Below are 144179 nucleotides of genomic sequence, written 5' to 3'. Positions count from 1 at the left end.
AGCAGCCTTATTTATAATAGCCAGAAGCTGGAAAGAACCCAGATGCCCTTCAACAGAGGAATGGATACAGAAAATGTGTTACATCTACACAATGGAATATTACTCAGCTATCAAAAACAACGGCTTTATGAAATCCATAGGTAAATAGAATGAACTAGAAAATATCATCATGAGTGAGCTAACCCAATCACAGAAAAACACACTTGGTATGCATTTATTGATAAGTGAATATTAGACCAAAAGCTCAAATTACCCAAGATGCAATCCACAGACCACAGGAAGCTCAAGAAGAAGGATGACCAAAATGCAGATGCTCCCACTCCTTCTTAAAAGGAATCCATAGGAGGGGATATAAAAGCAAAGTTTAGAGCAGCGACTGAAGGAACAGCCATTCAGAACCTGCCCCACAGGTGGCCCATGTGGCCCATATATACACAGCCACCAAAACTAGATAAGATTGATGAAGCTAAAAAGTGCATGCTGAAAGGGACCGGATATAGATCTCTCCTGAGAGACACATCTAGAGCACGTCCAATACAGAGGTCAATGCTAGCAGCAAACCACCGTACTGAGAACAGGACCCCCTTGGGGAGAATTATTGAAAGGACTGAAAGAGCTGAAGGAGCTTGCAATCCCGTAAGAACAACAATGCCAAGCAACCAGAGCTTCCAGGGACTAAACCACTACCAAAAGACTATACATGGACTGACCCAGGGCTCCAACTACGTATGTAGCAGAGAATTGACTTGTTGGGGCACCAGTGGAAGGGGAAGCCCTTGGTCCTGCCAAGATTGGACCCCCAGTGCAGGGGAATGTTGGGGTGGGGGGTAGAGGGGGTGGATGGGGGGAATACCCATATGGGGGAGGGGGCTTATGGACAGGAAACCAGGAAAGGGAATAACATTTGAAATGTAAGTAAAGAAATATATCTTTAAAAAAAGAGAGAGAGAGCGATCTCAAGTAAATAACCTAAAGTAAGTAAGACCAAGCTTAATTCAAACCCATAAGAAAGAAAGGAATTATAGATACCAGGAAGTATAGATACCTTATGGAAGTAAAGAAACTAGGATGCAAAAGGATACTACAGGGATCGGTGAAACAAAGATTTGGGCCATTAGATAAAATGAATGATAGTGACAAGCCCTTACTCAACTGACCAAAAGAGAGAAGAATTACATAGTTAGACTTGAAAGGAGGGTGGACCAGCAGATATCACTGAAAAACTGAGAGGGGGTATTTCAACAGCTACCACTGAAATACAGGAAATTATCAGTCAATATTTTTGAAACTTTATCCATCAATAAATTTGAGTTTTTCCCCCCAGAAGAAATGGGTAAACTTCACAATGTATGTGTCCCACCAAAACTGAACCAAGAAGAACTGAAAACAGCCTAAACGTATCCATAACAAACAGTAAGACTGGCTCATCCATTACAAGTCTCCCAACAAAGACCACAGAGAAGGGCATTAATATAAGAGCCAGAGTGAGGAGGAGAGTCGTGAAATGCTATCTTGAAGACACAGGTGACTAGAGCCCCCATGAGCTCACATCAGCCCTGCACAAGATCGAGCCAGTCAACATTCCATCAATAATGGAGAGAAGTGACCCTCTTGTTACCATGGCACCATAGAATAACTGGAAATCAGATCTTGTGATGCCTCCAACACTGCTCCTTTATTCAAAGTTGTTTTGTCTACTTGAGGACTTTGTGTTTTCCTGAGAATTTTGGAGTTATATTTTCTATTTCTGCCAAAGAATGTCATAAGTAGTTTTAATGGGGGCTGAACTGAATCTGGATCATTTTCAGTAATCTGCTAGTCCACAAACATGGGGGATTCCCCCATCTTCACTGTTGTCTTCCGTTTCTCTGCTCAGTGTTTTATAGCTTGCATTGTAGAAGCTTTCCCCATTCTGATGTCTGTGTATTCGTAGGTATTTTATTCTTTGTGAGCGACCGTAAATGGCTTTATTTTTCCAGTACCTTTCTAAGCAGGCTCATTACTGATGTATGTCGATGCACTTTGCAAAAATCTCAGATCTAAGTCTTTTGGTAGCTCTAGAAAAAAAGTGGCATTAAAAGAAAAGGGATAGTTGAAAGAAGGAGATTAGGGGCGCTGAGAAAAATGAGTTAATGTGGACAGAAATAATCAAAGAACACTACAGGAATAAAAGTGTCGCAATGAAACCCAATGTCTCATGCTATAAGTATATAATAGAAAATTATAAAAAGTGGGGCTGGAGAGATATCTCAGATGCTAAGAGCACTGGCTGCTCTTCCAGAGAACCCAAGTTCAATTCTCGGCACCCACATGACAGCTCCCAACTGACTGTAACCCCAGTTCCAAGGGTCCCAATGAACTCTTTTGACCATCTCACACACTACACAAAGGGAAAAACATTCATAAGCATAAAAATAAATGTTTTAAATATATGAAATTTTAATCTATGCTAGAAAAATGAAAATAGGAAATTAACCATAACACCAGAAATAAGTTTTTAAGTATTTAAAAGATAAAATGCCATAGAATTTGCATAAGCCATTTGTATCCTCCCATATACTTAAATAGGCTCTATGTGACTTATGAAATACGAATACCTTCTAAATAGCTGATATACTGTTGGAAATAGCTACAAGAAAAGAGTCTGTACATTTCCAATTCACATAGCGCTTTTCCAAAATTTTCTGTGTGGAATTCAGAAAGTTCCACCTCACCCCAACTCCCATCACTAACAGACAGGCAATGAGATTAGCTCTTCTAGAGGTGGGAGATGAGAGAATTCACAGTCTCTGTTCTTTGAAAGAGGCTGCTTGAGGTGTAGGTCTATGTCTCAATGAGGGAAATACTCAGATTCAGAATCACTGAAGGTTAAAGTGCAGAGACCCCCCCAACCACAACCAAGTCCAGTGGTTTCCAAAGGATTCTGCAAGGGGCCAGTGAGATAGCTCAGCAGGCAAAGGTGTCTGCTGAGTTCAATTCCCAAGATCTACTGGGTGGAAGGAGAGAACCTGACCACCGTGTGCACAACACACCTCTGCCCTCATGCACGAAATAATGCTGATGCAATGTTTCCAGTCTTTAACGCTGCTGCAGAGGTCTGGGGTTGTATGTAAATATAGGAGGCAGGAGTCCCCAAGCCTGGTTAGAGACGCAAGCAGGGAGTAAGTAAGTAAGCCTACCTGACACCCCCGTTTCCACCTGAGCACCCCTCATCAGATTGATTTAAATACTGAGATTACAAATAGTCCGAATCTATAATCTGAAACCTGGGGTCCCCTTCAAGCCCCTCTTTCTGCCCAAGAAAAAATAAGGCTTTGGAGAAATGTTCTCAGGGTCCTGACAGAACCAGTTTAAGATACACACAGCATGCACACATACACACACACACACACACACACACACACACACACACACACCAAGACAGGCTGTGTGTGTGTGTGTGTGTGTGTGTGTGTGTGTGTGAGAGAGAGAGAGAGAGAGAGAGAGAGAGAGAGAGAGAGAGAGAGAGGGAGACAGACAGACAGATGGACAGACAGACAGACAGAGACAGAGACAGACAGAGACAGGGAGGGAGAGAAAGAGAGAGGGGGGAGGAGAGAGAGTCTCTATTCAGCCCTGGCTGTCCTGGGTCTTTCTATGTAAACCAGGTTGGCCTCAAACTCACAGTGATCCACCTGCCTCTGTCTTCCTAGTGTAGGATTAAAGGCATGTACCACTATGCCCAACTATAATAATTATTGATTTTATTTTTTCATGTGTACTGGAGTTTTGCCTACAGAGGACCTCAGATCTCCTGCAATTATAGTTAGATTGAGGCCCCAAAGGTACTGGGAATTGAATCCAGGTCCTCCAGAAGGGCAGCCCGTGTGTTTAACCACTGAGTCATCTTGCCAGCCTGGTGTCCTGACACTCCTGACCATCCAGTCTCCACAGTATTTACAGGGCCCATCTCAGTGTCTTTCCAGCCATGGTCCTTGGGCTTCTAATAGCAAAATCCTGAGAAGTATTTAAAAATACTCACTCTGGGTTTCCAGCCCAAGTGACCTGAAGCCTGTCACTGGGATCTCCTGAGTCGCTGTCTAACAAACTGGCATAAAAGTTTAGGCAGGTGACTCCAGAGTCTGGGGAAACTGAGGCCCTAGCAAACTCTTCTTGGACAGCCTTCTCATCCCTCTGGCTCGGCCAGCTAACCCAGTGCTCTGGAGAGTGGGAATTGAATGATGTGTGCTGAGCAAAATGCTGCTGTCAGGCTGGAGCTCCTAGAAATCATTGTAATTAGATGGCACTAGGAATTACCACAAAGGGAACAGAAGCTACAGTATGAAGCTCTGGGTGTACAGGCTTCGTAGGACAGCGGGACCAGCAAGAAACAGATTGAATCCCAAGTGAGGGCCACGGAAAGAAAACTCAGGACCATGAACATCCCCAGCTCACTTCTGCTTCTCTTACCACTACTCTTCCCAGTCTGGCATCCCACCCAGCGAGGACAGACAGCAGTGAGAACTTCATCTCCTGCCCCATTAAGTGGCAATGGCTTGAAAGACGCTTTCTCCTTGAACTGGCTGTGCTTAGCAACTTGATTTAAAAATGAGAAGCTTCCTGATATTTTTCTGCAGACCTCTTGAATCAGAATTCACAGGGGTGGAACACTGGAATCTATATTTTTAAAAAGATCTCCATTGATTTTCATGTTGTCAGTACTGCTCCAAACTGTTATAGCAACTAAATTTGGGAACCTCCACACGGTCCAGATTGAAGGGTCCTAGCGCTATTTTAAAACATTGAGGGAGGAGGAATAGGGGGTCAAGAGAAAGAGGGAGAGCCTTTTTTTCTTAAAAGGAACAGAATTAGGCAATTGGGCTGGGGTGATGGATGGCTCATTAGACAATGTCATGCAGCCCTGAAGATCTAAATTCATGTTCTCCAGAACCAGTGTAAAGCCAGGCATGCTAGCATGCATCTATAATCCTAGCAGCCCTACAGTGAGGTAGGAGGCACAGACAAGAGAATCCCTCGAAGCGCAAAGGCCAGCTAGCCTGATGCACATGACAAAATAACAGAGACTCTGTCTCCAAAACGTGTGAGAGTTAAGGACCAACACCTGACCTTCGAATGGGAACTGTGATGTGTAACACATCACACACACACACACACACACACACACACACACACACACACACACTCCCACACTCCCACAGAGAAAGGAAAGGGATAGAATTATTTGAAAATCACCATTTTGCAACCAACAGTGAAAACAAGAATCGGATAAGATGATCCACCCATTATGTGGAAGGGTTGGTAGAGAACCCAGTTACTATGCAACCAGGTCGATGACAAAGATGTTGGGACAACTGGCTGTTAAATAAGTTCAAAAAAGAAATCCAGGGCTGGAGAGATGGCTCAGCGGTTAAGAGCACTGACTGCTCTTCCAGAGGTCATGAGTTCAATTCCCAGCAACCACATGGTGGCTTACAGCCATCTGTAATGAGATCTGGTGCCCTCTTCTGGCCTGCAGTCACATATGCAGGCAGAATGCTGTACATAAAATAATCTTAAAAAAAAAAAAAAAAAGAAATCCAGATGGTATGGTAGTGAACACCTGTAATGCCCGGACTAGAGAGGCTGGGGCAAGGGCAAGGATGTTCCCATGTCGTCATGCAAGTCTCTCATCGGCCCCTCCATGTCACACTGAATGGTTTCTAGGAAAATCAGCAATATCAACCAACCAGACCCATGGCTCCAGCTGCATGTGTAGCAGAGGATGGCTTTATCTGGCATCAATGGGAGAAGAGGCTCTTGGTCTTGTGAAGGCTCCATACCCCAGCTTAGGGGAATGCCAGGGTGGTAAGGCAGGAGTGGGTGGGGAGAGCATCCTAATAGAAACAGGGGGAAGGGGTGTATGAGATGGGGTTTTGTGGAGGGGAAACTGGGTAGAGGGAAAAAATACAATCAAGCAATATTTAATTAATTGATTTGGACACTGTGTTTGTTATCTATTGCTGCATAACAAATTAAACTTAAAAGTGCAGCTTTAAAAAAAGAAAGTCTAATAAACAAAATATAATGTTCACAGTGGTAACTAAATAAAGATAGCAACATTGAGCTATGGCTGCATATTTAATGAACAATTAAATCATACATGGAAGACTAGGAAGGAGGCCCTGTTAGTAATATACTTGTTCTGCATTCATGAGGGCCTGAGTTCAATCCCTAGAACCCACATTTAAAAAACAAAAAGCCAGGCATGACAGTGTGAGCTTATAATTCCAGCACTGGGGAGGTGGGGACAGAAGAACCTATAGGACTTGTGGGCCAGCCAGCCTGGCCTATGTGGTAAACTCCAAGCTTTACGGTAAAATCCAGAGATATTGTCTTTGAAAAGAAAGTAAATGGTGCCTGAGGAACAATATCTGAGATTGACCTCTGGCCAAATCGACCAAGGCAGACAGTGTGCACACGCGACTGCACACACATGCACCCCTGCATGAACTCACATAGTAAAAAGGCAAAACTAATGCTTCTGAGAACTTATTCCACTCAAGGGTCCTCCTGCCTACAACTATCTTACTCAATCCCTATAGCACTCTCAAATGTGGCTACTATCATCATCCCCATAAGCAAAGAAACCGAGTCTCAGGAGAGACAAGTAGCTCCCCTGAGCCATGCAGATAGTCACTGGAGGAGCCTGGCGTCCTCCAGTAGATGTAGAAAAAGGCCCTGGGAAGCAGAACCACTTTTCGTTCCTCTTCCGGCGGCTGTTTAATGGTGCTGAAGCCAGAATCCTTGCTTTGAACAGCTGGGCAGTCTAGAAGGCCAGGGAGATTTGCATTGCGTGAGTTCTCCTTTCCTTTAACTTGAGTAGGGAGGCTTGAAACATCTGAAGTCCAGACCTTTGACAGTGAGGTTCAACCCAAATGAGTCTGTCCTCCTTTGCCCAGCCTGTCCCCCAGATCCAACTGAAACTCACCAGAACCACCTTGCAATTAAGAGTTACAGAGGCCAGGAAGGGAGACAACATTTGAAATGTAAATAAATAAAACAACCAATAAAAAAAAAACAGAATACCTGGAGCTCAGTGCTAGCCCTACCATTTACCAGCCTTGGGGAGCCCTTGGGGCTCTCTATGCCTGAGGCTGATCTGCAAAGTGGGGCCATGCTCAGGTCTCCTCCACAGGGGAAGACTGATTCCCACTCCAAGCAGGCAATAGACTAATGTTAGATTCTAACCTTTGCACCCTGCAAGGATTTCCCCCATCTTCCAGGTTCAGAGCTCATCAGCCAGTGACCTGCAACCGTGATCAGCCAAACGTGAAGGCCACCAGGCACCTAAAGCACTTGTTTGGATTACTGTGCTGTCTGGTGGCGGCTCTCCCTGAGGATTACAGCTCTACTTAATGCAGACACAGAAGCTGGGAACTTGCCCTCCTTGTCTGGATACTGCATAACACATAATGTAAATGTCTCATCCTACGATCGCTCGTGGACATACCTAAATGAAAGCCCAACTCCACTCTATTAGTCAGAGTAGCTAGCACCCTGGGGACATCCGACAGGTCCAGGGGAAGAGATCCAACCCCCCAGATGAAACCATTTTGTCCAGCTGGCTGTGACACCTACCTCTCCTCTCTGCTCTGCCAGGCCAGGGACTGAACGTGTCCTCTTTGTGATTTGTGATGTCTCTGTTGGCATAGGGGGAGTGGAGCAGCAACAGTGACAGCAGCAGCAACAGCGTCTGCAAATGCAGCAGACTGGCCAGCCTGGTAGAGAGATGCAGACTGATCAAGGAGCCAAGGGCCCGCTCCCCTGGGCACAGCCCACTGCTGCGGCTGACCACAGTAATTCATCATGTTTAAAAACTCTCCCATGGGAGGGACCCTGGAAGAGGCAGAGAAGCCAAGCAATGGGTTCTGAGGGAAAGGAGGGTGTGTTGTGTGTGTGTGTGTGTGTGTGTGTGTGTGTGTGTGTGTGTGTGTGTGTGTGTGAATGGGTTCTGAGGGAAAGGAGGGTGTGTGTTGTGTGTGTGTGTGTGTGTGCATCTTTCATCAATTGTAAAAAAAAAAATGGTAAGAAGCAGCCAATCTGCAGGATACAACACAAACAAGATCTAGAAGGGAACTCTTCTAGAGTAAACAGTCAAAACAACCTAAAGAAAATTAACCTCGCTATCAAACAAATTCCCTCTTTCCTCCTATAGGAATACCTACTCATTCTGATATTTTATACCCTACTCCCTGTGTGGGGAGTGACTCAGGCTGGAGGGTATCCCAGCCATTGAATGACCTTGGAGAAGTCACTTATATTCTTTTATTCTTTTCTCTCTCCTCTTCTTCCTCTCTCTCTTCCCTTTTTCCCCCACCTCTCCCCCTACCCCATCTCTGTGTACAAGTGCACATGTGTGCAGGCATGCATTTGGATACCAGAGGTTAATCTCAGTGTTCTTTCTCTCTCTCTCTCTCTCTCTCTCTCTCTCTCTCTCTCTCTCTCTCTCTCTCTCCCCCTCTCTTTCTCTCTCTCTCTGTGTATGTGTGTGTGTGTGTGTGTGTGTGTGTGTGTGTGTATGAACAAGTAAAGACACCAGAGACCAATCTCAGCTCTGCTCTTGTTCCTCAGACACTCTGACCCCAGAGAGCTGCCTGTTCCTGCCTCCCCTGCACCAAAATTATAAGTTCATTCCCCTACACCTGGCTTTTTTATGTGGGTTCTGGGAGGCAGAGGGTCAAACTCAGGTCCTTGTGCTTGCAAAATAAGCACCTTACCAGTTGATCCAGCACCACAGCTGGATCCACAGCACCACCCCATTTCCATTCTCTTGCCATGTTGTCTCTGAGAAGGATGAGCTAGATTGGGTACACAGGTATGAAGGGTATGGAAGCAATCTACTCAGGTGTATACAGCTGATGGGTGAGAGCAGGGGTGTTAAGCTGTTCTCATGGTCACCAGTATAAAACTGGGAGGTTTCAACAATAAGCATGGGGTGAGATTCTCACAAGCTACCTACTATCCCACGTAGGACCCTTCCAGTTCTTTGAAATTTCCCTTGCTTCAGCAGCCCTATAAATGCTCCCCCATGGGACCAGCTCCTTGACCATTGGGCCAGACTTAGCAACCAGCTGCATCGATGAGAGGCAGATCTACAGCTCCAAAGAGCCCTTCTCCCAGACAACAGGAAAGACAAGGTTAAGGAGAGGGAGAGGAGGAAGAGGAAAAAGAAAGGGCAAGAGGATCTCTTCACTGACATAATCTAAGCATTTTCCCCGAATGAGAGATTGGGACTTGATGTTAAGCCTTTATTTCAGCCAGTGTAATATAAACTTTCAGTATATAATCCTTCAGCCAGTGAGAAACAAAGGCAGGATTCCAACCCACATCAGACTGGAAGCCCTGGTTTTCGTCCTCTTCCACATCTATCCTCAAATATGATCAGGGAGAGCCAAAGCTGTCCCTCATCATCAAAACTCATCAAAACATGAAGGCGTTCACCTCTATCAACACCTCTCAGCTGCTGTAACTAAAAGGTCAAGGCAATGATAGACTTAGTCTGAAGGGACCACTGACCTCCTCAAAGATGATGTCTTCTTCTAGATGTCCTTACATGAGGAAGGCCCAAGCCGTATCTGTAACCTTGTAAGGGCACCAACTCAATTAGTGAGGACAAAACCCCCATGACTTAATCATGAACACCACACTTGTTAATCCTCCCATATTGATAAATAGTTTCAACATAAGACTTTTGAGAGAACGCTCAGGCCACATCAGCACCCCATACTTACATATAGGCTCCAAAATTAGGTACTTAAGAGGCTGAAGAGATTGTCCAGAGGTTAAAGGTTCCAGCTTCTTTTGTTCCCCCCAGAGGTTCTATCTTCAATGTGAAAAGAATGGGATCCTAAAAGATGGCCTTGGGATTGGTAGAACCAATAAACCAGGAAATCCAGGGCCCTGGGCGTGACAGAGCTTGAGGCAGCCAGCCAGTGCCTGAGATGGCAGGGCTGGTGCTCAAGAACTGGAGTTAGGAGCCATGACTATGGACAGGAAAGAGATTAAAGAGGTAAATAATCAGACTGCAGGGAAGTGGTGGGTGAACCCCAGAAGAGGAAGGTTGTCTGCTCCCTCCCCATGGCAGAAGACGGGTGGGTGGCCTCTGTGCCCATCTACCCAGAGACATAAGTGGTAAATTTCCAGCAAAAGTTGAAGATTTATTGAGTGCTTTTCTTTCCCAGGGACTGGAGAGAGCACTGAATCCTAACCACTAGACCACCAGGGAGCGTTCCCAGGGACTGGAAAAGGGATTTGGAAGGACTGGTACCATCAGTTCCTCCTGGACAAAAAGGAGATGAAGGCCTACACAGAAGAAAACCTTTATCAAGACTTCAAAGTGCCAGAAGGTAGTACACAGGCTGCTGGGAGAGAAAAATGAGCAGTGGCCTCCCCTAGCTGTGAACTGGGTGAATTGCAATACCAACATGCCTGGCAAGATGTGCCCACTGGTACAATAATAGCATGGTGGTTACGGGGGTAACCAACCACTTTCTGCGTGGGCTTGAGTTCTGTTCCATTCATAGTTGATATTGTAAACCTGCGCAAAAGCCCATAGCTGGGGAGGCCCTAGGAGGAGGGAGCTATGGACATGATGCTAAACGATTCCCTAAATATTTGTATTTATACCCATATATTAGTACTGCTGTCAATCTTGGTCAGAGAAGCTTCTCTTCATTGAAGGTGACAGCTAGTGCCAAGACTCATAACTGGCCAAAGTGCCAAGAACAAGTAATAGTTTAGTGCTCAGCCCTAATGGAACATCGTTTCGACCCCTTCAAGGTTTGGGGAACATCACAGAAAAGAGAACAGAAAGAATGTAAGAACAGAGGGATGAGAATTAGTGCCACTCTAAAACACTGTCTTCCAGACATGGCACAGCTGTTGTATCCGTAAACTTAGAGTAGCAGTAGATACCCAAGACCTGCACAAGACTGAGCCTACCACCATTGCCATCATGGACAGGGAAGGAGTTCATAAGGCCCTCTCAGATGATCTACAGACAGCTGCAGGGAGGAAGGTCATATTCCTCGTTGGCCCATTAGTTCATTGCTATCACTAAAGTAAACAACTCCACACCTATGCTCGTGCAGGCAACCCCTAATTAACTGCAATAGGTTACAAAACAGGCCACGCAAATAGGAGGGAGGCTTGGGGAGGAGAAATTAGATGAAATGGAAACAATAATAAGAATAATAAGAGAATAATTCTTTGGTCAAAGAATATTGTACATGTGTATGAAGGTATAACACACACACACACACACACACACACACACACGCACACACATCCTGACTTTAGCCTCTCTTTATTGGAAGCATCCTCAGTAGCACCCAGCAGCTGCTGACAGGAAACCATTACTCACTGGACAGGCAGCCTGGGAAACCCCAGCCATCTGCTTCTGTCCCGGCATGTTCCCAACCCTGCAGACAAATGCATCACAGGCAGGGAAGGCAGGGCCACCATCTGCACATAGCCTTCAATAAGGCTCTGCAGTTTCTTGGGGTCTTGGTCAAGCTGTTCGCCCATCCTGGGGAGGGAGCACTATTGGCCTGACCTACACGGACCTTTGGCCCTGCCTACCCTGAATAAATCACCTTGGAGTTTTCTATCGACTCCTTGATGAATGGCTTCCTCACTCGTGGAAGGAAAAACGTTTAAATCCAGAAGGCAGGAAACTGTGGGATATAGCCTCTAGGATAGAGGTTCTCAAACTGTGGGTCATGGCCCCTTGGGGGTTCAAACAACCCTTTCACAGGGGGTGCCTAAGACCATCAGAAAACACGGATATTTACATTATAATTCATAACAGTAGAAAAATTTAGAATTACAAAGTAACCACAAAAATAACTCTATGGTTGGGGGATCACCACAACATGAGAAACTTTGCTTCACAGCATTAGAAAGGGTGAGAGGCATTGCTCAAGGAACCAGGGTCTTGTGGAGCCTTCCCCTGATTATAATGGAATGCTGGTGGACTTAACATTGTACAGGTCTTAGGTGACCACGGTTGCTGTGAGCTCATGGATGCAATAGTCATGCCACGTCTAGAAAGTTCTACAGTGTTCTATAGCAGCACTTAGTCCCATCTCCCTGCTCTTACAGTCAGTTTTTCTGTTCCCCAATCCTTCACCTTCCATGATGTACCTTAAGCCCTGAAGGTCTGAAATAGATGGCCCACTTAGGGCTGAGCCCAAGACACTTGTTCATGGATGGAAGAAAAATGCTACCTTATCTTGTCTATATCTGTACAAAAGGGGAGGATAACTGCTTTTGTCATTTCTTTGAACAGAATGGAGAAAGGAACCTCCACTCCAAAGGTCTTTGGTGGAAAATTACAGTCATGAAGTAGCCACAAAAATAACTCTATGGTTGGGGGTCACCACAACATGAAGAAATGTGTTAATTTAATAAACACGAGGAAATAGAGACCATTTCTTGTTTGGTTTGGTTTGGTTTGGCTTGGCTTGGCTTGATTTGGTTTTGGAGGCATGTGTGCCAGGTGAGCATCAGGCACCCTCCTCAATCACCCTCCACTTTGTTTCTTGAGACAAGTTCTCACACAGAGCATGGAACTCACTAGTTCCGTTCAGAGGACTGGCCAGGCCACCTTAGGCACCAAGGATGTTCCTGTCTCTACTTCCTCAGCTCTGAAACAGCACATGCTATCTGCCCAGGCCAGCTCTTACGTGAACTCAGGCTCTCATGCTTATATGACAAGTGATTTTATGATGTGAGCCATTTCCCCAGACCTAACAGAGATTATCTGTGCTGTGGCACTCCACTAATGCCCTTCCATAGGAGTGGGCTGATTACCTAAGACAGTGAGTCCAGAAGGATGCTGGGGACCCTGTGGCAAGTCCTATAATCCCCTGTGGATAGAGCATGAAGTAGAGGCCTCAGGGTTACTTTCAAACTTCCAGTCCTACAGGGGAGCCATAGATAACAGCACAGTGTTAGCATAAGAGTGGTTCTGTCCAAACCCTCCCTCTGCTACTCAGAAGATGACTATGACCTTGGAAGTGTTTCTGACCTGCAGAAGGAGGCTTATCATCCTTGTTCCTGAGTTATTGTGGGGATAATAGTGAGAGACCACAGGCCAACCCTGTCTCACCTTCTCTCCTGTCTGATTCTAAGTACCTTCCCTTCCAGTGGCGAACAACTAGAACTATAAGGTCTCCAGATCCTAAGGCAAACCCAAACCTGTCTGGAACCGCAACCGAAACAGGGTGAAGGAAACTCAATGGGGAGCCTCTGTCATTTCTCTCTTCTCTGCCTTTGTGGTGATACGCACATTAATTTTTATTTCCAGGCTGCAAATTGGCAACATGGTGCAGGCTTTTATTTTCCTCTTTTCTTCAAGTGATTTGGGCTTAGCTGTTACTCAAGCCAAAAAAAAAAAAAAGCCAACACCAAGCTGATGTCTGCATCTAAGATAAATTATGTTAGTTTTTGCAGTGAGTGAATTGGGGCAGGAAAAGGATTTCACCAGAATAAAATGTTCTGGGCTGAAAAGGTGACTTCAAGTAGGTTTGCTTGTTTGCAGAGGTTCCTAGATGGGCTCAATTCATCCGTTCCTCTGAGGAGAATGCTTACTTCAGCAGTCTCCAGCTTGGCCCAAGTTGAGCCCCCTAAGTCTGGGAGCGGAGGTGATCTTAGACATCAGGGCCTGACCACAGGCCTTCTGAGTATGAGGCTATGAGGGAATGCAGGAAGAAACAAAAGCATCCTGGACGTTTAGGAGGAAGGTCACTTTTACTAGTCTAAGATGTCACAGTGAAGGAGAGACAAGGGCCACATTCAACGGTGGAATGCCTTCTAATCGATATAAGACCAACCTAACATTGTGTGCATGTGCATGTGTGTGCGCATGTGTGTGTGTTTTATATGTGCATAAAGTTATACAAGAATACACACACAAGCGCACACACAGTCTTCCTCCTCTCACATGTTTGTTCATGTTTAGGAAGGTCTCAGACATGACACTACGAGTAGAGTCATTTGGTGAGACACTGGTTCCAATGCCTCCGAGCGTAAAGCAATGCGGTAGCACACGAGGTATCGCACACAGGGCCTTGGAAGGTGGCTCCGTTGCTAAAGGGTTTATCTTGCAAGTACAAGGACCTCAGTCCAACCCCTAGAATTCATCTCAGAAAGCTAGACATGGTGGTAATGCTCTTGTAATCCCAGACCTTGGGAGGCAGAGAAAGGTAGATTCCCTAAGGCTTCCTGGTCAGCCCATGTAGCATAACTTGCCAGTTCTAAAACAATGAGAAGCCATGTGTCAAAACACAAAGTGGACAAGGCCTAAACAATGACTCACACAGTAGTCCTCTGGTCTCACACACACACACACACACACACACACACACACAAGAACCCCCACATATGTGCACACACCCACACACAAACATACAAGCCCATTGCTCTGCCACATTATAAAGATTTGTTTATTCTTATTTATGCGTGTGTACCCGTGTGTGCATATATGTATATGTGTGTGCAGGTAAGTGCCTTTGGAGGTAAAAAGAGGTCATTAGAAGCCATAGAAACTAGAGTTACTATGAATTGCTTGATGTGGGTTTTGGGAACCAAACTCAGAAACTATGCGAAAACAGTAAGAGCTTTTAATCACTGAGTCATTTCTCTGGCCTGAGTGCACACGCTCGCATGCACAAATACACACACACACACACACACACAAACATACACATACAAAAACCCATACAGATATACACAAACACACACACATACACAAGCACATACATACATTCACATACACACATATGTAATATATGCATACATATCACACATACACAAATACATTTACATATACACAAACACATACATACATACATACATACATACATATATACATACATACATGCATGCATATGGGCTGGAGAGATGGCTCAGTGGTTAAGAGCACTGACTGCTCTTCCAGAGGTCCTGAGTTCAATTCCCAGCAACCATGTGGTGGCTCACAACCATCTGTAATGGGATCTGATGCCCTCTTCTGGTGTGTCTGAAGATAGCTGCAGTGTGCTCATATATAAAATAAATTAATAAATCTTAAAACAAAAACAAAGTTTATTCATATATACATACATTCACATACGCATATACACAAGCGCGCACACATATAAACACCCATGACACAATTTCATGTCACTTACTTCATAGTTACCTTTCTTAGACAACAAAACTGGCCCTGACTGAAGTTCCTTTAGTGGCCCAATAGTAATCTTCCAAAGTGTAATTACGTTTTTCCATTATGGCTCCACCCATTTTCATATCACCCACATATTTAAGCAAGTGATAACAGCTCTGTGTTGATGAGTGTGTTGTAACGATTTCTTTCACAGTAAACACATGCGTGTTTTGAAAGGTGGGCTGTTTTTAAGGAAATATGGAGTAAATCACGTCAGAACTGGATCTCAAATGTGAGATCATTAAGATGAAGTATGAAAAGCTGAAACTGGAAGAACGCCGGATTAATTGGAAAGAAATACACAGCAGGCAACTTCTTTCCTGCGTCTTTCTCAAATTAAATAATAAATCTTGCTGCCTTGTTTCCCCAACTTAGATGAATGCGCTGACTCTGCCACCTCCCCAGCCCTTTCCCTTCCCAAGGCCTTGCTAATGGGAGAGGGATTTGTGGCTGGTGAGAAGTACATCATTCTCCTTCCCTCTAGATTCCACGTGCATGCCCTGAGGTACCTAAGCTCATTACGCTCCATCATACATTACTCATAAAGCCTTACAGTCCCCTCTCAGTACCAGTCCTGAGCAGGTACGGCATGGCAAAGAGCAGGAAGCCAGAGTCTCTGCCTTTCCTGGGCTCAGAGTCAAGCTGAGAGACAAAAGACCAGGGTCCCAAATACGGCACAGGGAACCACGTGACACTGCGAACAGGGTGTTACGTTGGGGAAGATATCCCATGCAAGAGTGACTATACAGAATTATAGTTACACCTGCCCATTCCTGAAGAGCCGTGGGTGGACACCAACCTCATCAACATCACTTTCCTACTGGGAAATTTTGGCCAAGTGACTTCAACCTCAGCCTGCCCGTCTTTTACATGGGGAAAGGGGATAACTACATCTCCCTCTTCATAATGCTTAAAGAACCAATAAGACACAGTGATTGTTAGTGTAAAATTGTAAACTTGATGGAACCTAGAGTCACCTGGAAGATGGGCCTCTGGCCCTGTTGGGTTGCCTTGATTGTGTTCATCGGTGTGAGAAGAGCTTTCTTGACTGTGGTCAGGACTATTCCCTGGGCAGCGTATTCCAGAATGCACAAAATGGAGAAAGCGAGTTGAGCACTGGGAAGCCTGCAAGTGTTTCTTGAGTATGGGTAGGATGCAAGCTGATACCTCAGGCTCCTGGTACCTTGACTTTCATGTATGACAGACTACACTCTTGAGCTCTGAGGCAGATGAACCCTTTCTCCATTAGGCTGCCTTTGTCAGGGTATTTTATAGGACAACAGGAATATGAGCTAAGAGAGAAAGTGAACATAAAACACCTCAACAGTGTTTCCTATCCAGTGAGTGCTCGATAAATGGCCTGTGATTTTCCCCGCTCCTTTCATCCAAGGTCTCTCTCTCCACCATGTTTGAGCTTTCATGTAAACATCTCCTTCACAATTGCAGCTAATCCTACCTGGGAAAGGTACAAAGGCGTTCTCATAACATAGAGATCCAGAAGTGCTGGGGTGGGGATGCTCTGATTGATTTGGATACAAGCTAGTTTCTGAAGTATGATTTGTTCCTGGGGAAAGATTTGTCACTAGGTAGGGGTTGAAGTTTGTTCCAGTGGCCAAGATGGAGACATTGAAAAGAAAAGGGAAAAGGCTGAAGGGTTAAAGTGGTGGCTCTTAATCACCAGTAGAGGAAAAACAAACAAAAAAAAAAAAACGTAATGAAAAACAGTGAGGAAAGAGGTATTATTCGATGTAAAACAAAATTAAAATGGAAAAATAGTCCTTATTTTAAAAATAGAAGTGGTTTCCAGAGTCCATGAGAAAATATGAAGATGGGGTTAGAGAAAGGACTCGGGGTTAAGAGCAGCTACTTCTCTTCTCCTGCAGAGGACCCGAGTTTAGCACCCACATCAGGTGACTCACAACTGCCTATAACTCCAGTTCCAAGGGATTCTACCCCCTTTACTGATCTCAATAGGCATCTGCACTCACACGTACACATTCGTACACACGAACATGCATATACACATAATTGAAAAGAAAACCATCTTTTTTTGAGAAAAGAGGTTCTAAAGAGCCAAAATTGGCATACATGAATGAACACATGGTGTCTTGCAAAAAGCACAAGTCAGAACTACTGAAAGTCGCAAAACTCTCAAGCCAAACAGTGATGACGCATGCATGCCTTTAATGCCAGCACTCAGGAGGCAGAGGTGGGCAGAGCTTTGAGAGTCACAGGCTAGCCTAGTCTACAATTTGAGTTCAGGACAGCCAGAGCTACACAGAGAAACCCTGTCTCAAAAAAAATCAAATAAAAAAAGAATAAAGGGAAAAAATGAAAGTTACAAAAATCTCTCTTTCATAATGCTTTCCTGTTTATAAAGTGAGTTTATGAGCATTGACCACAGGTCCAAGTAGATGCTAATGTCAATTTAAAAAAAGAAGAAGAAGAAGAAGAGTATCCTACACCCAGTGATCACGCACACACACTTTCATTTGGAAATCAACCCATACCTGTGTTCCTTGGCAAACTGCAGCAAATGCAGTGGAGAAGCAAATGCAGCTTGCAGGAGCTGCCTCCCTCCTGCAGTGCTCCCTGACAGGTCAATAGCTGATAACCTCTCTATGGGCAAAGGAAAGCATCAGGGCTGCAATGCAGCTGTAGAGTGCCTTGGGGAGGCCTCTCCCAGGTGCTCCTGGGAAGTGTGATCCTAGCAGAACTACCTGAGAAACAAGACCCCTTCTTACACCTCCTCAATGACTGTCACCCCCTAGTATACACAGATATAGGGTCCACAAAGGGCTCGCCTTACCAATTTCATGTTCCCAGCCTCCAGTAAAACAAGAGAAATGAAACTGATGAGTTCAACTCCTGTGCAACAGGAGACAACTCCCAAAATCCCCACCTCTAAAAGAGGCTTCTTGCAAGCCTACTAACCGTTTCTGAATTGTCAGGTTTCTCCTCTGGCCTAGAAGGTTGTCCCATGAGAAGATAACATCACTGTCAGCTCGTGCAGCCTTCCCATGTCACAGCATCACCTCCTGGCCTCTCTTGTTGCTGACTGTTCTCCCTGCCTTACCATGACCTCCCTAAGATGCTCTCTCACACTTTCTTCAGATTGTTCTTCACTTTCTCTGTCCTCTTCATACACTCTACTGAGAACTTAAGACAGTCCATAATCCAGAAAGCTCTGCTCCCACCCCTTTTCACCTGGTTAAGTTTACTCTCTAGAGTGTCTGGCCTTCTGTGAGCCACCTGCCTATATCCAAAGTCAAACTTTCATCCTGTTAGAAATGGTAGATCTAGGTCATGGTAAGAGTGTCTTTCTCTCTTGCACTCTTCTTCAAAGAAACAGAGAAGGGAGCAAAGTGTCTGGAATGCATCCATGCCATTCTGTCCTTCTCAGGGACCTCTGTGGCACCCATCCTTTATCACTCCCCACACACACATGATAGGAGTTTGCTTCCAGGTTGATGGATCCCCTATGAGCATACCATTTTTTTCATACTTCACCCCTAGCATTGACCAATGTCTCAGTTCTTGTTCTATTGCTGTCAAGAGATATCATGACCAAATAAAGTTATAAAAGAAAGCTTTTGATTTGGAGCTTGCTTAGAGTTTGAGAGGGTTAGTCCATGGCCATAATGGCTGGGAGTGTGGTAACAAGCATGGCTCTGGAGGAGTAGTGAGGAGCTTATGTCCTGATTCGAAGAATCAGGCGGAAAGAGAGAATGGATCTGGCAAGGACTTTTGAAACTTAAACACTCACCCCGCCCCCAGTGACACACTTCCTCCAACAAGGCCACACCTCCTAATCCTTTCTAAACAATTTCACCAGCTGAGCACCACACATTCAAATATATGAGCCTATGGGAGACATTCTCATTCAAACCACCACACCCAGCCTCCCACTATGGAGATGCTCAAAGGATACTAAAGAAATGAACAAGCTTTTGTTGGATACGCAAGTGAAGGCTTAGAAGTCAGACGTGGTGGTTTTCAAACCCCAACTTTCATTATTTCTCCATAACCTAAGCAAAACCTGAGTTGTTTCAGCTCTCCCAGCTTTAGCTTTACCACATATAATGTCTTCAAGCTAGAACACCTCTTTTGGGAGATTTTGAGAGGATTCAATAACAAGAGCTTTCATGAACTCTTAGCACATACCAGGAACAAGAAAAGTATTCAGTAGATGATACTGAGAGCTACAGCTAGAGAACCTCACCTGTACCAGGTGCTAAAACAAACACCAAGAACCCTTAACTCGCCTTGGGGCCAAGGAGAGCACTCAGTGGACAAAGGCATCTGCTGTCAACACTAATGGAGACACATGGTGGAAGGAAAGAAATAAACCTCACAAATTATCCTCTGACCTAAACAACCATGATGAGACATGTGCATGCTTACACCTATGAACATATGTGCACGTGTTCATGCACAGAAACAATAAATAAAATGTAATTTCAAATTAAGTAAACAAATTAGGGACTAGGAAGGTGGCTCAGAGGTCGAGTATGTAATGCTCTTGTAGAGGACATACATAGGTGTTCCCAGTATCTATATTGAGTGATTCACGACTACCTGTAATTCCAGTTCCTTGGAGATCTGATGTCCTCTTCTGGCACCTGCATTCACATACACATATCCATACACATGCACATACATGCGCACACACATAATTTAAAATAGATCATTTTAAAAAGTGAAATAAAACATTGAACCTACTTGTCATTCCAATTAATACCCAAGCACCACATGCATTCTGCTGAACACCTGGTTAATCTCCTGGATTCTCACAGTAACCCTAGAAGTTATACAGTTTAATGGATTAGGAAGCCAAGACCAAAAAGGAGTTCATGAACTTTCCCAAGATCACTTGTCTAAGAAGAGACAAAACAGACCCTTAAACACATATAGTCTGACCCCAAAGACCTCTGAATCTCCACGCCAGGTTCATCTTGTCTCTGACAACCTGCCTTTGATCTTGTCCCTTAAAAGGTAACACTTAAAGCTACCAGAAACATCTATAAGACAAAATTAGCTTTTGAGCTAGGGTGACTAAAGAGTCGGGGTGAGGAGTGGCACAAGGGGAAGGGGGTAGGAGTGACGGAATACAACAGAGGGGAACTGGTTTTCAGATGAATTCTTCCATCCCTGGTGAGTATGGTGCCTGGCATACAACAGGATAGCTGAGTGGTGAACTGTGCTGATTGGCTTTAACTGTAGATTTGACACAACCTACAGACATCTAGGTGGAGAGCCTTGATGATGAACTATTTCCATCAGGTTGGCTGTGAGATGTCTAGATCGTCAATCGATGTAGGTGGGCTCAGCTCCTACATTGTGTGATCAGCCTTTTCACAGGTTGCCCCGTGCACTGCATCAGAGTGAAGAAAACTGACTGAAAATACAACCAAGCAACTGAGCAGGAACCAGTTTGTTTCTTCTGCCTTGGAGGACCATGGACATCTGCACTTCAAATTCCTGTCTTAACTTCCCAAAGTGGCGAGAGGTAAATTGAAGGAAAACCACATCAACTTTTCCTTCCTTTGGGTTACTTTTTTGGGAGGGGGAATCAGGATATTTTATCACATTAACAGAAATGAAACTAGAACAATTGCCAAGAAGGGAAGACACCAGGGTAGAAACTGAGCAGACACAACAGCTTGATGTCTCGGGATTTGGAAAGAAGAGGTAGAACCACAGACAGACAGACAGACAGACAGACAGACAGACAGACAGACAGACAGACAGAGGAAAGAAAGAAAGACAGGAAAAGAGCCAAGGTTGGACTTCACATGACTGAGACAAGCAGGCCCTGGCTTGCTGTGTGCCTCACTGTTAGACGTTAGGTGAACCTCTCAGATTGAAAGCAAAACTCAGAAGTCTACTCTCCCAAACTTGTTCCCCTGGAGGACTTCAAAAGGACTGCTGGAAAGTACCTACAGAAGATGTGCGATAACAGTGCCTTTTCTAAAGACTTATTTTTATTATTTTTGATGATATATATGTGAGAGATGGGTTATGCATGTGTAGTTGCAGGAGAGGGGAATTGGGGCTACATATGGTCAAGAGATGTGAAATCCATGAGTGTGAACACTACCTAAAATTGATAACAATATCTAACAGTGTCTCCTTGGTGACTTTATGCAGAATAACAGTGAACAAAACAGAGTTTCAGAGTAAACGTTATCACACTCTCATTAAATCTCAAAGCCTGTAGGACAGAACATGGTTCTGGGTAGAAATCAGCTGTCAAGCCCAGGGTATACTAGAAACTGGATCTCTCTCTCTCTCTCTCTCTCTCTCTCTCTCTCTCTCTCTCTCTCTCTCTCTCTCTCTCTCTCTCCTTCATGTTTTCTAAATGACCAAAGGACAAGAATGGATTTTCTATCCCCCGGGCACGTGTTTTGTTGACGCACTAATAACCTAGCTGCTGGAAATTCAGGTCAGGGATTTGGGGGAAAACTGAAGAAACTGCATCCAGCCCTTTGGGAGACCAGTGTTTGACTCCAAGCCTTTAAAATACTGTCTGAAATCTGGAGAAAACTGCCTTTAATGAATGCCAGCAGCCAGGACCCCAGAAGAGACTAGAGAGAGGATACTGTGATTTTTATCTAATATTGTTGGCTTTGGGAAGTGTCTGGAGGCACTGATGGCTCAGATCCCAAGTCTCAGTTAGCTGTCAACTCTGCTGTAGGCTTCGGGGTTTCACGGGGACCTGCTGTGACCTCTCTAGCCGAAGCTGGTGAAGCTACTAGGAAGAACTAAGGCAATCCCAAAGAAATGCAAACCATAGACTTGTAGCATGTAGTTTTTGCTACCCTGTTTTAAGCTCCAGGTAGATCTCACTACCAGCCCCACCCAGATTCCCTCGTATCCTCAGATGAAAGATACACATACCCATTAGCTTATTTTTATATTGCTTTATCTCAATGACCAGGCTCTTCTAAGCCTTCCTTGGTTATGGCATCCTTTCACTCCCAACTCAATACCCCAAATCTGAAACCCTCAGCTTCAGTTGTTCAGTTATCTTTAATCTCAGCTCAACACCCTAAATCTGCCCTCAGCTCATTTGTTCTCTAACCTCCTCCGTGTTACCCTAGGCCCAGGCAGGGAAGTGGCCAATGGCCACTCCACCCTAGATATCACATGACTGGTAGCCTTTTCTCCCTCCAAAGTATGGTGAATCTTTTCTCTTCCCCTGAGTCTACTAGCCTTCCTGTGGGGAAAACTAGAAGTTCCACCTATTCTACCCAGTTCATTGACTACTAGCATCTTTATTGATCAATCAAGAACCAATTGGAGAACAAGACCTTTAGTGTTTATATATAGATTTTTGATAAAAACATCAGAACCAACCCCTACACAGACTGCCTTAGTTAGGGTTACTATTACTGTGGTAAAACACCATGACCAAAGAAACATGGGGAAGAAAGGATTTATTCAGCTTACATTTCCATACCACAATTCATCATCAAATAAGTCAGGACAGGAACTCAAGCAGGACAAAGACCCGGAGGCAGGAGCTGATGCAGAAGTTATGGAAGGGTGTTGTTCACTGGTTTGTTCTCAAGATGTGTTCATCCTGATTTCTTACAGAAGCCAGAACCACCAATCCAGGGATGGCATCACCCACAATGGACTGGGCCCTCTTCCCATCAATCAGTAATTAAGAAATGTTCTACAGGCTGGCCTGCAGCTGGATCTTCATTTGATCTTAGCTAAAAGGCCAAGAAGCGATCCTGCAGGCCAATCTTACAGAGATCTTTTCTCAGTTGAAGCTCCCACCTCTCTGATGACTCTACCTTGTATCAAACTGACATAAAACTAGCCACCTCACAGACCAAGGACTTCCAGGTATGAAAAGGTGGGGTAGAGGTATCGTTAACATTCACATGCTTCTCTGTGTGCTGTGCTAAGTGTTTTAAATTCCATAACGTAATGAGGAAGCTGTTACTATCACCATTATTTTATACATAGGACAATGAAAAGTTCAGAAGTAGTTAAGTAACTGCCAAGGTCACTTGTTAGAAAGTAGGAAAGCCCAAATTTGACCTCAAAAGCCCACATACACATACTTTGCCCCGGTTGCCTTATGCATAGCAAATGAGTGGGGACTTACCTCCCAAATATAAAATTTCATTCTAAAAGCAGCAAAAGCCAACTACATCAAAGGACTTTCTACATGTTGTTTGTGAGTAGGGAGGGAACCTGAATACATGATCTGTCCTGAGAGACTTGCACCAGCTCTCAAGTCTCCTCCAAAGCCTCTGATTGTGACTTGATGACTCAGTATTTGCTTTCATACTATCAGTGACACGTGCCTCAGTTTCCCCAGAAGACACCACCTTCACCTTTCAGCTTATATTGAAGGATGTCTCCCAATTAGCCTCCTAAGTAGACATCCAAGCATCAGCAACCTCTCTACTGGGCTCTTTCTCTCCACTGAGACCCCAGAGACCAGAAAGTACAGCAGAGAGTTCTAGCAGGGAGTGCAGAGGACGTCTTTCTCAAGGTCATTCAGAACACTCTAATCAGGTTTTATATTCCTTAAGTTAGGCAAAAATCTACACCCACAGTCAATCAATCACCAACCAGCCTTTATGGAGCATGTATGAATCGGGACTCTTTACAATGTAGCAAAAAGAAAAATCCAACTAAAGTTGGCTTGAACACAAGATAAATTAGTTGGTCCATTTAACTGAAAAGGCCTGGGGAGATGGTAGTTTGAGACCGGCTAGAAGCAGGCACTCACAGAGCATGGTGAGGGATCTGACCCTCTCCAGCTCTCAGTTTTCACTACTTTTGTATTGGCTTCTCTTTTACTTTTCAATTTTTGGATGTAGAGCAGGGTTCTCCTGTGTATATGTTCTAAGAATTAATAATAAAGGAGCTGGGTGTGCTAATACTTGCTTACAGTCTCAGTACCCATGAGCTGAAGCCAGTCTATTGTCAGAAAGGAGATAGTTAAGAAAAACATTTTAGAGTGTGTCTCTTTCCATTTAAAGTAGTGAAGAGATTGGCGCCATGAGTTTATTCCTGATTAAGCACCTGTTAGAAGCTGGAGTATATTGATTGAGAGCCCAGTGTCCTCCTATTCTGGAATCTTTGACTAACCCTATATGGGTCGTTAATTTGTATTATAAATTTGATTTGATTTAAAAAAATAAACCTATGGTATTAGTGAGGTACACTGTGTGTGTGTGTGTGTGTGTGTGTGTGTGTGTGTGTGTGTGTGTGTGTGTGTGTATTTCCACAAAGGCTTAACTCAGGAGAAAGACCCTCACCCAGGATAAGGGTGGCATTGTCTCACAGATGAGAATCCAAGAATTGAAAAGAAGAGGAATAGCACAATCCCCATTTTCTCTGCTTCCCAATCCATCTACATGTGAGCCAGCAACCTCACAAGCTTGTCACTATAGCTGTGGCCTCCACCTGCAGCCAAGCAGTTTCTGCCATGATAGACCACACCCTCAAACTCTGATCCAAACCATTCCTCCCTCCCTTAAGTGGCTCCTTGTCAGGTATTCAGTCACAGTTCTGAGTACTGTGACCATTATACACACAGGCCAGGTAGAGTGACAGTGGGTGATGAAGAGGTATCACTTAGGAAGAATCCCAGTGGGTGTCCCAGAAGAGTGACAAGTATTCTATCTTGTCTTTCCTCGAATCTTTTCCAACCAAACTACAATTAGGGATATGGAGAAAGCCACATTTTGCTAACAAGAAAATCATTCTTCTAAGCAGGTCTTAGTAGATAGCCCAAGCTAGCACTAAATTCACAATCCTCCTGATTCAGTACTCCTAAGTCACAAAACAATACATTAAACATGAAACCATCTTTGCATTGAAGGAAAAAAGGCTCCACAAAAAAATGTCAGAAAGAAAACCTAATTGATTATAACAAATAATTCACAAACCTAACATTAGAGGTTGAAGGTAGAATTGAACCTTCAGATCCACCACTTGCCTGCTATAACTGAAGGAAACTGGTCTCTCTGCACCTTCAACACTGTTCCTCTGTAAACAGGAGATAACAGGGCTCTGTGCTATGGGGTCCTTTTGATCTGAGCCATGAAGAACAGCTCAGACAACATAGGAAGCAAATCTTGTGAGGCTTTGTTCATCCATTTAATGCTTGGTGTGTTTATGATCTACTATAGCCACAGTGTAATGCATGGATGTTTCATCAATTTCATAACCTAAATCCAATAGAGGAAGAAGCCCCAATGAGGAATTGCTACATTAAGGTCAGCCTCTGAGAATGTCTGTGCAGGACTATCATAACTAGTCTAGGGAAGACCCATCTTAACTGTGGGTAGGACCGCTCTCTGAGCAGAGGACCCTGAGCTGTGTAAAATGGGGAGGACAAGTTGGGAACTAGTATGCATGCATTGTGCTCTGCTCTTGACTGTGGACTTAACATGACCATTTCTCTCAAGCTCCTGATGATGTGACTTTCCCGCCATGATGGACTGTTACCTGGAACTATAAGCCACATGAACCTTTCTCTCTTAAGTTGCTTTTGTTGGGACAATTTATCACAGCAATGGGAAATAAATTATCAATAAATTGGAGAAACAAAATACCTATTATTGTGCTGTTTATACTCTAAAATACAAAAGAGATGTATAAGTTTCCCGCAAAAAAAATTAAATAAGGGTAATTGCCATGGAGAAAAAATACAGAATACATGGAGGCAGCTGGGACCAGACCCTTCATGAAAAGTGGCCAGGGGAGAGGTCGTATTTTATCTGAGATATGCATACTGAAAAGAACCCACCAGGTAAATATCTGAACTTAAACAAAAGTGAATGAAGATCTGCAGCTTGGTAGAGATCGACAACAGTACAGTCAAGGAGAGATTCCTGTGGGTCAGTGTGAGGGCTGTATTTCATTCTGTGTGCACAAGGGATGCATTGAACGTGTTAAAACTGAATGCTTAAATGTTACTCTTGAAGTTGGGAGATGGCTCAATGAGTGAAAGCTCTTTCTTCGAAAGCAAGAGGTCCTGAGTTTGAATTCCCAGAATCCATGTAAAGCACAGTGGCTCATGTCTGTAATTTCAGTGCTCCTATGATGATATGGGGTATACTGGGGACAGGAATAAAGAATCTCTGGATGCTTGTAGGATAGCTATCCCGGCACAGGCAACAGAAAACCACCAAAGAGACCCTGTCTCAAACTAGGTCAAGGATGATGAGTGGCACTTCAAATGATCCCTTGACCTCCTCACATGCCCAATGCCATGAACACACCCACATGCATACCAGAGAAAGGAGGAGGAAGATGAAGAAGGAATTACCGTTTCACTGTTTGAAGAACAGACTGTGGATTGAGAACGACAATAGAAATGAGGCTGAAAGGCTGGTGAGATGGCTCAGCAGTTAGGAGCACTGCCTGCTCTTCCAGAGGTCCTGAGTTCAGTTCCCAGCAACCACATGGTGGCTCACAACCATCTGTAATGGGATCTTCAGGCAGTTGGATATATATGCAGCAGGGCACTCATACATTAAATAAATAAAATTTTAAAAAAAACATTAAAAAAAAGAAATGAGGCTAAAGAGATGGGTCAGTGGTTAGAGCACTTTCTGAACCTAAGTTCAATTCCCAGCACCAATGCTGGAAGGCTCACAACTGCCTGCAACTCCAGCTCCAGATCTAACATTCCTTCTGGCTTCCATCAGCATTCATTCATACATGATACACAGAGACACATGAGCAAAAATAAACGTAAATCTAGATGTAAGAAGAGGGAGGGAGCAAAGAGAAGGGAGGGAGAGACGGAGGGACGGAGGGAGGGAGATAGGGAGGAAGGGAGGAAGGAAGGAAGGAAAGAAGGAAGGAAGGAAGGAAGGAAGGAAGGAAGGAAGGGAGGAAGGAAGGAAGGGAAGACCAAGTGACTATACTGGAGCCGAAATCTAGAACAACAGAAATTAAGTCAACAGGTAAGTGTAAGTCAAATTAAACACAGCAGAACATATTACTGAAATAAGACCTATGTGCACAAACGCTGGGTGAGTCCCAGGTAAGGCACTTATAAAGCACACCCAACCTGGCTACCTCACATAAAATTATAGGTCAAAGACAGAAGAACCTTTAAAACAACCAGGAAAACTAAAGATTAATGACTTAAAACTTAGTGAAATCTTTTTTCAAGATAGGGTGTAAGCCAGGAAACAATGGTAAGACATCTTCAAACAGCATATATTTGAGCTTAGCCCAAAAGGCCAACAAATTATTAAACTGGATACCTAAGACAAAAATCACTAAAGAGTATTAGATATGTGGCTGGCTTGGTGAGGTGCTTGCCCACCTGTGGGAAGGTCCATCAAAGCATATAAACCAGGTGGATGGTGCACACCTGTCATCCCAGCAACTTAGGAGCTGAAAGCAAAAGGATCAAAAGTATGAGGGCATACTTGGTTACCTACTGTTCTCAAAAAAGAAAAAAGACAAAGAAATAAGGTTTTACAAAGCCTCATGGGTGATGCTGTAATCACACACACACACACCCCAAAAGAAGTATGGATGCATGGATGCATGGATGGATGAGTGCATGCATCGATAGATAGATAGATAGATAGATAGATAGATAGATAGATAGATAGATAGATAGATAGATAGATAGATAGATAGAGATAGATGGATGGATGGATGGATGGATGGATGGATGGATGGATGGATGGATAGTCAGATGGACGGACGGACAGACAGACAGACAGAGATAATGTCTGAAGGCCAAAGAATAAGGTACCACCACATAAACTAGCAAATATCTTGAACCAAGTAACAAGTAGAAGAGAAAAGGGAGGACTCTGGGACTGGATATGAGCAAACTACATCCATCAACTAATAAACAAAGTGCTGAGGAGAGGGTACAATTGGTAAAGTGACTGCTTCTAAGTATGAGGACCTGAGTTCCCACATCAAACTGAACCCACATCAAAGCTGAGTGTTTTAGGTCAGGTCTATAAACCCAGTGCTAGGTCCCTGGATTTTATTGGCTGGCCAGCCTAGCCAATCAGTAAGCCCTAGTAGATTCAGTGAGAAACCCTGTCTCAACGATTTTCGAAATGTAACTTCCCATAACTTTGAGGATACAAAGCCCAGGGGAAATTCAAAGTCTTGAATATTTAATAATGAAATAGAAAATTAATTCCTCAGAAAATTGGACATTGAACTGCCTGAGGATCCAGCTATACCTCTCTTGGGCATATACCCAAAAGATGCCCCAACATATAAAAAAGACACATGCTCCACTATGTTCATCGCAGCCTTATTTATAATAGCCAGAAGCTGGAAAGAACCCAGATGCCCTTCAACAGAGGAATGGATACAGAAAATGTGGTACATCTACACAATGGAATATTACTCAGCTATCAAAAACAACGGCTTTATGAAATTCGTAGGCAAATGGTTGGAACTGGAAAATATCATCCTGAGTGAGCTAACCCAATCACAGAAAGACATACACGGTATGCTCTCACTGATAAGTGGCTATTAGCCCAAATGCTTGAATTACCCTAGATGCCTAGAACAAATGAAACTCAAGACAGATGATCAAAATGTGAATGCTTCACTCCTTCTCTAAAAGGGGAACAAGAATACCCTTGGCAGGGAATAGAGAGGCAAAGATTAAAACAGAGACTGAAGGAACACCCATTCAGAGCCTGCCCCACATGTGGCCCATACATATACAGCCACCCAATTAGACAAGATGGATGAAGCAAAGAAGTGCAGACCGACAGGAGCCGGATGTAGATCGCTCCTGAGAGACACAGCCAGAATACAGCAAATACAGAGGCGAATGCCAGCAGCAAACCACTGAAGTGAGAATAGGACCCCCGTTGAAGGAATCAGAGAAAGAACTGGAAGAGCTTGAAGGGGCTCGAGACCCCATAGGTACAACAATGCCAAGCAACCAGAGCTTCCAGGGACTAAGCCACTACCTAAAGACTATACATGGACTGACCCTGGACTCTGACCTCATAGGTAGCAATGAATATCCTAGTAAGAGCACCAGTGGAAGGCGAAGCCCTGGGTCCTGCTAAGACTGAACCCCCAGTGAACTAGACTGTTGGGGGGAGGGCGGCAATGGGGGGAGGGTTGGGAGGGGAACACCCATAAGGAAGGGGAGGGGGGAGGGGGATGTTTGCCCGGAAACCAAAGAATTATTATTAAGTATTAAATAAATTTTAAAAAGAAAAAAGAAATAGAAAATTAAAAAGACAGAATGTCAAATATGCAGCTATTCACCCCAAGAATCCAGAAAAGAGATAATCAAATTGAGTCCCCACAAAATGAACAAGATGAGACACGCCCCACCCCCAAGATGTAGCAGAAAACAAATTTGCGATCCAGGAAAAATTAAAGTTTATTGTTTGAAGTGACTAATAAAATGGCTGCACTCCTAGAACTATCTAGAAAAATAATGAGCACATGGTGCCAGCATGACAAATAGAAGGATTTCTCAAGTCTACACACTGACAAAATCCAAGGATTATCAAATATTATATAAATAAATTTAAGCTTTTAAATGAAATGAATGAACGCCTAGGAATATACAGCTTGTTAAGACAATTATTAGAGATGTCAAAATTGGAGTGATCCTTTATTTCATAACAAAAAAGAAAAAGAAAAAAGAAAGAAATTAGCCTGAAAGTGAAAGCTTCCCCAGAGAAACCTGCACATCCTAAGATTCAGCAGGAAACACTTGTGAACATTTGAAGAAAAATGAAAGGCCAAGACAGGACTTTGGATCACCTAGAACTGGAATTACAGGTGCCAGACGTGTTTGCTTGATGTTGTGGATGGCCCTGGTGCTGTTTGTATTTTGATGTTAATTCCGCTTCCCCAAGAGGGGCTGCCTGGGACCAGGAGTGAATCAATCACCTACTCAGGTGACATCATTGGAACCTTCTCCCCATTTTAACTTGTAAAATAAAGGCTAGAGCCAGCGATCAGGCAGAGGAAGGGAAAGTAGACCTGAAAAGTTTTAGAAAGAAGGAGAGGAGTGAGAGAAGGGGATGATGAAGAGGTGGAAGGAAAATGGAGCTGAAGCACGTAGCCTGGAGAAACCACAAGTTCTAAGGGATCTCCTAGCTGGGGAATAGAGTAGTGTAGCGGTAGATCTGCCCAGTCTAGGCGTGCAGCTTGTATTCATATTAATTGAGTTGTATTTTCTTTGCATGGGCTTATTTGGGTTGGAGTTTTTACGGTAACACTTGGGTCCTCTGGAAGAGTAGCAATTCTCTTAACCACTAAGACATCTCTCCAATCTGTAATACCAACCTTGCACAGATGCTAAAAAAAGAACAGAAAGGCTGGAGTGTAGTTCAGTGTAGCCTCGCATGCATTAAACACCAAGTTCTAAACCCCAGTACCATGAAATGAAAAAAAAAGATGTTTGGGGGTGAAAAAATTGCCCAGCGGTAAGAGCATGTGCTGCTCACACCTGTATCTCCCACCTGTGGACAGAGAAACTTGAAAGCACAGGCAAGCAATCTCTAGGAGTCCAAGACCAACCTGGTCTGCATAGCAACTTCCAGGTCATGCAGACCTACATAGTGAGACCCTATCACCCTATCTCAACACACACATACACACACACACACACACACACACACACACACACACACACACACACACACCAAGAAATGTCCATGACATTAATGAGCTGCACTTTGGTTGTGCCTGTGGGTGCACTTCTGCAGAGGATTAGTTGAGGAGAGAAGACGTAGTTGGACGTAGACAGCACCATTCCTGGCTAGGAATGAAAAGACAGAGGCTGCCAGCTCAGTACCAGCACCCGGCTCTCTGCTTCCTACCCTACTGAGATGTGAACAAGCAGCTTCACAACCCTGCTGCCATGGAGCAGCCTGGGGCCACACCTTCCCTCCAAGATGGACCATATCCCTCCCCAAACTATGTGTCAGAAGAATCCCTTCGTCTCTCAAGTTGCTTCCTTTCAGGAACTTGGACAGAGTGACAAGAGAAGGAACTAATGTAGTAGCCCAGGCTAGCCTTGAACTCACAGTCCTCCTGTGTCTGTATCCACGGTTGCTGGAACTGTAGCCAAGTGCTACCATGCTTGGCCTTCAAGTCATTTTAAAATGTGAACTGCAAGTGTTTCTTTGTGGCCCCTCCTCTTTTCAAGTGGATGAACACTTGAAGGAGAAGAGCGTATATTGCTCTTCAGGTACCATTTCATACAGTTCCTGGCAGAAACAAAAAAAAAAAAAAATCCTCAATAAACACTGGTTAAAGAGGGAACAAACCTCAATACACACACAGCTGAAGCTCAGCCTATACATGATTTTTTTTTAAATAAATGAATGAGCTCAAGTAAAGGAACAGACTCAGAAAGAAAAAAAAAATGGTATCCTCTGCCAAGACTCCGTAATATGCAAAGTCCTTGTGGAAGCTCTAGAAGATAAGAGGCTAAGCAAGAAGAACTGACTGAATAAAGATAAAATAAGAGTTAAAGCCAGGCTGAGAAGAAAGGAGAGAGGCGGCTGAAGGGAAGCATGGAAATGAGGGCTCAGAAGATAATGCAGGGTCTCATGTGGATGTCAAGCTGCTAGGGCAGGAAGCCCGGGTCTGATCGGCATTGATAGCATGCATTCATTTCCTCGAAGCCGAGCCTCCCTTCTCTTCCTTTACTCTAGGCCTGAAAGTGCAGGATTCAGATACATCCCTGTAGGCTCCAGTTCTGAGATCTAGACAAGTCAGTCACTTTGCTCTCCTGGGCCGTGAGAACCTAATCAGTACCCTGGGTAGAAAGCTCTCTTAGTACTGTAAGCATCTGTTCCTCTTAACAAAGAGGTCTGGTGCCCCTGATCCAAAGCATCCTAGGGTCCCTTCTTTTTTTTTTTTTTTTTTTTTGAGACAGGGTCTCACTTTGTAGCCCTGGCTAGCATGGAACTCACTGTGAAGACCAGGTTGTCCTCAAATTCATAGAGACCCACCTACCTCTACTTTCTGAGTGTTGAGATTAAAATCATCTGCCATCATGCCTGTTTTTTAATCTGTATATAAATGCATCTATGTGTGTGCCTGCTTGTCTGTGTGTGCCCCAGTTCATGTAGGTACCCTCAGAGGACAAAAGAGGGCAACATATCCTCTGGAGCCAGAGTTATAGATGGTTATGAGCCACTGAACATGGGTGCTAGGAACTGAACTCAGGTCTTCTGTAAGAGCACCAAGCACTCTTAACCTTTGGACCACCTTTCTAGGCCCTACTTTTTCTTCTTCCTCTTCCTCTTCCTCTTCTTCTTCTTCTTCTTCTTCTTCTTCTTCTTCTTCTTCATCTTCTTCTTCTTCTTCATCTCCTCCTCCTCCTCCTCCTCCTTCTTCTTCTTCCTCTTCATTAACAGAACATAACTGATGTCTGTCAGAGCAGTATGGAAACAGTTAGCCCCTTTCTGTTAATCCCAGATGTCACATAATGGTAAATCTCACCCTTTCTTACCTTCAAGCCCTCAGCTGGAAACTTTTTTTTATTCATTCACTCATTCCTAAAAGAAGTATTTACTGAACATCTCCTATGGTATGTGCATATGTGTGTGGGTACATGTGTGTGTGCTTGTGTGTATATGTACATATGTGTGCATGCATGTGTGTGCTTGTGTGTATATGTGCATATGTACGTGTGTATGTGCATATGTGTGTGCGCATGCGTGTGTGTGTGCATGTGTGTGCTTGTGTGTAGACAGATGAGCATTGTGCTTGATGATCCAGCCCAACTATAGATAAATGTCTGAGTTCTGCACACGCTTAAAGTAAAGCAGGCATAACTAAGCTGCTTGCTATGGTAAGAATATTAAGTGCACTTTCTAAATATATGGTATTTATCTGTATATAATTAATAACCCAGGTAGAATTGCTTCCCTTCTTGATTGCCTTGATCCTCTTTCAGTATGTCCTTCCCCTTGGTTGGAACAAAAAGCAGTGGAAAGACTTTTCAGTTATAATTAAGATCCCCATGTTCTTCTGCCAACTGCTACTGGTCTAAGGGGAAGTTGATTAATCTCTCTGGATTAATTTTTCCCTCTGTGCATAAACACTTGAACCAAAGACTAGTCACCAAGAATATTTTCAGCAGTTCCTGATAAGTTCCTCCTGCTTTTGTTGACGCAAACAGGCACAAATCACACAAACACACAAAAAACAAAGGTGCACACACGCATACATCACAGTAGTCAGAAATTCCTCCAGTGGCTCCCTAATACACTGAGAAAAAAACCCAAAGTCCTTAGGGCACCTTGGAGTAATACTAAGCCCCAGTGACTGGAAGTAGTCCATCAGCCCCAAAGCCTCTCTGCCTCTCTACTTCTCTTTCCCTCAGGCACACTATACCAAGAGCTTGTACTATCCCTCTTCCTCTGTCTTCCTGGAGCTTTTGTCCTTGCCTAGGAAACTCTCCTCCATCTCAATCCTCACTCCTTTCAATAGCTGTTTCTTTCAGAGCATTCCCTGATCTGGTCACCCATATAAAGGCATATCTGCATATCACTATGTACCCTAAATTTCTTCTTTTAAAATTGTATCACATTGTTATTCTTTTATTCTGTGTGGGGGGAGGTGCATGTGAGGGAGTACACACGTGGTATATAGCTCATACTTGGTCAGTGAACAATTTTGGGGTGTTCAGATGACAGCTTTCAGGATTCAGTTCTCTCTCTCTCCTCTCTCTCTCTCTCTCTCTCTCTCTCTCTCCCCCCCCCCACTCCCCATTGCTGGTCTAGGGTTTGAACTCAGATTATCAGATCTAGTGGCAAACACCCCCAACCTGCTGATCCATCTCACCAGCCCAGTTTTCTTCCTTTTAATCCTCCTGACTGCTCAGCCCCCCATCTCCCTCCACCAGAAGATGCACTATGCAAGAACAGAGATCTCTGCTTCCTTCTCTGCTCTGTCCTAAACGCCTTGAGTTACTTCCTGTCAGGCACATAGTAACCAATCATTTCTCATAACGAAGTATCACTGTGTGTCAAAATTTAGCCATACTTAGTAAGTTTCTAATCTGGCTCCCGGTGCCTGTAAGGGACAAGTTAAGTACTATAATTACATCCCAGAGTAAGTTCTGCGGTACAGCTATGAACAGAAATGGACTGATCACTGAAGTCAACATGCTCCTTCCTATGCAGACCTTGCTTTATACAGCACAGTGAGTTGCAGTAAGATAGGAGTAATGACCATTCCTTCTGCGCAATTCCCTCAAGTGTGGAACGTGGATATTACAGCCTTCCTTTGACATAAGCCTAAAGAGTTTAGTTATTTACCCAGAGTTAAAAATAAAGACATATATCCATGACCAAACCCTTGGTTGTTTATCTTCATGAGTGAACTACAAAAGAACAGAAAGATCCTGACAAATGAGAAGTATCTGAGGTGTGCGGCTGAAGCGTATGAAGCTAGAGCTGGGGAGATGGCTTAGCAGTTAGGAGCACTTGATGTTCTTCCCAAGGACCTGAGTTCAGTTCCCACCTCCTGCAGTAGGTGGATGGCTCATGACTGTCTACAACTGTCCACAGACTCCAGATCCAGGGGATCCTTTTCTACTCAGGTGCTTTATTGACGCACACACAGACACATATACACATAATTGAAAAGAAAAATAAACCTGTTTTAAAGCGTAAAGTTGCAACCATCAGGTACTTTTCTCACTAGTCTTCCAGTGTATTTCATTTTATAAGCTTTATTATTTTTTAAAAAAGCAAATAAATAAAAATATCACAGACCAAAATCTATAAACTTTATGAACTTAAATATCATTAGAATTGGCATTTGAGATGGAAACTGTGAAGTTTTATATTCAAATTTTGTGCTGTCGGTCTCAAATATATTTTATGTACTGACCTACCACCAAAAACAAAACAAAATTCTCCATGATGCAGTGAGAGCTAAATAAACAATTAACTTTATATTCTCCTTCATTACTTACGCACTCATTAGGTTATTCTTCTTCCCTTTAGATTTGGCCATTCCTACTCTCTCCTCTACATGTTCCACTGCACCCACATGTATATTTATTCACATATGCATACATATTATTGGCTAAATTCTGTATATGATAAGGAACAGATTTCTTCCCTGAGAGTATGTGACTTTGCTTAGTATTGTATATTCTAAGTTCTTGTCACTCTGTACCCCTTACCTTTCTTCTTTTTTTTTAATTGGATTGCAACTTTATTCTTTTATTTTGTGTGGGAGAGGTGCATGTATGTAGGTACATACAAAGTATAGCTCCCACATGAAAGTCAGTGAACAATTTTCAAGATATGCATTATATATATATCAATTTTTCATTATCCATTCATTTGTTGTTGGGCTTGATTGATTCCAATTCTTTGCTATAGTGAATAAACCATCAATAAACATGGAGTACAGATGTCTTTATGACAGGATATAAAAATACCTGGGTATATGTCCAAGAGTGATCTAGCTGAGTCATGTGATAGTTCTATTTTTAATTTTTGAGAAATTTGTAAAATAATTTCCACAACAACTCTATTAATTCACATCCTCAACAAGAGTGAATAAGGGTTCCTTTCTCTCCATGTCCTTTCCAACATCTCTTGTCAGGTTTGTTGATGATAGCCATTCTGACTGGAGTGAGTATAACAAAGTGGTTTTAATTTCCATTCCCCTGACAGCTAGGGCTACTCAATACTTTTAAAACAGTTATTGACTATTTGTGGGGAGTTTGGGTGTTTTGTTTTGTTTTGTTTTTTGAAGACTGCCTAGTCAATTATTCACTTATCCGTTTGGTAGTTTTGTTTCCTTGGGATTTATTTTCTGCAATTCTTTGTAAATTCTGAATAGTGGCCTCTTGTCTGGAGTGTTGTTAGTAAAGATTTTCTACCATTCTATAGATTGTCTGTTAACTCTGCTGATTCTTTTCTCGGCTACACAGGAATTTTTATTTGCATGTCATCCCAGCAGTTGATGCTTGGGAAGAAACTAATGAAATTGTGTATAAAAAAGTAATAATACCTAAAATCAACCAAAGAGTTGGTTCTTCAAAAAAAGTTAATAGGCTATGCAGACCCTTAGTTACATGGCTTTTCTCATGAGTCTCTGAAGCAGCTGCATATCCCAGGAGTTCAGACCACCATTTATCCCATGCCTGAAACATGGTCAACTCATGTGTAGACTGAACGAGAGTGTCACCTCATAGCAAACAGAACACAACTGCTTCTCTTTTGTAGCCATAGTCTCTCTCTTCTCTTGCTTAGGCCACAAGCTGGGAAATAGTCACACTCACCATCAGCAACACACACACACACACACACACACACACACACACACACACACACCAGGGAAGTAACAGAAAATGCTAGACTTTGTATTCATGTCCAGCTGTGCTCATGTTTCCCAGTTAGAGGGAGCAAGAATACAGTTGCTGACTTATTGTTTGTTTTAATGTCTCTGGGGTACCCACGCACTGACACATGTTGATACATACATGTGACACAAGCACGCATCTATGAACACAAAAATATCTGTGGACAGAAACCAATTGCAAAAATATATAAATACAAATAAGATCTTTGAGTTCACTTTAGAATTAATGTAGAAGACAAATCAAAAATAAATTATACACAAGAGAGTATACACACTTTTTAGGCTAGGCATGGTAGTTCATGGTTTGGGTCCCAGCACTCAGAAGGCAGAATCAGGTAGATCTCTATGAGTTTAAGGCCAGCTTGGTCTACATATCTAGTTCCAGTTTTAAGTTCTATGCCAGCCAAGGCAACGAGAGAGAGAGAGAGAGAGAGAGAGAGAGAGAGAGAGAGAGAGAGAGAGAGAGAGAGCAAGCAAACCCTGGTAAAGAAAAACTGTGAAAGAGCCTTCTGACACCTGCTTCTCCAGTACAAGAGAGTGGAGTTCTGCTAGTCTCGTCCTGCACTGGGAAAGGAAGCTTTGCTTGGGAAAGGACCTGAACTTGCAGAGAACAGAGAACCATGGCCCCAAGTAAGGAATTCCTGAATATGCTGGGGAAACAGAAAGCCTGTCTTCTAGGCAGCATTGAAACGGAGAGCCCCTAGAATCCCAGTGAGTTCCAGTGGTCCAGAAAATCCTGCAGAGGCTATTAATCCACTAAAGTCCCCTAGCTGAGAGAAAATCTGATTAACTCTACCTCTCCAGATGGGCTCAACTGTGAAATGTATATCTCATTTCTGAAAGTCAGATAAGGTAGAGAAAAGGCGGGTGAAGAAGAATTGGGGAGGGGTACCATAGGAGCACATGCATGCACTCCTCGGCTCTCCCATTCGTTTGGAGCCCAGTTTCCCCAGCCTATCTGATGCGAATCAAACGTCCTCTGCTCTGATGGAACAGTGTGTCTTCTATCTCTTTCTAAAGAGACATCAGCTCCCCTTTAACCCTAGAAACTAAGAAACTTTCCCTGAATTTTCCTACCACAATGATCCCGGAAGGAGACTCACTCTATCCAACAGACCTTTCTTCTTAAGACTTCTGGGCCCAAATATTATACCTTCAGCACTTTAACAAAACTGAGGGATCTGGTTCCATTGACCCTTTTAAAGTGGAAACAGATGCAGAGACCCACAATGAAATATTAGGCAGAGCTTGTGGAATCTTGTGGAAGAGTATGGGGAAAAACTGAGGGAGCGGTGGGCACCACAAGAAAACATGAAGAGTCAACTAACCTGGGCCCACGGAGGCTCACAGAGACTGAAGCACCAACCAGAGAACAGGAATGGGCTGGACCTAGGTCCCCTACACATATCTAGCAGATGTGCAGCTTGGTCTCCATGTGGCTCCCTGAACAATTGGAGCAGCAGGGGTTGTCTCTGACTCGGTTGTCTACCTTTGGATACCTTCCCCTAACTGGACTGCCTTCTCTGGCCTCAGTGGGAGAGGATACTCTTAGTCCTGCTGTGACTTGATAGGTCAGGACTGGCTGGTACCCATGAGGGGCATTTCCTTCTCTGGTGAGAGGGTGTGAGAGTGGGACTTGGAGGAGAGGAGGAAGAGGGAGCTGTGACTGGGATGTAAAATGAATAAACAAATTAATGGAAAAATAATAAACTGAGTCTGCCCCAGCACATCTGGACTGATGCTCAAGGTATGGATTTTGAAAGACTTAAAAGATAAATGTCATGACCTCTCTGGAGCGACAGAAGAAGACCTGCAAAACCCTGATGCCTGGAAAGTGCAGGAGGCTGGTCTCTGCCAGCACTCCAAGGGTTAAACTCAACCCAGAGCCTAACGTGCAATTGGCCGAACCTGGAGAGAAGATATGGTTTTTGCAGCTGCGGGCCAATGAACACCCCGAGTGGGAGGGTTTGAAGCTTCTAAGGAGTTTTTCCCCCCATTTTCCCCTCTCCACCCCCTCCTGTCGGTCCTCGCCCCCACCATCCTCTACAGCCGGCCGCCAGTTTGTTAAATTAATGCAGTAAGAAAGTCTAAAGATCTGAAAGAGTCTGGCCAGAACAAGATGGGTGAGCTTAGAAATTCAAAATGCCTCTGAAAGCTTGGGCTTTTGAGCCCTGCTGGGAAGCCATGGACCCGAGCAGCCCCTGAAAGTTGTGGTGGGCTCTTTTGCTCCTGCAGCCCCAAGCAATGGGACACCTTTTCTGCAGCGATTCCAACTTATTCGGCGGGGACCAGAGAACAAGGACTGCAAGGCGACAGCAGACAGGAACGGAGGCAGGGGAACGAGATTCCGGGACTCGGTCGCGATGCGCCAGCCTGGCACACTCTCCGACATCTAACTGAAGCCAGCACCGTCACCTGCTCCACCCCCGCCCCTCCAACCCCTAAAACCCCTCGGGCCAGCCCTGGGCCAGAAAGAAGATGCCAGCCGGGTCTAAGGGTCCGAGGCCAGGGCTCTGATCCCCACGGATTTCTGACCATCTCGACAGAAAAACAAGGGTAAAAAGAAGAAGAAAGAAAGAAAAGAAAAGAAGAAAATATACCCACCCCCGAACGTGCCTCCCAGCGCCGCAGGGAGCCTCCAGCGAGTAAAGCTTCAGCCGCGCTCTTCCCGCCCGCAGCCGGCTGGACGCTCTCCGTGGTGCTGAACCTGCACGACCGCCGCTGTCCGCGGTACCTTAGCTGCCTGGCTGCAATTCTCCCCCCCAGCTCTGCCACCTCGTCCCTCTACTCCCTGCCCCCTTAAACATCTGGATTATTACCCCCAGTGGCGTTCTCCGGCTTCGTAAGTGCCCATCGGAAACATCTTTGCACCCCCATAACTCGTGGACTTTACAGCACAAGAATCTGGAAGATGTACAGCTTCAACACTCTGCGATTCTACCTTTGGGAGACCATTGTATTCTTCAGGTACGCGATTTTCTATACTGACCACTATGCTTATGGTGCAAAGGGGGTTCAGGAAGAGTAAAGAGGCTGACTCTACCGCGGCCTCATCAACTGGGGAGGGGGTGCTGTGTGCTGAAGGCCCTTCCATTCCTCTCCTTCCCCCACCCCCCACCCGCAGGGTGTCTGGCTGGTGCGTGTAGGTCCCAGACAGTGGCTGCTCCGGCAGCCACTCCGGTTTGTCTGTTCTTTGCGGTCTCTCTGCCTGCTGCGCTCCCCGCAAAACTGGGCCCCCAGACCCCTTACCCCTCTGCTCATTACCCTTCACTCGACTACGGACTTAAGGGGAAGCTTTACGAGTTTTTTAGTTTAATTGGGACCGCATTCTCTCAAACCGCAGTGCTGGAAACCCCGGGTCTCCCGTCTGGGAGCGAAGTGACAACTAGCGGTGACGCGGAAGGTTGCAGTTGGACTGGCTGGGCACAAAACAGAGCATCCTGTCTCTCTTTTTGTTGTTTTTCTTCGGGGTCAGGGGTTTCTGTAGTTTGGAGCTGGGGAATATCGCAGTTATGACCTCAGCTTGCAAAGCCCTAACATAAGTGCACATCAGACCTATTCGAGAATAGACACTAGAAAATATATTCCTTTTAAAACTTTGACTCCATCCTCCCTGTTACATGCTTCTTTCCAAACTCTGTTACAGCAGACCCTCTGCTACTCCAATGGGCAGTTCTTATTTATGAATGGATGCCTATCCCTAGGCTCCCCACACCCACTCACTGACTCCTAATTCTCTGCTTACAGGCTTGGCATTCTTGTGTTAGTCCAAGTGAAAAGTGAAAAATTACATCTTTAGGAAGTATTGAAACAGATAGGCCTTTTGCAAATGGGCAAATCATGCCATCTTCAGAGGTGGTGATGATAAATTCCTTCTATGTGAATTGAAAAATATTCTTCCCAGCTCTGCAGAGATCGTTAATCTTCCTCATCCTAGCGTGTCTGCTTCTAATGCTTTACCACTGTGGTGAGTTAATAGGCATTTGAAAAAAGAACCCACTCCGCTTGTTCTAAAAACTAAACGATCACCAAATAAGGTCTCCTCTGATCGTAAAACGTAAGTGTGATTTTATGATACTGCAAGGAGTTGCTGGTTTGACTGATCCATTGGTCGGTGGTACGAATGAGGCCTTCTCTCCCAAGTGACAGTTTCTGAATATGAGTCTTTCTTCTTCTAGAGATGATGAAGAAAAGACACCCCCTCACTTCCCAGGGTTACCCATTGCTAAAGCTTTTAATGCCCTCTTAAAATAATTCTTTAGCATCCCACTGTCCCAACCGCAGCTTAGAACATAAATAGCCAAATATTTTTTTAAGGGCCTTGTGAGATTTACCTACTTTGTGGAACAGGTGAAGTGGGAGGACTAGAAGAGTCTTGTCCTCTACCCACCCCCATTCCTTTTTTCTTGATGCAATCCTTGATTTCCCTCCCCCAGACATGAGCTTTCACAAAAAAAGGAGAATCGGTCTAAAAGGTCTGCATTGTAATCGCTCAGATAAGGGTGAGGCTCCGCTGTGTTAATTCCTCAAGTGAACTGGTGGTGGCCCAACAGAGTCTCCCTTCCCCTGTGTGGGTGAAGAAGGCACATGCGAGCAGCAGTGGGCATGATCGAGAACTCGATGTGCTTGTGAGGAAACAAGAGGCATGATTAGAGAGATCTGGATCATGCTGCTGCGGCAGCGGCGGCACTACCGAAGCAAGAGGACGGCTGCTTCGTTTCAGGAGTTAATGTTCAGACCCTTCGCAATTTCCCAGAGAGATGAAAGGGGGTCACAGGGGAGTTAACCAAGGAAGATGTCCTTGTTCAAATGGCATTTACATCTCTAATTCTTTCATCTTTTAAATTTTAGGCGAGACACACAAAATGCCTTAGAATCAGAGGTAGAGGTAAACAGAGGCCAGCCGAGTTCCCTTGCAGGTTTTGTGAGCATAACTACTCCTTCTCACCAAGGGACAAGCTTGGAGTTAGAATGAGACAGTTTATATTCCCAGGGCCCAGGCCCTTCTTAGATCAAGGGAGGCTTGCCGCTCACCTGTTTGAGATTGCGGAAAAACACGGGGGCCACCAGGGCGATACCTAAGGCCCATCTGTAGGCAACCAGCAAGGAAGCAACATCAACAACAAAACAAACAAAAACATCTGAAGTGAGTGGTGCTGGAGCCTCACGTGCTACCAATGCAGGAAGTGAATGGAGGCCTTGGAAAGGCAGCTGGGGTCCTAGGGGACAGTGCTCATTAGCCGTGTCCCCACCAATGCTTGGAAGCAATTTGGATGAAGTTCCTGCCTTCATGTTAAACAGCCTAACGTTTTAAATTTAATATGCGACACCCTGTGATCCAATAACAGAAATTGTGTGTCACTTGGGAGGGCCTTATATCGACATGGGCTAAAACTAATATTCCTTTAATAACACATTCCCTATTCAACATACCTTGAAACCAAAGGGAGCATGGCTTTGATCCCCAGAGCCCTGACAGAGGCTTATTGCAAGGACAAGACTAATATAACCCCAACAGTTCCTTGCCCCCTCAATAATTCAGACAGACATGATCTGTAGGAATGTTTCTCAGCTCCTGCACCTTTGGCAGTTTGATCCTTGTAATTCTTTGTCATGACATCTGCCCTGTGCATCCTAGCAGTCTGTCTGGTGCCAGTAGCGTTTTTCTCCCTGATCATGACAATCAAAAATATCTCCGGACACTGCAAACTACCCCAGGGTACAGTGTGAAGAGACAGGATTTTCCAAGTCTTGAAGGACGATAAAAATAAGTTTTTAATCAGCCGCTCTGATGCCCTAATCATAATAATGAAAAAGTCGAGTTTGCTTGAGGTAACGACCCCTGGTAGAATACACAGCATGTCCCACTGAAATAGAAAGGGTCTAGTTTGAGTTTCAGCAAGGAATAAAGACAGAATGGTGTGAACCAAATCATGGGTGATTTTCCAGAAGATCAACACTTTTTTTTATGTCCCTCTTCCATTTCCCATCCCGGTAGATGATGTCTGGTGCTGAGGTTTTAGACCCTGTGTGTCAGTCACTTGCTAAGAAAGCCGATCAAAACGTTGAAATGAAGATGTTTCTTTCAATTCTAGGATGAGAAAGAACATGATAAATACATTGTTTAATATCTAGATGTTTCTTTCAATTCTAGGATGAGAAAGAACATGATAAATACATTGTTTAATATCTCTATCCCTATGGAAAGATAAATAATAATTTTCCTGAGATATGCCCTCCTGGAAAGGTTCCCAAGCTTACCAAGAAGGGCAGACAACCACCTTGATCTTTCTCCCTGGTAACATCTGTGTTCTCCCCAAGTCCTTCCACTGTATTTTTGGGGTACTAAAAAAAATGCATCTAGAAGTTTCTGAAATGACCCAAGGACTTTTTCCTAAGGAACTAAGCCTTCGGGGCAAGTCTGCATCAGGGGCAGCTAAACTGTCAATCAGCCCACCTGCCCTCTGGAGGCTTAGGAAAGATGGGAAAGAAATGTTGTAATTTCATTCCCAACCGGCAGTTTGAACAAGGCCAATAAATGGAATTGTAAATCTGCACATAACATCTGCGTATTTGGGAAATTTATCTTAGGGATGGTCTTATGAAAGGCCACAGCTAAATGGGGCAGGGGAGAGAGTGGAACAGCTGTGGTGCATGGGTTCTGACTTCCAGAGTCAACTCTGCTCTCATCCTGCAGCACAGTCATAAGAAGGCGCTCCCATGTGGGACTCTATTTCCAACTCAGATGGCTAAACCCAATCCTTGTTAGTTTTCAGCCTCTGAGCAACCCATTATCAAAGATGGGTCTCCATTTTCACAAAGGTTCCGGATGAACTGGCCCCAGTGGCTACCCTGCCTTCACCTGGTATTAACTAATCATGTGATTGTGTGTCCCGTTCAAAACCAGCTATTCTGCAGTGACACATGCCATCCCTGCAGAGAGGAACCTTTTCTCCTACAGCAGAGGGTCTGCAATTCTTGCCTCCAGGCGGTCTGTGAACAGAGCCTATGACAGCACCACACTGATGTGGTGCCATTAACGTTATGATTTCTAAGATGGATGGCACTGTCTCCTGTGAGCCCGGCTCGAAGGTTCTTCTGCAGGGTTTTAAGTGGTGTGCTTTAGATAGTGCGACCTCAGCCGCAGCAGACCTGGGATCTGGAATTTAACTATTTCAGCATGACCTTGGGAACACACCGTGACCCTTCTGGGTCTCACCGTGCTCACCTGTAAAATGAAGGGATGCCACCCATCGCACTCAGAAATTTTTAGATGTTCTTGTTTGCGGTGACCTTCTCCCAATCTTTCCCCCATATTAGTACAGTTAGGGTTAAAGTCACTGCAGCATATCCCAACTATTACCACAATAATGATGATGGTGGTGGTGGTGGTGGTGGTGGTGGTGGTGGTGGTGGTGGTGGTGATGATGATGATGATGATAGCTGTTGCCAGCTACTCCCAGCCTCAGAAGTCAGAAAGAATTGAGGACCTCAATGAACAGCTCCCCTAAGGTGACCGTGGTGACTGACAAAGACTATAAATGTCTTACCTTCCTAGGCTAAGGAATGTTCAGAGTGGTGAGATTGCTCCACCACTACCTTATCTGAAAAATGATTTGAGGAAGTCAGACTATCTTCTTTCTTTCCGTGATGGTTTAACATTTTATACCCACCCCCAACGAGAAGCCTAATTTTTTAGTTGTTTACTGAACCCATTCTTGACTCATTTACTCATTGCCATTATTAGTCAAGAGGACACACAACTGTTAGAAACCATCACAGAACAAGGAATGTCTCTCACTGAGTTGATCCAAGATAAAACAATGCTAAGGACCTATGCTGTTTCCTAGTCAGCCCATAAGGTTTGGGCAGAGGTAAATACAAAACTGGCTATAGTCTCTGAGACATTTTATGTAGATTCCAGGTCTTCCTTAAGATCGCACGTACCTCTGATGTGCCCACAGCCTCTGTATTGGGAAACACTAGCTTTGATTTAGCCTATGCGACTGCAAGCGCATAGATTTCTTTTTAATGCGCACAGAAATTCTGGCTCTAGGGAACTAAGAACTTTCTGGAATCTCTACTGAGTGGTGCAGGAGTTGCCGCAATGGTCATGGAGGTCAGGAAAGGGAACTGGAATCTACTTGCTTGGGGATATAGAAATTTACACTGCTTCTATATATTATGAATTTGTAAGTGATTCCTTGCAAAAGAATAAGTGAAGTACAGGTCAGAGACAACCCTGACAACGCTTACAGCTCCTCTTGTCCTGACTCCCAAATTATCTCCTGAAATTTTGGGGCTCTAAATCAGGCCAAGAGCACATACTTGATGATATTTTTCTCATTCTTCAAAATAGATCAGATAATAACTAAATTGGGCAACGAACCTACATGCACACAATGTGGCAAAGGATTAGTAAAAGGAAGCCACCTCAGTCATATAAAAACCTGCAGTTAAGGAAGGAAACGGGCTTCAGAGTGCACCAGAAGGACACAGAAGAAAATTTACCAATCCACAAATAAAGCCACAGGCACCATTATTGTTCCTGGCACTTACAGCCTCTCTGCCCTGAACTCCAGCTGTCTCCACAAACCCATTCCCTGTTAAGCCTAGCACACAACCAAAGACACGCCAGGGTGCCAGCAACTTCATTGAGAAAACAGTTAGAAGGGAACAGTGTCTGGAGGCTAGGAGAGGGGGCTTAGCCCACAGAGCCCAGGCTCTGGAATGTGAGCCCTTAAGAGGGGTGTCTGCAAGCACCAAAGCTTTTGAAATGGTGTCTAAAGATCCCTTTGTGGTTTTCTGAAGTTGATATTGTCTGAAGCTAATTCGGCACAATTAGATTACCACTCTCAGCCTTTGAATCCGCCTGTTCTGTAGGATCTGTTACTAAATGAGTTTAGCGTCTTATCGGGGTGCTGTTGACAGCCATGAGGTGGGCAGCAGTCCTCTCTCCCTCTTACAGGACACCCCGGCCATTTCCCATCCTCAGGAGCTACACCCGTTCATTGCAGAAGGTCACACTGTCCCTCCAAGTTAAGGAATCTAAAGCAGCGTGAACTCGAACTGAGCAGATCTCGAAACTGACCTGTCAAAACTAGTTGAGACAGGTCTGTCAAAGAGACAGATCCCAAGACATTGAGAGGTTTGAACTACATAAAGTGTTCTTATGTAGTAAATAATAACACAAAGTTCTTATGTGTAAATAATAACACATGAAGGGGCAACAGCCAAGACTGGGGGTGACAGAGAGACTTAGGGGATCGATGACCTCACAAGTGCACACAGATCTCCAAACCCTTCAGGTCGTGTACATATGTACAGTTTTGCATATGTCAATCAAACATAAAGATAGTTTTCAAATTTAAACAGCTGGGGGCGGGAAGTGGCTTGATGGATAAAGCATTGAGTAGAGTCCCCTAGTGTCACAAAGTAGCAACATTTTAAAAGTAAAATACAGATTCCTCACCAGAGTATAGTGTCAGGCTCTCCCGGGATGGAACCAGAGACTGAATTGCTCACAGAGGACTTTACGTTGAAGCTTTTCAAACTTCCGGTGCACAGCAGATGCCAAGAGCCTTGCTGGAGATGCTTCTGAGGTCTGAGAATCAGTCTTTCTGGACACCCTTTCATGACCCAAAGGCTAACATAGATAGAAGGTAGGGGTGGCAAGATCCTGGGCTATCCCCACTGAGGCTGCATGTGGAGAAGCTCTTTCACTTTGCAGATATAAAGAAAAGATAAAGAAGTTGCTTGCAGGGGACAGGACTCCCATCAGTCATACATCATCCCCTAAACTTACTCCCTGTGTGTTCTGTGCAAAGCCTGTATGCCCTGATGATGCCATGGTGTCTCCCTTTGACGTTCTGTCTCCCTCTCCTAAACATAAGCACAACTCATGACAGAGCTCCTCTCCTGAGCACCCAACCCTATCCTGAGATGGTGCTGCAGTCCCTGAGCTTTTGTGCAACTGCAGCTTTCATTCACACACCACAGCCATGCAATAGAAGGATGCAGAGAGAAGGAGAGGCACCCAATGGATGGGAATGGCATCTGGGCCCCAGAGGACACTGCAATGAGCATATGTGGAGACTGAGGGAGCAGTGAATCTGATGTCAGAAAGGACTGGGGAAGGGGGGAAGGAATCAGATCACTCACCCAGCTTCCTAGGCACCTGATCCAGCATTCACTAGAGTCTTGCTTGGGACTCCCAGAGGTTTGGAAGGCTCTACACCATCCCACCATTGTTCTGTCCCCAGGACCATGTCCTTCCTTCTGCGCCCCTTTGACTTACCCACCTTTCCAGGGAGTCTGTTGCTAACTCATACCCATGAGAGCGACTGCTCTGTTCTGTGTGTGTTTGTCACTATGTGTTCCCTTCTGCAGCCCTCTCCAGCTCCAGAGGACTGCGGCAAGCCGCCCTGCTCCTGCAGTAGCACCTCAGTTTGCAGAGTAAGCTGCCCAGTCACCCAATCCCATTAGAAAAACAGTTCCAGGACAGTAGTACCTACCCCACGGCAGAGATGAAAGAACTGAGGCTTAGAAGGAAAATGTGGTTAGCCTTTGGGTGATGCAAGAAACCTGACAGATTATCACAGGGTAAAAACAGGTACTGTGATGTGTGCCTGTGATCCTAGCACAGGGGACGCTGAGAAAGGACATGAGTTCAAAACCACCCGGCCTACATAATGAGGAGGAGTTGGCAATTTCCCATCAGGCCTTGGAGATTACAGAGACTTATTACGTATTCTTCTCAAGAGGTAGACATTCTTCTTCTTGTGGCTAATTACTTTTTAAATGACTATGCTTGTTTATTTTGCGCACACTTATTTATGTGTGTGCAAACATGTATAGGCCACAGCACAAGCTATGGAGGTTACAGGGCAACTTGCAAGGATCTGTTCTTTCCTTTCACCATGTGGGTTCCACGGCTCAAACTCAAGTTGTGAGACATAGTGTTAAGCACTTTTACCACCTCAGCCATCTCACTGGCCCCTCTGAATCATTTTATCCTTATACTATATACACACAGCCTCCTTTTTAGACAGTCTAATGCTAGGAAGAAGCCAGACATCCTTGCCTACAACAACAGTGACTTTAATCTCACAAACTCACATTGTTGGGGAGTTTTGTGGGTACTGAGTTAGAAGCCTTTCTTCTCTACCAGGGATCAAAGAGGAGATACCTGTAATCGCAGCATTTGGAAAGCTGAGGCAGAAGGATTACCATGAATTCAAGGCCAGCCTGGACTACATAGTGAGTTCTAGGCCAGACTAGGGTATAGAGTGAGTATATAGAGTGGCTGTTCTCTTCAGCCCTAAAAAGGGAAAGTGGAAGAGGAGAGAGAGAGAGAGAGAGAGAGAGAGAGAGAGAGAGAGAGAGAGAGAAGTAAAATTCCTTTTGATAATGTACTCTAAGCCCTTTCAGCTGTTTTCTTCCTTGGCTATGTTTGCTCATGCATTGTGCACCTATATACACATCTGTGTAAGCATCAAGCTGTGTACTCAGTATACTATCATCCACAAAACCACATTGAGTAATTCTGCTATCTTGTGAAGTGTCCAGGTATCTGGAAATCCTCACCTGCTACAGCATCAGTTTCAGCTCAGTCATTGCTCTCTGCAAGATCGTCACTGTTATGGGTCCCTTCTTTCTTACCCTCCTCCATATTGCTATGCACTGACACTGGTTAGCCAGTCCTAAATTATGTGTCTTTGCAAACACACATGACATTTCCCAGAGAAAGAAGGAATTCAGAAGAGGGAGCCTCCTCCTCCGGCACTTGCAGAACACATTTCACACAGATGTTTGATACTGCAGTGTAATAATCCTTCCCCAGCCTTTTCTCTGCCCTCTCTCATCATGCCCCATCTCAGCATGGGTAGCAAGAGAAAATCAACAATAATCACTAGTATTTATTGAGTGCTTATTGAAGGCTAGGTACGGTGTTGACATCATGTGCCTGGTCTCACAATTCCCACAGGAATCCTAAGATGCATGTACTATTTAACACAATCCCCCATTTTATAGGTGACAAAACCGAGGCATAAAAATGATTGTGTAACTTTCCTAAGTGACAGTTAGTACTCTAGAAAGCACTTGAAGGGCTGGCGATGTGGTTCAGTTGGTAGAGTACTTGCCTAACACACACAAGGCCCTGAGTTTTATGCCTTGCAGCCAATAAAACACGGTAATGGTACATACCTGTAATCCAAGTACGTGCTGGAGAATCAGGAGTTCAAGTCATCCTTAGCTACAGAGCAAGCTTGAGGTCAGGCTGGTCTACAGGATATCTTATTTCAGAGCGAAAGAAACAAACACAAAGAGAAAGAAAGAAAGAAAGAAAGAAAGAAAGAAAGAAAGAAAGAAAGAAAGAGGGAAGGAAAGAAAGAAGAAAAATGAATAAAAGAAAGAAAATAGTGAAAAAAGAAAAGAAGGTATGGAAAAGAAAGGGAAGGTAAGGGAGGGAAGGAGAGAGGAGGGAGAGAAGAGGAAAAGGAGGAGAGACAACAGGAAAGAAGAGATGGAGAAGAGAGGAGAGGAGAGGAGAAGGACTAGGAGGGGAGGGGTGAGAGGAGAGGAGAGATAAGGGAAAGAGAGGGGAGGGGAGACAGGAAAGGAAAGACACTACCTTTGATCCCACACTTCACCAGGAGGAGTCAGGAGACACTGAAGCACATGAGGAAGATGCATGAGACAAGTACTGTCTCTCATAAGAATCACGACCGATTCCTTGCAGGCGTGTATAGATAGTAACAGTGTCCTTGACTTGTACACACAGGGGAGTTTCCAACCTTCATCCCTTCTGCAGAAGTCCCCAAATCATCTGAATGGAAGAGCTATCTAGATGATGGCAGCAAGTTCTTGATCAAGAGCTCAAGCAGGGCAGCAAGCACTCTAGCCTGGGAAAGAATATTAAGAACTATTGGTGTCCTGTTTGAGGATCAAAACCCTGTGCAGCCACACAGTCAAACTCCATCATGGAGGATCAAGTATCCTTAGTGTACCCTTAACTTCTGGATGAGAGTTTGGAGCGGGAAACCCTGCCTCAGGTGCTGTCCATCTCATCCTATGCCTCCGAATTCGACTGCCAGAAAATAGCGTCAACAGTCTCTTCAAAACCTCTCTAGACCAGGAGGCTGGGTGACCAGGTGCCACAGGTGACTGGGGCAATGCACAGGAGGTGCATAAGGATGAGGGTAGCCCTCCTGAGTCCCCCTGGCTCTACCACCTGTTCTTAGCATTCCTCCGAGCTACACAGAGACATCCCCCATATGCCTCTAGCAGGCTGGAAGTGGAAGGAAAATAATCAATTCACACCAAGTTTCTGCCAATCAACTTTTGGAACAGACCTGCCACTGTGTTCCTTTATCTTTTTCTGTTATAAACATTATAATTTGTTTGCATTAAGCAACCTAAGAAAGAATGGTGAGGACCAAAATACACAGGATTCTTATTCCCCGGGGATGAATTGTGTAACAGTTTGATATCCATCCTTTCTAAGCCTGTGGGCTCCCCAGAGCTATGCTGTTAATCCAAACCCGTTACTCATCCCCAATGTGTGGATGAATGGTGTTCGTCTCTAACGAATAAGACCATCTGTAACGTGCAAGACCATCATGGTTCTAGTAGCTGCACTGACTTTCCCTTGAGCTCACCCTCCAGCTTGTGCCATGAAGCTCCCACCTCTGATTCTATACCCTTAACATCACACAAAGCAACTCCCAAGCCACAGTTGTCCATGAGTCCCTGCTCTGGACCCTCGGTGCCCCCCACCATAAAACTGGAAAGAGCAGCACCTTCAGAGGCACTGGAGACAGTTCTGCATTGGAATGTGGCTGATCAGAGAGATCCCGCTTTCCTTGTCAGAGGATCATGGCCACTTCTCAGCCTTTCTCTATCTCAAGTGTCCTATCATTGAGGGACGGGGAGATGTAGCTCAGTGAGTCTACCTGATATAAAGCTTGCCATCCCACCACTCAGGAAGTGGAGGCACAAAGGCCAAGAGTTCAAAGTCATCCTGGGCTACATGTCAAGTTCCCGGCCAGACTGAGCTACATGAGACTTTTTCTCAAAAAAACTATTTGAATAGCTAGGAATAGTGACTGAAGTTCATTTTAAACATACTTTTATGTTCTACATAATTCTTTTATGTAGAAGAGATTTTGCCTGAGATCCTATCTGTACCTCAAGATACAACTCTAGCTTCCCTTCCTTCATGGGCATCCCCTGGGTAGCTACTGCTCCTACCACTAACTGAGCCTGAAATCACCTTTCAAACATCCCTGAAAACCCAGCTGGAGAGCTGGCTTAGAAGAGCACACTCTAGCCTGGAGCCTGCCTTTAATCCCTGCACTAGAAAGACAAAGGCGGGTGAGTCTTGGTGAGTTCAAGGCCAGCCTGGTATACAGAGAGTTCTCCAGGTTAGCCAGGACTACACCAAGAAACTTGCCTTAAAAAACAAAACAAGCAAAAAAAACCACAAAGAAGAGCACACACCACTCTTCCAAAGGACCTGAGTTCAAGTCCCAGCACCCTCATCTAGGGTTTCATAAGCACCTGTACCTCCAGTTCCAAGGGAATCTGACATTTTGACCTTGGTGAGCACCCCAACACACAGTGACACATACATTTAACCAAAAGTAAAGAAAGTCAAAAATAAAAGTATTTTAAGTCCTTGAAAATGTAAGCATTACCCTCAGCCCTCAGTTTGGACAAAGTGTCTTCCAGGCATATCGAGTCTTTCTAGCTTAATCACTGGAATAAAAGCCCCTCAAGAACCAAGCTGTTCCCCTTGGTGCCTCCCAAAGTTTCAATTTGCCCTTCTTGACCCTCATGAGCTGTGCCGTCCCTGTGGCTTTCGGTACATCACACAGTGTTTGTTGCTCTGTCAGTGTATGTCTGTTCACAGCCTCCTGTCAGAGGGTAGGCATAAGCCCAGGACCTGGAGGACTCCACCCAAGCAACCCAAAAGCACTGCCGTATCTCACCATGACCCCCTTCTGCTCAATAAGTGAGTCACGGAGAGAGGATGAGTTAAGAGTGGTGACTCCATCCTGGCTCTGACACAGCTGTAGGAAGTCCTTCGGGCTTTTGTCTCACAGCCTGCCCAGGGCCTATCTGAGCTCTGGGCCTCCCCAAATATCTGAGTCATTTCAGATAAGATAAAATTGCTTCCCATCATGTGCCCAGACTTGCAGAAAAGCTCCTTCCATGGAACAAAACAAACTTTCCAAGGCGGCATTCTCTATGGCCATACTATCCTGAAGGCATGTGATGTCATCAGAAATGGTTTCACTTCTAAGGAAGGCATGGGCTTCCTTGGAGCTTCCTCTCCGCGACCTAAAATAAAATAGATACAGAAAAGAAAATTTCTCTACAGGAAAAGGGACACAATGCTGTATGGAAAGAAGGGCTTGAAGAGTTGTCTTTTTGGTTTTTGGTTTTGGTTTTACTTCAACACCTAAAGAGCTACGCTTCCAGAAAGATAGTAATGAAGCTAGTGTGTGTGTGTGTGTGTGTGTGTGTGTGTGTGTGTAGAAGCCAGGGTACAGGTATCAACCATTCTCTTTCTTGACATGGAGTCTCTCACTGGCTAGGAACTCACCAAGTAGACTAGACTGGCTCACCGATGAGTCACAGAAGTGCTCCTGTCTCCACCTTCTCAGAGCTAGGATTATACAAACACAGGCCAGCACAGGCTAGCTTTTTCTTAACGTGGCTTCTGGGTCTTGATGCTTAAGAGGCGAGCAGTCTACTTACTGTGCCACCTCCCCAGCCCTCTGCTGTAACTGAGTCTTGGGTTTTCCACACCTAAGATGAGCTGAGACTACATTAAGATGATGGCCCTTCCAGCTGCCGTGGCATAAGGCTTCATTTCAGCTGGTAGCAGGAGGTCCTGGTAATGCCATGTGTTGGATGTGGAGCAAGATCGTTTGAAGGATTCTGATGCCAGCATTGTCCTCCTCGGCGACATGAAACTAGTAATCACTATCTGACAGATCACTGTTTATGTTGAATGACAGGTGGCCAGCAGAGTGTGGGTTTTGCCTGTGGTACCTGGGCATCGTGCAAAGCAAGAAGGGCCAGCACAATGACCATTTAAAGAGGGCTGGGTGCCAAGGGAGGGCAGAACATAGAGGAATCCAACTGGCTAGAGGCAGGAGCACAGTAGAAAGATGGAGACAGTTTCATGAGACTCGAGAGAGTTAAACTGGGCCATAGGAAATGACTAATTCACAAGGAGCAATGAATGCAGAGAAAGAGAGGTGAACAGAAGAGAAAGGACAAGGATGGACAGTTCTAAGCTCTGTCACCCAGCTTCAGCCTGCTCACACTATGCCTGTCCCCTCCCAGTGGCCTTCTATTCAGCTGAAAGTGGGTCACTTCTTCACTCTTAAAAAAAAAAAAAAAAAAAAACTAGTTCCCACTAGAAGCCGGCTATTATCCTAAGTTACAAGGAGAACAGTAGAGTTCTGGCTTCAGAACACTTCCATCCAGAGGGGCTTAAATACCAAGCTAAATGAACAACTGAGTAAAACTGAGTAAATGAGTGCTTTTGAGTCTGTGGCTCAATCACTGACTGGTTTGCTGCACAGACATAAGGACATGACTTTGATCCCCAGAATGTGCATAGAAAGCTGGGTACAGTGTGGACCTGAGGAGGCAGACAAGGACACCCAGAGCCCATGGGCTGGCCAAGTCAGGCCAAGTGGTGACCTCTGTGTTTAGTGAAAAACCCTATCTCAAAAAGTAATGTGGAGATACACACACACACACACACACACACACACACACACACACCTGCACACACCTGCACACACACACACACCTGCATACATACACACACACCTGCATACATATACCCACACCTGTACACACACACCTGCATACACACACCTGCACACACACACACCCCTGCACACACACACACCTGCATACATATACACACACCTGTACACACACACCTGCATACACACACATACCTGCACACACACACACACACACACACACACACACCTGCATACACAATAACAAGTATATAACACACATACAGTAATTTCAGAGTCTGGTAGCATTACAAAATCAATGAATCAGGAAAATGGGCCAGAGCTCACAAAGGTTTGCCTTGAGGTGTCTACTCTTTCACCCACGCCCTTCTTCTCTCTGAGCCTATGATACAGGGAGATGGGCAGATGGGAGAAAATTATATTTTCCTACAGATGAGGAAGTTAAGAGACTGACTGAAACCAATGTCATATGACCAGAAAGAAGCACAAAGTGATCCCATTCCATGAAGGAAAGTCAAAATATCCAAAATAGGGACCAATAAGACGGCTCTGTGGGTAAAAACGCTTTCTGCCAAGCCTGACCTCATGAGTTTGATGCCCAGAACCCACATGATGGAAAGAGAAAACTGATTCCACAAGTTATCCTCTGACTGCCATACATGCTGTCATATATATATACATGTGTACATACATACGCACACATGCACACATACTTACATACATACATTCATACATACAAACACATATATACATACATACATACATATACATACATACATACACATACATTCATACATGAATGTAATAAAAATCTGCTTAATATCCAATAATGAGATTGAATAGGAAATTCAAGCATCAAAGAGGTATATTCGGTAAGAAAAAAAACCACCTTCATTTTTTAATGTGGTTAAGAGTTCTCATGTGAGGGGTGAAGTACAGAGACATGGATCTAAATTAGTTTATAGGCACCATCTTTTGAGAATGAGACTGTGGGAGACTCTTATTCCTGGGATTAAATGGTTCAACAATGCTTGGATGTTTCACCGAAATACAAACTGTTTTTTAAATGTGAATTTTTTTTTCAAGACAGGGTTTCTCTGTATAGCCCTGGATGTCCTGGAACTCGCTTTGTAGATCAGGCTGGTCTCGAACTCACAGAGATGTGCCTGCCTCTGCCTCTGCCTCCTGAGTGCTGGAGTTAAAAGCCTGTGCCACCACATTCAGGTAAAATAAAATATATTTGAAGGAAGAGAATGTCAGAGAGAGGAACTTGGAGGCGTGTGGTGGAGGCAGACACCCATCGTAAGAGGGTAAAGACGACCTGAGCCAAACAGGGAAAAGGCAGATCCAAAATGGTGACAGCTTGAGTTAACTGCAGTTCACCCTGGAGTAAATGAGCCTAAAGACTGAGAGCCTTTGGTGTGTCTGCAGAGATTTTCTGAGCAACTGAAAGCTGCTTTCCCCACTGAAGTCATAATGCTGGAAGGTACAAAGCCATTGGAGGATGTTAGGCCACGGACTTGGGTGTTTATTAATTTTGTGTGTTGGTGTGTGTATGCACATGTGAGCCAGGGTTTGGGTGTACACGTGTCTGTGCATACATATGGAGCCAAGAAGACAACCTTAATTGTAGTTCATCATAGTCTATGAGACTCTGAGACAGGCCTTCTCATCAGCCTTGGACTCACCAATTAGATTAGGCCGGCCTGCTAGAGAGCCCCGGAGATCCTCCTGTCTCTGCTTCCGCAGATCTATAATGACAAGCACATGCTAGCTTGTAATGGAGGCATTTGATATAGGCAGGTTCTGGACTCCAGCTCAAGTCCTCACACTTGCATGACAGGCACATTACCAAGTTATCCATCTCCTCAGCACAAGACTCGCTTGGTACTTGAGAACAAAGTGCTGGCCAAGACACATTCTTAATGAGGTAACTGGAGTCTTACCTAACATGGAGGGCTAATTCATAAAACCTTGAAAGAGAGGAATAATGAGAGGAGGAAGGAAACGTAAGCTAAAGATTGAAAGAATTCTCTTGCCCAGTGCCTCCCATTCCAAAGGACAACTAAGGCCACAGCAGAGTCCCTTCTCCAAAACCACAGTGGATTAGTGTCCAGACCAGACTACAGCCTAGGACTCCATGTCTCATTCGCATGACGTTTCCCAACATCCAACAAGATTTCGGCTGGTCTACGTAGATGAATAGCAAAAGTAAGGGATAATCCTCCCATTTTCCTCATCAAGAATTTTACTTTACAATGACAAGTTTGCCTTACGGGCAAGAATTCCCCTAAGTAAGGCTTCTTATCATTAGTAGCATTAGCAAATAACAAATGAGTACAGCCAGTCATATGTCAGGAAGTTTTTGAATGCTTCATGTTTGTATCTCCATGGTTGAGCGCCCACTTAGCAAGTGCAAAGCCCTAGGATCAGTTCCTGGCACCCTAACCAGATAAGTACTCCAGGTAAACAACTGTTTAATTTAATAGCAACCCCATGAAGTACGACCGACCATCACCGCCAATATTTGGATGAAAAGCCTCACTCAGAACTCCTTTAATTCAGCTTACTTACTCAAGTTCAAAGTTTTATATGGAAAAGTCATCCTCTATCTGAATATGTTGTTTTGCCCATTCGATGAGGTAGAATGGAAGGGAAGACCCCGAGAAGGAAAAGTAAGGGGTTCTGCCCAAATCACAGACTCGTCTAGTGGGAAAGGAAGGCGATAACTGGGTGACAAGCTTTCCCCCACCCCAGTCCTGCTACAACAAATTCCAGGTTTCCTTTTGATCTAGCACCATGAGATTTGGAACTCAGGTTCCGTTCCCTTCACCCACTTAGCAACTCTTGCCCATCTGTTACTCCAGTTCCAAGGAATCTAGCACCCTCTTCTGGCCAACACATGGTGCACAGACACACAAGCAAGCAAACCACTCATATACATCAAATAAAATTTTATTTTCTTAAAAAAAATCATTTTTTAAAAAAACACAAAAGAAGGTTAAAGATGTAGGTCAATTGGTGCCGAGCATGCAGAGGACCCTGGATTGGATCCCCAGCACCACATAGGTCAAGTACACAACTGTACTCCCAGCACTAGGTAGGTAGGGACGACTTGTTCAAAAGTCAGGAGTTCAAGGTCATCCTCAGCTACATAGAATATCTGATGCCAGGATGGGCTATCTGAGACTCTGCCTCAAAAACTATTTGTTCATTTATATTTTAAAAAGATTTTCTTCATTCTTAATCATGCATATTTAGGGGAGACACTGTGAGCACATGAGGGCTAGTTGCAGAGGTGTGTGATTTCTCTGTGACCCGAATTTCAGGCAGCTTTAAAACACCATGTGGGAGCTGGGCAGTGGTGGCACACGCCATTAATCCCAGCACTCAGGAGGTAGACGCAGGCGCATCTCTGAGTTCAAACCCAACCTGGTCTACACGGTGAGTTCCAGGACAACCAGGTCTAGCCAGAGACACCCTGTCTCAGAAAACAAAGAAGACACTATGTGGATGCTGAAATTGAACTTAGGTTCTCTGGCAGAGCAGTGAGCACTCTTAAGTGCTAAGGCCCTCAAAGGGTAACATTTAATCAATGCATTAGAAAAATACACAAGTGCATAGTAGAGGCCTGGTCCCAGCACCCTCCATCTCTGCTCCTTGTAGATCACAGGGCCAAGTAAAATTCCAGCTCCTACTTGAACAGTGGCCAGAAACTCATCCAACCTCAGGCAGCCTCTTCCATTACGGGAAAGCTCTGACAGTGAGACTATCCTATCCTTGGGTACATGAAGCAGCCACACTCTGAACGTCCCACTCGCTTGGCCTGGTTGCTTAGAACAAACCTACAAAACTACAGAAGCAGAACACTGCTGGGGCCGGGGAGACAGCTCAGTCCGTAATGTGCCTGTTGTATAAGCATAAGGGCCCAGGGTATGATCCAGACAGCCCACATAAAAAGCCTGGTACGGCGGCACACACTTGTAATCCCAGCATGGAAGATGCCGAAAGAAACAGGTCCCTGAGGCTCACTGGCCTGCTAGCCTAACCTACTCCCAAACCAATGAGACCCTGTCTCAGAAGATCAAGGTGATAGCGCCTGGGGAATGATAACTGACGTTGACCTCTCGCCTCCACATACACCCACACACCACAAACACACACATATAAACAAATTCATGTATGTAAGTACACACACACACACACACACACACACACACACACACACACACACACCCCTATCTGGTCCTGCTCCTACCCTGCCACCTACAGGCCAAATAACTTCCTGACACATCACTTCTGCCTGTCGCCGCTTAGTCCCCTCCTCTGTACAGCAGGAATACAAACACACACCTCACAGAGCATCTTGCAGAAGAAAAATAGCTAATATTTGCAAACGGCTTAACTCAGTGCCTGGAAAAATAGAAAAAGGCTTCCAGACCATTGTTTCATTGAGTCAGGTCCCTGCCTCCCCACAACAGCCCAGCACACTGGTCCCTTTTGCCCAAGTCTTCTCTCAGCCAAACATCCAGAGTCCTTAATTATTCCTTATAGGTCAATTTCAAGTTTGTTTACCAGCCCAGTTGTTCCTTTCTGGATCTGTTCCAGATGCTAATATCCCCTTAAAATGCAGGGCCTACAACCGAACACAATAAATTAGCCAAGATTTGAAGTGCAGCCCACATCCAGCAGTCCCTGCCCTCCCTGCCTCTTACAGGCCTTAGATTCTCCTGGGGTTCTCAGAATGAAGAGTCTTAATCTAGGCTGGAATCAAATTGCAGTGAAGCCCACCTACACCTTCTGCAGGACTCTGAACTCGTGGTGATGGTTATCAGACAAACCAAGCTCTTTGTGCCCGGCACTACAGTCAGCACTGAAGATGTATTTTCTTACTTAACCCTAACAGTCCTGGAGGGCACTCTGTTAGCATCATTGTTTTCCTGCCAATAAATGGTCTTATGAGACTGAAGGGACTTGCCCAAGGTCACCTCGTGATTAAAGGCAGGATCCATATCGGGTTCTCCTCATGGTCTTCCTGTGTCTTGAGTGTTCAAGGACATGAGGACTATCAGGATGAAAGCAAGAGCAGAGAAAGCGACACAATGTGCCACACCATGTGGGCATCCGGACCATCTGCCATAGAGGCCACCCCATTCTCATGAGCATGCATCAGTGACTGTGGTTACCTGGGCAATAGGAGCAAGTGCCTGGGAAGACAAGTTAGAGGGGCCATCTCCCTTCTTGTCAACCGGCACCATAAAAAATTAGAAAGTATTCTAATGTTCTGCTCGGGATGGTGCTGAAGGTCAGATGGGGTGGGGGCTTGGTCTTACTGTTACAGCCTTCTACCTCAGAAACATACCCAGCCGTGGACTCGCCAGCTTTGTTTCTACAAGAGGAGCAGAGATTTGTCACAGTGGGACTTTCAACATGACTTGTAACAAGCTTGACAATACTGCCAAAAGTTTTTTGGTTTGCTCTTCAAGAGAGATCCTGAGGCATGGGGCTATTTGAGTAACAGATACATCAGAAGTCACTAATGCTGTAGATAGCCAAACAGTAGAAGCATAATGGTGTCTCTTAGGTGAGTTCAGGTCCACAAGACAGGGGAGGACATTTTAGAGGAAGGGGCAGGGAGTCAATAAAACTCTCCCTTATTTAGCCCCAGTAAGCCATTGTGTAGTTAGCCAATGAGCAGTCAGATGATTGGCAGACATTCTTCCTGGCTTTCCGTTACTGGGGTTCCACGGGACAAATGAGGCAAGAATCTAAAGAGACAACTTACTTTAGTTTGAAAACTAAGTAATTACTATAGCTACTGGAATTGTCATGGCTTATCCAAAATGGAGGCACTTTCCAAAATGGTGTGACCCTGGCAACCATTGTCTGTGCCAATCCACAGAAGGACCAGGGAATGGACAGGCAGACAGGGAGGCTGGCACGTGCTGGCATTTAAACACACTCTAGAATCATTAAGCATGATTCTAAAGATTTGGTAATGAGGGGGTGGGGGACAGAGGGATGCTCATTCAGAATCTCCCATGAAAACCCAGAAACAAAACTATCAATACAGAGGGAAGAAAAACTAGAAGAAATTTACCAGTATGCAGTCCAAAGAATTCGTGATGACAGACAGGGTCTTAGGCCTGGGATCCTGGTGGATTCCATTTTTATTGCATCCTCATGGGAGTTTTCCAACACTTGTCTATTGCCTCCTTCTGTGGAACAAAATGCCGTGCTTTTAAAGCACTGCACAGCGCTGAGTTGAAGACCAACAGCCAGCTGATGGCTGGGCATTTTTACTACTGAATGGCATCCCATACTGAACAGTGCAGGAGCAACAACTGCCCTCTCACCATCAGGTCCCCATCCTTTTATCAAATTGCTAAGGCAAGACTATTAACTTACTACTCGGCAGAGAAATTACTAAGGACAGCAGAATAATCACCTGAGGGATGCACGGAACTTCCAGATGGGAGGATGAGTTGTCCTGGGAGATTCCAGGGTAGAGCACTGAGAAGATTCCAGAAATTTCTAGAAGGCCCTCCATGTTTCACCATCATAGAGCCCACACCAGCCAACTCTGTTTAGGCTGAAGGCTGTTTAACACTGATGACACGGGAGCATTCTGATATTGGTGATATGAATTGGAAAAAAAAATACTTGTTCCGTAAAACCCATCTCCACCCCCAGTTAAAAGCAAGTTCCGTGTCTCCATTTCACAAGTGTTGAAGGAAGAAAACCTTATCGTGACCAGCCTGAAACAGCCACCCAGCTACTCCATGGCAGAGCAAGAGTCTGGTGCTTAATTTCTGCCAAAAGTAACGCTTTTTATTTTTATGCAAGTTCTTTATTTCTTCTGGTTTCTCAGTGGAGCAGATTTCAGTGGAGAGAGAAACCTGTCGAGGTATATTGGAAGTCTGGGGAGAGGGAAGAAATGATCTTTCTAGCGCAGGAGATTAACAGTTTTAGTCGTGCCCGAGCACCTGATGCCACAGCTGTTTCTATAACCTGACTAGAGTCCAGTGCTTGTCATGGGATGAACGCGTGACCTTCCAAGTGAAAAGTATTTGCTCTCTGTTACTTCACAAGAGGAAATATTCAGAGACTGGGGGTGCAGCTCTGCAAAGTGCTTGGCATGCATCCAGGAGGACCTGAGTTCAATTCCTGAAGCTCAGGAAGGAATGAGCAAGGTCACATGAGCTCACGACTCCAGTACTGGGAAGACAGAGATGGAGACAGGCTGATCCCTGGCTCTCACTAGCCCACCGGCCTACTCTAACCAATGAGCTGCAGGCCAAAGAGACATTATTTTGAAAAATAAAAATGTAGACATCCCTTAGTGTCAACATCCAAGATTGTCCTCTGGCTTCCACACGTACATAAGCACACACGGATACACACAAAACATGGTTCACAGTGTGTTAGTCAACTTGTACTGCTACAACTAAATATTCATCCTTCTGGAGAATGAGAAAGAGAAAGTATGCTGTGCTCTCAAACTAGCTTTTATTTGTATAGTGTCCTATGTTGTCTTCAACGTGTGTGTGTGTGTGTCTGTATGTATGTATGTATGTATGTATGTATGTATGTATGTATGTAAGTATGTATGTGTTTGTGCATGCATGTGCATGCACCTGAGTACACACAAGTTCTAAGGATTCAAACTCAGATTCTCACACCAGTGCAGCCCTTGGTGAACTTTGGGAGTTTATAGCCAGGTCATGCTTCCTGTTTTCTCTCTGCTTCTGGGGAGTGGATGAGAGTGGGACCAGCCCTGCCTGTTAACCCTCTTCCCCATCTCCACAGACTTTATCTAGCCCTCTGGAACTTAAGCCAAAATATATTTTCTCACTTTAGTTACTTCTTGTCAGGGTGTTTTATCACAGCACCAGAAAAGAGACTAATACAAATAACGAAGGTGTTATCTGGTACAAAACCTGTATAGAAAATCCCAAGTCCTGTGAGCTCACAAGTACAACAGCCATGGCAGTCCCAGAATTCAGCCTTCTGCACAACAGCTCAGCCCCTCCTCCAGTCCTTCCATTCTTTCTGATCACATTTTCACTGTGTCCCCTCAGCCTTGGAGGGCTTAGGACAGGGATTCCAGCTCTTATTTGTTGCAGATAGATTTCCACCTACCAGTTTGAGAGTCCCTGGGATGTACTGGCTATCACATGTTGGTCACCGATACAAGTAAGAGAGAGAGTCTGAAGAGGATGTTGAAACTCAAGGAACTCCAGCTTCTTCATCCTTACCTGTTAGAGAGAGAATATCACATATGATGCTATTAATTGTGTGTGTGTATGTCTGAGAGAGAGAGAGAGAGAGAGAGAGAGAGAGAGAGAGAGATGTCCCACAAGCTTCCTGAGTCTCCTGACTCCGCCTTCCATCCTGTGATATGGACGTGCATGTGTGCATGTTACAGATGAGCACAACCATGCTTAGCTTAATGTGGGTTGTGGGGATTCGAACCCAGGTTCTTACACCAGGGCAGCAAGTACCTCTACACCCTGAGTCATCTCTCCAGACAATACAATTAACTTCATGTCTGGTACTTTATAGCCACCCAGCAAGGACTAGCGGATATAGTCGTTTTTAAACTCTGCTCCGACACGGACTATTCAGACATGTAATAAGTACTCTATAATTATTTTTAGTAAGTAAATAAATGAACTAATGAACTTAACACTATCTCAAACGCGATGGTTATTAACTTGAAGTGCCTAATAAAGAAAACCCTTGACTAATCTCAGAAATTAACATTTGTTTCCACAACATTGGTTTAAAAAAAAAAACAAACACTGGGACCTTTTGTCATTAAACAGCTGATGTTGGTAAAGGCAGATCCTGCCTTAACAATGAGTGAACGGGGGAAAGATACAATGAAAGGCATTGGGAGAGGCTGGCTTGGGTTTTTGTTCTGTTTTACAAGTGCCAGGTAGGCACTCTGCTGCTGAACCCCATGCCCAGTCCTGGGTATGTCAACAGCTCTCACTCGGAAGCTATGGCTGCCCTCGAACTCACAGTCCCACCCCACCCCCTCCGACCACTGCTGATGTTCTTGAGACAGGTTTTGGTAAAGATTATTTCAAAAACAATAAAAATATTTCATCCATCCATTCACTGCCTTTTGAGAATGATCAAGTTCTCAAACAGATGCCCCATGCCAGATCCCGGGACCCTTCAGTGCCATTATGGCCCTACTATCTAGAACCCTGGGCAAGCCTCTTTGCCTTGTGATGCTGTTGTGAGGATGCTGTAGGGATCCAAGGCAGTCATGGTTTAAGAATGATGTCCTTGTTGTTCTGAAACCATGCATTTCAATCCTGAGTGCCCCAGGGTCTCACCTACAGTTCTGAAGAGTCCTGGAAACAGTAACCGGAGCAGAACAGCTGCTGACATCATGACATCAGCAGCACGGATGTGGGCAGAAGAGACTGGTGGGCTCCTACTCTTGCTGTTTTACTAGACACATAATTTTGGCTAAATGTCTGAAAGGGAATACATCAGCTTCTGCATCAGTGAAATGGGGTGATGATGTCATCTTTATGGGGTCATTAAGAAGACTAAATATGCTAATATATGCAAAGTACCTAGTGAATAGGAACCACAACCATCACAAGCTCTCTGACACACATCTCCATTTCAGTCTTATTTGTCCTCTGTGTTTATATTTCTCCACCTGTGACCTCAAATGACCAACCTCTCCTCGTCTGTTCAATCTCTTTTCCCTAAACTTTCCATTCAGAGGCCCTGAGCTCTATTCTCTGCACACACACACACATCTCTCCAGTGAGATTTATCTGATTAAACAGAAAGCCGCATTGAAGGTAATAAGAGCCGTCCGCTCTCCCGGCTGAGGCTGACTCGTGGTGTGCATGCTGATGATACGAGGCCTGCTAAGAGCTTGGACCCAGCCACGGCAGCAGCCCTGCCCTGTCCCCTGACCTCTGAAGAGTTCCCTGAATTCTTGTATCCCTGTCTTATCCAGGATCACTTAACACCCACCCCACACCAATCTATACCCCACCCCAGCCCTGTAGTCATATACACAAGGAAGGTCAGAGCCAAGAGAAGTACTTGATGTAGAATTATAATTAGTGACATAAGGTATCCAAAATATGAGACCTATCCACAGACATGGGGTTTGACCATGGCAAGCAGCCCTGTCCATGAATATTCCAGAAATAAGAAGGAATGCTTTCTACTTCCTTGCCCCGGATTTTCCCAGGGAAGATTAAGAATTTGGACTGCAGAGATGACTTGGATGGCAATGTACTTACCACACAAGCCTGAGGATTTGACTCCTAGCACCCAGGAGAAACACCCAGGTGCTATGGCACACACTTGTTACCCCAATGACAGGGAGGCAGAGACAGGAGAACCCAGCCAGTCTAGCTGAAGTGATGAGTTACAGGTTCAGTGAGAAAGCGTGTCTCAAAGACAAGGTGAAGAGCAGTCGAAGAAGGCACCCAACATTGAATGCAACCTCTATATATGTACTCACATACACACATGCACACAAACACACACAAAGAATCTTCCCAAGGGTCTTACTGAAGATACCAGGGTCAGAATTTAGGGGTCAGTGGGTTGTCTGGTTGGCTAGTTGGCTGGCTGGTTGGTTGGTTGGTTGGTTAGTTGGTTGGTTGGTTGGTTAGTTGGTTGGTTGGTTGGTTTGAGACAAGATCTTACTCTGTTATCCAAATGAGCCTCAGACTCCCTATGGAGCCCCAAACTTAAAGCAATCTTCCTGACTCAGCTTCCCGAATACTGGAATCATAGCCATAAGCCAGGGATTTGTAAACTTTAGACAGATAGAATCTCCAATGGAACATGATTACTCAAATAAATTAAGCCTTATCCAGAAACTCAGGTGCACTTTATTCATTTAACAAGTGTCTCTGGGGCCCTTCCCATGCATCAGGCTCCCTGTTTCAGGAAAGCCGTGTCGACTAACCTATGAGATTATGCTCTAAGTCCTGTCCGCACAAAACCCCATTCTGAAGGGAAGGAAGACTGTAGAACTGAGGGTTGGTCTCTAACCACAGAAGAGTTGGGACTTCCATGACCTAAGCCTTGACAGTGGAGTGGGAGGAGATGAGAATAAAGAATCCATAGACATCATTTAGCAAATCCCCTATGGAGGGCCACAAGATGGAAACTGGTCAAGCCATGTGCTTAAGGCTCAGTTTCCTTATGTATAAAATAGGCTTTTTCTCCTGCAAAAATAAGATACAGCGTGTTCCGAGTGCATGGTCATTACAACCGGTGTTCATCCCATGATGTTTCCTGCCACCGAGGGAAGCTTTCTGGAAATAAGGTGAATGTGAGAGACACAGACATGCCTTTTTCAGGACTTGACAATGTCTAAGAAAATGTGGCCTGAGTAGATCAACCTGGAGGATACAGAATGCTGCAAGATGCTAGGTTCAGGGCGAGGTGAGCAAGTGAGGCTTTCTGGAATCCTTGCAAGTCATAACCTGGCACTTCCACAATCAGGAGAGAGAGAGAGAGAAAGAGAGAGAGAGAGACAGAGACAGAGAGAGAGACAGAGAGACAGAGAGACAGAGACAGAGAGAGAGACAGAGAGAGACAGAGAGACAGAGACAGAGACAGAGACAGAGAGAGACAGAGACAGAGAGAGACAGAGAGACAGAGAGACAGAGACAGAGAGAGACAGAGAGACAGAGAGACAGAGACAGAGAGAGACAGAGAGAGACAGAGAGAGACAGAGAGAGACAGAGAGACAGAGACAGAGACAGAGAAAGAGTCAGAGAGAGACAGAGACAGAGATCCTCCTTAAATGCTGCTAGCTCTCTCGTTGGACTCATTCTGTGGCTGGCCTCGTTCTACGGGTGTGTTCAAAGAGAGTTGGTGCATATCAGGCTGGGGAAGGCTATCGAGAGCATCAGACTGGAATTGACAACAATAAACATAACAATCTCTGAAGCATGATATCTTCCAAGGGACAGGCACAGAACTGGAAGAAATCCGAGACTCTTTGCCGCTCCCTGAACATAGACTTTTATCTCCATAGCAGAGGAGAATCACATTGAAATACGTGTGCTTCTTTCTCACGTGCAGTCATGGAAAGTAGGGTGAGGCAAAGGCATCTTGTTCCCTAAGACCCTGGGGAAAGTGAACTTAAAGCATGTGGCTGGGGCAGCCTGGAACTGCTTAGCAGATCGAAAAGTGAGAGTAAAAAAAAAAAATGCCAGGCTCTCCCCCACCCGCTTAAGCCCCTTACTGCAATCAAATAAAATCAGAACTGCACAGCTGGCCAGGGGAAGCCAGATGTTGACCTGATGATGCAACTCAAGAGAAGCTGGGGGTGACCAGTCATACCCTTGCTATGACAACCTCCAAGCTTGCTAGGACCAAAACCAGGGGCAGGAATCAGTTCAGTCCATCAAGCCAAGAACACCAGCCTGACTGAGCCACCTCTTCCCAGAAGCTCAGAAGATAGCACCTCCCCACCATCTGCCATACCCTTCATTCAAAAGCACGACTTGGACAGTGGCAGACGTCTGTCGGGTCTTTCTAAAAGTTCACAGAGGCTTAAATGACTAAAAACTCAGACTCGATGTCTCTAATCAACCAAATACTGCCTTCCTCTTCCAGCCTACCACAGGAGTCTGATGAGACCATCTAAGCCAGATGGCAACTTCCTCTCCTAAAAGCTGCAGAGCCTCAGCAATTCTGTCCCTGAACAATCAGTAGCCAGGGGAGAAGCTGAGGAGAGGATTGGGTGGGGAACGTGTTTGCATAGCAAGCCTGAGTTCAATCCCCAGAAGCCACATTAAGAAGCTGAGAGAGGCAATATACAACTATAATCCCAGAGCTGGGCAAGTGGGGACAGGGAGACCCCTGGGGCTTGCTGGCCAGTCACCATGGCCTCATTAGTAAGTTCTAAGTTCATCAGTGAGAGACCCTGTCTCAAAAGAACAAGCAGAGAACAATTAAGGATGACATCAATGCTAGACTTCCATCCATGTACACATGGACACATGTGCACATGCACTTGCACAGACACAAAGAATGAGAGAGGGGTGGGGGAGAGGGAGAGAAGGGAGAGAGAGAGAGAGAGAGAGAGAGAGAGAGAGAGAGAGAGAGAGAGAGAGAGAGGCAGAAGGAAAGAAGACTGTTTCATTTGATGACAATGGGCCATCGCCTTGTGCTAGGCACTAAAGGAGACATTCATATGGGAAATTATTCTGGTTGGCAGTGACATGTTTATTTACACACCCCACAAGCACACACCTGATGCACATAGTAGGTATGTGTTAATAAACCAGAAGGCAGACCAGGCTGACCTGTAACCGAGATCCACCTACCTCTGGTTCCCAGGTGCTGAGATCAAAGATATACACTACAGTGCCAGGCTATATGCACTAATTTTCATGGGTTCTAGGGATTCAAGCTCAGGTCCTCACCTTTGCATAGCAAGCACTTTACCCACTGAGCCATCTCCCCAGCCCCTGCCTCCTTTAACTTTAGACCCACCACAAAGACATAGATCATGGGTTCCATCCTTGCCACTCCAACCTGTGTAGTATTTCACCCTCATCTCTTGCCCTCTTGCATTCTTGCCCTCTTGCCCCTCTCCTCTCTCTCTCTCTCTCTCTCTCTCTCTCTCTCTCTCTCTCTCTCTCTCTCTCTCTCTCTCCCTCCCTCCCTCCCTCCCCCCTCTCTCTCTTTCTTTCTGCTTCCCAAATTCTTGAACCTCTAAACTAGATAAGCTGTTTCTTCCACCCAACACTCTTCCTCCAGTGTCTTCAAGACAACCCACACCAGCTTAGATGACTGAGCACAAATGTTGTCCTACCCACAATCCCTCTTGCCTGCCCCACTCTCACAACTGAATTGAGTGCCCAACCTCTACAATCACCAGTCTCTTGGTTGCAGACATTAATCACCCTAGACACTTCCACCCTCGGGCTATCCTTTTCCTTGCATTCTTCCTGCTCCCCTTTTCTCCTCCAGTTTCCAGAATCCTTTTCTCAGTTACCTGGATCCTCTTGATTTCTCTCCTCCACTACCCTAAATCCTTGTCACTTTCCCTGTCCTTACCTCTAGACTTCCCCTGCATGGAGCATTGTGAGGACTTCCCTCTGCTAATCTGGAGGGGTTCTTGGTAGCATTGTGCTACATATGGTGTAGTGGAAGTTACCATGTCCTAGCCAGCCCTAGCTTATTGAAAATTCAGATTCATACTCCTTATTCCCTGGAGAATGAGACTCTAAATATCAGTCTGGCCTTTCTTTCTGACCCCCAGAACTCATTTCTTGAGAAATGAGTTGGCCCTGGGCAGACAGATATCTTCATACTGAATGGGAATAGAACCAGTATGTATCCATCTCCCAAAGGAGATGGGACCAGCTCCCACTTACAAGATGGTGCTTCCAGGCTTCAGACTCCTCTCAAATTATGCTATGCCTCATTCCAGATCATAGGGACTTAAATATCATGAGGAAAAGTAACTCACTCAAGGTCCCATGTCCTTTCATTGCCCTGCCTTGCAGCTGAACACTATCCCTAAGCCTTTCCATGGAGTCCTAGTTTTCTCTCTGCTGCTGTGATAAACACCAATCATCAAAATAAAAAGAAAGCAAATTGCTCGTTTGGCTTCTAGATTACAGTATGTTAGCAAAGGAAGCCAGGGTAGGAATTCCCGTAGAAACTTAAAGTCAAGACTTGAAGCAGAGGCCATAGAGGAACACTGCTTACTGTCTTGCTCCCCCTGGCTTTCTCTGTTCACTTTCTTATACAACCCAGGATCACTTGCCGAAGGGTAGCACTATCCATTATAGGCTGGGCCCTTCCGTATTGATCATTAATAAAGAAAATTCCCCACATACACACCTATGGGCCAATATGAGGGTGAAAATTCCACAATCGAAATTCCTTTTTCTCAGGTGACTCTAGTTTGTATCAAGTTGGCAAAAGTGAACCAAACAGATACAAGCGGTATCTGTCATGTTGGAAGTCACAACTGAGGCCCTTAAGGCCCTTGGAAGACACATCCCCTGAACAGAAGATAACAGATTCCCTATGTTCTGTTTTAAAAGAAAAAATGTATCTACTGCCAAAACGGTCTGTCATTTAGTATTCATTAAATTTATCTCTGGGCTGGAGAGATGACTCAGCAGTGAAGAGCTCTTCCTGCTCTTGACGAGGACCCTAATTCAATTCCAAGCACCCATATTAGACAGCTCAGAAATGCCTATAACCCCAGCTGTCAGGGATCCAATGCCCTCTTCTGGATTCCCTGGGCATCTGCACTCACACACACACAAACACTCTCTCTCTCTCTCTCTCTCTCTCTCTCTCTCTCTCTCTCTCTCTCTCTAATAAAATAAATCTTAGTACTTGTATCCAGTCAGGTGCCTCATTTTCAGACTCGTTCAGCTCCTGGGTCCAGTAGGTCATGGACTCTAAGTATTTAAAGTCCCCAGAGGAAGTGACTCCAAATGCTGTGTGTTTACAGTCCACAGACGCCCAGAGCACAGATCTGAACATGGGGGAGAGGCTTAAAATAATCCTGTGCAAATTGCACTGTCCAAACAGAGGCAGAAAGGAATGAGGATTATCGGGCACAGGGAAATGGCTATTTTGGCATCAAGATGGAGCCTTTGTCTCTCGGGGAAATATTAGGAAACCTTGGAGATTTGGGGGTTATTGTTGAACACACACAATAATGTTGAATTTAGGGTTTGTTTGCTTGTTTGCATCTTGTTTGGGGGGAGCTTCCTTTTTTAAGATTGTGTGTGTGTGTGTATGTGTGTGTGTGTGTGTTGTTTGTCCACAGAGGCCAGTAGAGGATGTTGAATCCCATCCTCTCTTTTATCCAGGCAGTATCTCACTATGTTTGGACTCAAAACAACCCTCCTGCCTCACCGTCTCAAGCCCTTAGATTGTAGGAGTGTACCACCATAACTAACTTGAACCATTATTGAACTCTAACTCTCTCTCTCTCTCTCTCTCTCTCTCTCTCTCTCTCTCTCTCTCTCTTTCTCCTGCTCTCACCATCTCAGAGACAGTCATCACTAAGTCTGTGTGCATCTGTAATGCTTCCAACATAACCACAGCATCTCCCCCTGTCGGTGAGGACATCCCCAGGCTGTGGACACTGGCAAGCAGCCCAGGCGCCACTACACAAAGGTCGCCCCTTTACGTTTAGTTGTCATTGTACCGACTGATATGGTCCCTATCCTTGACACAACTTAGAATCACCCAATAGAGAGAATCTCAAAGGAGGCCTTGCTTCCTTCAAACTGCTCTATAGGTGAGCCAATGAGACATTTTTCTTGATTAATGATCAAGGTGGAACGGTCCAGCTCATCATGGGTAGTGCCACCCTGGGCAGGTGGTCCTGGAGTGTATAAGAAAGCAAGCCATGGAGAGCAAGCCACTAGGCAGTATTCCTCTGTGACTTTCCCTCTTGTTACTTGCTAGCCTCACTACTGGAATGACAATAGCAGAGCTGACCCGGGAGACATTACTACATTATCCATTACAATGCACAGTAAAACAAAACTGTGTAATACAGGCAGCAACCATTGTCAACATTCATCCATCCCTGTGCACACTGCACTCCACAGGACTACAAATGGCCCAACCTTCACAGATACAGGTAACCCCATGTTTGCACACACCAAGCTCTGTGACATTACCTGCTCCACCCCTGCACTCTAATCTCTGCTCACAGCTGTTACAAAACCTCCACTGGGATACATGACATTCATCAGCACAGCAGAAGCAGATCCATCCCAGGACTCCAGTTGCACCCCTAACCACACACAAATAATAACAAAAGTATGTCTGTTCCATCTCATCTGTTCACTACAGCCCTTGGAGAACTGAATAGAGCATGCCCAGAGCCTGAGCAAGGATGCTTGGGAAAATCCCAGCATACCTTGCAAATCTCCTAAGAAACACCAGACTATGTCTGTGTTTTTATACTGTGTATAATAGTCTAATTACTTTTAAATTGTTAACCCATGTACCAATATTTACGAACACTTCCTATTAGCAGGAATATTTGATTAATTAATGGGTGTCTCGATCATCAGTCAGTCACCATGAAATCATTGAGCACCAATTAAGTTTGAGACATCAGGGTAGACACCTAGGGGATTAGAGAACAAACAATGAATAAATAAAGAAAATCATGTGATCTCTGCTCTTGGATATAACCAGATATAACAAACTTCCAAAATAAACAGTAGGGACTGGCTAGATTGCTCAGTGGGTAAAGACACGTGTTAACAAGTGTGACGACCAGAGTTCTATCTTGGTGGACAAGAAAAATTATTCCTTCATGTTGTCATCTAATTACCATATATATGCACATACACACACACACACACTCACATGCATGCACGAGTACGAACACAGGACTATCACATACCATCACACATATGCACACGCACACATGACTATCACACACATACACTCTAACACACAGACACTTACAGGCACACATGCACACACACACACACAGAATTATCACACACATGACTATCACACTTGCGCACATGCACACACACTCACACTCTGTGTTTCCTCCATGTTTGAAGACCTACAAGCTTCTCCCAGGGGAGCACATGGATCCCTCCATCTGCTCAGTGAAGATGTAGAATTCAGACCTCTTAGGGACCCAAAGCAACCCAGGTGATCATTCCTCGACCCTTACTTATGCTTCCAACTGTGATTCTATTGAAATCTGGGCACCCTGGGGACATAGCTTAGACATTACTAGCCTACCTCATTAGAGAAGAGATGACTGACATAAATACCTTGGGACATCATGGGACACTTGGTTTCCAACCTCCCAACTCCTGGTACTAAGGGGTTCCAGGTACCTACCTGGCACTGATTAACTCTGGAACCTGGGTTAGAACCTCCCCACATCCCTTTTTTTAATCAGTAAAATGTGATTTATTAAAGGCATCTTGGCATATACTTTAATCACAGGGTTAAGAAAAGTATTCAGAAAGAACAACACACCCACAATGTGAATATGGACTTCTCAAAAAGTCATCTCAGTTTTTTCTTCTGTTTTTTTTTGGGGGGGGAGGGAGGTGCTATGTGGCACAAGATCGATTCAAACTTATGGCCACTCTCTTGCCTCAGCCTCTGGAGTGCTGAGGTCATAGGTGTGTACTACCTCCAGTTTCTGATGGTAGATTTCTTTTTTGGTTTTGTTTTATGTTTATTTATGAAGTATGTATACAGTATTCTGCCTGCATGTATGCCTACATGCCAGAAGAAAGCACCATATCTTATTACAGATGGTTGTGAGCCACCATGTGGTTGCTGGGAATTGAACTCAGGACCTCTAGGAGAACAACCAGCACTCTTAACCTCTGAGCCATCTCTCCAGCCCTCTAAGGGGGGATTTCTAAAATACTTGTTTTGTAGTATAGATACCCATGTGCATAAGTGTGTGGGCCTGCTAAAATGGTGGTGATGAACTTGTATTTCCTGCTAAACATGGTGGGAGTGAATTTGTATCTCCAAACTCATTTTACCTTGGCAACTTTGTATCTATTTACTTATTTTTACAATAGCTGATTCTGAAGAGAACTTTAAAGGAAATGGCTACTTTTTCTCTGAGATCCTTTAATAGCCCACATACCTGCAAGAAGACAGGTACCCAAAGAACAACTGAGTCAGTCAGAAGGACCCTCCAGTGTTCTCCTCAGGGAGACCCAGACCCAACCTCTCAGCCTCCTCTCCCAAGGAGATCCAGCAGCCTCTGTGATGACTCATGATAGCAGACACTGTGAGGAGTTGGAGACTTCTCAGTCTCAGTCAGACAGTGGCTGTCTGCCAGGCCCCAGGCTGGCTTCCAGTGTGGCTGAATAAACACTGTGGCCCGTGCCTTCCGCCTTAAAAGGAGCTCAAGCTCAGAGTACTCCCTGTCTTACGTGGCTGAACAAGGCTGTGCTTCTTCAACCTTGTGCTTCTCTCTTCTTAGCCTTGCTGCTTCCAAAGAGGCTGACGCTGCCCGCTCTGCACCCAAGCCTATGTCACCCTCGGACTTCCTGGATAAGCTTATGGGAAGGACTTCTGGGTATGATGCCAGGATCAGACCCAACTTTAAAGGTAGGAAAACATTTCTTTCAAATTCAAAGGAAATACTCTCCCATGATACAGAGTGCTGTGAACCCCACACTACCTAAAGCAGACGTTACTAGTCAATGCAATATCTTTCCCCAACAAGTCCAGAGCCTCAGAGAATTCTACTCAATAGTACTTTTGATTTCCAGGAATCAGTAAGTGAATTAAGGTCTATGTTCCTGTGTCTAGTGACATAGACTATAATACAAGGAATGTGGGTCAAGGTTTGGCTCAAACATAAGTTTCCTCCGTGACCTGGGACAAGTCCCTCCCTTCCCTTTGTCTGGACCTCAGTTTTCACATTTCTACAAGGTTGGCTTGGCTGCATGTGCAGTCATGAGGCATGATTCTTGGGGTTTTATGATTCCTCCAAGAGTCCTAAGAAGGAGATGCCGGTGAGGAACAGGTCTACCTTGGCCTTACCCAAGGAGCCACCATTTCTGTTTGTCCAGTAAGGGACCTCCTACTCAAACCCACCTGCAGGAGACTCCCATGGACTAACAAGTAATTCTGCAAGTTCTTCTTGTAAATGACACTCATCATCCCGCACACCTACTGAAGCAGGAAGAGCACTGGCTTCTGGCTGTGAGAAAAGCAACTCAAGGAAGAAGGGTTCCTTTGGCTCACAGTCAGAAGAGATACAGTCCATCTGGTGGTAAAGACCTGGCAACAGGGCTGAACGAGGAAGCAGAGATTCTATGGAGTCTGTCTCCCTTTCTTCTCTTTGGACAGTCCAGGATGGAAGCCCACAGTATAAGGCTGCCCACATTCAGGAAGGGTCTTCCCAGTCAGGGATCAGGTATCACCAGGTAAAGACAGTGGATAAGAAGACCCACTGGCTTCTATGAACAGAGATCTCTCCCCTTACCCCGAGTCAGTAGACACATACATACATACATACATACATACATACATACATACATACATACCCTTACAAGGTTCACTCTTCCTTTGTTCCTGCCCATGACAGGAGTTAAGTCTGAGGTTTTATGTGAAATCTTTGAAACAGACATAAAATAATGTCTCTTGTGACCACCACTGGCTAAGCCAAATCCATTCTGGCAGAGGGGGGTATGAACTTTAGCCACAAGGCTGTACCAATTGCCTTCAGCTGGAAGCTTTTAGGAATTCAGTCCACCACGCCCTCTGGTGGCCTCTCTCAGCACTCCACCCTATCACGGTCTGGTTTCTCTGGGATTCATTTTGTCAAATGTCACCTAAAAGAGCCTTACTTCCCTCCTTCATTTAGCCCAAGATTCGGGTTTTTCTTTTTATTAGTCTTATACTACATAGATGCTCCAAAGAATTACCTTCACGGTTCAAGGACTATTCTTTCTATATACTACCCCACTTCACACACAGAAGGCCCTTAGGAAGCTTTTATACCCCAGGCTAACCTCCTGCCTCAGCCTCTTGAGTGCTGAGATTACAGCATGTACTTCCATGCCCCTCTGAAAATCTTACTCAGAACACTCAAGTCACAAATATACAGGACTAGATAATCCTTTAGACTTCCTACTCCACACTGGCTCCCCCTTCCACCTACCCCTAGCTAGACACAAGGAGTATCTCAGGTTCGGCTCCCACACAGAAACTAGGAAAAGGACTTTGCTCCCCTCCCTTAAGCTTAAAGCAGAAAGGCAACCCTACCATACCCAGCCTCCTCTCCTTTTCCTTCTTCAGACTCAAGTAAGACTCCCCAAAGCTCAGCATTCTCAAAATGACCACGTGTCTCAAACTCCAAAAAGCCTACACACACACACACACACACACACACACACACACACACACAGAGGCATGCACACACACATGCATGCACACACATGCATGCATGCATGCATGTACACATGCATGCACACACATGTGCGTGCACATACATACACACACATGTGCATGCACACACACATGCATGCACACACATACACACATGTATACACACACATGCATGCACACACATACACACATGTATACACACACGCATGCATACACACGTGTATGCACACACATACATGCACACACACGCATGCACACACACATACACACACATGCATGCATACACACATACACACACACACACAGTTTGAAACCTCAACATTTATCCTCTCAACAGCTTGCCTATGCAACATGCTTCTGGCCATCCTGAAGTCCGAGGTGGCCAACAACTACAAGCACCTTGGTCCACAGAACACACAGTTCCCATCTAAGGTAGAAGGAAACTGCAGCGCTAAGACTATTTATCCAGCCTGTGGTCCCCGAGAGATCTCTTCCTGGGACTGAGCCTCTGTCTCGGCATCCAAAGGTAGATAGACGCAAAAAGGACCAGCCCCTCCCAGCTCTGAGGCTTGGCCTTGGCCAGGGCTTTGTGTGTTGCAGTGGCTTCCAGGATCAGGGGCATAGCCCAGTGCAAACATACACAAAAGCGAAATTAAACTTTAATATTTAATGAAATATATACATTATCCGGCTGCCAACGGCAACCGGGTTGTAATTTTCTCAAGATAATTTAATTTCGGATTTATATCCATGAACCACACCTCCCCGTGGGGTCTTTCTGGCTGGCACCCTCTCACACTCGTTCATCAGCATCTCATTTCTATGGGAGTCACGGTGCCGGCTGCACGAAGCCCTGTGCGCGTCACCTCCCGGCATGAGCAGTAACTCTTCGGGGCATCTAAATGATAGGAAGCGAAATAAAAAGAAAACTGTGGTTCTGGGGGTGAATGAATGAGGGAAATAAACCTCTGTTTAGGTGACCCTAACAAAGCAGTAATTCACCCAGCGCAGACAAACAATATGCACAGTTACCCAGTGATGGATGCACTGGATTTTGAAGGGGGCTGTGATCCTTCCCAGCAACCTCCAAATCTAGCTATGAATTCAGATCACCCAGGTGGCTTGTTAAGCAACAGACCTTGTGCGAAGTCACTGCTAAGGGCTGAGCCAAGAGCTCTGCAATTTTTGTTCTGTTTTGGTTTGGTTTTAGTTGGCTTTGTTCTGTTTTGTTTTGTTTTGTTGTTTTGTGAGGCAGCAGTCTCACCCAGGAGCCCATGCTCACCTCAGACTTCTGGCCTTCCTGTGCCAGCTTCTTGGATATTAAGATTACAAGCATGAACCACCACACCTCATGCCCTCTGAGACTGAAATTCGTCAGATGGCTTCAGCCATGCGCAAGTCAGGAAAACAAGGACCCAGCTTCGCTAGTCCATAACTAAGCTATAAGCCTGCTTTCCTGAAAGGACGGTTGTTAGAGCTAAGACGGACTGTCTGGCTTCCCTCATTGGTTTCTGACTCCACTCAGGTTGTCCCCTGACCATCTCTTTACCACCCTTCCCTTATCCTTTAAATGTCCATCCTTCACTCCTAATATTCTCTGGAAACCCCCTCCTTTTTCCTTGTCTTAGGAATTGGTTCATTAGAGAAGGAAATGCAGATGTCTCAGGAGGCCAGAGGCAGACTCACTTTCAAGAAGGATGGGGGCGGGGCTAGCGGAACATCTCAGGGGTGGAGTTTTTGCCTAGCATGGGCTAGGTCCTGATTTTCATCTTTAGCCCTGGATAACAAGGAAACGGAGGAGGAGGAGGAGGAGGAGGAGGAGGAGGAGGAGGAGGAGGAGGAGGAGGAGGAGGAGGAGGAGGAGGAGGAGAAAGGATGAGTCCCTCTAATGAGAAATACCTCACCCTTCCCTGGGATTTCCTACCCACTGTCTTACTGTAACCTCATGTGTCCATAAAAGCTCTTGCCCCTCCCTGAGCCCTTGAAGGTGGATATTTGAGATTTCCTTACTATTTCTCTAGACCAGCCTTGAATAAATTTGCTTCCAAAAAATGAGGAGGGGAGGAGGAGAAGGAGGAAGAAGAAGAGGATTATGATGACAATGATGATAATGGTGGTGGTGGTGATGATGGTGGTGGTGATGATGATGATATAATAATGTCCAGCCTTCTCTCCAAACTACTGGGAGGAATCAAGATTCAGAAAATAGAAGAGGCTACCCTGAGCCCCATTCGAGGTTGAGGCTGCCATGTACGCCAGAGGCTGACACTCACTGCTTTGAGGGGAAACCTGGATTTCTCCTATCCATCAAGCCTTCTAAGAGAAAGGAAAGCTTAGCTGAGTTTATATGTGGACTACTTTCTGGGGATGAACATGATGGTTTGGGTACCAAAGCACATAAAGTTATCCACTCTCTTCTTTCTACAATTGCAAAACTTTGGTTCCAGTCCCAACTGGACTGCCTTCGGACCCCAGATGAATGACTAAAACAAACTGTGCTCTCTTGAGAAGTGGGGACAACCATGTTCTTCCTGTCTTAGTAACTCCTGCTTTCAACAAGAGACAAACCCTGAAGGCAGTTATAGATTAAAACCCTTCAAGTGAAGGTCTATGACCTATCCAAGTCCTAAGCACCTTCAAGGTCGGACCAAGGTCAGCTCCTCTCCGAGGTCTTCCTTTCTTAGTCTTCAGACCTTTTCTCAGCTGAGTTCTGCTCCTTTGGTCCTTCTGGCTCATGGCCCTGCCCTCCTCTCCAGCTGTGTCATGCTTGCATATATGGAAACCCCGTGTATAATCGTCTAGAGAAGCCTAATAGACCAGGCTTGATGGCGTACTCATGGAAATCCTAGCCATCAGAAGGCTGAGGCAGAGAACCACTGGGCTACAGGATATGAGGGGTTTCCTAAAGGGGGGTAGGGAAAGCTGGTCAGATAACTCAGTTGGTAAAGTACTTGCCTTGCAAGCCTACGGACCTGAGTTCAATTCCCAGCACTCAGGTAAAACCCCTTCTAGCGCTAGGAGGTGGAGACAGATGATCCTTGGAGCTTTCTGGCCAGCTAGTCAGCCTACTGTGGTAGTTTGAATAAAGGCTCCCCACAGGCTTCTGCATACTTGGTGTTGCTGTTCGGGATTTTTAGGAGGTCGAACCTTCCTGGAGGAAGTATACGGGCCTGGGGGCTGTCTTTGAGAGTACATAGCCTGTCCCTACTTCTAGTTCTCCCTGTGTGTCTCTCTCTGTTAGTCTCTGTCTGTCTCTGTCTCCCTGTCTCCCTCTCTCTCCCTGTCTCCCTCTCTCTCCCTGTCTCCCTCTCTCTCTCTCTCTCTCTCTCTCTCTCTCTCTCTCTCTCTCTCTCTCTCTCTCTCTCTGCTTGAGGTCAAAGATGTGATCTCTTGGCTTCCTGCTCCTGTTGCCATGTTTGCCCTTGATGCCATGTCCCTCTGCCATGATGGACTCTTACCCATCTGGAATCATAAACCTAATAAGCTCTTTCATATAAATACAGTGAGGAACCCTGTCTCAAAAAGGGAGGCGGGTGGTACCTAAGGAATAATGACCAAACATACATACATGGATGTGCACACACACACGCACACACACACACACACACTCACGCATTTGTAAACACATAAATGAATACACAGTGACTCTGGATTCTGCCCCTGACTGCATAATCCTGCTTCCTCCTCCCTCTCAGCCTGCTTCCTATGGTATAGCCATTAAGAGTCAGACTGGTCGGAACTGGAACCCTGGCCTCACCATTCTCTAGCAGTGAGGCCATGGGTGACTAATAATTTGGTATCTCTGGCCCTCAGTTTCCTACCCTGCACAACCAGCCTTCTCACAGAGCTGTGGGAGGATATGGTGAGATCATACCAGTCAAGGTCTTATTGAAGCAGCTGCCATGGTAACTGCTGCCATTCACAGTGTGAAATGAAGGGTTCCAGCTTCAGCCAGGCCTCCTCAGAACAAAGTGCCAAGGCAGTGGTATTCCTTCCCTTCTTTCTTGGGCATATCAGGGCTGAAAAAAAAAAAACACATGTCCACAAAGTATTTAACAAAGGCTTGCAGACTGTCCATCAGGCTCCCCCCACATCCCACACCTGGTAATTCCCATCATCGCCCCTTCATTCTCAGTTCATAAGTTCAAGGCAAAGAACTTGCTGTTCCTTGCAATTCCCGAGATGGCCTCCAAATGTTGTAGCCATAAATATATCTCAGACACAAATTAGAAGGCACCGGTGGGGCTTGGGGAAGGGATTTCAGCCAGATGGCAGGAAGATGAATCACCCTGTGTTAATGAAGGTACAGCTTGGCTCAGCCTCCTGTGAGGTATACCTGCCCCTTACCTGGGAGCTGGGAAGTCTAGTCTGGCAGAGATGCTAAATGCAAGCGAGGGACCCCAGGCACTTAGGGATGGGGTAGATAACCAGCAGGGGGCTCCTTGGCCCTCTGGGGAGGTGTCCTTGAAGTTGGTTTTTCTACAGCCTGAGATTCAGTGGACGCTCGCTCTCTCTTGATTGGCAGGTCCTCCTGTGAACGTGAGTTGCAACATCTTCATCAACAGCTTTGGTTCTATCGCCGAGACAACCATGGTGAGTACGTTACAGCAACTGCTGTTTCTGCAGTGGGTGTCTCTGCCCTAGGGATACTTCTCCTCCACACTGGATAGCCCCCAAGAAGGCACACAATTGGGTGTTTTAGTTTCTGTCCAAGTCGATGTTTTGGATAAAGGTTTAACATCTGAAGAGGGTTTAGCTGCTATAAGGTAAGCACAGGACAAGCCTTCAGAATTACAAGAACAAAATTATAGACTGTAATGGGGGGAGCTATGACTAAAACCATTACATCTGTGTGTATGAAGATGCCACACTGGGGCCTGTATGTGGAGGCGCATGCCTTTAATCCCAGGCTCAGGAGGCAGAGGCAGAAGGATTTCCATGAGTTTGAGACCAGCCTGGTCTACATAGTTCTAGGTCATCCAGACCTCTTGTCTCAAGACAAAAACAAAGTCACAAAAAGTTTTGAAGATTAAACAATAAGGCTGAGGTGCATGGATCAATCAGTGAAGACATCTCAAGCCTGAAGACCCGAGTTTAAGCCCAGAATCCAAGATTTAAAAAGAAAAAAATGTTATGGTGGCACAAGCTTCTAATCCCAGGACTGGCAAAAGAGGGAGTGGAGACCTGCAGGTCCCTGGGTCTGTCTTGCCAGCCAGATTAACCTAATGAGGGGCCGCAGTCTCCTGTGAGAGGCTTTGTCTCAAAAATAAGGTAGATGGCTCCAAAGGAACAGCACCAAGGTTGACTCCTGGCCTCCACACACATCCATGTGTGTTCATGTACACATACCCAAATCTCTCTCATACACACACACACATGTACATCCACCTAAATACACACACACACATATATATATATATATATGTATATCCACCTGAATACACAAACACATATATGTACATCCACCTAAATACACACACACATATATATATATATATATGTATATCCACCTGAATACACATATACACATTATACAAACATATATATGTTTGTCCACCTGAATACACACACACACACACACACACATCTGTACATCCACCTAAATGCACACACATACACACGTGTACATCCAACTGAATACACATACACACACATATATGTGCATACACCTGAATACACACACACACACACACACACACACACACACACACACATCCAGCAACAGGATAAGGATTAAATAGAAGTGTGTCTGGCTGTGGCAATGCACACCTGTAACAACAGCAGGCTATAATTCTCAGGCAGCTGAGGCAGGAGGAGAATGACTTAAAAGCCAGTCTGGGTGTCTTAGTTACTGTTTCTATGGCTATGAAGAGACATCATGACCACAGCAACTCTTATAAAGGAAAATATTTCATTGGGGCTGGCTTACAGTGTCAGAGGTTTAGTCCATTATCATCATGCCGGGAAGCATGGCAGCAACCAGACAGACATGACCGCTAGAGAAGGAGCTGAGAGTTCTACATCCAGATCAGCAAGCAGCAGAAAGAGAATGCTATACTGGGCCCGCTTGAGCATCTGAGCCCTCAGAGCCTGCCTGCCCGCAGTGACACACTTCCTCCAACAAGGCCACACCTCCTAAGAGGGCCACTCCCTATGAGCCTATGGAGGCCATTTTCCTTCAAACCACTGTACTGTGCTACATGGTAAGATCTTGTCTCAAAAATAAATCAAAAAATGAAAAACTGCTGATGACTTTCAAATTGACCCACAGACTGGAGGAAAATGCTGGTTATAGATGCTGAAGTGATAGACTGGGACCGCTGTGTTATTTGCTCTCTGTTTAATGTCTTCTGGGGTGGGGGACTCAAGGCGAAGATTGGTAAGTGTTAATAGTGATAGCCTCTGACCCACAGACTTATGGGAAATTTTGTATCTTTTTTTTCTTTTTAAAACATTTATTTTTTTTATTCTTATATGTGTAAGTGTATTTTGTTTGTATATATGTATGCTCATCATGCCCTGTGCATGCCTGGTGCCCGGGGGTGGGAGGAGCAGAAGAGGGCATCAGATCCTCTGGAACTGGAGTCACAGATGTTTGTGAGGGAACATGTGTGTGCTGGAACCAAAGCTGGGCTCCTCCGAACGATCAGCCAGGTGCTAACCACTGAACCATCTTTCCAGCCTTACGAAGTATTTTCTTTTCTTTTTTTCTGATCTTTCTGTTTTTTGTTTTTTGTTTTTTTTGTTTTTTTGTTTTTTTGGATATTGGAAATTTTGTATCTCATTCTGCTAGCATCGATGTCTTTACATTTCCTCAAGGAGTAAATACATTAGGAATTATAAAGTAGCAGTTCAAATGTTTTTCTCAGTCACTCAAAACAAAACATAAGTCAGTTGTACTCATATGGAGGGAGTTATCTAGCTTGTGAGGAAAAAATAAGAGAATACAATAAATAATTTAAAAAAATAGAATGGTCTGGAGTCAGCTTGTGAGTACACTAAGATTCAGCCAGTCCCTTTCCCAAAACCCACTCTGCCACCTCATGTCCCCAACTCACAGCCATCTGCCTCTTGTCTTCCCTGCCAAAGCTTCTTACATTTTTTCTACTCTGTGTACAGTAAACTTTTACATATCCTTTTACATGTCCCCAGTCTGTAAGTATATAAAATAAGCATGCAAATTTAATATTTACTGATAATCATAGCGATTTATCTTAAGACAATCTTTAATATGTATGTAATTTCACCATTTATTAAAGACAAAAGCAAATGTTTATACTAAAGCAATAGATGTTCTTAGTTTGCTTTTAAATAAGTAAATTAGAATTTTGTATATGTACATGGGTGTGTGTGTGTGTGTACCTGTGTGCCTGTGTGCCTATGTGCTTGTGTGTGCCTGTGCCTGTGTGATGTGTGAGTGGGTACCATCACGAGACCAGAGGAGAACACTGGGTATCTTCCTCTATTTCTCTCATCTCTCTCTACTTTGCTGCCTTGAGATAGGGTCCCTAGCTTGCCATGTGAGGTGAATTCCTGGCATCTTGATGTCTACCCAGCAGCGCTCGGGGTGCAAATGCTCATAGACTTGCCTGCTTAGTTTAAAAGGGGGAAGAGGAGTCTTACTGTGCATCTCTGGTTGGCCTGGAACTTCTTATGCTGGACCTTCCTATGTAGTCCAGGCCATACCGACCTTGAACTCACAGAGATCTGCTCGCTTCTGCTTTTGAGTGCTGGGATTCGAGGGGTACACACCCACACCAATCATTCATGCTCGGTTTTTTTAAGTGCTGGGGATTCTGATTTAGGTTCTCGTGCTTGAAAAGGACTCTTCCCTAGCCCAAGAATTTAATCCTGACCAGATGCTTGACACTGTAGGATACAGGGCATTGTCAGCATTTGCAAGAATTGGTCAATATTTTGATTCAGAATCATCTATGCCGAAAGCCATCAATATACATTACATCAATATAGTCAAAAATGGCAGATGTGTGTTTAAGACCTTTTGAGATATCGTTGGAAATTCTGCCCTAATCCCAAACCAAAACACACTCCATTTTTTTTACATAAAACTCAAGTCAGCAGTCTAAACAGCAATTTGCAAAATCAAACATTCTGACAAAACGCAATGCAAAGATACCGATTTGAAATATGCACAACCAGCAGCGATAGTAGGAAATCCTGCCTCTGCTTTCTACAATCACACCATGACTGTCTGTGCAAGCAGAAAACTTTGGGCGGGGGAGATGATGTCATTGGTACAGTGTTTACCTAGCATGCAGGATGCCCTGGATTTCATCCCCAAGACCACGTACACCGAGTGTTTGTTCACGCCTCTAATCCCAGCACTCAGGAGATGGAGACAGGAGGAGGAGGAGTTCAAGGTCACCCTGGGCTACTTGACAAGTTCAAAGCCAGCTGAGCACCTCCAGGGGCCCCTCATTGGCATTTTGGGTTCCCACTGTCACACTTAGGACTATACCAGTCTGGTTGCTTGTCCCTCCCCAGACCGTACTGGACATTTATGGCCAGCTGATGTCCTGTTTCCTGAAACGATCAACCTCCACAGCCAACACAGCAGTGCAGCTGCAGAAACTCATTCTGGTAAACAAGGAAGCAAAAGCAGATGTGCCGTCTATCCAGTCCAGATGTCGCTTGGTCCTCGACGCTTACAAACACTGGATCTGTCCTTCCATTGTAGACTTGCAATATCACTGAGCTCTTCATAGAGATCAAAGGGATCAAAATCCACTCTTTTGCAAAGAAACTTCTCTTGACCAGGTCAAGAAGGTGTGGGTGTATGTGCAAAAGACTACTTAGCTGGGAGAATCTGGCTCAGTTGGTAAAAGTGTTTGCCACACAGCATGAGGGCCAGAAATCTGTCCCCCAAAGCCCACTTTAACCCTTGTAATCTCAGTGCAGAGGAAATGGAGACAGGCAGGTCCCTGAGGCTCACTGGCAGCCGGCAGACCCTAGTCCGTGAGCCCTGGGCCACTTAAAAAAAAAAAAAAAGATAGGCCCAGACCCCGTGAGAGAGAGAGACCTCACGGCCTGGTCAGGTGGGCACTCCTGAGGCTGCAGAGCAGAAGAGACCACCAACACTGCCCACCCCTGCCCACATCCCTGGCCCAAGAGGAAACTGTATAAGGCCTCTGGGCTCCCGTGGGGGAGGACCTAGGAGCGGCAGGACCCCTGCCTGAGACACCGCCGGAACCTGAAGGAAACAGACCGATAAACAGTTCTCTGCACCCAAATCCCGTGGGAGGGAGAGCTAAACCTTCAGAGAGGCAGACAAGCCTGGGAAACAAGAAGAGACTGCTCTCTGCACATACATCTCGGACGCCAGAGGAAAACACCAAAGGCCATCTGGAATCCTGATGCACGGAAGCTCCCAGAAAGGGCGGCGCAGATCTTCCTAGTTGCTGCCGCCACAGAGAGCCCGAGGGCAGCACCCCGAGAGTGAACTTGAGCCTCAGGACCACAGGTAAGACCAACTTTTCTGCTGCAAGTGACCTGCCTGGTGAACTCAAGACACAGGCCCACAGGAACAGCTGAAGACCTGTAGAGAGGAAAAACTACACGCCCGAAAGCAGAACACTCTGTCCCCATAACTGGCTGAAAGAGAGGAAAACAGGTCTATAGCACTCCTGACACACAGGCTTATAGGACAGTCTAGCCACTGTCAGAAATAGCAGAACAAAGTAACACTAGAGATAATCTGATGGCGAGAGGCAAGTGCAGGAACCCAAGCAACAGAAACCAAGACTACATGGCATCATCGGAGCCCAATTCTCCCACCAAAACAAACATGGAATATCCAAACACACCAGAAAAGCAACATCTAGTTTCAAAATCATATTTGATCATGATGCTGGAGGATTTCAAGAAAGACTTGAAGAACTCCCTTAGAGAAACACAGGAAAACATTAATAAACAAGTAGAAGCCTACAGAAAGGAATCGCAAAAATCCCTGAAAGAATTCCAGGAAAACATAAATAAACAAGTAGAAGCCCATAGAGAGGAGACACAAAAATCCCTGAAAGAATTCCAGGAAAACACAATCAAACAGTTGAAGGAATTAAAAATGGAAATAGAAGCAATCAAGAAAGAACACATGGAAACAACCCTGGATATAGAAAACCAAAAGAAGAGACAAGGAGCTGTAGATACAAGCTTCACCAACAGAATACAAGAGATGGAAGAGAGAATCTCAGGAGCAGAAGATTCCATAGAAATCATTGACTCAACTGTCAAAGATAATGTAAAGCGGAAAAAGCTACTGGTCCAAAAAATACAGGAAATCCAGGACTCAATGAGAAGATCAAACCTAAGGATAATAGGTATAGAAGAGAGTGAAGACTCCCAGCTCAAAGGACCAGTAAATATCTTCAACAAAATCATAGAAGAAAACTTCCCTAACCTAAAAAAAGAGATACCCATAGGCATACAAGAAGCCTACAGAACTCCAAATAGATTAGACCAGAAAAGAAACACCTCCCGTCACATAATAGTCAAAACACCAAACGCACAAAATAAAGAAAGAATATTAAAAGCAGTAAAGGAAAAAGGTCAAGTAACATATAAAGGCAGACCTATCAGAATCACACCAGACTTCTCGCCAGAAACTATGAAGGCCAGAAGATCCTGGACTGATGTCATACAGACCCTAAGAGAACACAAATGCCAGCCCAGGTTACTGTATCCTGCAAAACTCTCAATTAACATAGATGGAGAAACCAAGATATTCCATGACAAAGCCAAATTTACACAATATCTTTCTCCAAATCCAGCACTACAAAGGATAATAAATGGTAAAGCCCAACATAAGGAGGCAAGCTATACCCAAGAAGAAGCAAGAAACTAATCGTCTTGGCAATAAAACAAAGAGAATGAAAGCACACAAACATAACCTCACATCCAAATATGAATATAACGGGAAGCAATAATCACTATTCCTTAATATCTCTCAACATCAATGGCCTCAACTCCCCAATAAAGAGACATAGATTAACAAACTGGATACGCAACGAGGACCCTGCATTCTGCTGCCTACAGGAAACACACCTCAGAGACAAAGACAGACACTACCTCAGAGTGAAAGGCTGGAAAACAACTTTCCAAGCAAATGGTCAGAAGAAGCAAGCTGGAGTAGCCATTCTAATATCAAATAAAATCAATTTTCAACTAAAAGTCATCAAAAAAGATAAGGAAGGACACTTCATATTCATCAAAGGAAAAATCCACCAAGATGAACTCTCAATCCTAAATATCTATGCCCCAAATAAAAGGGCACCTACATACGTAAAAGAAACCTTACTAAAGCTCAAAACACACATTGCACCTCACACAATAATAGTGGGAGATTTCAACACCCCACTCTCATCAATGGACAGATCATGGAAACAGAAATTAAACAGAGATGTAGACAGACTAAGAGAAGTCATGAGCCAAATGGACTTAACGGATATTTATAGAACATTCTATCCTAAAGCAAAAGGATATACCTTCTTCTCAGCTCCTCATGGTACTTTCTCCAAAATTGACCATATAATTGGTCAAAAAACGGGCCTCAACAGGTACAGAAAGATAGAAATAATCCCATGCGTGCTATCGGACCACCACGGCCTAAAACTGGTCTTCAATAACAATAAGGGAAGAATGCCCACATATACATGGAAATTGAACAATGCTCTACTCAATGATAACCTGGTCAAGGAAGAAATAAAGAAAGAAATTAAAAACTTTTTAGAATTTAATGAAAATGAAGGTACAACATACCCAAACTTATGGGACACAATGAAAGTTGTGCTAAGAGGAAAACTCATAGCGCTGAGTGCCTGCAGAAAGAAACAGGAAAGAGCATATGTCAGCAGCTTGACAGCACACCTAAAAGCTCTAGAACAAAAAGAAGCAAATATACCCAGGAGGAGTAGAAGGCAGGAACTAATCAAACTCAGAGCTGAAATCAACCAAGTAGAAACAAAAAGGACCATAGAAAGAATCAACAGAACCAAAAGTTGGTTCTTTGAGAAAATCAACAAGATAGATAAACCCTTAGCCAGACTAACGAGAGGACACAGAGAGTGCGTCCAAATTAACAAAATCAGAAATGAAAAGGGAGACATAACTACAGATTCAGAGGAAATTCAAAAAATCATCAGATCTTACTATAAAAACCTATATTCAACAAAACTTGAAAATCTTCAGGAAATGGACAATTTCCTAGACAGATACCAGGTACCGAAGTTAAATCAGGAACAGATAAACCAGTTAAACAACCCCATAACTCCTAAGGAAATAGAAACAGTCATTAAAGATCTCCCAACCAAAAAGAGCCCAGGTCCAGACGGGTTTAGTGCAGAATTCTATCAAACCTTCATAGAAGACCTCATACCAATATTATCCAAACTATTCCACAAAATTGAAACAGATGGATCACTACCGAATACCTTCTACGAAGCCACAATTACTCTTATACCTAAACCACACAAAGACCCAACAAAGAAAGAGAACTTCAGACCAATTTCCCTTATGAATATCGACGCAAAAATACTCAATAAAATTCTGGCAAACCGAATTCAAGAGCACATCAAAACAATCATCCACCATGATCAAGTAGGCTTCATCCCAGGCATGCAGGGATGGTTTAATATACGGAAAACCATCAATGTGATCCATTATATAAACAAACTGAAAGAACAAAACCACATGATCATTTCATTAGATGCTGAGAAAGCATTTGACAAAATTCAACACCCCTTCATGATAAAAGTCCTGGAAAGAATAGGAATTCAAGGCCCATACCTAAACATAGTAAAAGCCATATACAGCAAACCAGTCGCTAACATTAAACTAAATGGAGAGAAACTTGAAGCAATCCCACTAAAATCAGGGACTAGACAAGGCTGCCCACTCTCCCCCTACTTATTCAATATAGTTCTTGAAGTTCTAGCCAGAGCAATCAGAGAACAAAAGGAGATCAAGGGGATACAGATCGGAAAAGAAGAGGTCAAAATATCACTATTTGCAGATGATATGATAGTATATTTAAGTGATCCCAAAAGTTCCACCAGAGAACTACTAAAGCTGATAAACAACTTCAGCAAAGTGGCTGGGTATAAAATTAACTCAAATAAATCAGTTGCCTTCCTCTATACAAAAGAGAAACAAGCCGAGAAAGAAATTAGGGAAACGACACCCTTCATAATAGACCCAAATAATATAAAGTACCTCGGTGTGACTTTAACCAAGCAAGTAAAAGATCTGTACAATAAGAACTTCAAGACACTGAGGAAAGAAATTGAAGAAGACCTCAGAAGATGGAAAGATCTCCCATGCTCATGGATTGGCAGGATTAATATAGTAAAAATGGCCATTTTACCAAAAGCAATCTACAGATTCAATGCAATCCCCATCAAAATACCAATCCAATTCTTCAAAGAGTTAGACAGAACAATTTGCAAATTCATCTGGAATAACAAAAAACCCAGGATAGCTAAAACTATCCTCAACAATAAAAGGACTTCAGGGGGAATCACTATCCCTGAACTCAAGCAGTATTACAGAGCAATAGTGATAAAAACTGCATGGTATTGGTACAGACAGACAGATAGACCAATGGAATAGAATTGAAGACCCAGAAATGAACCCACACACCTATGGTCACTTGATTTTTGACAAAGGAGCCAAAACCATCCAATGGAAAAAAGATAGCATTTTCAGCAAATGGTGCTGGTTCAACTGGAGGTCAACATGTAGAAGAATGCAGATCGATCCATGCTTATCACCCTGTACAAAGCTTAAGTCCAAGTGGATCAAGGACCTCCACATCAAACCAGACACACTCAAACTAATAGAAGAAAAACTAGGGAAGCATCTGGAACACATGGGCACTGGAAAAAATTTCCTGAACAAAACACCAATGGCTTACGCTCTAAGATCAAGAATCGACAAATGGGATCTCATAAAACTGCAAAGCTTCTGTAAGGCAAAGGACACTGTGGTTAGGACAAAACGGCAACCAACAGATTGGGAAAAGATCTTTACCAATCCTACAACAGATAGAGGCCTTATATCCAAAATATACAAAGAACTCAAGAAGTTAGACCGCAGGGAAACAAATAACCCTATTAAAAAATGGGGTTCAGAGCTAAACAAAGAATTCACAGCTGAGGAATGCCGAATGGCTGAGAAACACCTAAAGAAATGTTCAACATCTTTAGTCATAAGGGAAATGCAAATCAAAACAACCCTGAGATTTCACCTCACACCAGTGAGAATGGCTAAGATCAAAAACTCAGGTGACAGCAGATGCTGGCGAGGATGCGGAGAAAGAGGAACACTCCTCCATGGTTGGTGGGGTTGCAGACTGGTACAACCATTCTGGAAATCAGTCTGGAGGTTCCTCAAAAAATTGGACATTGAACTGCCTGAGGATCCAGCTATACCTCTCTTGGGCATATACCCAAAAGATGCCCCAACATATAAAAAAGACACGTGCTCCACTATGTTCATCGCAGCCTTATTTATAATAGCCAGAAGCTGGAAAGAACCCAGATGCCCTTCAACAGAGGAATGGATACAGAAAATGTGGTACATCTACACAATGGAATATTACTCAGCTATCAAAAACAATGACTTTATGAAATTCGTAGGCAAATGGTTGGAACTGGAAAATATCATCCTGAGTGAGCTAACCCAATCACAGAAAGACATACATGGTATGCACTCATTGATAAGTGGCTATTAGCCCAAATGCTTGAATTACCCTAGATGCCTAGAACAAATGAAACTCAAGACGGATGATCAAAATGTGAATGCTTCACTCCTTCTTTAAAAGGGGAACAAGAATACCCTTCGCAGGGAAGAGAGAGGCAAAGATTAAAACAGAGACTGAAGGAACACCCATTCAGAGCCTGCCCCACATGTGGCCCATACATATACAGCCACCCAATTAGACAAGATGGATGAAGCAAAGAAGTGCAGACCGACAGGAGCCGGATGTAGATTGCTCCTGAGAGACACAGCCAGAATACAGCAAATACAGAGGCGAATGCCAGCAGCAAACCATTGAACTGAGAATAGGACCCCCGTTGAAGGAATCAGAGAAAGAACTGGAAGAGCTTGAAGGGGCTCGAGACCCCATATGTACAACAATGTCAAGCAACCAGAGCTTCCAGGGACTAAGCCACTACCTAAAGACTATACATGGACTGACCCTGGACTCCGACCTCATAGGTAGCAATGAATATCCTAGTAAGAGCACCAGTGGAAGGGGAAGCCCTGGGTCCTGCTAAGACTGAACCCCCAGTGAACTAGACTGTTGGGGGGAGGGCGACAATGGGGGGAGGGCTGGGAGGGGAACACCCATAAGGAAGGGGAGGGGGAGGGGGATGTTTGCCCGGAAACCGGGAAAGGGAATAACACTCGAAATGTATATAAGAAATACTCAAGTTAATAAAAAAAAAAAAAAAGATAGGTTGCACCTGAAGAACAACACCTGATGTTAACTCACAGCCTCTAGATGAGCATGTCAATCAAGTCATTATTTTTAATTAATTTTAATTAATTGATTAAATTTTAATAATTGATTAAACAGACCAGGGGCTGGATCACCTGCTTATGGAAATAAGCCAACTCTATAAGAAAGGACATAATCTCACACACACACACACACACACACACACACACACACACACACACACAAATATTTACATACCATTCATACATACATGCTTAAATGGTTGAGTACAAAGTGGAAACCCAACCATAGCACACATAGCTCTAAGTGGAAAACAGGAGACTGTGACTCTGGGGACAACACACAGAAGGAGCCCAAGGAAATGTCAGTGTTCAGAGCAGAATGAAGAACAGGTCGAAGCACTTCCCTTGGGATGACCCACAGGGCTCAGGCCTTGCCTATCAAGCAGGGGAGAGGCAGCCCCCACCCCCACCCCCGCCATCCCACACACTTCAGAATACTACGATACTTTTGTCATTATCTTCCTAATTATCAATATTTGCTTAATTTACTTTGCACATGACTCAGAAAGAAATCTAAAATCTCAGACCCAGAGAAAAACTTGTAGAAACTGACTGCCGTGGTGGCTTATGCCTTTAAGTCCCAACACTTGGAAAGCAGAGGCTGGGGGATCTCTGAGAGTTCAAGGCCACTTATGGAAGGTTGCACAGAACAAAACATTGTTCCAAAAGCCCAAGTGGATTTCTTTGCAGAGCCAAAGTTTCCTCTCCCTGAACTTTCCTCTTCCCTAAGAGCAGTGGTTCTCAGTCTTTCTAATGTTGCAACCCTTTAATACAGTTCCTCATGCTATGGTGACCCCAACCATAAAATTATTTTCATTACTACTTTATAACCATAATTTTGCTGCTGTTATAAACAGTAAAATAAATATCTGTGTTTTCTGATGATCTTAGGTGGCCCTGCGAAAGGGTTGTTTGACCCCTCAAAGCGGTCTTGATGCACAGGTTGAAAATTGCTGCCTTAGATCCTATCAAACAAACTTCCCTATGCATACATCCTTCCCAACCTCTCAGGATGCATTTGCAGAGCCAGCCTGGGCTCATGGTAACAGCAAGATCAGCAACTTGTTTATGAGAACCATTGAGATGCTGCTGTGTGCCAAGCAGTGAATAGAACATTCTGCTTCTGTTATCTCATTTGTACTCCCAACAACCCAGTAGGCAAGATCACTCCAAGTAAGAAGTGCAGAAACTGAGAACCAGAAACCTTAGGGTATTTACCTAAAGACGCACAGCTAGTAAGTAGCCTGGTTAGAATTTGAACTCAGATCTTTCTCACCTCAAATCTCTCCTGTACACTTGAGGTCATCCAGTTTTGTTTGTCTGATTTCATTAAGGGCATCCAAGTTGAGAGGGAGCTCACTGACTGACGGGGAATGAAATATTGCCTACCAGAAAGAGGATTCATTGCAGGATATTTGATCAAGCTGTGAACCCCAAGATTGTGTCATTTACTGGTAAAATCTGTTTCTAGTTGTGGTGTGGTTCAGCCTTAGCACACCTTTAATCCTTCTGGCTGGAATACAGACATGCCCTTAGTACACACCTTTAATCCCAAACAATGAAGGTGAAGTTAGTTTGTAGAAGGACGCACCTATGTTTGAAAGCGATATCTAATTGAGTGGCAGACAAAGTGACAAATCAGAAAAAGATTTGACAGACTAGAATACACCCAACTCACGAGGAGAGGAAAGGGAAGCTACTAGCAGTGAAGAGAGAGAGAGAGAGAGAGAGAGAGAGAGAGAGAGAGAGAGAGAGAGAGAGAGAGAGAGAGAGAAAGCAGTTTTACTGGGACAGCTGTACAGACGCAGGTTGCAGAGAGAGAAACACTAGACACAGGCAAACACAGAATGAGCTAGAGAACGAGAAGGAGCCAGAAGATTAGAACAGGTTGCCAATGTTAGTATGAGACTTAGCAGAGCAATCCAAGAGAAACAGAGAAGCCAGATTGAATCCATCAGCGAGGAGAGGAGTTTGAACCAGAACAGCTGAAATGAATAGCCAACCAGAGTTCAAAAGGAGCTAGAAAGGGTGAGTGTATTTAACAGCAAGTCTAAGAGGCTGAAAACATTCTAGGCCCAGATAAGACTTACAAAAGCTAGAAGCTTCCAGGACTAGACCTGGGTTAGCAGACTAAGGCAGTAAGCCTCCAAGACGACAATTACATCAGGTGAATATAAGATACAATTTCAAGGATTGATGTTGACCACAAATCCCCAAGACTCTACCTCTCTAGCCTCACAGAACCCAAGCATGAAGGGATTATAGCAGTGTAGATGAAGTCACCATGTCAGAACCTTGCCAGGCATCATTGGTTCCCCAGAACAGCAGGAGAGTAGTAGGTCTCTAGAAGCAACTGGAGAGCCCGATCTGAGCCTTCCCTTCCCTCCTTCTTTCCCTCCATCCCTCCCACCTTTTCCCTCTCCTTCCCTCAGGAAACCTGGCTTTATTCACCAGAATAACAGAGCCACAAGCATGGATGGGAAGAAGGACCCCAGTGGCCTCTCCCCATCCCACCAAGAGGAGGGAAAGGTCCATCTTAGCTCTCATCTAACCTTCCTAGAGCTGTCTCAGAAGGCAGAAGAAAGATGGGGGACAGGGATAAAAAGAAGAAATGGAGAAGAAACCCTTCTACAGCAATTCTATCTACAAGAGAAATATCTAGACCAGTAGTTCTCAACCTGTGGGTCACAACCCCTTTGGGGGTCACATATCAGATATCCTGCATATCAGATATTTATATTATGACTCATAACAGAAGTAAAACTATAGCTATGAAGTAGCAACTTACCTAGATCTAGAATGCAGCACGAAGCAAGGAGCTTTCCCACATGTATGTACATATGTGATTGCATTGTGTAGTACAGCAACTATGTTCCTGTGCAGGACTAGTGTACATGTGTGGATTGTGAGATTGTGGGGCCATGTAGATTAACACACATGCACATGTGTATGCAGATACCATCTTGGAACTAGACATGTAACATCAAAGATAAGTGCCTATGTGGAGTATGGCTGTGAATGTGTGTGCACTGGGCTCATATGTATACATGAAGAGAAGTGTACATTCAGCTGCACAATGTATTTTGATCTCAGTTAACGTTGTCCACCTGACATAGCTGAGAGTCTTCTGAGAACAGGGCATTGATGGATAAATTGCCTACATCGGTTTGGTCTTTGGCCATGTCTGTGAGAAGGGGACTCTTGATTGATAGAAGAGGCCCAGTCCACTATGGGTAGCACCAACCCTAGGCATCCCTGGTCTGTACAATAAAGTTAGCTAATCATGAGCTTGTGAGCAAGTAAGCAAGCAGCACTCTCCCTGGTGTTCTGTTCAAGTCCCTGCCTAGAGTTCCTGTCATGACTTCCTTCAATGATGGACTGTGGCCTGGAAGTCTAAGCTGAAATAAACCCTTTCTTCCCCTAAGTTGATTATGATCAAAGTGTTCTATCACAGTACAGAAAAAAACTAGATATTCTGCCACCATGAAACACCTCTGAGTTATGGTTCCCTCTGTCTCTCAGAGTGGATCACAAGCTCACATGCAAGTCTTCTGCAGTTGCTACAGAAGTACAAGATATCATCAACCACTGAGCTATCGACCAAGGAATCCAACATAGAAACATAAAAAGATAGCTTTCTGCTTGTTTTTGTTTGCTGTCCTGGCTCTATCCTTGTGTTCTTAACTCCCCACTCACAGCCCTATGGGTGCTAAGTGTGACATTGAGTTCTAGGGCTGTGGCTCTGTTCAACTTCTCTTAGGCTAGACCTTCCCAGGGTGAGGAATCCACCATGTATGTCTTCAATCAACAAAAGATCATTTCTTCCTCATCCAGAGTCTGTTGTAGACCAGAAGACTCTCTGGGGCTCTGGTCCTCAGGTACCAGCTCAACACTCTGTTTCCATATCAACACATATAGCCAGGGAAGGTGTGATATATGGCAAGGCTGCACACTGCTGTATTCCTCAGCAAAATGTCATAGAGTGGGCTGCCCAAGCATTAGTGATTGACCCAATTTGTCAACTGTAACAGAATTTGTAACAATTCTGGAGACGACAATCCAAGGTCAAGGTGCCATCAGAATTAGTTTCTAGTGAGACAGAGCTACGTTCTGCTATGTCATTTCAGGTCTTCTTCCCTCCAAAAAGTGAGGGGACAGGAAATGAAAGAGAGAGACACAAAAGAGGGCAGAAAGGGGGCTATAGGAAGATGAGAAGATAGGATAGAGGAGAAGAGAGGGAAAGGGGAAGATAAGAGAGGAGAGAGGGACCTGGTGTCTCTTCCACCCTTTTAAAAGCTTTATTGTATTTGTTTGTTTTTTGTTTTGTTTAATGATTGTGTGTGTTCACACACATGTGCCACGTTGCACATGTGAAAGCCAGAGGACATTTTTTAACAATAGATTCTCTTCTCCCACCTTTATGTAGTCTCCAAGAATTGAACCCAAATCCTTAGACTTAGGCAGCAAAGGACTTACCCAATGAGCCATCCTTTCAGCCCACTTATTCTTTTGAGACAGAGACTTTCACTAACCCTGGAGTTCACCAGTTCTGCTAGATTGGCTGGCCAGCAAGCCCCAGGGATCGTCCTGTCTCCAAACCCTAGCGCTGTACATACCACCACACCCGACACTCTATGTGGGTGCTGGGAATTAAACTTAAGTCCTTGTACTTATGCAGCAAGCACCTCCTCCACTGAGCAATCCTCCACCAAGCGATCTCTCCAGCTCCGGGTGCACCTTTTGAAAATATTTTGAGAGATATTGTTATCCGGCCCCCTTATAGTGAAGCCTTCATCACCTGCTTGCCCGCAATGGCGATCATTTCTCTTCATTCTTCATACAGGATATTATTAAACTTCTTATCATAGCCAAATCTGATTTTCAAAATGGTACTTTGCTGTCACTTTTAATTTGCACTCTCAAGTCTCAGCAAATCTGAGTCTCCTGTATAGTGATTGAATATTTTGAATAATATACAGATTTCTCTCTGTGTGTCTCTCTGTCTCTCTCTGTACCTCTGTCTCTCTGTGTGTCTCTCTGTCTCTCTGTCTCTCTGTCTCTGTGTGTGTCTCTCTGTCTCTCTGTCTCTCTGTCTCTGTGTGTGTCTATGTGTGTCTCTCTGTCTGTCTCTCTGTTGCTGTCTGTATGTGTGAGTGTGTGTATGTGTGTTCATGCATACATACCCTATCACTCTCTGCCTTATTCTTTTGAGACAAGTTCTCTCATTAAACCTGGAGTTGGCCATTTTCCAACAAGGCTGGCCAGCAAATCCCAGGGACTCTCCTGTTCCCATCTGCAACTGGACTAGGGTTGCAGGCATGCATGTCCACACCTGGATTCTTATGCATGTGTCGGGGACTCGAAATTAGGTCTTCATGCTTGTGCAGCATTGAGTATTCTTACTTGCAGAGCCTTGGATTTCTTTCTTTTTTTTCATCTGTAACTTTCTAATCTACTTTGTCTAGGTTTCTGTGAGTATTTATTTCTTGGTTGCTTAACTCGTTCTTTTGCTGTTGAGTAGCAAGGACTTCAATACCTTTGGTGTATGTTTTGTTTTGTGTTTTTTAAGACAGAGTCTTATGTATTTTAGGCTGCCCTCTAATTCCTAACTAAGATGGCCTTAAGCTCCTGATCCCCCTGCCTCCATCTCCAAAGTGCTAGGATTACAAGATTAGGCCACCACAACTTGTTCCTAACACCATTTTTAAAGAAGCCACTGTTTGGTTTTGGTTTTGATTTTGACACAGGGTCTCACTATGCAACCAGTACTCCCCTGGAACGTGCTAAGTAGACCAACCTGGCTTTGAACTCACAAATATCCTTCTATCTCTGCTTCCTCGGTGGTGGGATTAAAAGTATATGTGTCACCATGCACAGGCTTTTCCACTAGCTTGAAATACTGTCTTTCTCATAAATTGAATTCTACTTACACAATTCCTAGCCTCATGTCTCCATCCTTCTCCTTCTCCTGTCTTGTCTCTACAGCAGTACCATACCTTAGATCACTGTGAAACTCCATAGTCATGTCTGGTAAAGTCCTCTCTTGTTCTCTTACAAGAGCCATCCTGTCTGTTGAAACTCTAAAACATCCTATTTTTGCTTCTATATACACTACATTCTTTATGGTAATAGAAAGGACACAGGAACAAATATCTAGGAAAAGGAATTGAGATGGGAGGAGGGGGGGTCAAGGTTCACAAGGTGACAAAAGAGAGCAAAGCATAAAGCCAGGAGGAAAGCACAAGTTGGATGTGAGGCCTCTAGGGTGTTTCAGAGGCTCTACAGACAGGATGGGTCTTCCAGGAACTTTGTCTCTGGGACATCTAGTCAATCAGTGAGAGTTACCAGGGAGAGAAGGGCTACGCGACTCTAAAGCATTCACGCTCTTTAATATTGGAGGATGGGAGGAAGCAGTGAGCAGGGACATGGCTCTGGGAAGTTCTGCAGGCCTCTTACTTCTCTATGTCCTCCCAGCACGGTGAGGATCTGGGCCTTATATTCATAGAGTCCTTGACGAGGAAGATCCTGAGCTCTGTGAGGAGAGAGCTCTTTCAGTCAACGAACTTGAGAACTTCAGCCAGTATCAACTCCAGGAAAAAGCCATATCCCAGAGACACACAGATATGTGAAAGATCTGGGACCGCTGTGACAATGAAGAAGTTACAGCCCAAATCCACCCGCACATATAACTCTGAGTAAATAGGTTCCTGGAATGACTCAATGACATTTCTCAGTTGAAGGTATAAGAACAGTTGTCATATACCTAAGTCCCAGTGGTCCAGTGCCTTCTGCAAGTCTCACTGCAAAACATCACTGATAAAGGCCTCGACCACAGCACTTTCTCACCTGTAGTACCTAAGGCCCATTGTTTGGGGGTCATCACCGTGATGGGCTCCACCAGCACCCAACCTCAGTCAGTGCCTCATATTTTATAATTTTGTTTTGTTTTTTAGTTTTATTTATTGATATTATTAATTAATACAACAGTATTAGCAACTACATCTACATAACATATAATTATAACTATATAACATTAATAATAACCATAGCAACAATATTGCTGCATATTGATTGTATAAATTATTGGATCTTGCTGTTATATCATTCAGCACTCACACAGAATGCTTTCATGAAGTCTAATTCCCTCCAAATGAACTTCAGATCAACATTTTTAATTGTATGAAAATCCCTTCCAATTCTAACTAGGATGTCACTGAGTTCATGGAAGCTCACAGGGAAGTAATCGACATCTTTCCAATGTTTTCCAAACATGATGCATCCTTTGCATTTATAGAGGCACTCAACACTCCACCGATGACAGAGAGAAGGCAGAGGCCATTAGATTATGCAACAGGCAGAAAATGAGTCTGTGGGCAGTCTTAGAAGCATTTTCTCATGGCTTGCTCTCAGTCAGTGACTGAAGAGGAAGCCACAGCCAGGAGTTTGTGACAGCCCAGAGTATATAGCTCTCCACTGAACCGAATTCAAGGAGACTCCACTCAACCATATAATCTAAAATAGACTGAAGTGGAGAGACCAGACTGGCAAGTGATTCCAGTTTACAATGGAGCTTGCTCGTAGGCTCACAAAGGCAATGGGGCTTGTTCATAGGCTCACAAAGGAACTCTCTTGCCACTGCCCACACACTAAGATCCTCAAGCAACTATTACTTTTAGCAATCACAAAACCAGAATAAAGAGAAATAAACTATCTTAGAAATTTTATCCAGGTTCAAAAGGTCTCTAAAATACATGTTCTCTGACTACCCTTTTCCTTTTGACAAGCCCTTTTCCTGTGACAAGATGAGATGACTCAGTGGTTAAAAGCACTGACTGATCTTGTAGAGGACCCGGGTTAGCTTCCCAACACCCACATGACAGCTCACAACTGCCTTTTTCTAGTGTCTGTGGACACTAGGCACACATATGATGTACAGGAACTCATGCAAAGCACACACACATACACATGAAAATAAATAAATAAACTTTAAAAATAGAGACAGTAGGTAAGATACTCGTGTAAGCATGGTGACTTGCTTACACCCAGCACCTACAGAAAAAGATGAGTGGGGCTCACCTATGGTCCCAGTGCCATGCAGGAGATGGGAGGATCCCTAGGACTCGTTGGTCAACTAGTTGGGTCCCAGTAAGTTCTGTCTCAAAAATAAAAATAAAGTGGTATGATGGTTTGTATATTCTTGATCCAGGGAGTGGCACTGTTGGGAGGTGTGGCCTTATTAGAGTGGCCTTGTGGACTTGGGCTTTAAAAGACCCTTGTCCTAGCTACCTGAAGGCTAGTAGTCTCATAACAGCCTTCAGATGAAGATGTTGAACTCTCAGCTCTGCCTGCACCATGCCTGCCTAGATGCTGCCATATTCCCGCTTTGTTAATAATGGACTGAACCTCTGAACCTGTAAACCAGCCCCAATTAAATGTTATCCTTTATAAGACTTGTCTCAGTCATGGTGCCTGTTCACAGCAGTAAAACCCTAACTAAGACAGATGGAGAGCAACCAAGGAAGACACAAGATGCCGGTCTCAGGCTTCCTCATATATGGGCTCACATGTGTAGATGTACATGCATATATACACATGAGCATGTACACACTTATATTCACTGTGAACATAGATTAGCCAGTGCTCATCAGGACATGGAGACCCTGCCTCTCAAATGATGCTGTATTACTGTCAAATCCTGCTCCACGACCTTCCTTTTCTTGTACTTCAGAATTATTTCAGCATGTCTACAAATTCATCCTGTAAATGAGATGCACTACAATACATCTGGGTTCTACTTATTAAATTAAAACACATGCCTAAGGGGCAGAGGGTGTAGCTCGGTTGATAGCATGCTTGTCTGGTGTGCATGACATCTGGAATTCAATCCCCTGTGCCACATACAATCAGACACCGTGGCTCACGAATATAAGGCCAGCACTCTGGAGGTAAAGACAGAAGGATCAATAGTTCAAGGTCATCCTCAGCTACATAGTGAGTTTGAGGCCAGCCTGGACTACACGAGACCCTGAGGTTGGGTCTCACTATCTCACTTATTAGTCTCTCAGAGAGTGGCTTTTTTTTTTTCTACTCTGAATGTATCACCCCATTCTCTCCCAATCTGCAAAGAAATGTACATTTAGAGGATCTAATGGAATCTATGACACTTGATACTCCTCTGTTATTGTTTATGGAATCCTTTATCTGACTTTTTTAAGATAGAAGGTCCTCAGGTAGGCAATAGAGCTGGAATATATGTAGACCAGGTTGGCCTCACACTCACAGAGAGCCACCTACCTCTGCCCCCCAGGTGCTGGGGTTAAATGTGTGTGCCACCACATCTGGCTCTATCTGACATGTTGACAGTCTTTTCCATAGTAACCCAGAAAGGGCCTTTTGGGGTTGTGTCTATTTGGAGACTCTTATCTCACTGCCTTGTTTGTTTGATTGTTTGTGGGAGAGGCAGAGCACCACAGCATTTCAGTGATGGTAAGAGGACAGCTTGCAGAAGTCAGACTTTTCCCTTCCACTGTGTGGGTCCTGAAATCAAACTTAGGTCATCAGGCTATGGGGCAAGTAGCTTTATTCTTGGAGACATCTCATGCTTGGAGACTTTAAATTTTTTTTTCACTTTATCTTCTGTGTATGGTGTTTTTGTGTATCATGTATATCTGTGTACCATGTGAATGCCTGATTCTCATAGAGCAGTGGTTCTCAACCCCTTTGGGCATTGAATGATTCTTTCACAAGGGTTGCCTAAGACCATCAGGAAACACAGATATTTACATCATGATTTATAACATTAACAATATTGCAGTTATGAAGTAGCAATGAAAATATTTTTATGATTGGGGTCCTATGGCATGAGGAATGGTGTTAAAGAATTAAAGCATTGATTAAAGGTTGAGAACCACTGTCATAGAGACCAAAAGAAGTTGTCAGATCCCCTGTGACTGGAGTTACTAAAGGTTGCGATCTGCCATTTTGGTGCTGGGAATCAAGCCCAGGTCCTCTGGAAGAGCAGCAAGTGCTCTTAACCTCTAAGCCATCTCTCCACCCCCAACAAATATATGTATTTTTATTATTTTAGTTACATGCATGTGTGCCTGTTTGTGTGGGTCTGTGCACATGAGCACAAATATCTTCAGAGACCAAAGGCATTCGATCCCCTGGGACTTACTTGACTTTCAGTCAGTAGTGAGCCACCCGATGTGGGAGCTGAGAACTGAACTCTGGCCCTCTGTGAGAGCAGTATACACTCTTAACCTCAGAGCCATATCTCCAGCCCCTTACTTAGAGACTTTTTAAAAAATATTTTGATTTCTATGAGTGCTCTATCTGCATGTACACCTGCATGCCAGAAGAGGGCATCAGATTCCATTACAGATGGTTGTGAGCCACCATGTGGTTGCTGGGAATTGAACTCAGGACCTCTGGAAGAGCAGCCAGAGCTCTTAACAGCTGAGCCACCCCCCACTCCTGTAGAGACTTTTGAGCTTCATAGATCTAGAAGTTCACACCTCTCTCAAGATCTGGTAAGCTTTAGCTGCTATTACACTAACAGCCTTCCTGTACCTTCCAGAATGCCCACGATGCAAATTTCTGTTTATTAACTTTCTCTCCTAAGTCCTGTCATCCCTTTGTTCTTGTACCTTAGTTCTGTGCTGAGTTTGTTTCCCATGGCCGCACCTTCTCTTTGCTGACTCTTCCACACCATCCCCCAGATACTGAATTATCTTCCTGAGTTGGACACATGACCTATGTTCCCTTTCACAACACTGTATCCCACTCCCCCTCCCCTAGGTCATTGTTTTGAATTCCTTTTCTTTGGTGGCAATAGCTAGAGCCTCACTGTGCTTGTGACAGCTCTCTGTCCTCACTGTATCCCCTTACAACCGTCCTGTCTCTGCTCAGCACATTCTTTCAGTCTTTGCGTGAGCTTCTCAGCATCTTGGAGGACAGCCATACCTGCCAGCTCCATGAAGAAGCCTTCTGTAGAGACTGTCATAGGGAAGGTACTGAGGTGTTGGTTGGTTGGTTGGGATGCTCAGGCCTCACCTCACTAATGTGACTCCCTCAAGAGTAACTCAGTTGGAGCTCAGTTGATGAAGTGTCCGAAGCCCCGGCTTCCATCTCCAGAAGCACGTAAACCAGCTACGGTGTACATGCCTGCAATCCCAGTGCTCAGGGGTAGAGGCAGAAAGACAGAAGTCCACAGTAATCCTCAGCTATGCAGTCAGTTAGAGACAAGCCTGAACTACATGATTTTGTCCCAAAAGAGCACTAAGAATAACTGAGATCAGCAAGTTATACAAGGCCCTGGGCTCCAGATGATTAGGGGCATTGTTTTACAGCTGTACTGGGGATGGGGGCTGCTAGCCTAGCTGGATCTCTGAAGCTGGATACACATGCTGACAGGTTCCACAGTCTTGGGCTGGTGTTAGTGCTGGGCTGGACCCCCGTCCATGGAAACCACAGCACCACATGGGCTTAGGTTCCAAGGTCACAAGTATACTCTTGGGCCTGGCCAGTATCATCTGTGGGAGCACAGAGCTGGTGATGCCTTGGGAATGAAAAGGTGTTTTTGCAATGGAGGGTACACTGAAGTGGTGGCTCCATTTTCAAGGTGATGGTGGAACATATAACAACTCAAGCCCGAGAGACCGAAGCACACACTATAGGAGCCCCCTCCCCTGAGGCTGTGCTGCTGCATGGACTCCCAAAGCTCCCTAAACCAGCCTCAAAGCTGAGGCCTGTGGAACTCCCCTCTGGCTAGGAGCCACTTCAAGAGTTCAGCTGACCTTTACCCTGCATCCTGACCTTCTTCTGGCTCAAAGCTAACCCTGGCTGGGAAGCCAGGGTCACTGATTGGTGGGCTCGGTTGCCTCTCTAGACTGCCATCCTGAGTCTCTATGGCAATCAAGACTAATATTTCTCCCCTGCTAAATTCTAGTGTTCCCCCCTTACAAAAGCAAATATATATTTGGTCTTGGTCCTTCTTAGTAGAAGAGAATACTGGGCACTTCTGCCTTTAGGGAGTGGGCAGTGTCATACACGGGCACATGGAGGAGAGTGTGCTCACCAGTGTGAGTGCCTGTGTCTTCTTCTATTCCTCCCCACTTTTTTTTTCTTTGAGGCAGGGTCTCTCAGCGACGCTGTGGCTTTCCATTTCAATTAGACTTGCTAGCCAGTGAGTCTCCAGACCCTTTCTGTCTCCGCCCCTCCATTCCTGAGGTTGTAGGTGTATACCACAGGGCCAGGCTTTTACACGGATGCTGGGGATCCAGATTCAAGTCTTCGTGCTTGCAAAACAAGCACCCTGCCTACTGAGCAAACTCCCTGACCTCCCCTTCAGCCTTCATAGTGATTTCCTTTTCAAGTGGCGCATCTCACCCTTGTGGGTCACAGACTCAAGGTCAACACCGGAGCTTCCGTCTGTACCCCTCAACAGCCTCTTACAAATCCACCTCTATTTCCTTTTGTTTCTTTTATCTTTGTTTGGTTTTTGTGTTGTTGTTGTTGTTGTTGTTGTTGTTGTTGTTGTTGTTGTTGTTGTTTCAAAGGTTTCTCTGTGTAGCCCTGGCTGTCCTGGAACTCTCTCTGTAGACCAAGCTGGCCTTGAACGCAGAGATCCACCTGCCTCTGAAAAGAGAATTATACGAATTCTAGGTTTAAATATATAAAATTAAAAGAGTTAGCCCCAAAAGCCACAAACTCAGGGCTAAGCCCTGCCGCCAGGAATAGCAGGCCATAAAGATAAAGAAAAGGAATGCAGGAACCAGCTCAGGCTATCGAGGACTGACCCATAAACCATCCAAAGACATCCCCCCAGCTTACTCAGAGTCATACTTTAACCAGATGTCCTCCAGACCCTGATAAGCCCCTACTTGTGCTTTTCAGCCATTGTGTCCTGCAGAGAGCACTCCAAGAAACCGGACAGCCCAAGCCTAACCAGAGGTGTTTCAAATACAAATGCTCCATCAATTTTGACAAACTTTTAAAAATAATGAGGACCTAAAGACCCAACCCTTCTCCTGATTTAGTAGGTCTGTTCCAGGAACCAGGGGGCCATAAAACCTTCTGGTGTCCCCTTATCTCATGAAGCCATAAAACAATCTTGTAACTTGTGGTGCCTTCCCCTTTGACATCCCCCATCCCCTGGTGCTCACAGCCTCTGCCTTTAAATGCTCTTTTTCCCAGCCTCTCGGGGCCGACACCTCTGTCTCCTGTGCGGGATACGTGTCGGCCCGGAGCTCTCTGTAATAGGTCTCCGTAATAAACCTCGCCTTTGCTTATTACATCCAAAATGGTCTCTCTGTGTCTGGGGTCCGCGATTTCCCAAGACTTGAGTAAGGGTCTCTCTGCGTGGGATTTTTCACCTCTGCTTCCTGAGTGCTGGGATTAAAAGTGTGTCTGGCACTCCACCCTTATTTTCAGTCCTCCAAACTAGAGTCCCCCTAACTCTGACACTGTGACACAGCTCAGCAGGGTCTAGGTAGACTCTGCGTGTTCTATTCCCTCCTTCATTTCTGACATAGAGCTTTTCTTTTAAAAGTACCTTCATTTTATGTTGAGTAACGTTTTAAAATATTGAGCAGAATATTTAATATTTAAATAGCAAATAATTAATTTTAAAACACTTTAAAATGTTTTAATATAATAATCAATATTGAAAATAGACTTAATATAAAGTTGATGGAACTTGGCTTTAAAAATGTTTTGGATAAAATAAATGAAATCTTTAAAAAAAATCTTTAAAAAAAGGAGGTTGAAGGCTCGGTGGTGAAGAGCACTGACCGCTCTTCTAGAGGTCCTGAGTTCAATTCCCAGCAATCACATGGTGGCTCACGACCATCTGTAAAGGGGTTAGATGACCTCTTCTGGTGTGTCTGAAGACAACTACAGTGTACTCACATACATAAAATAAGTAAAAAATCTAAAAAGAATTTGACCTCTGCTTTAAGCCAGTGAATTTGTATCTTCCCTGTGAAAAGGATATCATGGGACCCCAAGTGCTTGGGTGATAGATAAAAGGTTTAGAAACATAATTTGTATAAAGTTCTAACGGATATTCAGCATCCAATCAAAGCAGATGCTGTCGGCATTTTTATATGATGTTCGAAGTCATACTGAGATTTCTCAATCCCATAAAGGCAAGGCGGGATCCTTAGCTCCACTTATCCAAAACACCCTCTTGGCTCCTGTGTGCGAAGCTAACTCTTAGCATGTGATATCCAGCTGGGGAGGAAGATAAAGTTCATATAAGGTGTCTGGACGGGGACAGCACAGGAGCAACAGTGAGATGTGCCTCTAACAGTCTTGACTGAAAACTATCAAGAAGACTGAAGGGACCCCAAGAAAAAATGGAGTTAACTCCACCAGCTCAGGACAGAGGGAAGGCACACAGTGAACCACATTCTTCAGCCGATCAGAAAGTGGCCACTGAGAGAGCTGGGACAGAAGCTTCCTTTCCTTTGCCCTCTGTGACATTTCCATGCTCTATCTGATGCACTGAGTAGTCAGGAACTTGAAGAGAGCCAGGTTAAATGCTTCGACAGCACTAACTTACTGGGTTCAAATCTCAGCTTTGCCACTTACTGGAACCAAGTTCCCCTGACCATGAGACAGCTTCTAAAGATACACAACACAGAGTAGAAAAAGAAGTGAGGTGGAAGTCCAAATGACTATGTGTCTTAGTTACTTCCTCATTGCTGTGATAAAATACTCTGACAGAAACATCTTAAAGGAGACGGGGTCTATTCTGCTCACAATTCAAAAGTGCAGTCTACTATGGTGGGTGAATCAAGGCAGTAAGAGCTTGAAGCAGCTATTCACAATATAACCGCAGTCGAGAAGCAGAAAGGGGGCTGCAGAGACGGCTCTATGGCTAAGACAACTCAAGTGGGGGTTGGGGATTTAGCTCAGTGGTAGAGCGCTTGCCTAGCAAACACAAGGCCCTGGGTTCGGTCCCCAGCTCCGAAAAAAAAAAGAAAAAGAAAAAAAAAAGACAACTTAACTGGTCTTACAGAGGAACCATGGATTGGTTCTCAGCACCCACATGGCAGCTCACAACCTTCCATAACTCCAGTTCTAAAGAGTCTGGCGCCCTCTGCTGGCCTCCATGGGCACTGCACATATGTGGTGTATATACAGATGCACAGGCACACGCACATACACATAATCAAAAACAAATACTTTTAAGCAGAGAGCAGTGGATGCAAGCTGGAAGCTGGAGTTCAGCTCCTTTTCAATCATCTCAAATGATTCTAGATTGTGTCCTGTTGACAATTAACATAAAAGCCTTGCCTCAGTCATGGAATTGCTTTGCATCCTGGGAAATCTATTTAGCTTTCCTGGACCATATGTATGTAATATCTAGTTGAGACTAAAGTCACCACAGCTCTTTCTAGCAGAAACACATGTGTTCAAACGGTGGCAATGATTTTTATTAATTAATTAATTTCTTTACTTTATAACCTGGCCACAGTTTCCCCTCCCTCTTCTCTTCCCAGTCCTCCCCCATCCCCATTTCCGGTCCCTCCCTAATCCACTCTTCCTCTATTTCTCCTCAGAAAAGGGGAGGCCTCCCATGGTTATCAACAGCCTTGGCATGCATATCAAGTTGCAGTAAGACTAGGCACATCCTATCCTATTGAGGCTAGATGAGGCAGCCCTGTAGGAGGAAAGGGTCCCAAAGGCGGTTGACAGTCAGCCACAGCTCCTGCTCACGCTGCTGTGAGTGATGGCGATGATTTTTAAAGATATCCAGGAGCTAGGCATGTTTCTCGGTGGTTAAGAGCACTTCCCAGACTGCGTGTTTCTTTGTTCCACGGACAGTGTCCTTTGCTGTGCAGGAGCCTTGTGACTTAAGTTTGTTGGTTCTTTCTGTTTCCTGTGCTTTTGGAGTTGTCTGAAAACCCACAGGCTCTAAGGGTTTGCATTAAGGTCTCACCTATTTTAAGATAGTTTTCTGAACAGGGTGACAGCCTTCTACTCTGGATGTCCAGGTTTCCCCTGCACTCTCTGTCAATGAAGTTGTCTTTTCTCCGGTGTCTGCTGCTGGCACCTTTACTAAGGAGCAGTAGAATGAAGATGCTGGATTTATTTCCCGTGGCGTATTCCACCTCACGGATCTGCATCTGCTCTTGTGCCCGTATCACAGCATCTTTAACTACTGCTCAGCAGGATGTCTTAAAGCCAGGTTCCATTACTCTCCAATTTTGCCCTTTCCACTCAAGTTTGGGCTTTTGTGCTTCTGTGTGGATTTGAGGATTATTTCTCTGTCCCTGTGAAGATTACCTTGTGTCTGTGAATGCTTCCGGTGGTGGGAGTCTTTAACAATGGTTCTTTCACTCCGTGAACGCGAAAGCTCCTTCTGCCTTCCCATATATTTTCTTATTGAGTTGTGTCATTTTCATTGAAGAGGTCTTTCATATCCTGAGTTGAGTGCATTCCTGGAACCAGAATGGGGGCAGGAGTTGTATATGAGACAGAGTCTCATGTAGCCCAGACTGTCCTCAAAATCCCTGTTTCCAAAAGTTACCTTGAAATTCTTTGTTTTTTTATAATTTACTTATTTCATGTGTATGAATACATATATGCACAGGCATGTCTATGTACCACATGCATGCAGAGCCCTAGGAAGTCAGAAGAGAGCATCAGACTCCCTATAACTAGAGTTAAAGACAGTTGCATCCCACCATGCAGGTTTTGGGAGTCCTCTACATGGGCAGCAAGTGCTCTGAACTGCTGAGCCATCTCTCCATCCCTAACTTTGAACTTCCGATCTTCCTGCCTCTGTCTCCTTAGTGTTGAAGATACAGGTGTGCCCCCACCACACCAGGTTTATATCATGCTGAAAACGGAGTCCAGTACTTGGTGTATGCCGGCCAAGCAATCTGCTGGGTTACTTCCCAGCTCCTAGGGTTTTGTGTTTTGATTCATTTGTGAATAGGATGCTGTGCTAGTTTGGTTTGTTTGTTTGTTTGTTTGTTTGTTTGTTTGTTTTCTCAGCAAAGATCCTGGTATTTGACTGAGTTCATGCATCACCTCCAATAGCCTTTGTTGGAGTCTTTGGTATTTTTGTGTATAGAATCATATCAACTGCAAACTGGGACAATTGGACCCTACTTCTTATGCCTTAAACTTTTCTCTCTTGTTTATTCTCTTATCTAATAAGAGAGCAAATCATCAGACAAATCAGGTGCAAACTCCAGCCACTTCCACCCCTCAACCCTTCTTTATCAACCCTCTGATTTGAGCATATTTACCTCCTTCTTTGTCTTTGAAATCAGGTTGAGGGCTGAGGAGGTGGCTCAGTCCACACAGTGCTTGTCTTACAAATGTGGATCTCAGTACAGTCCCCAGAATACACATTTTTTTAAACTCACTTAATTCATTTTATGTATATGTATAGCTGACACTATCTTCAGACACACTAGAAGGGGGCATCAGATCCCATTACAAATGGTTGTGAGCCACCATATGGTTGCTGGGAATTGAACTCAGGACCTCTGGAAGAGCAGTCAGTGCTCTTAACCATTGAGCCATCTCTCCAGCCCCAGAATACACATTTTAAAAGCAAGAGACAGGCGAATCCCCAGGACTCACTGGTAAGCCAGCCTAACCTACTTGCCAAGTTCCAGACAAATAAGAGACACTGTCTCAAAGACTGGAAGAGGGACAGAAGGACAGAGGGACAGAGAAAAGAGAGAAAAACACACACAGAAAGAGAGAGAGAGAGAGAGAGAGAGAGAGAGAGAGAGAGAGAGAGAGGAGTGGGGGAGAGAGAGAAGGAGAGACAGAGAGACACCGAGAAAGAGGCAGAGGAAGGAAGAGAGGAATAAAGGAGAGAGGGGGAGAGGGAGGAGAGACATAGAGAGCAAACAGGAGATGACTGGCTTCCACACACAGTTGCACTTGCGTACACACACTATACTTGTTTCTTTTCTATCACTGTGATAAAACAACCTGACGAGAAACAACTTAAGGGAGAAAACTTTGTCTTAGCTCACAGTTCTAGAGATCTATCACAGTGGGGAAGGCACGGTGGCAAGGGCAGGAAGCTGGGTGGTAGCATTACATCGCCCTCAGCAGAGAGAACAGGAAGTGAAGCAAGGCTATAAAGCTTCCCAGCCCGGTGCTGTACTTCCTCCAACAAGGCCCCACTTCCATACTCTTCCCTGAGAGCATCACCAGCTGCGGCCGAGGTGTTCAACCCTTGAGCCTGTGGGGGGATGTTCGTCATTCAAACAACCACACACATGCACCCGTGAACACATACACGAATACGTACACATACTTTTTAAAGATCAGGTCAGAAAATACTTATGTCACAGGATTATTCTCAGAATCGAAAACGAAAAGGCTTAGACACGATGCCTGTCTCACAGTAGGTCGGTCCTCCATAAGGGGAAGCTGTTATTTTGCTAGGTCGAGTGAACATGAATGCACCTGCCTACCCAGCTCTCTCTGTGCTGGGTTTGTCAGTATGAGACTCCTTTTACCCCTGACTCTCCTCCTTCTAACCTTAAATACCCTGAAGCTCTGACCTCATCCCTCATGGCTGCTCTAAGGGTTCGCACGTCACCTCTGTCCTCACACACTGCTGGCGCCTTTCCCAGCTAAGCAGCACCACGCAGTTATTGTCCTTATCTCAGCACGAGAGCTGCTCTGAGACGCTGGCTTCAGGAGGAAAGACAAGCTGAAATGGGCGTCTCAGGGGCTTCCTTCCGATCTGTGATTTGAGGACTACATCTGATAACAGTTTGTCAGTACATCTTAAGACCCCTGATACTCTGGGCTCCAACAGTGGATATTTCTGACCACAGTTTGCCTTGTGTGCCAGATAATCTGAGTTCTGTGAGGGCAGAAAACAAAACCTTCTGCTTCCTCCCCTTCTGTTTCTGCTTCTGCCCACTTGCCTGCCTGTATCCAATGCAGCCCAGTCAGTGTTAAGAGTCAATTTGAGTTTAGCAAAGGAAAACTTATTGAGAGCAAAAAGCTAAGACTTCAAAATGTGCACAGGGGCTTGCAAGATGGCTCTGATAATAAAGGTAAATGCCTCAAAGCCTCACAGACTGAGTTAGGGCCCCAGAACCTACATAGTAGAAGGAGAGGACCAACTCCTGAAAGTCGTTGTCTAGCCTCAACACCCATGCCATAGCACATGCACACACATATCAACACATACATACCTGAAAACTAATTAAGTATTGTTTGTTTTCTAAAAGGTGCATGGCTACAAGTACAGTGTCATACATCTATAATCTAATACTCAAGAGGCTGGGACAGGAGGATGAGAGTTTGAGGACAGCCTGGGCTACACATTAAAAAGAAAAAAAGGAGCTGGAGAGATGGCTCAGTGGTTAAGAGAACTGACTGTTCTTTCAGAGGTCCTGAGTTCAAATCCCAGCAACCACATGGTGGCTCACAACCATCTGTAATGGGATCTGATGCCCTCTTCTGGTGAGACTGAAGACAGATACAGTGTACTCATATACTTTAAATAAATAAATCTTTATAAAAAAAAATAGGAACCTAAGGTTGCTTCTTCCATCCAACCCTTACTCCTGTGTCTCTTTCTTCTGACAACAGGGAGTGGGCCTCTTGCCTTCCAAATCTCCTTTCCAAAAACACACTCTCGAAAGCTCTGAGGTCTTTCCTGTTCAAGCATTTTGAGCTTCCTTTTTCTCCACAATTCTTAATTTAGAGGAGCTTATTAGGTGTTAGAATGTTAAATTAGACACCATAAGGAAGGAAAGAAGGGGAAATCCAACTATACGACACATAGGAAGCCTTCAAATGTGAGGAAGATGGATGGATGGACAGATGGGTGGATGGATGGACAGACAGATAGATAGATGGATAGATGGATGGATGGATGGGTGGGTGGGTGGGTGGGTGGGTGGATAGATGGGTGAGTTAATGTCTTTCCTTGGTCCTATAAACAAAGCAACTGGTTGTCCAATTACCAGAAATCAGAGTGTCGGTGGTCGAGTTGATACTGAAAATAGTTGACTGACACCTCTGAATGCCCCCACCTTGGGGATTTGAACTGCCTTTGAGAAGTAGAACCATAAGTCCTAGGTTAGAGAATCCCGCTGTGGCCTCTCTGAACCCCTGAACTTTCAAGCACTCCACATGTGTCAGACACTAAGCTAGCAAAGTGTAGGGCTCAGAAACCACAGCAGCACTGACTCTCAGCCCATCACACCAGCCATTTCCATCCCTTCTGAACCGCATTTCCCACAACTCCTTACCAACCCCAGGAGGAAAGTGCCATGGTGGGAACCTATCTGGGAAACAGAGTCCAGGAGGAGCCATGGGGAGAAGTCAGGAGCCAAAAAAGCTGTCAGGAGCCTGAGGCCAGTGGCCGGAGATGATGTCAGGCATCAGGAGCCCTACAATATGCTGTCTGAGTCTCTTGCTCTGACTCTCATTAGTCCTTTTATAATGAGATCCTGTGGGGCCTGTTTCCTTCTTTCGAACGATGCACACCTTTCTCTTTGTTTACATGCACTACTTCTGCAGGAAGGAAACAGTAAGACATGAAAGTAGGTGAGGACCATTAGGGATGGCAGAGATGATGTGGGGAACCAAGAATTCACCATCATTCTTCCCAATTGCTGCCAATCATGCTTGGGGGAGAAGCTACTCTCAGGGAGGAAGAACTCAGATCAGGGTTTCTAAGGATCCCATCCTTCTGGGGGTTCAGCAAGAAAGCTAGGGATGGGGCTGGGGATTTAGCTCAGTGGTAGAGCGCTTACCTAGGAAGCGCAAGGCCCTGGGTTCGGTCCCCAGCTCCGAAAAAAAAGAACCAAAAAATAAAAAAAATAAAAAAAAGAAAGCTAGGGATATCTGCTGCTTCCAGCTCCTAAAGAGGGCAGGACTTAAGCTGAGGTCAGAGGATTTGCCAGGCAACAAGGACAGAGCATCCAAAGCAAGAGCAGACTTCCTCCATCCAAATCAAATGCTCACCAGAGGGCTGTTCCACACCATCCCAGCCCCACATGCCCCCACCCATGAGCCCTGTTTTTGGACACGTGCCTCAGTCTTTTCAAGCACATTTCTCCCCATGGCTGTGGGGATCTGGGTGTTTGCTTCCAGAGCATCTGTGAGAAGTGAATGTGTGTGGCAGTATGGAAAGTCTCTTAAGAGATGTCACTTCCTTTTCTCCCTCGGAGCTACGTGAACAGTCTTGACGTGTCACTAGCAGGAACATCAAAAGTATAGCTGGGATTTGGGGACTGGTGGCTTTTTCTGCCCAACCATTCCTAGCCTGTTCACTCCCAGATGACTTTCCCAGACCCCATCCTAACACACACACTCTCTGGGTAAGCTCTGAGGAGAAGGAGAGGAGGGGCCAACTCCGGAGATGCCAATGAAAGACAAACAAAACCCAACATCCAGAGTCAGTGAGGTGGCTCTTAAAAGTACTTGCCACCAAGCCTGACAGCCCAAGTTCAAGTCCAGAGTCCTACCTAGTGAAACGAAAGAACTTACCTCTGACTTCCATGTCTTCACTCATAGGCTTCACACACACACACACACACACACACACACACACACACACACACACACAGGGCGGGGAGGATGGGGGGGTGTGTAAACAAATTAAATGTTAATTTTAATTTTTTAAATTTTCATTTGATATGTATGAATGTCTCACCTAATGTAAGCCTGTGCATGTGAGCCCAGGGAGGCTATAAGAGAGTGTCAAATTCTCTGGAACTAGAGTTAGAGATGGTGGTGAGCGTTAATGTAAGTGCTCAGAATCGAACCGGAGTCCTCTGGAAGAACAGCCAGTGCTCTGAGCTGCTGAGCCATTTCTTCAGCTCCTCAATTTAAAAAAGAAAAAAGAAAAAAAAACCTTAAACAACAATATCCAGGCCTAGCATTCATCATGGGACTCAAAGACCTGCGATTATGAGACTAAATGCCACCTTCTATGGGGCTTGAGGGACAGGCTGCAATTAAATTATAAGAAAATCCTATAAAATGCTTTGGAACGTTTTACGAAGCTATCGATATTTCCACCAGAATGAAGCCCATGGGAGGCAGCAGGCAGGGGTGGAGTGACCATGTGGAGATCATTTGATTCCATTCATCCCTGTCAGTGATGGACCAAGACTAATGAGGGCTCAGACACAGCACCCCAAGAGAAGGTACAGGGTGGCCTCCTTTTTATGGCACCCTCAGGGACAGAGTGATCTCTAGAGTGCATACAGGGATGTATGAGGGGGAGGGATGCTGGTGGGGTGGGCACATGGGTGTGGGTCTCTCCGTCCTCTTGGACCGTTGGCTAACACAGGGGGTTTGTGAGTACATACAGTGAAGGACCACACCGGAACCACTCATCAGTAGGCAGATCAGCTTTACTTAGGGTGAATGAAGGCTTAATAAAGGTTTGGGAGACTGAGGGTAGGGACATGCAGGATGGGCAAAGGTCATTGGCTGGGGGCTTAGGGTAACTGGCAAACCTCATTAGCATGCGGGGCACTCCAGGAATCTCAGGTGCTGGCAGAGCAAGTTTTGTCTGGAGAAAGGAAATTGATCCTATATACTAATTGAGGCTATGCGACATTCCTAAGATGGGCAGGGGAGAGGGGGAGCTTAGAATTCCCAGGGCAAGGTCAGAGAAGGAGAAAACTTGCTAACAAGGGAGTCTCTCATTTTGCACCAAGCTCAGAGGTTATCAGGTCATGGTGGACTTCAACCTTCATTAGCTGAGTTTTCCCACACATGAGAGAGGGTGTGCGTGTGAGTGTGGGTATATGCATGGGTTTGTGTGTGAGCGAGAGTGCCAGCGAGTGTGCGTGCGTGCGTGTGTGTGTGCATTTGTGTGTGTGCATGTGTGTGTGTGCATGTGCATGTGTGTGTTCAAGTGTGTGTGTGCATGTGTGTGTGCATGTTCGTGTGTGTGTCTGTGTGTGTCTGTGTGTGTCTGTGTGTGTGCGTGCGTGCATGTGCGTGTGTGTGGTGTGCGTGTGTGTGTGTGTGTGTGCATGTGCATGTGTGTGTTCAAGTGTGTGTGTGCATGTGTGTATGCGTGTGCGTGTTCGTGTGTGTGTCTGTGTGTGTCTGTGTGTGTGTCTGTGTGTGTGTCTGTGTGTGTGTGCGTGTGTGTGTGTGTGTGCAAGCGCGTGTGTTACTTCTTAAAGGTTGGCATCAAAAGTCAGACTTTGAGTCATTAATCTTGGGGACAGTAATGCCCTTTGGAGACCCCAACACTGATGCTCTGCCCTTTGCCTTGGGAAACAGAAATGCATTACAAGTTCTATCTAGAGTGCTACTTCATTCAAGAACTACAAGTTTACAGTACCTCCCCAGCAAAATGAAAACACTTCTCTCTTTTTGAGTCTTATTTTGTTTTTATGTACGTGTGCGGGTGGAGTGCAGCTGGTAGACGCCAGAAGAAGGTGTCAAATTGCCCTGAAGTTGGAGTTACAGGTAGTTGTGAGCTGCCAAGTGGGGGCACTGGGAATCGAACCTGGGTCCTCTGGAAGAGCAGTGAGTGCTCTTAACCGATGTGCTCCTCAAGCTCCTAAAAGACATCCTACTGAAATATCTTCTTCTTATGGAATATTCCTTAGCCGCATCTGCCCAGCTTTCTGACAACTTCTCCAGGTGTAAATGGAAATAGAATGGCCTCTCAGATCCTGCGATCAGCAAGAGCAGTTGAACAAGCCTTCAGCAGGACCTGCCCTGCCCCTACATGAGCTGCCCGCATCCCAGCACAACCTCAGACTACATAGCTAGAAACGACCTTCAGCTTCTCTTTTCACACAGTTTTATTTACACTGTAGAGGAATAAACTGAACATCTCAGTGCACACCTTTAATCCCAGCACTCAGGAGGCAGAGGCAGGTGGATCTCTGTGAGTGTGAGGCCTGCCTGGTCTACAGAGTGAGTTCCAGGCCAGCCAGGGCCACACAGAGAGATCCAGTCTTAATAAATAAATAAATAAATAAATAAATAAATAAATAAATAAATAAATAAATAAATACAAAGTGGGGGTTGAGGGGGTACAACAGTGTTCTTTCTTCTGGCCTCCTCAGATCCCAGGCATACACGTGATACATATACATGTACACGTATACTCACATTCAAACACATAAAATAAAAATCCCCTCACCTAAAAATAGAATGTAAATGTAACCAAATGATAAAGAGAAGATAAAAACAGTGGACTGGAGAGACAGCTCAGGAGGTAAAAATGTCTGCCATCGAACCTAAGCGACCTGAGCTCGATCCCCAGGGCCTGCGTGGTAAAAGGGGATAATTAACTCCCACATGTTATCCTATGACTGCTACATGTGTGCTGTACACACAAAAGAAAGAAAGAAGGAAAGAAGGAAAGAAAGAAAGAAGGGAGGGAGGAAGGGAGGGGGAAAGGAAGGAAGGAAGGAAGGAAGGAAGGAAGAAGGTTTTTACATTAGTCTTTGAAATTTATTTTTAATTTGTTTTCAGTTTGGCTTTGTTTGTTTCTTTGTTGTTTTAGGACAGGGTCGTGCCCTGCAGTCCTGACCCAGTATTCTCTGTGTAATCCAGGCCAGCCTCAAATTCATATTGGTCATTACAGGCATGAGCCCCCATACCCAGCTAAAATCCCTCCAAAATAAAACATTTCTGCTAAAGTTCAGATTTGCATATACTTACCTGAGGAATGGGGGAGGCGACCTTGGTCCCTGGTGCACAGACATGCAGCCACACTCAGTGTCTTCCAGGATAGGCTTTAGGACCTGTGAGCCAGAGGTCCTCTCGAGAGCTCATGCCCAGAGCCTAACCCCACCCCCACTGTTGTCTTGGCTGCAGGACTACAGGGTCAACATCTTCCTGAGGCAGCAGTGGAACGACCCCCGTCTCGCCTACAATGAATATCCTGACGACTCTCTGGACCTTGACCCATCCATGTTGGATTCCATCTGGAAGCCTGACTTGTTCTTTGCCAATGAGAAGGGGGCCCACTTCCACGAGATCACCACGGACAACAAGCTGCTGAGAATCTCCCGGAACGGCAACGTCCTCTACAGCATCAGGTGAGGTCCGGAGCCAACCATAACGCCAGGGAATTCTAGGAATGGGCTTCATCAACAGCAAGGAGAGAGGGTGGGAAAAGGCTTGTGAGAGAAGGTAGAGTTTAAGACACCCTGTGTCTCAACAAAGACAAAATAGACTCAGCCATCATCAGTAGCGAGTGTTGACACACAGCTGTGTTTGACAAGACACAGCATCTTGGTGACAATTTAAACCATCATGTAAATGGCACAGTTCACAAGGACTCCCTGCTTTGAATCCCACTTACCCTGTATTAGGCCTTGGGAATCAAGCCCTCCCCACTCCTGACTGCATCCTGTAGACACCAATTGCTAATCTTTCAGAGTGTCCTGTGACTCCCACTCTCTCTCTCTCTCTCTCTCTCTCTCTCTCTCTCTCTCTCTCTCTCTCACACACACACACACACACACACACACCCCCCTAGTCCCTAATCTCCTTGCCCGGGGCACAGGGACAACGGACAATGGGAGTAGAGACATGAGCTCACTGTCAACCATGGCAGCTTGGAAAACAGATGGCACAGGACACTTTTCACGAAGTGTATCCTTACATAACTCACAAACTAGGTTTGGTGATTCCCCCACTGTGTACATCAGAGAAGCGAGGGTGTGAAAATGTAGGAAACTTGGCCCGTTGTCCACGGTTCCTGTCAGAGAGTAGGTACTGGCGGGGTATTAGTGTAAGTCCCCTGCCCTCTGGAGCATCAGGAGAGACACAGCTTTCCAGTTGGGTCCCAGGACTTCTGGAGCATCAGAATGGCCACTGGCCACCACTCTCCATCTACACATCAATACCCAATAATGAATGGCTGTGTTCTGATTTAAAAGAGCTTCAGAAGGCTAAGTGGTGATCTCTTCCCCTCAGGGAAGGGGAAGTCTTATCTCCCACTCAGATAGGAACCTTAAATATGCAGGATGGGGCAGGGCAGAAAGTGCAGAGCCTGGGCCAGGTGAGCTGACCCTCAGAGACAGCTGGACTCAGACCCCATGAGCTGTCGGGAAGCGACCTGGAACTCTCACCACTGAAGGGCAGCAGAAGCCCTGCTGATTGGGCCCATCCTACCAGCCACATCTAGACGAAGAAGGACATTGAGTCAGCCACCGAGGTCCTGGTGAGCTGCTGGAGGGAGGGTCACCTCTGCCTGAGATTCACTGCTGCCAGGACAGTTTCATGTCTCCGGAAAACCAAGTCCCAGTGCAAGCTGACAGAAGGACAGGTCAGCAGAAAGTGATGGTCCCAAGGACATTCAGCATCTGGAAATTAACCCGTCCTGACAGCTGCCCCACTTCAGAGCTTTTATCTTCCGAAATGGGCCAGCTGGTTTTCCCTTCACTGCCCCCTCCCCACCCCTTCTCTGCCACCCTTCTCTTCCCTCCTCCTCTCCATACCCCTCCTGCTTCTGTTCTGCCCTTAGAGCAGAGTACACACACCAGAGGTACGAGCTGGGAAGGGAAGTTCACAAGGGGCCAGGTGTGTAGGTGAGGTGGCAGTAGCTATGTTCTGTGGAGACACCCCCAACTGAGTACCTCAAGGAGGAGGGACATATAGTATGACAGCCAACCCCAGAGCCAATGGACTCAGCATGCAAAAGCTAGATCCGTGTGACTTCAACACAGACCCAGCCTGTCCTTTCCTTCGTATGTGTCCCTAACCTGGAGTGGGGGGCACCTGATAGTCTAAAAGCCCTCCATTCCCCTCTGCAGCCAGAGCTCTGGTGTAAGCAAAGACTTCCATAGTTGTTATCACAGCCAGGGCTACCAGCCTGGGATGTTACAGAAGGGCCGACTCCCTCTGGCTCTGGAGTTGAAGCCTTTACAAGGCTGACACCCCCAAATAAATAACTGGTCCACTGCTTCCCCACCCCCATCCCTGCCTGAACTCACAGATAAGAGTCAGTTGTGTGGAAACAGGTGGGGTGGGGTGGGGTGGGGGCACTGTTCTGAACTCACATCTGACAGACCCAGTGTGTGAATGGAAGCAACCAAGAACCGTGTGCAGAACTTACAGCAGCAGCATGGGGACCTGAGCCTGGGGACTCCATGGAAAACCTGAAGGAGAGGGATGGGGTAGCACCTGGCACCCTAGCAACCTGCTAAAAATGGGCCTGTAGCATCCAAGATGGCTCCAAAACAAAAAAACCAGACTGACGACTTTAGGCCACCTCTTTTCTACCACCAAGCCTCCTCTTTCCATCCCAGGAGCTTGGAAAATGTATACACATGTATTCTATAAGCGCCGGTCCCCTAGTCTCTGGTCCCTACCCTGGAACAATGATTTCAACCATTCAACCCCACCCCTTCTCTTCCCAGAATCACCCTGACTCTGGCCTGCCCCATGGACCTGAAGAATTTCCCGATGGACGTACAGACATGTATCATGCAACTGGAAAGCTGTGAGTCCGAGCTGCTTTTTTTAAGGAGCCAGACTCCTGTTTACCCATTTCCAGGCAGAAACGCCCTAGTCACTGGACCCCAGGAGAGTACTTTTATAACTCAAAAAGCCAAGTGAGGGGCTTGCATTGAGAACGTACATTAGAACCATAACTCCCACACACACCGCCGACTCTGTCTCACTGGGGCACAGGCTTTGTCATCAGCTGCATCCTCCCAGGAGGAGGCACTGTGCCAAGTCCCTGGTGAATGTGCCTGCCAGGAATGAAGAGAGATGGCCAAGGGAAATGACGGTCTGAGGGTGCTCACTTCATCAGGGGAAGTAGGCCAATGACTGCCCAGGTCACTCCAGCCAAGGGGAACGAGCAGAGTGTATTGTTGAAAGCAGGAAACAGGGTCAGGGTCAGGCTCTGCCAGTAAAATGCCTGCCACACAAACATCAGAAACTCAGTTTGGATCCCCAGCACCATGTCAAAGCCAGACACAACTAGGGGTATAGGGATGGGCAGATCTCTGGAACACACGTGCCATCCAACCTAACTAAATCAACCAGCTCTATATTCGGTGAAATACCTTGTCTCAAAAAGAAATAAAGCAGGCACTGGAGAGATGGCTCAGCTGTTAAGAGCACTGGCTGCTCTTCCAGAGGCCCTGTGTTCCCAGCAACCACAGGGCAGCTCAACACCCTCGCATAGACATACATGCATGCAAAACACCAATGCATATAAAACATTCTGCGCTTGAAAAAGACTCAAGTTTGGATCCTAGCACCCATGTCCATCAGCCCGCAGCCTCCTGAAATCCAGCTCCAAGAAAAACTGACATCTCTGGTCTCTGAGGCCATCTATGTGGTTGTGGCATGTACAGACACACACACACACACACACACACACACACACACACACACACACACACAATTTAAAAATACAATCAAATCTTTTCTAAAATAAATGAAGTGGAGTACAATTGAAGAAGACATCCGACATCAGCTCTCAGCTTCTGGCCTACACACACGTGTTCTCATATACACACATGTTGGCATACCCACGTTAACACGTACTCATGTTATATCACACACACAAGCTAGGAAAGAGCTAGGTGGTGTACACCACAGGAGTCTGTGGCAGAAGGGTTGTGAGTGTCAAGAGAGACTGAGCTACACAGTGAGTTTAAGGCTAGCCTGGGTTACATGAACCCATGTGCCCCAAAATAAAAAGAGTTGGAGTTGGTGCTGGGGCAAAAATCTGATGGCCTGACTGAGCCACTTCCCACCTGCTCTTCTCATCAAGAACAAACGTGATAGACTCACTCCCCAGAGGAAAGCATGTAGGGAGAAAAAGAAAAAAGAATTGCTGGTACCAAAGAGTACACATGGACAGACCCATGGCTCCAACTGCATACGTAGTATATGCCCCTGTTGGGCATCAATGGGAGGAGAAGCCCTTGGTCCTGCCAAGGCTCGATGCTCCAGTGTAGGGGAATGTCAGGGCAGGGAGGCAGGAAGGGTTGGGTGGGTGGGAGAACACCCTCATAGAAGCAGGGGGAGGGGAGATGGGATAGGGAGGTTATGGACGGGAAACTGGGAAAGGGGATAACATTTGAAATGTAAATTTAAAAATCCAATTAAAAAAAAGAATTGCTAATATCAATCACCCTTTGCCATGGGGTGACAGGCAGAGTCCCAGGACAAACCTAGGTGGAAGAGCTGGGGAATTAATTTAGACAAGTTTCACCTCTTGTGGAGGTGAAGAAGAAAAGACAAAGGGGTTCCCAAACATCCACCTCAATCTGGGGCTCTGCCCAGCCTCCAGTCCTAAGTGTAACGCTGAGTCCTTGCTGACTGTCCCCTCTTCCTGTCTCTCCCAGTTGGTTATACCATGAACGACCTCATCTTTGAGTGGCAAGAGCAAGGAGCTGTGCAGGTGGCAGATGGACTGACCCTGCCTCAGTTTATCCTGAAGGAAGAGAAGGATCTGAGATACTGCACCAAGCACTACAACACAGGTGGGTGCAAGTGGCCATCATGCTGCCCAGGTCCCCAGGTTAGTTCAGATGCTTATCCAGCCACAGAATGGCATGGGTCCGTGTTTAATTACCATGGTGGTGGTGATGGAACAGGTTTGGAACGACATGTGCCACTAAGATGTCCTTTAGGTGAGTCCTGGGGATGTTACTTAAGCTTAGACCACACCTAATTACAAGGGAAGCTAGTAAACACTGTCTTCACTCTGGGTAGACATCCTACCACTGAGGCAAGTAGAGGAACTGTTAGATGGAGGGTAGACTCTGCCACATAGAAACTTGTGTTTCTGATAGTGAAGAAGTAAAGTACTTGCCTTGGACCCAAGCAAGAGGGGGTTGGGAGGGCGTGGTTCTGATCGGTAATTAGTAACCATTAGAAATCAGCCTGTTCACTGGGAGTCATGGAGGGTGGAGAAGTAGGAGCCACCCAGTAGGAGAAGTAGGATGCTTGGTCAGCTCTCTGTCATCCATGCCTAGTCTAGCCTTTCCTGGGTGAGGCTAAATTCAGGAAAGGAACTGGAGTTAGACCAGGGAAAACTATCCATACTCTATCTCAGATGGGAAGCCAGCTCATGTGCGCACTGTGGAAAGGGGGCAAGCAGGCTGTCATGCTGGCTGGCATACTGGTAAGAAGCCACGTCTGACCCCAGCTGAGCTGAGGAGAGGCATGTCTGCTATAGGATGATGGCAGGTCCAAGAAAGAAGTGGAGGAGAGAAGCTAGGAGAAGTGTGTTACCATGCTTGCACACACACAGAGGCCAGGGGTGGATGCCAGGTACCTTCCTCTACTACTCTCCACTTTATTTTTAAAACTGGGACTCACAATTAGGGGAGTTTGATGGCCACAAAACTCCAGGGATCCATCAGCCCTGCCCGCATCAGCGCTGGGGTTACAGCTGCTCACCCAAGCAAGTACTTTACCCACTAAGCTGTCTCCTCTGCCCGATTTTCTTATTCCGAAGGATAATACTCTGTCATTTTCTCCATTCATCCATTGAAAACTACATTAGGATGCCGCAATCCACTTCTATATATCCATCTGGAAAATGAAGCAAAGATTTCAGAGACACATTTGCTGTCCTGTGCCTGCAGTAGCTTTACTGACAGCCGCCAGGAGGTGGAAAGAGTCCCATGTGCAGGGAACCTTCCTGTTCATTACCTCCTCCACTCTTCACATGTACAGTCCTGAGAAGGCCCTGTGAAGACAGGGGACAGAGATGGACAGGGCCCCGAACACATAGGGCCCCAGAAAATCCACTAGTCATTACTTCTTCAGTTGACAGGAACGTTACCCTTCCCTTGGTTGGACAAGCATGTCCTACTCCGGTAATACATGGGTGCAAAGAGATAAGCTGCCCAGTCCAGGGCAAAAGAGAAAAAGAAGACAGACAATGGTGGTGTGCGCCTTTAATCCCGGTACTCTGAAGGCAGAGACAGGTAGATCTCTGTGAGTTCAAGGACAGCCTGATGTGCATAGTGGGTTCCAGGACAGAGCCAGGGCTACATAGTGAGACCCTGTCTCAAAAAACAAAGAGAGAGAGAGAGAGAGAGAGAGAGAGAGAGAGAGAGAGAGAGAGAGGAGGAGGAGGAGGAGGAGGAGGAGAGGGGAGGGGAGGGGAGGGGAGGAGAGGAGGAGAGGAGAGGAGAGGAGAGGAGAGGAGAGGAGAGGAGAGGAGAGAAGAGAAGAGAAGAGAAGAGAAGAGAAGAGAAGAGAAGAGAAGAGAAGAGAAGAGAAGAGAAGAGAAGAGAAGAGAAGAGTGACTGGCAGTCACTCACCTGCTGCTCTGTGGCTTAAAGGCTCAGGTGATCCCATGAGTAGAGCTGAGAACACTGGAAGGAAAGAGACGTTTTATCAGTTTGTGAAGAAGCTACCCAACAAAACGAAAGGCATTTCCTGGGAAAGAAGAGGGGCCTCCCAGCAAGGACAAGCTCAAAGAAAAGCAAGATCAAAGCTCAGAAGGGTGAGGGGAAGGCATGCTCCAGACAAAATTGGGGTACAGCGAGTCACCATTAAGGTAATGAAAGAGAGAAGTGGCTAGAAAGACAGGTCAGAGGTAAACTGGGCAGGACCGTGCAGAGATTGAACTTTGCTGTAGAGAACAGGAAATGCTTTGTATAAGAAAAGAAGGAACAAACAAAAGGGAATCTGTCTTAGTTAGGGTTTCTATTGCTGGGACAAAACACCATGACCAAAAAGCAAGTTGGTGAGGAAAGGTTTACTTGGCTCACACTTCCACATCACTGTTCATTCTTGACGGAAGTCAAGATGGAAACTCAAACAGAGCAGGAACCTGGAGGCAGGAACCAATGCAGAGGCCAGTGGAGGGGTGCTGCCTACTGGCTTATGCTCTATGGATTGCTCAGCTGTTTTCTTGTAGAACCCGGGACCATCAACTCAGGGATGACCACACCCACAATGGGTTGGGCCTTCTCCTGCCAATCACTAATTAAGAAAATGCTTTAAGCTGGGTGTGGTGGAGCACACCTTTAACCCCAGCACCTCGGGAGGCAGAGGCAGGCAGATCTCTGTGAGTTTGAGACCAGCCTGATCTACAAAGTAAGTCCAGGACAGCCAGGGCTGTTTACACTGAGAAACCCTGTCTCAAAAAACTAGAAAGGAAAGGAAAGGAAAGGAAAGGAAAGGAAAGGAAAGGAAAGGAAAGGAAAGGAAAGGAAAGGAAAGGAAAGGAAAGGAAAGGAAAGGAAAGGAAAGGAAGGAAAATGTCTTACAGCCAGATCTTATAGAAGAATCTTCTCAACTGAGGTTCCCTCCTTTCAGATAACTCTGGTTTGTGCATCAAGTTGACATAAGACAGCACAGATTCTTATGCAGAGTCATGGTTGGTTCAGTCATTTTTAAACTCAAGAGTTAAGAGAAAGATAAATGCTTAGAAAGAAAGATGCATCTGAGAGTGTAGATGTGGAGCTGGAGAGATGGCTCAGCGGTTAAGAGCACCGACTGCTCTTCCAGAGGTCCTGAGTTCAATTCCCAGCAACCACATGGTGGCTCACAACCATCTGTAATGGGATCTGATGCCCTCTTCTGGTGTGTCTGAAGACAGCTACAGTGTACTTATATATAATAAATAAAATAAACCTTTAAAAAAAAGTGTAGATGTGGACATCTCAAAAAGGGTCATCAAACAAAAAAAAGGTTTCCAAGAAGTAGCAGAATCAAGTCAGATCAGGGGATACCAGAGCAGAAGGTTCTAGAAACTCTACTTACACTCTCTCTTAACAAAAAAATAGGATGATGGTGATGATGGTGATGATGGTGATGATGGTGATGATGGTGATGATGATGGTGATGATGGTGATGATGATGGTGATGATGGTGATGATGGTGATGATGATGGTGATGATGGTGATGATGGTGATGATGGTGGTGGTAGTGGTGTTGGTGGTGGTGGTGTTGGTGGTGGTGGTGGTAGTGGTGGTAATGATGGTGGTAGTGATAGTGATTGTGGTGGTGGTGGTGATGGTGGTAGTGATAGAGTGATAATGATGCTGAAAATAATTAAAATGATGGTGATGTTGGTGATGATGTTAAATGATAGATGACTTAGTGATAATGGGGGCAGTTATGGTGATAATTATGATTACACTGGTGATGATGGTGATTTCAATTCACCCAACAAGAACCATTAGAGTCACTGTATGAGGGCCAGCATGAGGTCTCAGAGTAAAGGTTTTTACCACCAAGCCTGACAACGATGGGTTCACCTTCAGAACCCAAATGGTGGAAGGATAAACTCACTCTCACAAGTTGTTCTCTGACCTCTACACAAGGGCCATCAGATAGACACACACACACACACACACACACACACACACACACACACACCACAAATGTAATTTTTTAAAGAGTAACCATATTAAATAAGCATTTTTTTATTTCTGTCATCTTTTAGTATTTTCAGGAGGTTTTCTCCAGAACCTCCTCAGATACCCAGATCCAAAGATGTTTAAGCGCTCATGATAGTGTGGAGCAGTGTTTGTATGTGACCTGTGCACATCCTTCTGAATACATTATCTCGGGATGACTGACCATGTCTAGCTCAGTGTAAATGCTCTGGAGACAGATGTTCACCTGTTGTCTGGGATGTGATGGTGGGAACAGTGTCTGTCCATGTTCAGGGGAGATGAACTTCTTCTACACATTTCTATTTGCACTTTGGATAAAGCCATAGACATAGAACCCATGGATGTGGATGACCGTTACCCTAGCCACTGAAACTAAAGCACAGGGCAATTCAGTCGCTCGCCTGCGGACACAGACAGCGTGGGACAGGACCAGAACTCCAGCCGAGCCGACACTAACACCCCTGCTACTCCCTAGCATGTTCCATGGCTATGCTGTCATTCCTTGCAGGTAAATTCACCTGCATTGAGGCCCGATTCCACCTGGAACGGCAGATGGGCTACTACCTGATCCAGATGTACATCCCCAGCCTGCTTATCGTCATCCTGTCCTGGATCTCCTTCTGGATCAACATGGATGCTGCACCAGCTCGTGTGGGACTGGGCATCACCACAGTGCTCACCATGACCACACAGAGCTCTGGCTCCCGAGCCTCCCTACCCAAGGTGAGTGGAACCATTAGGAAATAATACTATGGCCCAGAACGGGGAAGATTCCATCACCTCTCACCCCTACCTGGGACATGGGGAGCATACAGCGTGTGTCATCATGCACATGCATACCTCATGTGGCATTGTTTCCAGAAGTTGCGATCTGGACCACAATTTCTAGATTGTTGGCATCTTCTCCAAAGAATTGGAAGGGGAGAGAAGGTGCATGCAGTTTGTAAATTCGCAAGAAAACTTTATTCGTGTGCTGCTTCCAGTCAGGGCCACACATTACCTCTGCACTAATACAGGGACACTGAAAGAACATCCAACACATACTCCAAGATTGTCACCTACATTCTCCAATTGTTAGGACTTTGCCATGTGCAGAGATAAATAAATAGATACATAGACACATAGGTAGGCACATAGCATAGCTAGATGATATAAGTGGACAAGACAGATATAATAGATCACACACATGCACACGCACACACACACACACACACACACACACACACATACACACACACTCCTAGCTAGCATTAGCTGTCAACTTGGTACAACCTAGAGTCATCTAAGGGATTCTCAATTGAAGAATTGCACAGATTAGATTGGCCTCTGGGTATGTCTATGGAGGGATTGTCTTAATTGTTTGTTGATGTAAGAGGGTCCAGCTCGCTGTGGACAGCACCAACCCTATGTGGGCTATTTAAGAAACCCTATCCTGGGCTACATAAGAAAGCTAGCTCAGCACAAGTGAGCAGAGAACAAGTTAGCAAACAACATTCTTCTATGGTTTCTGCTTCAAGAACTTTCCCTTCCCCTGATTTCCTTCAATAAAGAAATGTGACCTGAGAAGTGTCAGCCAAATAAATCTTTTCCTCCCCTAGTTGCTTTTGGTTGGAACATTTGTCCAAGCAACAAAAAAGAAATTAGAACAGATAGAAAGATGGTAGGTGGATAGACAGACAGACAGACAGATAAATAAATAAATAAATGTCTATAGATGAGTAAACATTTGGAAGAAGTTATAGAAGAACAATTATATAGAGAGGTGATAGGTTATTAGTAGATTGATAATAAATGATAGCCACAGGGTAAGTGGATAGCCAAATATGCTGCCTCTTTTTGTCTCTTCTGAGTGTCTGGTCATCTTGTGTTGGCTTTGGTGGTTTCCCATGAGTTTCTATGGTTCTCTTTTTCTTCCCTCATTCTGCCCCTCAGACTCATGATCTCAAGGCTGCTGATTCTTCTCCTTGCTCTCTGGTTCTTTCTTCTTTTTTTTAATTAGATATTTTATTTATTTACATTTCAAATGTTATTCCCTTTCCCCCTGCAAGTCCCCTATCCCATCCCTCCTTACCCTGCTTCTATGAGGGTGCTCCCTCACCCACCCACTCCTGCCTCACTGCCCTGGCATTACCCAACACTGGGGACATCGACTCTTCCCGGGACTGAGGGCCTCCCCTCTCATTGATGACAAATAAGGCCCCTTCAGCTCCTTCAGTTCTTTCCCTAATTCCTCCATTGAGGTCCCTGTGATAAGTCTGATGGTTGGCTTTGAGCATTTGAGTCTGTATCGGTCATGCTCTGGCAGAGCCTCTCAGGAGACAGCTGTATCAGGCTCCTGTCAGTATGCACTTCTTGGCATCAGCAATAGTGTCTGGGTTTGGGTGTCTTTAATCCCAGCATTCAGAAGACAGAACCTTGCAGATCTCTGAGTTCAAGGTCAATCTACAGAGCAAGTCCCAGGACAGCCAAGCTTAGGCAGTGAAGGAGTTGGAAAACAGAAGGCTGGTGGTAGAATCGGGGTGGGGTGGGGGCGTGTTCCAGTCCCTGCAAGCAGCAGAACTTAGCAGCTTCAGCCATATGGCTCTGGCTTTTGAGTCAAGAATAGAAGGGTCACAAACTGAAATTCTCCACTGGAAACCTCTTCAGCCAGGACTGCACAGTTCAAATCACTGAGCCACAAAGTATTCCATATTTCTACTAGGATATCTCATTAAGCTCCCACTTAAAGCATTCCACTGTTTTCCAAACCCAAAGTCTCAAAATCCACATTCCTCCAAATAAATATATGATCAGGCCTATCACAGCAATACCCCAGTCCCTGGTACCAACTTCTGTCTTAGGGGGTTTTTTTGGTTTTTGGTTTTTTTGGTTTTTCGGTTTTTTGGGGGTTTTTTTGTTGTTGTTGTTTTAAAGATTTATTTATTTTTATTTATATGAGTACACTGTAGCTGTCTTCAGACACACCAGAAGAGGGCATTGGTTCACATTACGGATGGTTGTGAGCCACCATGTGGCTGCTGGGAATTGAACTCAGGACCTCTGGAAGAGCAGTCAGTGCTCTTAACTGCCAAGCCATCTCTCCAGCCCTTATCTTAGGGTTTTACTGCTGTGAACAGACACCATGACCAAGACAACTCTTATAAGGACGACATTTAATTGGGGCTGGCTTACAGGTTCAAGGTGGGAGCAGGGCAGCGTCTAGACAGGCATGGTGCAGGAGGAGCAGAGAGTTCCACACCTTCGTCTGCAGGCCACAGGAGAAGACTCCAGTTCTTTCTTCTACCTCTCCAAATTCACTGTTGTCAGCGAAGTTCTCATCTCAACGATTTACTTTCAACCTCAGAGTTTTCCTTTGGGTCCCTCATAATTTTCATCTTTTTATTAGTGTGTTCTGCTTGGTGAGAAAATGTTCTCAAACTTTCCTTTGTTTCTCCTTGCTGTTTTCTTTCGTTTGAGACAGAGTCCACGCTGTAGCTCAGGCTGGCCTTGATACATGGTGCTCCTCCACCCACACTGTAGCTCAGGCTGGCCTTAAATGCATGGTGAGCCTCCACCCACAGCCTCCTTAGTTCCGGGGCTACAGGTCGATGCCACCATATAGAAACTACCTACACAGTTTCCTTCTTTCAATTGCTTGAATATATTTAAGATAATTAATTAACACATTATCTACCCAGCATGGTAGCGGCATGCATGCCCTTAGGAGACAGAGACTCCTAGGAGCAGCAGGAGTGCAAGTCAGTCTCAGCTACATAGCAAGTTCAATGCCAGCTATGATATCTTATTTTTAAAAAACTAAAATGATGGGTTAGAGGGGTGACTTGAGGATTAAGAGCACTCACTGCTCTGGCAGAGGACCTAGGTTCAATTCCCAGCTCCTGCCACACACCTCCTATGAGGCCAACCCCAGGGGATCCAATGCCTCTGGATTCTTGGGCACACACCCATACACAGGCATAATACAGGTAACTAAAAATAAAATAAAATAATTAAGTCTCTGGTAAATCTGATACGTGTTTTTCTTGGGTGCCACCTCTTTGACCCACTTTTTTTCCCCCTATACCTGGGTCATATTTTTGTGGTGAAAGGGTTACTTTTTGTTTTGGAACTTTTCCATTTTGGGTGTGTTTGTTTTTGTTTGTTTCGCACACCTTATAAATTGCACATCTTACATAAGAGGGTGATGTTTGGAACTCGGACTCTACCCACTGAGGACTTGTAGTTATTGTCGGTGCTTGCTCTGAACTTTGAACTGATTCTGTGAACCCTGCATTCTCTGTAATGTCAACCACTAAAGTCTGGGCTCCCTGAGCCTGGCAACCATGTGAAAACAGACAGAGATATTTTATGGACTGTGCAGATCCTATAAGTGCCCCCCATCTCTTCCTGAGAGTGCCTGTTAGAATGCGCATCTTCAGTATCAGCCATGCAGTTGACGGGTTAGCCGTTACTTCCTGCTGGGCGCTGGCCTAGCAGGGGCCAGGTCGGGGGTCCAGGGTTGCCCCTGGGCCTGCTGTGACTTCTCACTACACAGCTCACTTTTCTGAACTTTCCACTTAACCTTGAGATGGCTTGAACCCAGGCCCTTGAGCTTTCTAGGCAAGTGCCCCACTACTGAGCTATGTCTCTGGTGCCCTCTTGAGTTTTTTGATTAACCTGTTGTTTTGCCTCAGTGCCTCTGACAGCAATCGCCACTAATTGTTTTCGACAAATGTCCCCCAGATTTAAAAGATACAAATGAAAACAGTTCCCACTGGACCCTCACCAAATCAGGTCGAATAAAGGCAGCGCGTGGTAGGAAGGAGAGCTAAGAGAACATCTCGAGAGGGCAAAGGAGGAGGGCAGGGCTCTGGGAACCGGCTCGAATCGGTTCCGACTTCTCTGCCCGCTCCAGTGGATGCCTGATGGCATCCAGCTTTTTCAGCTTTTGATTTTCAAGGCTACTGTGGCCTGGAGGGTTAGGATAAAAGCAGAGAAAATTAAAGTATCAAAACCCCCAGGGGCGGGCTGGAGAGATTGCTCAGTGGTTAAGAGCACTGACTGCTCTTCCAGAGGTCCTGAGTTCAATTCCCAGCAACCACATGGTGGCTCACAACCACCTGTAATGAGATCTGATGCCCTCTTCTGGTGTATCTGAAGACAGCTACAGTGTACTTATATATAATAAATGAATAAATCTTTAAAAAAAAACCCAGGGGCAGTGAACCCCGTACACACAGCCACACTACACAGCAGTTCACAGCATCACTCTGTTCCACTAAAAGGCAGAAATGGTTGATACTCACCGTCCAATGGACAGTCACAGTGCTATGTCTCCATACAATGGAATATTATTAAGCCATAAAAAATAAACTGCTGGAGCTAGAGAGACAGCTCACTGGTTAAGAGCACTTCCTTCTCTTGCCAAGGATGGGTATTGGGTTCCCAGCATTCCTTACAGGGCAGTGCATAGCCACCTGTATGTAACTCCGGCTGTAGGAAGACTTCTGGTCTCCACAAGCCATGCACACACACAAACACATGCACATGCACATACATAAATATAAAATAAATCTTTAAAATTAATGCGAACGAGTGGCCACTGTTGCACACAACAGTGAGATAAACCTCAAAAATACTAGAAGTGAGAGAAGACAGTCAGGGAAGGACACGTGGTCTGCTATTATCCCAGAATGAAATTCCAGAATGTTCAGGACACAGGTGCCACAGAAACGTGAAGTGGAATATTGGGTCTTCAGGGTTGGGGAAGTAGAAAAGTTATACGTAAAAAACAGCAGCAGCTTTCAACGGGTGTGGTGCCTGCCACATGACTTTAACCCCAGCACTGGAGAGACAGATGCAGGGTCTCTGAGCTCCAGTCCAGCCTAGTCTATAAGTCTATATAGCAAGATACCTTTTAAGAAAGAAAAGAACTCTCTGTGTGTGTGTGTGTGTGTGTGTGTGTGTGTGTGTGTGTATGTATGTATGTATGTATGTATGTATGTATGTATGTATGTGTTGGGGTACATGTAAGCAATGGGGCATATACGGAGGTCAGAGAACCCCTTAAGGAGGGTTGGTTCTCTCCTAACACCACATGGGTCTTGGGGTTTGAACTCAGGTCATCAGGCTTGCTGGCAAGTTCCCTTTCCCACTGAGTCATCTGAATCACCTCTCAGCCATCCACTGCTTGTCTTGAATAAATTCTCACAGGATAGTTACGAGCCTTTGGCAGTTAATCAACAGAGTTCTAGACAATGGACTACAGCAATTTCCGCCAGTGTGCTCCCTGGTTTTGGGCCAGCTCTCCAGCCCCAAACTTTTCTTTAAATAAAAAGTTGTTGTTGGGGACTGGAGAGATGGCTCAGTGGTTAAGATCGCTGGCTCCTCTTCCAGAGGTCCTGAGTTCAATTTCCAGCAACCACAGGGTGGCTCACAACCATCTGTAATGGGATCTGATGCCCTCTTCTGGCTTACAGGTGCACATGCAGATAGAGACTCATACCCATTAAATAAATAAATACGTTGTAGATCTTAGCAATGTCAGCAAAGCAATTTTTTTCTTTCTTTATTAAATTGAGAACTTCACAATTTGGCTTAAAAGAAGCCTTTTGTAGCTTTTCTTGTCATACCCAAATTGCCAACATCACTGGTTTGGGACTTTGGGGCCATTATTAAGTAAACTGAGCTTTGGCCACAGTCAATCTGATCATTCGCACAGCTACTGAGTGATTGGCAGATGCGTAGTGTGCACACAGGGTCGGCTTTGGGAAAGGATGACCTATGTTATTAGCAGGATGGATGCAGGAGCTCACCACAGTGTTCAGAACAGTGCTCAGCCAAAAACTTACAAATTGCTCATTTCTGGGATCTTCCGTGCAACATTTCAGGGAATCTTCCTCTTCTCTCACCTCCCAGTGCTTTCTCCCTTCAGGTGTCCTACGTGAAAGCTATTGACATCTGGATGGCTGTTTGCCTGCTCTTCGTGTTCTCGGCCCTGCTGGAATATGCCGCTGTCAACTTTGTGTCCCGGCAACACAAGGAACTCCTTCGATTTAGGAGGAAGCGGCGACATCACAAGGTAGGCTTTTGGGGCGTGGCCTAGGGAGGGGCAGGTGATGGACAGTGAAAGCGCTCTAAGCAGAGGGTGACTTCATTGGGTGTGCCTCATTGGGCTGTCCCCACGGGTAACACCGCAGGATCGAATCCTGAAAAGCTTCAGTTTCACCCTGTGCATAATGACCTAGTTGCGTTATAAGGGTCCTCTCGAAAACCACAGCAGTGCTGCCTTGGGCTTTGTCATGCCCGTGGTGATAATTGGCTTCATCTCATAGACACTGCAGGCTGGTTCCAGTCTGCTGCTTGTTTTCCGGAAAACTGGCCCAGCTCTGGGTTCGGTTTCTTCATCATCTACAAAAAAAAAAAAAAAGACTGGCTTGGTGGGAGATTGTGCTGAAGACAAAGACAGATTCCAATGAAGCTTTGAATTTTGTCCCTGCCACACCAGTGTCAAGGATGAAATCTATTACTGCACACACACACACACACACACACACACACACACACACACACACACACACAGCTCCCCATTACTATGTTATTTAAACATTCACAACGAGAGTCAGGTAACTCTTGGCAATCTACCACAGGCCAACCTTCCGAGACAGAAGATGTCCTTGGGGGCTCCAGACAGCAAGGTCCTTCTGTGTCTGCACTGGCACAGGTTTGGCAGGCTAGATGGGACTGCTTAGAAGGTTTAGCCCTTCCTACTACCCTTTAGACACCAAGACCCTCCTCTGAAGTACTAATCATCTGTAGGTATTGTACACCCTTGCAATTGCAGCATCCGAGGGTGGTAGGCAGAAGCAGGGGGAAGGAGAGTTCAAGGTCAGCCTGGGCTACAACAAAAGATCATGTCTCAAAAAAAAAAAAAAAGAACCAGGCCAGAGGAAGAGGCTGTTGGTAGAGCGCCCTCTTAGCATTCTTGAAGCCCCTGGTCCTATGCCTCACGCTGCATAAATTCAGACATGAGCACACATCTATAACCCCAGAACTTCGAGGTAGAGGTTGGAGAATCAGAAGTTCAAAGTCATCCTCTACAATATCGAGTTCAAAGGAAGTTGAAGCTACATAAGACCTTTTCTCAACACAAATTAATAATAACCTAGGATAAAATGATGTGCGATGACTTCCATTGTGATCCCAGCCCTCTGACACCAGAGGCAAGAGGACCAAAAGTTCAAGTTTCAAAGCTAGGAAAGGGAAAGGAAGACCCTCTAGGCAGCTATAGGGAAGCCATCACCCAAGCTGGGGGAAGACTTTCCAGTGCTTTGGAGTCCCCCATTCTCCTGTGAGAAACCCCTCACCCAGCCCTGTAAGCAAGCCCAACAGAATTATTGTTGTACGGAGTGGGGATGGGAAGGAATTTTAAAGCTAGCTTTGGCTACCAAGAAAGGAAGGAAAGAAGGAAGGGAGGGACGGAGGGAGGAAGGGAGGGACAGAGAAAGGAAAAAAGAAGAGGGAAGGAGGAAGGGGGCTAGAGAGCTGGCTCGGGGGTTGAGAACACAAGCTGTTCTTGCAGAGGACAGGTTCAATTCTGAGAATTACCATATCAGCTCACAACCACTGGTAACTCCAGTTCGAGATTCAATGCCTTCTTCTGGCTTCAAAGGATACTAGATACAAATCACACACAGGTTTCCACACATAAGATAAATATACTTAGGAAAGAAAAATTTATAGAAAACCCCCTTGAGCCGTGAACTTCAGGCTCCACCTGAAGCCCTTGCTGCCTCCAGCCAAGCTGAGTACCCATTCCCGTGTGTATCTGCAATGGAGCCGCCCTTAGGCAGAGCACACACTCTCCAGATCACCACAGTTCACTTCATTACTCCCCTCGTGCACAGCTGAATTGATGTGACCTCGTTCACAAAGGTTCTGTACTTGGCCCAAGTATCAGAAGCCAAGGCTAGTTAACCAGACCCATACTGGTTAACCAGACCCATACTGTGTGTGGAAGACATTCGCTTGGCATCTGGGTGTGGCTTACACTGAAGACCTGCAGATCTGGGCTGCAGAAACCTCCCATGAGTAAGAAGTCTAAACAGGCTTAGGAGCTCCGGGTGGTGAGTGGTAAAAAGCTAGCACTGGCCTGGATTTCTCTCGGCCAACGACCTGGGCCAGGCTCCCCAACTCCCACTGCTTTTCCATGTTTTCAAATGTCACCTCATTTGCTGGGCAGAATACATCCAGTCTTCCAAGTTCTGGACCACCTCATTAGAAGGATCATTAGGAAGCGTCTGTGGGGCCCAGACTCATCAGGAGCTCCAGATCCCTCAGGTTGATTCCACAGTCTCTGTCCCATCCCCAAGCATCTCCCAGCAGATGAGCATGCACATCCTGCCACCTGCTGGTTGTAATAGGAATAGCATGCCTTTTCCAGTCGTGACTTAGGCATTTCTTTTCTCCAGGATACAAAAGGCCACTGTCTTGCTAGATGGCACCAAACCTTCTTCCCTGCCAGTGTGTACCAGATAAGGAAGGAGAGCATAACTCTCCAAAAACGTCTAGGAAAGCTAATGTGGTGTTTCCCATGCCGATAGAGCCCATTATATGTAATGGGTGCTGTGGTGGTGCATCGGGTATCTTCAGATGGATAATTATATACACGAGACACTACCCGTCTACTGAAGTGCTCATTCCTTTTATTTATTTGGTTTTTTGAACAGTCTCATGTAGCCTTGAAGATTGTGTGTGCGCGTGTACACGTATGGGCATATGTACACACTCTAAAGGGGGCCCTGTCTGCATGTGCAGAATATAGAGGTCAGAGGACAACTTGCAAGAACCTGTCCTTTCCTTCCATGGTGTGGGTCTTGGGGATTGAACTCGTGTTTCGAGACTTGGCAGCAGGCACCTTTACCCACCGAACCATCTCTTTAGCCTATACCTACTTTGATCTTTTTCAAATGTCTTTAAATTTTATTCTTTTTTATTTAACGTCTATGAGTACTTTATGGTTTGTGTGTATGCCTGGTGCCAAGGGAGACCAAAAAAAGACACCAAAATCCTCTGGAACTGGAGTTAGAGACACTTGTGAGCCTCTATGTGGGAACCAAACCCAAGTCCTCTGCAAGAACAGCCAGTGCTCTTAACTGCTGAAGAGGAAGCCGTCTCTCCAGGCTGGCTTCATCTTGGAGCATTCAGTGTTGCTCTGTTTTTCATGCCTTAGTTCTGAGTCAGAGCGCAGACGTGAAGAGACCGCTTCCCTGTCACGCTGTCAGCACTGAGGCTGTGCTATGCTGTGTAGTGATAACGGCCACACGTGAAGGAAAACAACCATGTCTATTTTCCACCCTCTATAGTAAGGGCAAGTGTATGTTTAGGTGTCGTAAAGTCCCAGGCCCTCTGTTGGGTCTTGGATCCTAGAAAGTCTTGGCTTCCCGTATTCCTCTGCTTTGCCTTGGTCTGAAGCTTCCATCACCTTCCTGGCCACAGGCAGTGCTTGCTCTGTCCACCTGCCCTCATCATATGACCCACAGTCCCTTTCTTCCACCATGAATGCTGGACCAGGTGCAGTCGTGGATCATACATTTCCTGATCACCATGCAGGATGCAACCCCACTTAGACAAACTAACAGAATGAAAAGAAGAAAATTTTAAAAGGGGCTTGGGTGGTCTGGGGAGCTGGCCCAGACATTAGGAGCACTTGCAGAGGACACAGAACTTGTGGAGAACTAATCTTGTAGAGAACCCAGGTTTGGTTCTCAGCACCCACAATGGTAGCACACAAGTGTCCGGGATACCTGACACTCTTTTCTGGCCTCTGAAGCCACTACATGCACTTGGAACACAAATATACCAGCAAAGAAAGCATCCATGCACAGAAAAATAAATCAATCGAAGACAAGAATTAAAGAGGCTCAGGCTGGTGAGGATGTCACTTATTGAAGGAATACTTTTACAAGGTTTTGTGCTTCTGCACCAAAAAAAGTGTTTGTATGTTCAGTGTGTGTTGCATTTAGGGGTTTGTGAGTTGGTTTCTTTAATGGGTTTGGGAAATGGAGCTTCAGATACTTCAAGCTGGCCTCCATCTGGTAGCTAGGCTCTCTGGGACTCTCGACCCTCTTGACATTCCAAACACTGGAATGTCAGGCTGTGCCGTGGCTGCTCTCACAGAACTTACCCTCGAACACAGCGGTCCTCAGCCTTCCTGATGCCGTGACCCTTTAATACAGTTCCTCATGTTGTGGTGCCCACCCCAACTGTAAACTCTTTTGTTGCTACTTCGTAACTGTACTTTGCTACTGTTGTGAATCGTAATGCAAATATCTGTGTTTTCCCGGTGGTCTTAGGCGACCCCTGGGAAAGTGTCATTCGACACCCCAAAAGGGGGTCTCACCCACAGGTCGAGAATTGTCGCTCTAATAGGAGAAGTAATGTCAGCAAAGGAATTAGACCCCAGGGGGATCAGAGCTTTTCCTCTGGGCACTCAGAGCATTCCACATGGCAACTACCCTGTCTTTGGGAGCTCAAGGCTAAATGGGAGGCTGGTGCTTGGGTTTGGAAACAGAGGTATCGCACAGAGGAGAAGAGCCTAACATCCTCAAACATAAGGGAATGCTTCAGGGTGACTGAAGAATAACGTCACATAGAGAAAGACATGACGTGAGAGGGGACAGGGGGACACGCTCCAGGAAATCTGAGGCCTTTTTTTTCCCTTGGTTTTTTTTGTTTGTTTGTTTGTTTTTGTTTTTTTTTTTTTGCAATGGAGAATTTAATTATCCTGAGATTAAAGCCAGGCATGGTAGCACACAGCCATAATCCCAGTATTTGGGAAACTGAGGCAGAAAGACTGAAACATCCAGCTCAGCAGATGGTGGCATGCCCTAGGGTGGCAGGGTGTGGGAAGATTAGAGTATTGGCTCCTGTAATGCATTTCTTACTGTCATCACCACTGTCTTTCGGGGAACAAGCAAAGACAGAATTTCTCTCCTGGAAGCTCCCAGGGAGCTGGTGAACTTTGCCAGCAACACACATCAAATTGGCAGCTCAGCCTCAGCCAAAACATGGGCCTTGGCCTGGGGATATGGCTTGGCTACTAAAGTGCTGGTGGTTTAAGTGTCAGGACCAGGTTTAAGTGTCCTACTTGCTATAACCTGCCTGTGATCTCAACTCAAGGGAGGCAGACACCGGGGATACCTGGAGCAAGCTGGCCAGTCAGACTAGTTGAAGAGGTGAGCTCTGGGTTCAACGGAGACACCTGTCTCAAGAAATAAAAAACGAAGATCCAAGAAGATACTTAACATCAACCTCTGTCCTCTAAGTGTACATGCATACACCCATACATGCATACATGCACAGTATGAGCACATACACATGCTACACACATACATACAACACACAAAACAAAACAGACATACTGGCCCTTCGGTCCCTTTGCGGAATAATAGGTAAAGGGCAAGCAGAGCTGGGATGAACCATAGGATTGGGGCTCAAGTGTTTTACAAAGGAGGAGAAGTCCAGTGGAACTGGTGGAGATGCAGATCACATAGGAAGTGGGCGGGGCCGGAAAGGTAAGTTGGAGTCAAATGACCAAAGAGCCTTTGACAAGCCTATGGGAACTGCAAGACTGTTGGAGGTGGTGGTGTGGGAATGGGAGGCAGGAAGAATCCGTGGCTTCCCTGGCTTGTGACATGGGAAAGCTGGGAGCTCTCTGTCCCTTCCCGGGTCATCAAGGGGTGGGGAAGACGGGAAGGATGCAACAGAGGCAAAGCAGGGGATGTCTCCAAACCATCCTCTGAAACGCTATCCAAAACCCAGGCCGTCCTTGAGTCACCTACTCAATGAAGCCATGCAATAACTGTCAGGCATGAAAGAAAGAACTTACCTGCCTGAGGTCACAAGTCAGTAAATGACAAACACCCACAACCTGACCCAGAGCTCATGCCTCAGACTCTGTAACCATCCCCATCCCCTGGCTTGCATCTGTCTCAGCGTGTGAGTGGCACCCCTCTATAAGGCTCAACTCCCCAGCCAGCCAGACTGCCTCCAGCAACTAGGGGCTCAAAGCCTGAGAGGCAAGGGAGGATCAGATGGCATGTCCTGGCCCCCCAGGGGAGTGCCTTGCAGGGAGGGTGCCCAGCCCTTGTCTTATTTTAAGTAGAGCCCCATGCTAAATCTGTTTCAGGATGATGAGGGTGGAGAAGGCCGCTTCAACTTCTCCGCCTATGGGATGGGGCCAGCCTGCCTGCAAGCCAAGGATGGCATCTCTGTCAAGGGTGCCAACAACAACAACACCACGAACCCCGCTCCTGCACCGTCCAAGTCCCCGGAGGAGATGCGGAAACTCTTCATCCAGAGAGCCAAGAAGATCGACAAAATATCTCGCATCGGTTTCCCCATGGCCTTCCTCATCTTCAACATGTTCTACTGGATCATCTACAAGATCGTCCGGAGAGAGGACGTCCACAACAAGTGAAGGCTCTGGGACGGGGTGGGGGGGAGCTGGGAGAGGGTGGTGGGATGAGCACAGAGGCTGGGAGCCAAGGGAGGAGGAAGAGAGGAAGAGCACACACCCATCTCCCTCCACCAAGTGCAATAGAAGCCACAAGGGTGGATACATCCAGGGTGTTACAATATCCATCTAGCCTCCAGGGGCGTGAGGTGGGAGGGCCTTTTCGAATACAGCAACTGGGGACCATGAGGGGTGGGACAGGGGTCAGGGAGGGGATTGGGAAAATCACAGCTTTCAAAATTCAAGTCCATTGGGTTGAGGGGGGCGGGGGGGCTCCTGTTTGGAGGTCAATGCTGCCTGCCCCAAAAACAGGAAGGCAGTGTAATATATATATAACATTTAACCATGCTTAACATTAATGCAAAACCCACCAGAACAAAAGATACGTCTCTTAAACCAGCCTAGTAACTGCTTAAACTTTTAAAGTCCCCAACGTGATGGACAATACTTCCCAGAGTAGAAATGGACACGAATAAGCTTGCTGTGGTCTATGCTCCCATCACGCTCTTACAAACGCCATGTCTGTCTTTAAACTGACCCCCGTGGACACATGCCCAAAAAAAAAGCCATCGCGCCTCTGCTTCGAGAGGGTCACGGACACAGACATGGGTCGCGGAGACGGATAAAGGTGGATCTCCAGCAGGAAGTCACTAAAGAAGAGGCCCATTGCAGAAGCCCACAGATGGAGAACCCAGAAGACCCCACTGGGCGCCAAGCTTGCTCCTCTTGCTTCTGCGCTTCCGCACTGGCCCGACTCAGCGCCAGCCCTCTGGCCGTCACGGTCTTCTCGTTCTATTACCAATATGCAATCTTTTTTTATTTAAAAAAAAGAGTAATAATCTCAAGAAATAATATGGGGAGAGACTGAGTGTAAACCCATGAACTTCTTTCCAAACGTCTATTTTTTTTTTTTTTTTTGGAGAGTCTCTTTGGGACTGCAGATAACTGTGTTATGGGAAAGGTGAGCTGAAACCTGTCCCAATTGCCAGGCGGGAGTTGAGCTTGAAGATGCGAACGGGTGAAAGCGACGGCGCGCGTGGGAGGACACGGTGGTATTCAGAAAGTCCACTCATTATATTTTGACATTTCATATATCATAACATGGGAAGTTTGGGAAAATGACCCCATTATATTTTTATAAGTCTTCTTTTTTTTTTTTTAAAGATGCTTTGCACAGCTTTAAAGTGTAGGAAAGTTAAACAAATATTTCTCTTTCCTTCTAACTCTGAAGTGCCAGACTAGCCGGGGCATTCCAGGAGAAAGCTACAGGGATGAGCTGAGCTGGGAGGAGGGGTCCTGCTGACAGAACTGGATATGCACACAACAGCCCTGCCCGTAGCACAGAGCGAGGCGTTGCTGGTGCAGCCCTGCATGCCATGGCTAATACACTGGAGTTACCACTTCTGTCCGAGCACTTTATTCTCTTGGCCTTGAGCCAGAGTTATAGGTAAAATGGAGATTGATCGGTGACAATCAGCCTGAAGTTTTCTTTGTAGCCTTCGAGCCAGGGAGCTCAGGGGCAGGATAGAAGAGTAGAATGAAGCGATGATGCCTACCTGCCCCCTCCTCGTTCCGCCTACCATGCACTTTGCCTGGGGAGTTTTCCTCCCTTCCCTATGGAATCAAAGCTAATGCCTAGATGGGTCTCAAACAGATGGCCAAGACATAGACCAAGGGATTTATGTATAGAAAATGCACTATGAAGCCAACAGGATGAGAAGGAACTGTTGATATTCCACCAGGGCCAAGGTCAGCCGGCCTGTGCCTTCCCTCCTCTTGGACTGTACAAACCAAAAAGATGCGTCTGGCTCTGGGTGAGGGGCACGGGACCTCTGTTTATGGGAAATCATGGGCAGCAAGGGTCCTGTGAATAGGTAACTCTCATCTGAGGTGGTCTTTTCCTGCCACAAAGATATTCAAAGCAGGGAAAGTGAAGGTGGCCTTGAAGATGCTAAGGTGTGCAGCTGCAAGCATCTCCCTCAGCGCTGGAGAAGGCATCGTGTCACTCCGGTTCTGTGTGTCTTAGGAGAGGCCACAATTAGTCCCTTCCAGTGGCACTTTACTCTATTTAGATACTAAATATTTACAATAGAAAGTAATCAATGAGGGCCTCTCCTCACTGGACTTAAGTCAAGTCTAGGTGATTAGGCAGCCACAGGAGGGACCACAGTCATCAGAGTCTGTGCTGAGTCATGTCTCTCGCTCACACTAAACCATCCAGCACCTTCTAAAGCGGCCTCCACGGAAAGCATCTGGAATCACTCTGAGACAGAGAAATTTGATGCAACATTTGCCCAATCTCAGCTGGGCTCCTAGGCCCCTGTGTCACCATTTTGGAATGGTCCGTGGTGAGCTGCCTGGCTGAGGTGACAAACCCAGCAAGCAATGAACTCAAGTACTTGAGAAATGTCACTGAAGTCCTTCAGACTGTGAACAAAGAGAAAGCATAAACCAAGCCGGGGCTTAATACACAGAATGTTGTTGGGGAAATGTCCAAGCTTTGGCCTCTCTGAATGCACCATGGGGAGAATGGGACTGTATCTGATCTCTCTCCAATTCTACCTGCTATCAATCTATGCTTACACTGAGGAACTTTGCACAACTGAAAGCTTACCACCCTTTCGATTTCTCAGGGCTCCGTGCAAGCATGTAGATTTATGCACAGGTGCACTGACCCACAACGTTCCTGTTGCTTCTCTTCCTCAGAAAAAAATTGCAAATTCGCTTCTCCTCTTGTACCACTTTTAATAAAGACCCCACAAGAGAGGAAGAGAGACACTGAAGGAGAGAAGGAAGGAGGAGAGGAAGGAGGAGAGAAGGGAGAGGAGAGGGAGGGGAGGAGGGAGGGAGGGAGATAGAGGGAAGGAAGGAAGGAAGTTGAACTATATCGTTTAGGCCAAAGGTTCTGGGTGACCCCAGTGAAGAGGGCAAGGCTTTAATTTCCCCCTTTAGGTTGAGCACAAGGGAATCTGTGTCCTGGTATTACAGATGTTAAGATGGACAGTTCAGTGTGTGGAAATATGTCGTATGTCTATAATGAGAATGGCTTACTGGTTTCGGAGCCCTTCCTCGGTACAGACTGGTGCTCATGTATCCTGTGAGACTTGGAAGGGGGCATGGAGGAATGGATGACTTCAACCCAAGTCCAAAGCTGAAGCTTATCCCAGGAGCCAGGTGGAAACACCAACTGCTTCTCACCCTGTGGGCTTGCAGGAGCCTGCTGGCTTCAGAAAGAAATGGCTCCCTCTGCTGGAATTCCCTAGCACCTGCAAATCCCATTTTGGCAAAAGCTTCAGTGGAGAGTGTGTGTTTGTGTGTGTGTGGGGGGGGGGGGAGGGTAAGAGAAAGAGATTTCCATTAACTCTAGAAAAATGAGGAAAGTTCATCAGTTCAGTCTAACAGTTTCTTTTTCTAAACTATCAATAAATAAGAAAGTAACTCCTTGCAGAAGTGCATGGATATTTACTATAGTTTTTTTTTTTTTTTTCACATTTGGGAGACAAACAAACAAGAGAGTTGGGTCATTCCCTCCAACATGTGCCTCTTTACAAGCATCATAAAAAGAATCGGTGTCTTGTGAGGCGCCATGATGTTAGATCGCAGGGCAGGTTGGCGCTCCAGTTAAGATGGTACTGCCACGGATAATTGTCTTCTGTGCAAATTAGATTACTTACTTAATTGCTGAACCCAAAGGGGGTTATCACAACCCTGACAGCAACTGCATCCTCTGGAGAAGCCGACGGGCAGAATGTATCCTCTTCAGGGCTCTGAGAGTCACAGACATTTCCCAGCCAAGATGTAAACCCAGTCCAGAGCAATGAACACCACACAGGAAGCTATCAATATCTATTTCAGAAACATCTTCAGCCCTTCATACCCACTCTCCACCATTAGCTCAGCCAAGACAGGCGATGCTTGACTTTCTTGGGATGTTTCTTAGATGGATAAGTGGCCAATAAGTCTGCGAATGGGTGAATCGATTGCTACCCATTGAACCAACCAGATCAAAATGTCTCTACCCAAACAATCAGGAAGCATGTTCTTTATATAGAATATAGATTCTGTTTTCCTACTTAAGAAGTTTGAAGCAAGAGCCTTCTTATTCTCGTCTACTTCTATGAAGCCAGAAACAAGAATCTATGACAAGAGAGGAATGTGTGTGCCTTGCTTTAATGGTTCTGCCATGAGACCTCTGTCTGCGCAAAGAAAACCTGCATCCAGGCAAGAGTTTGGTCCAATGAGCTCTGACATCCCTGTGACAGAGAGGACACCCTTGGGTGGTCAAAGTCTCCAAAGGGGGGTGGGAGGGGAGGACCTCCATAGGAAGAGTGCCTGCCTGGGGCAGGATTAGTGAAAAGAGAGAGACAGGGGATGCAGGACTGACAACAGGGTAAGCTTTTATTAAGGAGAGAAGCCTGCAAAGGGGGAGTGTAGTGTAGGAGGCTGGGGTGCTTACAGGGCAGAGGAAGGGAAGGGGTCCCACCCTTCACCCTATGGAAGCTCCCTAAACCCATCCATGATTTTCCTAAGCTGTGGAACTCCAAAGCTCAGAGTTCCTTTACCATCCAATGAATGGAAAGTCATGGGAAGCCCAGAAAGCATCCAGGCCTGGTCCCACAGAGGATGGGGAACTGGCTGGTGTCCATTTACCTCTTCCATGTATATGGGGGTTTTTTTTAATGGTTTATTTATTTTTATTTCGTGTGCATTGGTGTTTTGCCTGTGTGAATGTCCACGTGAGGGTGTCAGATCCTTTGGAACTGGAGTTACAGACAGTTGTGAATCACTATGTGGGTGCTGGGAATTGAACCTGGGTCCTCTGGTTAAGGGTAGAGAGAAGAGAAAACTACAGGGTTTCAGGTTTTGTTTTGTTTTTTAAGCATTCAACAAATTATTTCACCTTCAGTGATCTTGGAAGAGCCCTAACTCCCCAAACTGTTGATGAGCATAAAGTTGAGGAAATAAAATAATCAATGCTTTAGCTATTGAAAGCGGAATATAGACAAGATAACGCACTCAAATGGATCTGATAACTGCAGATCCAAAGTGCAGATCTTTTTGTTTAAGTTCACCCCAGCATGTGAATGTCCGACATCCTAGCTATCTCTCCAATGCTGGTGAACGCCATCTTTTACAAGAGAACAAAGGTCTTGATCGAAAGCCTATGTTCACCCTTTCTTGTCCCGAAACAATATAAATCCACTAACCCATCTTTGAGGTTAATGATCTACTAATGCAGCCTGATACATAGGGGACCTGGGTGAGGTGAGGCCACGGTGGGGTTACAAAAGTTTGGAGACAAAGAGAAGTGCGTTGGAGGGCAGGTGAGAATTGCTGGCATTTGGGGGCTACAGACAATGTTCCTTACTTGTGACCCTGAAGAGCTGGGGAGGGGCAGGAGGGAATCCTTGTGCCAGGAATGTTTGGACTTGGCTGGAGTGAAGGGTTAGGACAAACCTACCTTTCCTGAGGCTTTTCAAAGTCTAGACTTCCTTTTCTATCCACTCAGGAGGAAGAATAGCCACAGGTGCAGGAGCCAAAGATAAGCATCGTCTTCTTTAAGGGCTGAACTTGAAACTGGTGTGGCTGTGAATAATTCAGGCGGAGATGCAGTGACAATAGGCAGCAATGGTGCTGAGGGCGTCTCGGGGACAACTCAGGGGGTCTGGGCACAGGACATTTGAGCTCAAATGCTGAAGACTCTGTCCATGTCACCCATTTACTATCTGATGGTGTCATCTGCCTGTTAAGCAGTTAAATGGTTTATGCCCTGTGGGACAGCTACCCTGCGACTTGTCTCAAGCAGGTGTCTGAGGGGGTAAAAAAAAAAGTCTTCAGGTAAGATCTGAGTGGGATTGAAATACTAACCAACGTCCCAGTAAAGAAGGGATGTCCAGTCACTCTTCCCTTTCATCCCAGGTCTAGAAATGGGAGGGGGAAATGGGATGACAAAAGGAAACATGTAGACAGTCACCTCCCCCTCGCCACAAAACAAAAAACCCAAAGAACTAAATAGATACAACCTCAGCTGTGGCTCCTCAGCTGCACCCCAAAGCCAGGATGTTGACAAAGCAGGCCCCCAAACCGTCTACACAGGAACATGTTAACTTCTGTCCTGAGAGCCCCAGATCACCCCTTCTGTGTAGCAACGACTTTTTTACTCTGACTGGATTCTAGGGAAGCCTGAGTCTGGCTCAGCGGGTCTCCCAGGAAAAGTGTATACTTGCCTTGGAATGTTTCAGTCTGGACAAAGCAACTTGGCCTTAGTGGACCAGAGAACTCTCTAATATTATCGTATGCCATAGCTAAGACTAAATTATAACCACATATGACATTATAAGCAGAACTGTTCCCAATTTTTCTAGGATTCCCTCTTTACCCTCCCTACCTGAGGTAAAATGAAGGGGCTCTGGTAAGCATTGCTTGTTCCTTCGAGTGAAGGGGAACAAGGGGGAGACAGCTTAGAAGAGGTGGCTTCTGCCTATCAGGCCCACTCACAGGACATGCGCGGATCAGGTCTCACTAAGCAGTTTGGCAGAAGAGCAAGAAGTTTCCATCTCCTTTCTGACTCCCCGTGTCCCCGGTCTGCGCAGCTTCCTCCGAACTTCCCATGAAAACCCACTTTCCCTTGATCTTAGAAGCGCATAAAGCAGTCCCTGGCAACTCACCTCTTAAAGGGCATCGATCCATCCCGTCGAGTGTTGAGAGTTTACGCTACGATGACTCTGGACCTAAATAGGGCATGGGACTCAGGCTTCTTTATTCTCGTTGTGGTGTGTATGTGATGTATGGGTGTGCAGGCATGTGTGTGTAGAGAGGCGAGAGGTAGCTGCGTCCAGCTTTGACATGGGTCTGGGGATCCAAACTCAGGCCCTCGGGCTTCTGCAGCAAGCACTTTACTGACTGAGGCCTGAAAACTGTGACTGCAAAGAGTAGGCCATGACTGGGAAGGTTCTTCCTGGAGCAGTCAGTTGATGGAGCGCATGATGCAGACAGTGAAGACCTGGACTTCTTGCTTTTTCTCCCTGTGGTGCTGGAGATTGAAACTATGATCCTTGACACGCAAGGCTACCACTGAACATCCCTAGAGGTATACAGAAAGCTGTTTCTATAGACAAATATGTGTTCCAGACATCACCTTGTTGTTGATCTAACTGAAAGGCAGACCTGGAGGAAAAGATGTCTAGGGTGTTTTCATTCTCAGCTGCATCTAAAAATCCGCTCCCCAAACTACAGACAATTTATTCCAGGCACAAAAGCAGAAGAAAAAAATGGCATGGAGAAAAGATAGTCAGGAGCCAGAGGCTGTTACACCATCACAGGTGCGCATGTGCACTCAAAAGGGCAATTTCCCCTGCCCCAAGGCCCCCCTGCCCCCAGGAACTCACCTTCCTCCCTCCCTTCCTCCCTTCCTTCCTTCCTTCCTCCCTCCCTTCCTTCCTTCCTCCCTCCCTTCCTTCCTTCCTCCCTCCCTCCCTTCCTCCCTCCCTCCCTCCCTCCCTCCCTCCCTCCCTTCC

General features: G+C 45.4%; 1 protein-coding gene and 1 pseudogene across 2 annotated transcripts; one reads left to right on the top strand and one right to left on the bottom strand.

Annotated features, from left to right (window-relative positions):
- Positions 1–39325: 39325 nt before the first annotated feature.
- On the top strand, positions 39326–137217 carry Glra1 (glycine receptor, alpha 1). Of its 2 annotated transcripts, none has more exons than NM_013133.1 (9): positions 39326–39565; positions 72380–72507; positions 78821–78888; positions 114649–114872; positions 117201–117283; positions 119148–119285; positions 123676–123890; positions 130081–130227; positions 136336–137217. In NM_013133.1, the coding sequence occupies exons 1-9, from the start codon at positions 39510–39512 to the stop codon at positions 136624–136626; spliced, it is 1350 nt and encodes a 449-aa protein (NP_037265.1). In that variant the 5' UTR covers positions 39326–39509; the 3' UTR covers positions 136627–137217. The 2 variants fall into 2 exon arrangements, with proteins under 2 accessions (NP_037265.1, XP_087426143.1); XM_087570017.1 differs by having other exon boundaries at positions 39428–39565; positions 136312–136844.
- Positions 96223–96715, bottom strand: LOC148002876 (protein UXT pseudogene; annotated as a pseudogene).
- Positions 137218–144179: the final 6962 nt, after the last annotated feature.

Source organism: Rattus norvegicus, chromosome 10 (assembly GCF_021556685.1).
Source record: "Rattus norvegicus strain SHRSP/BbbUtx chromosome 10, alternate assembly SHRSP_T2T, whole genome shotgun sequence".
NCBI classification, from domain to species: Eukaryota; Metazoa; Chordata; class Mammalia; order Rodentia; family Muridae; genus Rattus; species Rattus norvegicus.
Note: the sequence above shows the minus strand (reverse complement) of the source record. Positions and strands in the feature narration are given on the sequence as shown.

Excerpts from the sequence above, each read along its gene's own strand:
- Glra1 (XM_087570017.1), top strand. The coding sequence starts at position 39,510 with ATGTACAGCTTCAACACTCTGCGATTCTACCTTTGGGAGACCATTGTA. Across the intron at positions 39,566-72,379 it reads GAGACCATTGTATTCTTCAG|CCTTGCTGCTTCCAAAGAGG; the intron begins GTACGCGATTTT and ends CTCTCTTCTTAG. Across the intron at positions 78,889-114,648 it reads CTATCGCCGAGACAACCATG|GACTACAGGGTCAACATCTT; the intron begins GTGAGTACGTTA and ends TCTTGGCTGCAG.